Source organism: Bufo gargarizans, chromosome 6 (genome assembly GCF_014858855.1).
Source record: "Bufo gargarizans isolate SCDJY-AF-19 chromosome 6, ASM1485885v1, whole genome shotgun sequence".
Classification (NCBI taxonomy): Eukaryota; Metazoa; Chordata; class Amphibia; order Anura; family Bufonidae; genus Bufo; species Bufo gargarizans.
In genome coordinates, this window is record NC_058085.1 from 109,305,797 (window position 1) to 109,449,975 (window position 144,179).

A 144,179-nucleotide genomic window follows, 5' to 3' on the forward strand; every position below is an offset into this window, starting at 1 on the left:
CTGATGTCCTTTACTTTAACAAGCTTTCACTTACTGGCGCCAGTAGTTTCTTTCACAGTCCACAGCTCCACACATGCATGTGATATGTCCTTAATAAGTTTGCTCCAGAGGAATTCAGAGCTGTAGAAGTTGGTGGTCCTTGTGTTGAATAAGGGGGTCCAGTACCAATGACATGCAAAATTTGCTTTCATCCGAAAAAAATACTTTGGACCACTGAGCAACAGTCCAGTGCTGCTTCTCTGTAGCCCAGGTCAGGCGCTTCTGCCGCTGTTTCTGGTTCAAAAGTGGCTGGACCTGGGGAATGCGGCACCTTTAGCCCATTTCCTGCACATGCCTGTACACGGTGGCTCTGGATGTTTCTACTCCAGACTCAGTCCACTGCTTCCGCAGGTCCCCCAAGGTCTGGAATCGGTCCTTCTCCACAATCTTCCTCAGGGTCTGGTCACCTCTTCTCGTTGTGCAGCGTTTTCTGCCACACTTTTTCCTTCCCACAGACTTCCCACTGAGGTGCCTTGATACAGCACTCTGGGAACAGCCTATTCGTTCAGAAATTTCTGTGTCTTACCCTCTTGTTTGAGGGTGTCAATGATGGCCTTCTGGACAAAAGTCAGGTCGGCAGTCTTACCCATGATTGCGGTTTTGAGTAATGAACCAGGCTGGGAGTTTTTAAAAGCCTCAGGAATCTTTTGCAGGTGTTTAGAGTTAATTAGTTGATTCAGATGATTAGGTTAATAGCTCGTTTAGAGAACCTTTTCATGATATGATAATTTTTTTAGATAGGAATTTGGGGTTTTCATGAGCTGTATGCCAAAATCATCAATATTAAAACAATAAAAGGCTTGAACTACTTCAGTTGTGTGTAATGAATCTAAAATATATGAAAGTCTAATGTTTATCAGTACATTACAGAAAATTATGAACTTTATCACAATATGCTAATTTTTTTAGAAGGACCTGTATAGTGAGTGAGTGAGTGCCCAGCCCTTTTTTTTAAAAAATTGTACTTCATGATAGTCATAAGTTTGAGTCCATATATTTCACCTTTATTTGTGAAAAAATCCCAAATTTACCAAAAATTTTGAAACATTTTCAAATTTCAATTTCTCTACTTTTATAATAGATAGATATAATAGTTATTACTTTACATTTCCCATATGTCTACTTCATGTTTGGATCATTTTGAAAATTACATTTTATTTCTTGGAAGAAGTTTAGAAGCAAATCTTGAAATCTTTCAGAAAATTTCCAAAACCCACTTTTTAAGGACCAGTTCAGATCTGAAGTCACTTTGTGGGACTTACATAATAGAAACCACCCAAAAAATGACCCTATTTTAGAAACTACACCCCTCGAGGTATTCAAAACAGATTTTACAAACTTTGTTAACCCTTTAGGTGTTCAACAAGAATTAATGGAAAATGGAGATTAAATTTCAGAATTTAACTGTTTGGGCAGATTTTACATTTTAATCTATTTTTTTTCCAGTAGCAAAGCAAGGGTTAAGAGCCAAACAAAACTCAATATTTATTACCCTGATTCTACATTTTACAGAAATGCCCCACATGTGGTTGTAACCCTGTATAGCCACACGGCAGGGTGCAGAAGAAAAGGAACGCCATATGGTTTTTGTAAGGCAGATTTAGCTGAACTGGTTTTTAGATGCCATGTCCCATTTGAAGCCCACCCCCCGATGCACCCTGACAGTAGAAACTCAAAAAAGTGACCACATTTTGGAAAATATGGGATAAAGTGCCAGTTTTATTGGTACTATTTTGAAGGCACATATGATTTTTAATTGCTCTATATTACGTTTTTTGTGAGGCAATGTAACAAAAAAATTGATGTTTTGGCACTGTTTTAATTTTAATTTTTAACAACATTCATCTGACAGGTTAGAATCTCAGTGGTGCCCAACCATTTTTCTTCTGAGGGCCCCACTAGACTTGGTATAAATTTCGCTGGCCGGAACCAGGTAGCTTTGCCAGAAAGAAATGCAAACTCTGTGAGGGGGCACGTGTGAGCATTACTACTGTGAAGAGGGCACATATCAGGGTATAACTACTGTGAGGAGGGTACATATCAGGGCATAACTACTGTGAGGGGGCACGAGTGAGCATTACTACTGAGGGGGCACATATCTGGGCATAACTACTGTGAGGAGGGCACATATCAGGGCATAACTACTGTGAGGAGGGCACATATCAGGGCATAACTACTGTGAAGAGGGCACATATCTGGGCATAACTACTGTGAGGGGGCACAAATCTGGGCATAACTACTGTGAGGGGGCATGTGTGAGCATTATGTCTGTGAAGAGGGCACATATCTTGGCATTATTACTGTGAGGGGGCCCATATCTGGGCATGACTACTGTGAGGGGGTGTCACGGAAGGTGTACAGGAAACTAGAAGACACAAAATGAATATCCGACTCACTGGATCCAAAACTAAGGAACAAAAGGGAGAGCCCTGCATCAGACCTGGCTCTCTCCCTGACTGCTCAGCCTATGCGAAAATCCCAATGGTAGATGATCGCATATCCTAGTACCTCGACTGTATAACACCTGAACACCCTATAATAGTGAGGGGACACGGCCACCGGCTCCCTACACTTGATGCGGAGGGAGTCAGGGTCACCTGGGATCCAGCAAACAGAAGTAGGATCAGCATGCACACACTCACGGAAGGAATATAAACTGCAAAGTGAAGCAGTCTGGGAAGGGATTTAAAGGGATGCAATCAGTGCAACTACATGACAGCTGAGAGAGGCTAACGAGATGAGAAAATGAAAGCAAAACAAAAGGAAGCTCAAGGAGGAGGTTCTGAAAGGCATCTGTCAGAGCTTCTCAGATGTCTGGTGGTGACAGGGGGCATGTGTGAGCATTACTACTGTGAAGAGCGCACATATCTTGGCATTATTACTGTGAGGGGGCACATATCTGGGCATGACTACTGTGAGGGGGCATGTGATGTATACATGTGTGTAATGTATGTAGTGCAGTATGTGATGATCACACACTGCACTACATACATTACACACATGTATACATCACATACTGCTCTGTCACCTTCTTCTGCAGGTCTACCTTGATGTCTGGTCTTTAGGCTTCAGTCAGATCCTCCACCGCCATGCTTGCGCCGTGTGCCCGACACCACCAGGAGCTGGCCCCTCCTCCTTTCATCTCCCGCCGGCTTCTCCTATAGCAGGGTGCTCTATCGCTCCAGAGCCCGCCCAATCTTAACAATCAGGGGCGTAGCTAGAAATGACTGGGCCCCATAGCAAAAAAAATTATGGGCCCCCCCTCCCGGATCTCCCACCCCCACATACCTATCGGACCTCCCACCCCTTCCAGAGCTCCCACCCAAACACCCCTCCAGGACCTCCCACCCCAACATCCCCAAAGCCCTCCCTAGATCCCCCTTCAGTGTCGTCCACAGACATCCCCCCCTTCAGTGCCGTCCACAGATATCCCCCCCTTCAGTGTCGTCCACAGATATCCCCCCCTTCAGTGTCGTCCACAGATATCCCCCCCTTCAGTGCCGTTCACAGATATCCCCCCCTTCAGTGCCGTCCACATATATCCCCCCTCCAGTGCCGTCCACAGATATCCCCCCCTTCAGTGCCGTCCACAGATATCCCCCCTTCAGTGCCGTCCACAGATATCCCCCCTTCAGTGCCGTCCACAGATATCCCCCCTTCAGTGCCGTCCACAGATATCCCCCCTTCAGTGCTGTCCACAGATATCCCCCCTTCAGTGCTGTCCACAGATATCCCCCCCTTCAGTGTCCTCCACAGATCCCCCCCCTTCAGTGTCCTCCACAGATATCCCCCCCACCCAGAGCCCCTTCCTAGCTAATTTATTCACTGCACTTGCCTCTGAAATTGAAGAGAAGTGCCGCCGTAATCTCGCACAGGCGCACTGGCAGAGGCCAGGAAGACGGTGCATGCGCACTATGTTGCCTCTGCCAGTGCGCCTGTGCGAGATTACAGCGGCGCTTCTCTTCAATTTCAGAGGCAAGTGCAGTGAATAAATTAGCTAGGAGGCGGGGCTGGGTGGAGAGATTGCAGGCGCAGGCAGCATCGCTTTGCTGCCTGTGCCATTCGCAGCGCGGGCCGCATGACATGGCTTTGCGGGCCGCATTTGGCCCGCAGGCTGTAGGTTGGGCATCACTGGGTTAGATCATGTGCTATTTTTATAGAGCAGGTTGTTACAGACGCAATGATTACAAATATGTCTACTTTCTATGTTTGTTTCAGTTTTGCATAATAAAGCATTATTTTTTTTAAACATTTATGTTTTTTGTATCTCCATTTTCTGAACGCCCTATTTATTTTTTCTACCGATCGGTTTGTGCAGGGGCTGGTTTTTTGAAGGAAGAGTTGACGTTTTTATTGGTACCATTTTTGGGTACATATGATTTTGATCATTCATTATTACACTATATGGGGCAAGGTGACCAAAAAATTGGTTGCTTTGGCACAGTTTTTATTTATTAATTTTTACAGCGTTTATCTGAGGGATTAGGTCATGTGACTTTTTTTTTTTTAGAGCAGATTGTTACGTACGTGGCAATAACCAATAGGTCTACTTTTTCTTAAGTTTTCCACAATAGCATTTTTGAAACCGAACTGATGATGTTTTAGTGTATCCATAGTCTGAGAGCCATAGCTTGTTTTTATTTTTTGATCGATTTTGTCTTAGGTAAGGTCTCATTTATTTTTTTGCATGATGAGCTGATTGGTACTATTTTTGATGAGTTTGATTGGTACTATTTTTGGGGGGTATATGCCTTTTTGATTGCTTGGTGTTGCAATTTTTGTGATGTAAGGTGACAAAAATGGCTTTTACAGTGTTCACCTAAGGGGTTAGGTCATGTGATATTTTTATAGAGCTGGTTGTTACGGACGTGGCGATACCTAATATATGAGAAGAAAAAAGGCAGCACTTCAGATTCGTGATGAAAAAGTGGATGGTTTATTCACCCATCTAGCAGCAACGTTTCAGCTAGACAAAGGCTCCAATGAGAGAGCTGAAACGTTGCTGCTAGATGGGTGAATAAACTATCCACTTTTTCATCACGAATCTGGAGTGCTGCCTTTTTTCTTCACTATGCATTTGGGACCTTGGTCACAGGCCCCCACAAGGAATTGCACCCGCGTTTAATGTGTTTTTTATGTATTTCAGTTTAGCACAACAATAGCAGTTTTGAAACAAAAAAAACTGATGTTTTAGTGTCTCCATGTTCTGAGAGCTATAGTTTTTGCGGCGATTGTCTTAGGTAGGGGCTCATTTTTTGCGGGATGAGGTGTCAGTTTTATTGTTATCATTTTGTGGGACATATGCTTTATCGCTTGGTGTTTCACTTTTTATTTATTTTTTATGGTGTTTATCGGACATGTGATCATGTGATATAGTTATAGAGCCGGTCATTGCGCATGCGGCGATACCTAATGTATTTATTTTTTTTTCATTATAAAATAAGGGTAAAGGTGTTTTTTTCCTTTTTATTTTGTTTTTTTCCCTTAAAAACTTTTTTATTCATTTTATTAAACACTTTTTTTTTTTTTTTTCATTACTTTTATTTCTGATGTTCACTTTTGGGGGGTCTGATCACCTCTGCAATGCATTTCAATACATCTGTATTGTATTGTATTGCCTGTTCGTGTACTACAGTGAGTACTACTGTCACAGGACTCCTTAGCGCCGTCAGCGTCCCGCCTCTATGCAGGAGCGAGGACGTGTGCAGCATCCTCGTCTCCTAGGTGATGGGGCGGGACGGACCAGCCGCGCACGTCTCCTCAGCTCCACCGGCAACAGGGGAGGTCTGAGCACCGAGCTGGGCACTTGGTGCTCAGCTGTATTCAGCAGCGTGGGTCATGTGACGCTGGCCACGTCACATGACCCCAGCTAGTCAGTATTTAACAGGCAGCCTGCTGGCCACAGGTTGCCTGTTAATTAGGTTAATTTGTGATTCTGTTACCTGGCATACTTACCTGTTCCTGTGTTCCCTGACTATCCTCTGTATTCTGACCCCGGGTTCCACCGGACGATTCTCTGCGGACTACTGTGGTACTTTATTACTCTCCTGGTATTTCACCCCGGCTTCTCCTGACTATTCTCTGCTTACTCCATTTGTACTTCGTTGCTCTCTTGGTATTGACTCAGTCCGTTCACTATCTGTTGTTTGTCTTGTCTGTCCTCCCAGCACGTATTCTATGTTTCAATGGTATTTATTAGGTTTTCACAATAATAAGGTACACAGTACAATGTGCATAAAATAAACCCAGCACGTATTCTAAACTAGGGACTGCCGTCCAGTTGTCCCCTGTCATCAGGACTTGCGAGGCAAGTAGGCAGGGCCAGGGGTGAGGGTGGAGCGCAGTGGCCACTATCCTCCCCCTGAGTGTGTGTGTACGTGACCGTTACAAGTACATTACCTGGTTGCCTAGGAGACCCAGTCTGAGGCTGGATCTCCTGGGCATCCATAGAAGGCAGGTCCGGATGCCGTGCAAAGCATTGGGCAGCCTTCTGACACATCGAGTCCCCGCCACAGCACTCTATGCGCTCCCTCACCCGACACAAACCCTGTCACGGCCAATTTAGGTTTGACCGTGACGCTGTTGCGTGCAGACTGGTTGCCGGGGGCAACGTGTAGGTTTCTGTTTGCACGTACACTTTTCCTTTATTTGGTGCTTTCCCCGTTTCGGTTGTCACGGGGTTAATTTAGGTGTGTCTGCTAGGTGTGGTGGGTGTGACCTCAGGCCTCTTTATAAGATGGTGCGTTGGAGCCTGTGGTCATTCTTATTTTGTTGTCTGCCTGTGTAGGAGCTCTGCTCCCTGGCGGTATGTCTTTGTGTCTGTGTTAGTCACCCTTATTTATTATATTGTTTCCTTACCCTGGCTGTGTGTCCCCTCCGGTGTGTCTCTGTTTTCCTCCCCCACCTGGTGTATGTTGTATTGGTGTGGTTGGTGTATGGAGGTTTTCTGGTGGTGTCTCTGCTCCGGAAGGGGCGTGCTTTCCCGGAGGGGTTAAGCGAAGGCAAGACCGTGGGTTTCCCAGCCTGGAGCCTCCGTCCATCTTGGCTGCGGCAGGTAAGAGTAGATAACATTGTTATTTTGCTGTGTGACTTACCTGCCGTACTGCTTTACCCATGTTCTTGTCTCCTATCTGCCACTGGGTCTCTGGAGACACCTTTTCATCCGTTGTGTAGGATGAATGGGTGGTCTCTGCCCTGTCATCAGGCCTAGGGCGTAGCAGGGATAGCAGGGACCTTATGAGGCGGCTCATGCACTAGGAGTCTAGGGAGAGCGTTTAGGGTTACGTGAGGAGGTGACCTGCTCCCTGTTCCCTGCTATCTGGCGTAGCAGCCTCAGCAATTGCACGGTGGGGGGTTTTCCCCACTCCCCGCCGTGACATTATAATAAATAAAGGCTCTGCAGTCGCAGAGCCTTCGGAAGAGGGTGCAGCATGTATGGCCTGCCGTTTGGGGCATACATGCGCGTTCTCCGGAGGGAGAGCGTTATAGGGGATCACCGTTAACGGCACGGTTGGTGGCTTTTTCCCCGCCACCTAGCTAACCGTTGTCCGTGTTGGTGACCCCTCGTCCCTCTCAGGGTTCCTATCTCTGGTCGTCTGCTGGCAGCTTTCCTTTGGTGTTCCGGCGGTGTGCTGGTTGGGGAGTGGCTGCTGGCAGCGACCTGGAGTGGGAGCGTTCCCCGAGTCGGATGCGGTGTCCAGTGTTCCTCCTCCAGACTGCTTTGTTGGCTGGCGGCCTGGGACTGTTGTGTACGGTCCAGGTTTGTTGGCGGCAGTTCTGGAGGGAGATACGGTCACCTGTCTGGCAGTGCCTCCAGTTGTTCTTCTCTTCCAGTCTGCTTTGTTGGCTGGCGACCTGGGACTGTTGTGTACGGTCCAGGTTTGTTGGCGGCAGTTCTGGAGGGAGACACTGGTGGTAATCAGGCATTGCCCCTCCCCCCCTCCCTGTTGTTTGGCCCCACCAGCTTCCCCTTTTCGGTTGGAGGGGGCTTTGAGGGGTGGGAGTGTCACGGCCAATTTAGGTTTGACCGTGACGCTGTTGCGTGCAGACTGGTTGCTTGGGGCAACGTGTAGGTTTCTGTTTGCACGTACACTTTTCCTTTATTTGGTGCTTTCCCCGTTTTGGTTGTCACAGGGTTAATTTAGGTGTGTCTGCTAGGTGTGGTGGGTGTGACCTCAGTCCTCTTTATAAGATGGTGTGTTGGAGCCTGTGGTCATTCTTATTTTGTTGTCTGCCTGTGTAGGAGCTCTGCTCCCTGGCGGTATGTCTTTGTGTCTGTGTGAGTCACCCTTATTTATTATATTGTTTCCTTACCCTGGCTGTGTGTCCCCTCCGGTGTGTCTCTGTTTTCCTCCCCCACCTGGTGTATGTTGTATTGGTGTGATTGGTGTATGGAGGTTTTCTGGTGGTGTCTCTGCTCCGGAAGGGGCGTGCTTTCCCGGAGGGGTTAAGCGAAGGCAAGACCGTGGGTTTCCCAGCCTGGAGCCTCCGTCCATCTTGGCTGCGGCAGGTAAGAGTAGATAACATTGTTATTTTGCTGTGTGACTTACCTGCCGTACTGCTTTACCCATGTTCTTGTCTCCTATCTGCCACTGGGTCTCTGGAGACACCTTTTCATCCGTTGTGTAGGATGAATGGGTGGTCTCTGCCCTGTCATCAGGCCTAGGGCGTAGCAGGGATAGCAGGGTCCTAGGTTGGTGAGCATGAGCCCCCTTACCTTATGAGGCGGCTCATGCGCTAGGAGTCTAGGGAGAGCGTTTAGGGTTACGTGAGGAGGTGACCTGCTCCCTGTTCCCTGCTATCTGGCGTAGCAGCCTCAGCAATTGCACGGTGGGGGGTTTTCCCCACTCCCCGCCGTGACAAAACCCCTTCTTTCAATAAAATTTTTTATTGAGGTTTTCAATACAATAAACAAGTTTACAAAAGAACAATGATCATTGTTTATGCATTTTGTACAGACCAGTATATAAGAGACGTATATTCTGTGACCTTAAATGATCTCCTGTAAAGGAAATAGTCCCAATAAAAGAACTGTACTTTCTGTCCAAGTATCGGGTTTTCATTACTGTTTTGATACCTTTAGAAAATAATGTATATATCCATTTAAGTAAAATTTTAAACACAGGTAACTAAAAGGCAAAGACAAAAAATAAAAATTTAATAACACGAAGAAGAATATAACTAAGCTCATGGAGTTACATGATCCTTGATTAAGGAACATAAGAATGCAAGAACATATGCAATGGGTACTATGCGATATGTAATATGCCAGGAATACACTTGTGACTTGGATAAGCTATGTATTGTGATAACTCGTGGTAACTTGGTAAACAACAAGTTACCTCCCAAGTTTGTTGTCTCAGGCCTACTATAGATTATTTCACACAGAAAGGATTCAAACGATTCAGCCGAATCACGTTATAAATTAGATCACATTAAACGCAGAAGAAGAACGTGACTTAAAATATACCTTTAATGTCAAAGTAATGGGTATTGGTACAAACAGTATCTATTAACTAACAATACGTGATGTAATCCTCTGAGGGAAGATGTAATTAATATATCAACGGGGAAAAGAAATAATCAAGAGAAAAGAAAAAAGGAAGATGATCAGGGGACCACAGGGGATGCTATCCCTGTAATGCCCTAGTCTATCCTCAGCCCAGAGTTGCCCCCTAGTGGTGGAGGTTCCCTGTCCCGGCACCTAATCATAAAGCATCCCTGTTAAAAACCCTACAGATAGGGGATATAACATATGAATGTCCAAACCACGGATAGATTTATTGTTTCCACAGAACAGGGCTGGTAGTTGTCCCAATTCTAATAGTGAAGTCCTAAAGAATAGCGCCCCAGTCTTCTCTACGAGCTACAGGGCAGAATTGAACAAGATCCGTCACATTATTAGAAAAAATCTGTCCCTGCTCCGTGTGGACGAGCAGTGGTCTGATGTTCTCAGCTCAAATATTAAATGCATTGCTCGCCGAGCTCCTACTTTGGGCCAACGTATCAGCCCCAGTCTGTTCATGGATGATCTGCAGACACAGCAGAGCTGGCTACGTTTTAAAGGCAACTATAAGTGCGGACATCGTTATCTGCACCTGCTGTAAGCACCTTTCAATTGGCCAAACTGTTGTCTCTGTATCCAACCCAAAAACTTTTACTGTGAACCAGTATATCAACTGCAATACCAGCTTTGTGGTATACTGCATCACCTGCATGAGATGCGCCTACAGTACATAGGCTGCACTTCCAACAGCCTCAAAACTAGAATTCGCCGACATATTTCTGACATTCCACATGCGCTGACCCGAAATGTTTCTGCGGTCAGTTCACATTATGCGGCTTGTCATGCAGGTGATATCAGTAGCCTTGTGGTGCAAGGAGTGGAAAGGGTTAAATTCCCTAAACGTGGAGGTGATCATAGGTGTTCTTTTAAACAGAGAACCATATTGGATCTTTACTATGGGTACTTGGTAACCAATAGGTCTTAATCGCAGACATGATCTTATATTGCATTATTGACCGTGGTACACTTTCTTTGTATCTTTTGAAGTTTTTCTTCTTTTTCTTCTACTTTTAGCATATGTTTTTATGTGTTTGAGGTGGAGCCATGTGTTGATTGTGTCCACCTGATATGCTTGACCTGCTCCTTATTTAAGGCCAGTGTTTTAGACTATCATGCTGTCATGAGTAAGGATCTGAATTTGTTGATCTGAAACGCGTAGACCTGGTGTACCTGTCCAGATTTTAGCACGTTTTTTCATTAAAGCATTTATATGGTCGTCTGGAAGCTGGATTTCCTTTTTTCTTATACACACTTTTTATATAGATCCACACAAAATGGAGCTGCCAAAAACTGCAGAGCATGTTGGACGTGTTTATATTGTGTTTCAAGTGAACATGTGACTCAACAGGATGTTTGCGGGTTTTTTACGCGCGTTAAAAACGCATGTCATCCGGATGCTATCCGCGCGGAGAAAACGCAAACACTGAAGGCAATCGCTGTGAAAACTGACTTGTTTTAGCTCTAAAATGGCATGTTTTTAACTGAACGCACCCTGAAGGCACCCTAAGCCAAAACGTCACGCCCGTGTGAACTCAGCCTTAGATTCTCTCCTATTCTCTCCCTGAAATCGCCAGTCCAGCAGCATCCTCTCCCTACACTTGTAACAGCAGAGTGACGTGCACTTATATAGAGGCTGGGTCACATGCTGCACTGGCCAATCACAGCCATGCCATTAGTAGGCATGGCTGTGATGGCTTCTAAGGTCACACAGTTAACCGCGTGTTGATTGGCTGCTCTGCAGCCTTTCAAAAAGCGCTAAGAAAGCGCTGAACACCGAACCCGAACTTTTACTGAAATGTTCGGGTTCGGGGTCCAAAAATCCTAAAGTTCGGTACGAACCCGAACTTTGCAGTTCGGGTTCGCTCAACGCTAGTAGTGACGTCACTGGGTCGGAAGTAAACAGTGAGAAGGCCGCGGCGCTGCTGGAGCGCCGCTGCCTTCTCAAATAGCTGATCGGCGGGGGTCCTGGGTGTCGGACCCCCACCGATCAGAAGCTGATGATCTCAGTTAAAACAAAGTGCAGAACCCCTTTAAATTACTAATACAAGTGCTGACTGCAGCCCGCTGCCTTATTGCTCGCTTCTGGAAATGCCTTGACCCCCCCCTGAGGATCTCTGACCTCTATGCCAAGGTATGTTTCTGGATAAGATGGACCTATTTCACACTATCTGGGATCCATGGGACACCTATTGGATTACCAGACAACTCTGAGGCGAACCATAGACGGTAGTAGACCCCTTACCAGACAACCCTCAGGCAAACCATAGAGGGTAGTAGACCCCTTACCAGACAACCCTGAGGCGAACCATAGAGGGTAGTAGACCCCTTACCAGACAACCCTGAGGCGAACCATAGAGGGTAGTAGACCCCTTACCAGACAACCCTGAGGCGAACCATAGAGGGTAGTAGACCCCTTACCAGACAACTCTGAGGCGAACCATAGAGGGTAGTATGCCAAGGTATCAGAAGTCCGGACCCTAGAGTATATGACAGCTTTGTTTCTGGATAAGATGGACCTATTTCACACTATCTGGGATCCATGGGACACCTATTGGATTACCAGACAACTCTGAGGCGAACCATAGAGGGTAGTAGACCCCTTACCAGACAACCCTGAGGCAAACCATAGAGGGTAGTAGACCCCTTACCAGACAACCCTGAGGCAAACCATAGAGGGTAGTAGACCCCTTACCAGACAACTCTGAGGCAAACCATAGAGGGTAGTAGACCCCTTACCAGACAACCCTGAGGCGAACCATAAAGGGTAGTAGACCCCCTCCCCCCCATATCTCTAAATGTGTCTTTGTCCGTATTGTCAATGCCTTTTTCTTTTTTGTTATTATTATTTTTTGTCTGTAATGTTCTAATGAGATGCAGTTTGAATTATATACATCCCATTAGGATATTCTAGGTAGCTATCACCTTAGGAGCATCTTCTTTAGATTCGGATACTGTTGAAATTGATCCCTTTTTTTTTTTTTATTAAATACAACAAGAAACATGGTTATCAGTTAGCCTTTATTCCGTATCTCAGAGATATAGATTACTTTAGATTCCAGATGTATAATCTATGTTACCTCAGACATGTGATCTGTCACATTGTTTTGCTTATATCTCTGCATATACTATGTAACTATGTAAATGATGAAACAAATATGTGCCATTGTATTTCAATAAAAACACAATCATATATATATATATATATATATATATATATATTTTTTTTTAAAGATCTCTAGCAGGGTGAATAGGACAAGGGATTAAAAGATCACAGGTTCTAACACCTAAATAGGCTAATAGTTATTAAATAAAAAGGAAAAAAAAGGTATAAAAACACACCAAAATATTAAGTATAAATCACCCCCTTTCCCAATTTTACATATAAAATATATAACAATAAATAAATAAAACATATTACATATTGCCACGTCCAAAAAGTCCAAACTCTTACAAAATATCTCCTAAGCGGTGAACGCCATAACAAAAACAAAATGTACAATTCACCATTTTTTTTGTCACCTTGTCATAAAAATAGAATAGGATCCTTCTATTATGGGCCGGATGTTCCATAAAATGTGGAATGCACATGGCCTTTTTGATGTTTAATTTTTTTCGTGTGGTATCGAATAGTATAGAGTATCGCAATACTTTTTTATTGTATCGCAATCAAATCTAAATTTTGGTATCGTGACAACCCTAGTTTGGAGGTGGAACCGGACCCATGCACCCTGCTTGACCATGTGAAAAGAGGTTCCCGGTCTCAGAGAATCCCCGATAAAATAAAAAAGTTATAATAAGGCTACATGCACACGACAGTGAAAAGAAAGTCCATCACATGTCCGTTTTTCAGTATAGCCTTATAGTAGTGGAAACGCAAAACAAATTCTTCAGGTCCTGAAGGACAAAACTGGCCTGGTCCTCAAAGGGTTAAGTATGAAGTTACATTATTGGCTAACCAGCCCAGTCTTCTTAGTTAATCTTAGTTTGTAAAACTTCCAGTTGTTCTCCATTTCTCGCCGTACAGAACGTACATTGGAGTCCAAGTTTTAGCAATCGGTTGACGTCATCCTCTTTTACATAGAAGACGTAACCCAAACTCTGACGTCACGCTGCCAGGAATCCTTCTGATTTCCAGCAGGCTGTTCTACTCTCCGGCTCTCCGCCCCGCGCGGCTCAAAGTGTCTCTTCATTGTGCCCTGCATAGGCTGAGGGAGGGTGACGAAGTGTCTCTAACAGCCAAAGCGGAGACCAACAAGTGGGCGGTGACTGTCCTTGGTCTATGAATAATAAATAAAAAGGCGGAGTTTCGCAGTCTCGTTGGTTTCTTCTAGACCAGAGGGGGCGTGTCCTGGTTATGAATAATTAATTATAGAGGCGTATGGTCAGGGGAGTGATATGATTGGTGGAAAGGTGATGAGTAATCTCCGCAGACGAAGTGACCCCGGGTGATTACTGGACGCTGATTGGTGGCGGGTTGACTGAGGACGGAATTATGGGCGGGAAAGGGCTGAAACTCTGGCAGTGTTTGGCATTTGTGGGCGGGTCTGTGAGAGGTGGGTCAAGCAGTTTCCGGCTTCGGTGTCACAGACTGTCGGAGCTGCGTCAGAGAGAAGAAGCTCCTGGAAGTTGTGAGAGGCGGAGATAGGTGAGAGTTGCTGCTTTCATACTTATCTTATGGAATGTGACTTTACTGGGACCTCCAAATGCTGCTCACATGGCGGACTGGTGCAGGGCTGTGTACATGCTGGTTATGATATTGGTGGACACGTAGGACAGGAAGGAAGTGTGTTGTGGAGCAGGCAGCAGGAACTGCCATTTGGTATATAGATGTCTGTATATACAGATGTGTGTGTGTGTATATATATATATATATATATATATATATATATATACAGGGGTGCACCACCCATGAGGCAACCTGAGGCGATTGCCTCAGGCAGCACCAGCTAGGGGCAAAAGGGGCAACAGAAGGGGATTATCTGATTCTGCAGTATAGTATTGGGAAGTACAGTGGGCACAGTATGTGGTGCTGTATTACTCTGTGTGTTTTGTAGCTGTATATGTAATGTTTTCGAAGTATGTCTTTAACAGTAGTGGTGGAGGGAAGGGGTTAGGATAAGAAATTGTGCAATTAGTTATTGAGCGCTGTTCACATGTCCGTTATAGGCTTTGTTGCATGTTCTGTCAAGTTTCCATGATAAAAAGAAGAAAATGGCACAGCATGCAGCATTATTTTTTTTACAGTACAATAACAGAAAAATGAAAGTGACCGTGGTGCTGGATCTGACACATGATGGACACAGACACCCAATGGACCTCACTGACTATATTAGATTCCATTATGGTGTCTGTGTCCATCATGTGTCAGATCCAGCACTGCGGTCACTTTCATTTTTCTGTTACCGTAATACAACAGGAAAAAAAGGAAGTGTGAACCCCGTGTCATCTGGAGGTACGCTCGTTTGATGTCCAGAAGCGCTATTCAAGCCATAGAATTACAGCAACTCTGGCTGAAATCTGTCAAAGTGGATCCAAAAATGAGGAGCCTACAGCTTGACATACACAAGTCGGCGATCTCTCTGGATCCTCCTATACATAAGCAGCTCAGCCGAGCATGCATATAGTGAATGCAATATCTCCTTATGGAGGGCGTCTCAACAGGTGAATGGGGAAATGGGAGAAAGCCATTGCCTGCTAACAAAAGCTTTGAGTAATTGAATCCAACTTGCCCAATCCTTATTTTCCTATACTTAAGCCATGAAGGGAGAGTGGAGAGGCCCCTGTACACATTAGATGGTTGGCTGAACCCGCCAATGTCACTTCTAATATGTATGTCTTCATAGAGGACATGAGACGGTTGTCCAAAGCAGTTTCCTCCTTTAAAGGGGTTTTCCAGTTAGGCTAGTTTCACACTTCCGGCAAGCCGTTCTGGCTTAGAATGCCTGGGATTGGCTGGACGCAAACCGCTGCCAGCGTTTGTTTTAATCATATTTGCTGGATTTCAGTCGGACCCCATTATGGTTAATGGGGCCGGACGGCAGTGATAAATCTGGCAGACTCTTCCCGACAGCCTGCCGTATCTGTAAACACTAGTGCGAAACTAGCCTTAGTGGCATCTCAGAGTTGGTGAACATTGATGTGACAGGACAGTATTCACAGGTTATGTTAGCGGCACCTTACAACCAGTGTTGGACTGGGGTGCCTAGGGCCCACCGTACGGACACAGTCACGTATTACCTGCTCACACAGCAGCAAGATGCTACCAGATGATTGAATATAGGGGTCCCTGCAGCAACTCTGAGGAGGTAGGTCCTGGGGAGGACACTGGTAGCTTTCCTCTATACCTAGAAGTCATCTCAGCTGTAATCGTGTCTGTAATAATAAACTGGGGAGTTTCTTTAATAATCTATCAAGTTTTTATATGAACATCGGCTGGTTGAGGTGCTGTACATTGACTATATGTATGTAGTGCAGTAAGTCTACCGTGTTATGTGCCACTTGTGCAGGGGGTGGGTGACTAGGGGCCCACCTTGCTCTGGGTCCCAACGGGGGATTTACCTGTACCCCTGTGGGCCAGTCCGAGCCTGCTTACAGCCATTGGGGTTCCCCATATTTCAATCTCGTCCTTTACTAAGGCTGGTGAATGTTTTGACATAGGGACAGATGTCCAGTTGGATACGTCCGTAGAGATGCACAGATCAGTCATGGCTGATGATTGGCTGAGTGCTCTCTTTTCCGGTGTCAAGAGGGACCAGTAAGTAAAGACCAGTGGTGGACCTAGGGAACGTCGGAACGGGATCTGTGGGGATCGGTAAGAGTAAGGCCCGATGATTGCGCATATTTGATCTGATAAAATGTTTGTGTTCATTTGGCTATGTTTTTTTTTTTCTTCAGTTGTATATGACATTACAGTTCATTATGTCCAAGGCAGGAGGTTGTGACATTGACCCGTGCTTGGCATGTATTAGATAGTTCTAATGTCCAGCCATCCAACCTTTGCAAAACTATAACTTCCATCGTTTGTAGGGCATGTTGGGTGCTGTAGTTATAAGGAAATCATTGTCCTTATATCATATAATTCAGTGTTGGATGTCATCTCCATATGCTCGGTATACAAACCTCATCTGCATCATTAGCTTCACACCTTTGGGTGGTGTGACTGAAAAATCTGGGTGGAAATAATGAAAATGTAAGATGCATCATACTGAGGTCGTGTATTGTGCTGGGGTGGTGTAATATGACATCATTGTATAATAGCTGATCCATCTGTAGGTCGCTGTGGAAGAATGTCATCATGTATTGATCTGCACTAATGGTCTAGACGGATTGGGAATAGCAGGTCACGATTCTGTGTCTTGCATCGTTAGCAGGGGCGCGCCTCGCGTTTTCCATTGTGATTTTAAGTGTTGCTGAGAACACTTGTTTGGTGTATGGTGGGGGTTGTCATCTCTAACCTTGGGGTTTTTAGATGAGTTGTTGGGATCCAGAGGCACAAGATTTTTGTGTCCAACCTCTATGGGGGGGGGGAGACGTCTGACGAACTGCAGACGCAAGCGCTGGTTTTGGCCCCCGATGTGTTGTATTTTTCAGGTACGTTGAGCAGCAGGGGGGCTTTTGACCCACAGTTAAAGAAGGCATCCTGGAGATGAACATTTCCTGGAGAGTTAGGCCTCATGCACACGACTGTGGTATGTTTTGTGGTCCGCAAAACACAGATGGTGTCCGTGCGCGTTCCGCAATTTGTGGAATGGCACGGACAGCCTTTAAAATAAATGCCTATTCTTGTCCGCAAAGCGCGGACAAGAATAGGACATGTTATATTTTTTAGCGGGGCCACGGAACAGAGCAACGGATGCGGACAGCACATCTTTTGCAGCCCCATTGAACGGTGGCTCGGATGCAGACCAAAACAGCCATGTGCTTGAGGCCTTACTGGTAGAGATGGGTGTAGAGTTCTGACAGTTCACACCAATAAAACGCTCCAAGTAAATTACTATACGGTTTTCCCATTTAGGTAAATGGGAGGCGGATTGTGTGCATTTTCTGCGTGGAATCCACATCAAAATCCATGTCGAAAAAACACCTAAAGGGGCTATTCAGTGTGGATTTTCCCCCATGAACTTTGACGCAGACACCGTGGCTGCTGTGTGTTTTCTGCCCTCCATTGTTTTCAATGCTGGAGTTCTGGGCCCGGTAGGTAAAAGCCAGTACTACGTCAAGAAGGGATGTGTTAATTCTTGTCGCTGTGTGTAGACAGCTACCGCTTAGCTCCATTCCATTTTTGAGCGGGTCCAAGAATACTCACCATTTACAGCGGCAGTCAAGTGGATAAGGTTTTAAATATTGTCATTCTTACGCTGCAGAACTTTTCTTTAACAATATCTGCAATAACTTGATGTCGTCCGTGTGTACATTCTGCAAAAAATTAGAACACATTCTATTCTTGGCTGCAAAATGCGGACCACGGAGCCAGTGGAGTCAACGCGTCCGCAAAAAAAGGCAACATGGACGTCATCTGTGTTACGTGATACGGTTGTGTGCATGAGGCCTGAGGACTGCGCTGTTTAGTTGGTCTGCATTGTAAATGGCTGTTGCAGCGGCCACACCGCTATTAACAATATGGACTGACTGAACAGTCTTAATTAGAGCCTGCTGCGGCCTGTACAGCCATGCATTGCTCTACCACAGCACTGTCACAACCGCAACACAACCCAGCCATGTGGTCATAGCCTAAGGCAAGAATGATGAACTTAAAGGGGTTGTCTCACGTAGGGTACTTTCACACTAGCGGCAGGCTGTATCGGCGGGTGAACAGCCTGTCCGATCCATCCTGCTGCTAGTTCACGTGTGCCCCCGGACTGCCGATCCGTCCCCATTGACTGTAATGGGGGCAGGGCAGAGTTCCAGCGGCAGCATGGCAATGCACGCTGAGAAGCAGCCGGACTAAAAACCCATTTAAAGGAGTTCTTTCTTCCCTAGGATGTGCAATCACTTTATGGGGGTACAACACCTAAATCCTGAGAATGTAGGGGATATAAGGCTGGGTTCACACCTGAGCGTTTTACAGCGTGTTCCTACGCGCTGTAAAACGCTCAACAAGGAGAAACCAATGATTCCCTATGGGAATGGTTCTCATCTGGGCGTTTTACAGCGCGTACGATCGCGCTGTAAAACGCCCGACGCCCCAAGAAGTACATGAGCTTCTTTGGGGCGTCTTGTCGCGCGTTTCCGTACACAGACTTTCGGGAACGCGCGACAATGGGCGTTCGCTTGTCTCTGTATGCGCCGATTGCAAACGCCGGTACAATCGCGCATACAGAGCGCTCCTTTCAGAACGCTCAGGTCTGAACCCAGCGTTAGCGCTACCCCTACTCAGCTGTGCCCCAACCAGCTGATTCCAGCTGGTCCTATACGCTTGAGTGGATCTGTTGCCGTTTCAAATGGGAATACCCTTTCGACAGCTCAGCCAAAGAGGTCTGAATTTGTCTCTTTCCTCTCTTTACAGGATTAATATGAATGCTTATACGAGCCAAGTGTGTATGTTTATGCTGTGTATTCACACATCAGTGGTTTTCCACAGACTGAAGTATGCCCCATTCACACGACTGCAGACCAAAAATCGTCACACAATCTATCCGCATGTTTTGCAGATAGGATGCGGACCCATTCATTTCATTGAGGCCGCAATAAATGCAGGCAGCACACAGTGTGCTATCCATATGCCCTTCAAAAAGTCTGTGTTTGTCCGTTTTGCACACAAAAATGGGCATTGTTACAATGGGTACGCAAAACAAAAAACGGATGCAACACCGAGGTCACACGAATGTCATCCTTATTTTTGCAGACCGCAAAATACACATGGTCGTGTGAATGTACCCTCAGTCTGATTATGGATCCCTTACACATAGTCAGTGATGGATGCTATCTGTGTTTGGTTCATGGTTTTCACAGATTGTTGCTATGTACTGGAATTTGGTTGACACACGGAGAGCAAAAACTGTACACACGGACAGATTCATCATCTTCATGATGAACCACTGATCATCATGCATATAGATGTTTGAAAGGTAGATTTAGATGGGACGATTTTGCAGCAGATTGTTGGGACGTTATGTTTCTTCCTGACAGTCGGCTGCTCGTTCAGTGTATTTACATACAGCTATCTCCTTCGTGGTCTCTATTGCTATCCCTCGTCCTCCTACAGATTCGTGGTTTCTGAGCAGCAGATCACTGTTTAGACTACACAATCTGCTGCCAAGAAACTATGGTTGGTGGTGCCTGCATGAACATCAGGATCACCCGAAGAAACTGCGGCACATTTACATGGTCAGATTGTTGGGAGCAACATTTCGCAGGAATGGTCGTTCCCGATAATCTGGATGATTATTGGCTCATGCAAATACAGCTTAAAGGGAACCGGTCACCGGGATTTTGGGTATAGAGCCGAGGACATGGGTTGCTAGATGGCCGCTATTAGAGCTGCAATATCCAGTCCCCATAGCTCTGTGTGCTTTTATTGTGTATAAAAACCGATTTGATACATATGCAAATTAACCTGAGATGAGTCAGAGCTTGAAAATATGACTCTTCTCAGGTCACACGAGTAAGATATGACTTATGTTAATTTGCATATGTATCAAATCGTTTTTTTTTTCTACGCAATAAAAGCACAGAGAGCTATAGGGACTGGGTATTGTGGATGTGCTAGCGGCCATCTAGCAACCCATGTCCTCAGCTCTATACACAAAATCCCGGTGACAGGTTCCCTTTTAAGGGCTCATGCACACGAATGTGCGCCGGCCGGGCCCGTGCTGTGGTCCGCAATGACCATAGGGCCTCCACATGCAGATCGTGAACCTGTACACTTGAATGGGGTCTTCCGACGGTACGCAACACACAACTTTTTTTGCGGTGTAGAGGCACAGAGAGAAACCCCACAGAAGCACTACGTAGTGCTTCCGTGGGGTTCCGCACCGACCTTCCGAATTGCAGACCCATTCAAGTGGGTCTGCATCCACGCTGCGGGGTGCTCACTGCCGGTGCCTGTGTATTGCGGGCCGCAATACAGGCCCAGCCGGCACACATTAGTGTGCATGAGCCCTAAGGCTACTTTCACACTAGCGTTTGGCTGTCCGCTTGTGAGCTCTGTTTGAAGGGGCTCACAAGCGGACCCGAACGCTTCCGTCCAGCCCCAATGCATTCTGAGTGGACGCGGATCCGCTCATAATGCATCAGTCTGGCGGCGTTGAGCCTCCACTCAGCAGGCGGACACTTGAACGCTGCTTGCAGCATTCGGGTGTCCGCCTGGCCGTGCGGAGGCGTGCGGATCCGTCCAGACTTAGAATGTAAGTCAATGGGGACGGATCCGTTTGAAGATGACACACTATGGCTCAATCTTCAAACGGATCCGTCCCCCATTGACTTTCAATGTAAAAGTCTGGACGGATCCGTTCAGGCTAATTTCACACTTAGACATTTTTTGACAATATAATGCAGACGGATCCGTTCTGAACGGAGCCACCGTCTGCATTAATATGAGCGGATCCGTTCAGAACGGATCCGATCGAACGCTAGTGTGAAAGTAGCCTAAGTCGGCTTTTCACACCCCACAGTAAACTATCTTGTCTGTATGACGTGTCCTTAATCGGTGATGGGTTATGAAGCTTCATACAAACGTGTGTGTGGCACTAATCCCTGTAGCACTAGTGCTTTTAGTAGTGAACCAGTGTCATTACTATATAAAGCTTTTTTAAATTAGAATTGTGACACCCCTTTCTCCATTGAGATCTTGCGGCACTCTGTGCTGCCGTCATAATAGTGGGACACGATGGTGCACAATGCTAGTCAGTCTATTGCACAATTTTGTTCACTTTATTAACTCTTCTGACTGGACTGGGAATTTTCTAGTGAGATGGTATCTGGAGACAAAATGCACTTTTAGACTTTTTTATTTTATCTTTTTAAATGAGGTTCCTTGTCTGTTTTTCATCTCATGTACCTATGATGTAACGTGCCCGTCTATGCGTATCATCTTGGGCCACATGTGTTGCACTATTAGTCAGCTTGGGCCTATTTGTTTACAGAGCGGAGCCGTCTCTGAAGCTGGAGGAGTCTGTACTGTGTGATGACATCACCGGGTTTCACCATCAGCATCTGACATCTATCGTGTGTTGTCATTGTGGTTCGCCTTTGCTAGTACTTTAAAGGTTTTGTTTTTCGTAACTAGAGGAATTTTGAATGGCCTTTACGTGATCAGGGTCCTCCTTGAATAAGTGTATCCTTTTAAAGAGGACCCTCTTCCATAGTACTGAGTCTTGTTTTCTACGTGTATGAATGGCAGCGACCTGATAGTTGTTGTTGTTGTTGTTCTCACTGTTGGTTTAGTTCATTTTAGTTTATATTCTTCATACTACAGCAGGTTTTCATGCAGTCATTTCCTGTTGTACCTGTGGTAGACTTGTGATTATACCCAGCAATGTGAGCAGCTAGAACAGCAGTATAAAGCATGGAGTAGGGAAGGATTTTCAAACAGTGCAGATATGCTGAAGTCCCTGATTGCCGTGAAAAAAGTGCAATACAGTATCGGTCCTTAAAGAGGACCTTTCACTCGTATACAAACTAAAAACGAACTATACCTGTGGGCAGAGCGGCGCCCAGGGGTCCCCCTGCACTTACTAGTATGCCTGGGCGCCGCTCCATTCGCCCGGTATAGGCTCCGGTGTCTCAGCTCCGTCTGTTGTACTGGACTGATTTTTTTTTTTTTTTTGTAGGAGGCGTGTCCCTTGCTGCAGCACTGGCCAATCGCAGCGCACAGCTCATAGCCAGTCTGATAATAATGTGGCTTAAAGGGAACCTGTCACCGGGATTTTGTGTATAGAGCTGAGGACATGGGTTGCTAGATGGCCGCTAGCACACCTGCAATCCCCATAGCTCTGTGTGCTTTTATTGTGCAAAAACCCTGATTTGATACATATGCAAATTAACCTGGGATGAGTCCTGTCCCTGAGATGAGTTAGGGACAGGACACATCTCAGGGTAATTTGCATATGTATTAAATCTGTTTTTTTTACATAATAAAAGCACACAGAGCTATGGGGACTGGATACTGCAGATGTGCTAGGGGCCATCTAGCAACCCATGTACTCAGCTCTATACACAAAATCCCGGTGACAGGTCATAAACACTTATTTAACCACCTCAGGACCGCCGTACGCAGGATTGCGTCCTGCCGGCGGCCCTGCTCTTCTGGGTGGACGCATATACGCGTCCTCCCGCGAGAGCCGAGATTTCCTGTGAACGCGCGCACACAGGCGCGCGCGCTCACAGGAACGGAAGGTAAGCGAGTGGATCTCCAGCCTGCCAGCGGCGATCGCTCGCTGGCAGGCTGGAGATCCGAATTTTTTAACCCCTAACAGGTATATTAGACGCTGTTTTCATAACAGCGTCTAATATACCTCCTACCTGGTCCTCTGGTGGTCCCTTTTGTTAGGATCGACCACCAGAGGACTCAGGTAGCTCAGTACAGTCGCACCAAACACCACACTACACTACACCCCCCCCCCCCCGTCACTTATTAACCCCTGATCACCCCATATAAACTCCCTGATCACCCCCCTGTCATTGATCACCGCCCTGTCATTGATCACCCCCCTGTCAGGCTCCGTTCAGACGTCCGTATGATTTTTACGGATCGACGGATACATGGATCGGATCCGCAAAAAGCATACGGACGTCTGAATGGAGCCTTACAGGGGGGTGATCAATGACAGGCGGGTGATCACCCATATACACTCCCTGATCACCCCCCTGTCATTGATCACCCCCCTGTAAGGCTCCATTCAGACGTCCGCATGTGTTTTGTGGATCCGATCCATGTATCCATGGATCCGTAAAAATCATGCGGACGTCTGAATGGAGCCTTACAGGGGGGTGATCAATGACAGGCGGGTGATCACCCATATACACTCCCTGATCACCCCCTGTCATTGATCACCCCCCTGTAAGGCTCCATTCAGACGTCCGCATGATTTTTACGGATCCATGGATACATGGATCGGATCCGCAAAACACATGCGGACGTCTGAATGGAGCCTTACAGGGGGTGATCAATGACAGGCGGGTGATCACCCATATACACTCCCTGATCACCCCCTGTCATTGATCACCCCCCTGCCGCATGTGTTTTGTGGATCCGATCCATGTATCCATGGATCCGTAAAAAATCATGCGGATGTCTGAATGGAGCCTTACAGGGGGGGTGATCAGTGACAGGGGGGTGATCACCCTGATCACCCCCTGTCATTGATAACCCCCCTGTAAGGCTCCATTCAGACGTCCGCATGTGTTTTGTGGATCCGATCCATGGATCCGTAAAAAATCATGCAGATGTCTGAATGGAGCCTTACAGGGGGGGTGATCAGTGACAGGGGGGTGATCACCCTGATCACCCCCTGTAAGGCTCCATTCAGACGTCCGCATGTGTTTTGTGGATCCGATCCATGGATCCGTAAAAAATCATGCAGATGTCTGAATGGAGCCTTACAGGGGGGGTGATCAGTGACAGGGGGGTGATCACCCTGATCACCCCCTGTCATTGATAACCCCCCTGTAAGGCTCCATTCAGACGTCCGCATGTGTTTTGTGGATCCGATCCATGGATCCGTAAAAAATCATGCGGATGTCTGAATGGAGCCTTACAGGGGGGGTGATCAGTGACAGGGGGGTGATCACCCTGATCACCCCCTGTCATTGATAACCCCCTGTAAGGCTCCATTCAGACGTCCGCATGTGTTTTGCGGATCCGATCCATGGATCCGTAAAAATTATACGGACGTCTGAATGGAGCCTTACCAGGGGGGTGATCAATGACAGGGGGGTGATCCGGGAGTCTATATGGGTGATTACCCCCCTGTCATTGATCACCCCCCTGTCATTGATCACCCCCCCCTGTAAGGCTCCATTCAGACATTTTTTTTGGCACAAGTTAGCGGAAATTTTTTGTTTGTTTTTGTTTTTTCTTACTAAGTCTCATATTCTACTAACTTGTGTCAAAAAATAAAATCTCACATGAACTCGCCATACCCCTCACGGAATCCAAATGCGTAAACATTTTTAGACATTTATATTCCAGACTTCTTCTCACGCTTTAGGGCCCCTAAAAAGCCAGGGCAGTATAAATACCCCACATGTGACCCCATTTCGGAAAGAAGACACCCCAAGGTATTCGCTGAGGGGCATATTGAGTCCATGAAAGATTGAAATTTTTGTCCTAAGTTAGCGGAAAGTGAGACTTTGTGAGAAAAAAACCAAAAAAATCAATTTCCGCTAACTTATGCAAAAAATAAAAAATTTCTAGGAACTCGCCAGGCCCCTCATTGAATACCTTGGGGTGTCTTCTTTCCAAAGTGGGGTCACATGTGGGGTATTTATACTGCCCTGGCTTTTTAGGGGCCCGAAAGTGTGAGAAGAAGTCTGGGATCCAAATGTCTAAAAATGCCCTCTTAAAAGGAATTTGGGCCCCTTTGCGCATCTAGGCTGCAAAAAAGTGTCACACATCTGGTATCGCCGTACTCAGGAGAAGTTGGGGAATGTGTTTTGGGGTGTCATTTTACATATACCCATGCTGGATGAGAGAAATAGCTTGGCAAAAGACAACTTTTCCCATTTTTTTATACAAAGTTGGCATTTGACCAAGATATTTTTCTCACCCAGCTTGGGTATATGTAAAATGACACCCCAAAACACATTCCCCAACTTCTCCTGAGTACGGCGATACCAGATGTGTGACACTTTTTCTGCCAAGGTGGGCAAAGGGGCACATATTCCAAAGTGCACCTTTCGGATTTCACCGGTCATTTTTTACACATTTTGATTGCAAAGTTCTTCTCACACATTTGGGCCCCTAAATTGCCAGGGCAGTATAACTACGCCACAAGTGACCCCATTTTGGAAAGAAGACACCCCAAGGTATTCCGTGAGGGGCATGGCGAGTTCCTAGAATTTTTTATTTTTTGTCGCAAGTTAGTGGAATATGAGACTTTGTAAGAAAAATAAAATAAAATAAAATCATCATCATTTTCCGCTAACTTGTGACAAAAAATAAAAAGTTCTATGAACTCACTATGCCCATCAGTGAATACCTTAGGGTGTCTACTTTCCGAAATGGGGTCATTTGTGGGGTTTTCTACTGTTTGGGCATTGTAGAACCTCAGGAATCATGACAGGTGCTCAGAAAGTCAGAGCTGTTTCAAAAAGCGGAAATTCACATTTTTGTACCATAGTTTGTAAATGCTATAACTTTTACCCAAACCATTTTTTTTTTTTTGCCCAAACATTTTTTTTTTTATCAAAGACATGTAGAACAATAAATTTGGAGAAAAATTTATATATGGATGTCGTTTTTTTGCAAAATTTTACAGCTGAAAGTGAAAAATGTCATTTTTTTGCAAAAAAATCGTTACATTTTGATTAATAACAAAAAAGTAAAAATGTCAGCAGCAATAAAATACCACCAAATGAAAGCTCCATTAGTGAGAAGAAAAGGAGGTAAAATTCATTTGGGTGGAAAGTTGCATGACCGAGCGATAAACGGTGAAAGGAGTGTAGTGCCGAAGTGTAAAAAGTGCTCTGGTCATGAAGGGGGTTTCACCTAGCGGGGCTGAAGTGGTTAAAGGGAACCTATCAGTAATTTTAGAGATAAGGTTTATTAGATGAAGGGCACAAAGTGAAAGTACCAGTCACACAGCTAGAAAAACGGTTAACCCTTTGACAGAACAGTTCAATATTTTTAATAAAAGCCAATTGCAAAAATGATTTTTAGTTAAAAAAAATTTCATGTAGAAATAACGCAATGTAATACAGTACCAGCAAAGTGAATGAGTGTACTCTTTGCTTTTTATTTCCATGTGGAAATTGACCTGCTATGTGGATTTTAATATCCACAGCATGTCAGTTAGTTATTTGTGCATTCCGTACCTTCTCTAAATAACGAAGATTTATGTGCATTTGTGGATTTTCTACACACAAATCTCCACCGTGTGGTGGTACCCTTGGGCCTTGTTGACATTTCCATGTCAGTTTCATGTCTGTAAAGCACCCGTGTTTGGTCCGTGTTTCAGTTTTTTTACCCTTGTGTTATCTGTATTCCTCGGATGCTGCTCAGCTGAAAATGTATCTCCATGGCATCTCCTATCAGTGGTCAGTGAAAAACTGACGCAACACGGATGTTGTGCCCGTGATTGTCACAGACTGATAGACTTCATTAGGTATGTTCGGTCAGCATCACGGACCAAAGTAGTGCGTGTCTCTGTGATTTTTATTTATTTATTTTTTCCTAACCCACCCAAAAAAATACTAATGTCAACAGACACATTGAAATGATTGAGTATGTGTGATGAATGTGGAATATATGGACAGCACACATCAGTGAAAAATGGAAATGTGAACGAGGCCTTAGTGACCAAGCACTTTTTTATTTCAATTATTGTTTCTCATTCCAAGAGCTATAACATTAATCTCACCGTTTAGATTTTTCCATTGATGTAGTTGTATTAGGGCTTGTTTTTTGCAGGGCAAGTTGTAGATTTTAATGGCACCATTTTGTGGTACACATAACTTACGGATTAACTTGGGCTACTTTCACACTGGCGTTTTGGCTTTCCATTTGTGAGATTCGTTCAAGGCTCTCACAAGTGGTCCAAAACGGATCAGTTTTGCCCTCTTAATGCATTCTGAATGGAAAAGGATCCGCTCAGAATGCATCAGTTTTTTGCTCCGTTCCGTCTCCATTCCGCTTTGGAGGCGGATACCATTATCTGAACAGATCAGTCTGTGCAGATCCATGACGGCTCCACACCAAACGCGAGTGTGAAAGTAGGTAGCCTTAGGCTACTTTCACATTAGCATTTTCAAATCCGCTATTGAGATCCGTCATAGGAGTGAATGGGTCCACATCCGATCCACAAAAAAACAGATGTACTTTGAGTTATTTCTCCCAGAAGCAAACCTCTGTAATACTGCGCCCTACAGAGATAAAAAAAAAAATTAAAATGTATATCTCCATATAAATTGCAGGAAAACAAAGGTAACCTAGGACCCTGTCAAAAAAATCTATCTACACCAACAGATTACCTGACCAGTATCTGTCCAACCAGACCAATAGTTACTGTGTATAACAAAAGATCTGTGTGTAAGCGGCCATCTGACCAGAAAATCTTAGGTCAAGCCGGTCTCTCTGATGACAAATCTAATGTTTTTTTTTTCCCCTCAGGAAGTAATTTCTGATCACTCCCTAAACAGTCCACGAACTTTCTTTTTGAAGACAAACTGATGTTGTTTCCCTGTGTTGTACGTTATGTTAGTTGACGTGCTTTGTCCATTTGACGGAAATTCCAGTGGTTTCCTTTTTCCTCCCTTGCCTGAACCCTATGAAATCACCAGTAGCGAGGTCAACTAGAAGAAGGCCCAGGATTGTTTATATTGTGTGTATGCCTTCCAAAGTAATCTAGATCTCCATCTTGGAACCTTACCCAAAAGTTACAGCTGTGCCTCTGCCATCCCCTTTTTACCAGCGGTTACAGAAGTGACTCCTAAGGGTACTTTCACACTAGCTTTATTCTTTTCCGGTATTGAAATTCAGTAAAGGGTCTCAATACCGGGGAAAAAAAACGCTTCAGTTTTATCTTAATGCATTCCGGTCTGCGCATGCGCAGGGGTATAGGAGGAGCGGGTTTCTCTTTTAATCTTTGAGTATTTTTCACCAGATCCGTAAAAAACTGCTATCCATTTGTATACGGCAGGCAGCTCCGTTGCCGGAACTGCCTGCCGGATTTTAAAAATGCTAGTATGAAAGTACCCCAAACTCCGTTGGCACAAATATGCCTCCCTTTCTTCTCTTGTAGTCAAGCCAAGCATTTCTCCTTCCACCAGCAACAGTGCACAGCATGCACCTTCTTCCCAACAGTAGTCACAGAAGAACCACTACTTACCTCCAGCATGCTCCTGCAGTGCTGGTAGTTCTCTCTATAGGGGGTCCGGCAGAAATGTCTTATGCCTTTATCTCCTTTTGGCCTCACCTCCTGGCAGGATCAGTCTGTGACCACCTCTGTAGAAACAAATAGACCCTGATCTGTCTCTTAGTACCGGCCACTGAATATAAGTAGCGCAGAAAGCAAGACCTGGATGTCGGGTCCAAATCTCCAATTGACCTGGCAACATCTGGTTCTAGCATCTTTTTTGCTCCATGGACAACCCATTCTGTGAACAAAGGCTCAAACAGGGAAGAGTCTGTGTATAACTTTGCTTTGATGGTTCACTGGATGAAGTGTCCAAAGTGGCTGACCATAACTGCAACTATTTTTCCTTAGAGGAATGAAGGGCAGCTCTGGAGCACAAACTGCTGCTAATATGTGACTGAATTGGGCTGTGTTCACATTGGCACCGATAGTTCCATTGTTCTCTTCAAGTCATAGGACAGAATAACAAAATAATAGAAAATGAGGCATTGAGGACATGAACGGCACCCCATGGACCCTAGTGACTATGATAGGGTCTGTCGGGTTTTTGTGAAGCCAGCATTTCACTGGACAACATTTTGGCAGGGATTTTTGACTGCTTCTGCGATGGAGGACCCCTACGGAGCTTTTCCAGCAGATGTGTATGAAGCCGTAGAGGGGATGAACTTTGTGGTTATATCTTATATCCCATCCACATTAATTTGCTTTTTTGCTTATGTTTTGTGAGGCGATAAGCTGTTTATATTGCTATATTCTGGCTAGCCCTAGGGCTTTGTGGCGTAGAGAAGACATTACGTAAATGTGTACACCGTAGCTTTGTGTAGGAGTTTTATTTTTTTGCTGCTTTGCAGAAAATGTAACTTGTGCACAACAAAGATCCCCGTTCTGAAAGCTGCCGCATAGAAGTGATCTTCTGAAGGTGGGTATCGACACAGACGTATCTTGGATGAGCGTCTCCTACATTTTGTCATAGTTAATAGTAAATGATTTGTTTTCTGTGCATCTGGAGAGACCAAAATGAAAATAAAGAATTGTGTTATTGCCATCAAGTGCTTCTGGCCAAATAATGCTTCTAAAATATGGAGATCGCTGTCTTAGGTAGTGAAAAAGAGTTCCTTCTTGTCACGTAGAAACTTGGCTTTCAGCCTCTACAAAAGGTTTCTGTGAAATTCTGTTAGTAATGAACGTGCAATGTCTGAGGTAACATATTTTTTTTTTTTTATATATTGTATGTGTTTTTTCTTGTTTTATGCAGTTATTAGTCTTTCTCATCTCAGTTGCTAACTAAATATCACTATGGGGCTGCTGTGCTGAAAAAATGAGGGAAGGTGGAATCTACATTTCAGACATTGGGTGCACAGTGACATTTGTCATTTGACCACATGCAACATAACATATAATCGTGGTCCATAGCCCATGGAATTCCCTCAGCAATAGCACAAGACCATTAGAAGAAGACATGTCAGAATGGTCCAATGCCACCACAGCATTACGTGCCTCTGTAAACCTAGTGGGACCTGGTAAATTAAGGAGTTTCTAATGACCAGTTATTGCAAATCTTTTAATGAACGCTTATAAAGTAGTTGCATTCATCTTTTGGGTGTGTTTCAAATGCAATACATGGGCAAAAGTATTGGGACATCTAGACATTTCAGTTACAGGAGCTTTTATGACATCTGCTTTAAAGGGCTTCTGTCACTCCACTAAACTCATTTTTTTTTTTTTGTCTCCCTACAATCCTTATGCTGCGATTTCTTAATATATATAGCTATTACACTGTTTGGTTCAGTAGTTCTATCAAAAAACTGACTTTTATATTATGCAAATTACCTCTCTAGCAGCAGGTAGGGCGGCTACCTGCTGCTAGCAGCCGCATCCTCCATTCATAATGACGCCCCCTCCTCATGTTGATTGACAGGGCCAGCGGACGCGCTAGTCCTCTGACTGGCCCTGTCTGCGTTTTAAATCTCGCGCCGGTCTTCAGTTGGCGCAGGCGCACTCAGATGAGGACGCTCGCTCGGCCGCTCCATCCTCAGTGCGCCTGCGCCGGGTGTACATGTGACGTCATCGGCACAGGCGCGCGCGCTCACAGGAACGGAAGGTAAGCGAGTGGATCTCCAGCCTGCCAGCGGCGATCGCTCGCTGGCAGGCTGGAGATGTGATTTTTTTTTTAACCCCTAACAGGTATATTAGACGCTGTTTTGATAACAGCGTCTAATATACCTGCTACCTGGTCCTCTGGTGGTCCCTTTTGTTTGGATCGACCACCAGAGGACTCAGGCATCTCAGTAAAGTAGCACCAAATACCACTACACTACACCCCCCCTGTCACTTATTAACCCTTTATGAACCACTGATCACCCCTGATCACCTCCCTGTAAGGCTCCATTCAGACAAGTTAGCAGAAATATATATATATATTTTTTTTTTGTTTGTTTTTTCTTTCAAAGTCTCATATTCCACTAACTTGTGTCAAAAAATAAAACCTCACATGAATTCACCATACCCCTCACGGAATCCAAATGCGTAAATTTTTTTAGACATTTATATTCGACTTCTTCTCACGCTTTAGGGCCCCTAAAAAGCCAGGGCAGTATAAATACCCCACATGTGACCCCATTTCGGAAAGAAGACACCCCAAGGTATTCCGTGAAGGGCATATTGAGTCCATGAAAGATTGAAATTTTTGTCCCAAGTTAGCGGAAAGTGAGACTTTGTGAGAAAAAACAAATCAATTTCCGCTAACTTATGCCAAAAAAAAAAAATTCTATGAACTCGCCAGGCCCCTCATTGAATACCTTTTGGGTGTCTTCTTTCCAAAGTGGGGTCACATGTGGGGTATTTATACTGCCCTGGCTTTTTAGGGGCCCTAAAGCGTGAGAAGTCGTCTGGGATCCAAATGTCTAAAAATGCCCTCCTAAAAGAAATTTGGGCCCCTTTGCGCATCTAGGCTGCAAAAAAGTGTCACACATCTGGTATCGCCGTACTCAGGAGAAGTTGGGGAATGTGTTTTGGGGTGTCATTTTACATATACCCATGCTGGGTGAGATAAATATCTTGGTCAAATGCCAACTTTGTATAAAAAAAATGGGAAAAGTTGTCTTTTGCCAAGATATTTCTCTCACCCAGCATGGGTATATGTAAAATGACACCCCAAAACACATTCCCCAACTTCTCCTGAGTACGGCGATACCGCATGTGTGACACTTTTTTGCAGCCTAGGTGGGCAAAGGGACCCACATTCCAAAGTGCACCTTTCGGATTTCACCGGTCATTTTTTACAGATTTTGATTGCAAACTTCTTCTCACACATCTGGGCCCCTAGAATGCCAGGGCAGTATAACTACCCCACAAGTGACCCCATTTTGGAAAGAAGACACCCCAAGGTATTTTGTGATGGGCATAGTGAGTTCATGGAAGTTTTTATTTTTTGTCACAAGTTAGTGGAATATGAGACTTTGTAAGAAAAAAAAAAAATTATCATTTTCCGCTAACTTGTGACAAAAAATAAAAAGTTCTATGAACTCACTATGCCCATCAGTGAATACCTTAGGGTGTCTACTTTCCGAAATGGGGTCATTTGTGGGGTGTTTGTACTGTCTGGGCATTGTAGAACCTCAGGAAACATGACAGGTGCTCAGAAAGTCAGAGCTGCTTCAAAAAGCGGAAATTCACATTTTTGTACCATAGTTTGTAAATGCTATAACTTTTACCCAAACCATTTTTTTTTTACCCAAACATTTTTTTTATCAAAGACATGTAGAACAATAAATTTTGCGAATTTTTTTTATATGGATGTAGTTTTTTTTTTTTTTTTGCAACATTTTACAACTGAAAGTGAAAAATTTCATTTTTTTGCAAAAAAATCATTACATTTTGATAACAAAAAAAGTAAAAATGTCAGCAGCAATGAAATACCACCAAATGAAAGCGCTATTAGTGAGAAGAAAAGGAGGTAAAATTAATTTGGGTGGTAAGTTGCATGACAGATAAACGGTGAAAGTAGTGTAGTGCAGAAGTGTAAAAAGTGGCCTGGTCATTAGGGGGGTTTCAGCTAGCGGGGTTGAAGTGGTTAAAACCAAAGGTGCTTTGGAGTCCAGTGGTGGCGTGCTTTACACTTGGGCTTGCCATGGTTCTTGGAGATCTAAAGCTTGCATGCAGCTGCACAGCCATGGAAACCCATGCCATGAAGGTCCCGGCTCATGGGTTTTTATGTTAATGTTAATGCCAGAGATGGTTTGGAGCTTTGGTTATTGAGTCAGCAGAGCATTGGTGACTTTTTTTTTTATGCGCCTCAGCACTCGGTGACCCCACTTTGTAACATGCGGTCTGACACTTCATGGCTGAGTTGCTGTGGTTTGTTCCACTTTCACAATCGTACCACTCAGTTTGATGGTGGAATATTTAGGAGGGAAGAAATTTCATGAAGTGACTTACTGCAGTGACATCCTATTACAGGACCACGCTAGAATAGAGTGATCTCTTTAGAACGACCCATTCCTTCACAAGTGTTTGTAGAGGCAGACTGCATGGCTGGGGGCTGGATTTTATCCTTCTGTGGCAATGGGAATAAATGACTGAAATGCCTGATTTCAGTGATTAAGAAGTATGTCCTAATACTTTGTGAATCGCCTTATTCCATTTACAATAGGTGCTATGCCAGTTTTGTTTAAAGGGAGTCTTTCACCTAAAATGACCATTATACACCACAAACATCATGATATCCATTACATTCCCCAAATTATAATCTTACCTTTCATATTGCTGTCCGTCGCCTATTCTCTCTTAAAAACGCTTTTATTCCATATGCTAATCAGGTTCTGAAGGTGCCCAGGGGCGGCGTTTATGCGGCCGGTGCCCAGGCTCCACGGCGCTGTTCAAATCAAACCCCTCCCCTTTCACCCCTCTGGCCCGCCCTCGGTTCTTCAGATACTATCCTCCAGTCAATGACCAATCCGGCTCCTGCGCCTGCGCACTCCATTACTCACTAGGGCAGAGGCAGCAGAGCGTTTAATCCGCATGCGCCGGCCCGTACATCCCGATATTTTGGCAGTTTACTTCCGCCGGCTAGATCGTGATGTACGGGCCGGCGCATGCGGATTAAACGCTCTGCTGCCTCTGCCCTAGTGGGTAATGGAGTGCACAGGCGCCGGATTTGTCATTGACTGGAGGATAGTATCTGAAGAACCGAGGGCGGGCCAGAGGGGTGAAAGGGGAGGGGTTTGATTTGAACAGCGCCGTGGAGCCTGGGCACCGGCCGCATAAACGCCGCCCCTGGGCACCTTCAGAACCTGATTAGCATATGGAATAAAAGTGTTTTTAAGAGAGAATAGGCGACGGACAGCAATATGAAAGGTAAGATTATAATATGGGGAATGTAATGGATATCATCATGTTTGTGGTGTATAATGGTCATTTTAGGTGAAAGACTCCCTTTAAAAAAAAAAAAAAGTTTCAAGACTTTCCTACTTTCCAGAAATATTGTTGCATGGGCATTTTTGTGACCGGGGCATGGTACAGGCCGAGCTGGGGCCTGAACATTGGGCCTGACACATTTACTATCTCTTACGCCTGGAAGCATGTTTCTCATTGTTAGTTGTACTATAGAGCCCCATGTTACTTCTGCTGTGTGCATTATCCCTTCTCTGCGACACAGCATCACATTTTGCATTAATTCTGTGTTGTCACATCCCTGTATCATTCCTGTATTGTGTATCATGCATGTATTATAACTAAATGTGACTGTGCTGTGAGGAAACAGGTACATTGTGACATTTTTGTGTTATTCCTGTGCCATGCAATGTGATGTGCTTTATACTTGCATTATGACATCACTGTGTAATTCCTATGCTGTATGTAGAATGTCTCTATATTGTGACATCACTGTGTTCCCCCTCTCTGTACTATGACATCACTGTGCACACTATCCTGCCATTATTACATCACTGTGTGCACTACCCCTGTACTGTGACATCTGTGTACTTTATTCCTATAAGATGACATCATTTTGTACATTATCCCTGTGCTGTGACTTCACCGTATGCATTATACCTGTTCTTTAGGTAGCCTGATCATGAGCATTTCTGAATGTGTTGATAGAAGTGGTCATGGTACAGTGGGGGCCCATACCGGGTTTTCTTATGGGGTGTTGTTGGTTACTTATTAGGCCTCTTGCACACGGACGTGTGCGCCCCGTTGCCGTATTGCAGACAACATTTGAATATCCGCAATACACGGAACGGAACCCTATGGAAGCAGTATGGAGTGCTTCCGTGTGGTTACGTCCCGTACTTCCGTTCCGCAGAAAGATAGAACATGTCCTATCTTTTTGCGGAATGGCCGGATTGTGGACCCATTAAAGTGAATGGGTCCGCGATCCGCTGCGACTGCCCCACGGACTGTTCTCTTGCATTGTGGCCCACAGCATGACCATGGGGCGCACACATTTGTGTGCAAGAGGCCTTAAAGGGAACCTGTCACCTGGATTTTGGGTATAGAGCTGAGGACATGGGTTGCTAGATGGCCGCTAGCACATCCGCAATACCCAGTCCCCATAGCTCTGTGTGCTTTTATTGTGTAGAAAAAACTATTTGATACATATGCAAATTAACCTGAGATGAGTCCTGTCCCTGACTCATCTCAGGTTAATTTGCATATGTATTAAATAGATCTGTGTGCTTTTACTGTGTTAAAAAAAAATATTTAATACATATGCAAATTAACCTGAGATGAGTCAGGGACAGGACTTATCTCAGGTTAATTTGCATATGTATCAAATAGTTTTTTTTTAACACAGTAAAAGCACACAGAGCTATGGGGACTGGGTATTGCGGATGTGCTAGCGACGATCTAGCAACCCATGTCCTCAGTTCTATGCACAAAATCCCGGTGACAGGCTCCCTTTAAAGGGAGCCCTATAAAGGGCTTCATTGAGCGAAGTGCGCATGCGATTAAGACTGGGAAATAGGTGCTGGGCACCAGACGGCCGGGCACCCTGTATTAACGGACGTCCCCTTGGGCACCTTAGGTAGGCGATTGACAGGTTATAAAAACCCGTTTTTTAAGCTAATAGAGCCACAAGCAGGTTTTAATAAGGCCAGTTTAGGATTCATGTTATTAGTACGGACATGGGCATATGTTTAGCTTATAGGGCTTAAATCTCATGACAGAATCCCTTTAAGTCCCTGGCTGTTCAAGCAACTAATGAGCCCTTTGCATGGGCCGAGAATCCAGCAGACAATTGCTAACGAGCGTTCATAGGAATGCTTGTTCGTCATTATCTGGCGGTGTATCTTGCTGTCCACTTGACGAAACTGAGCCAAAGGGATCCGTCCTGGCACACAATGCAAGTCAATGGGGATGGATCCGTTTTCTCTGGCACAATAGAAAACTGATCCGTCTCCCATTGACTTTCAATGGAGTTCATGGCGGATCCGTCTTGGCTATGTTACAGATAATACAAACTGATCCATGATGGATGCATGCGGTTGTATTATTGTAACAGATCCGTTTTTGCAGATCCATGACTGATCCGCCCCAAAACACGAGTGTGAAAGTAGCCTTACTTTTGACAGTCGGACTCCCCTATTCAGTGCTGAGAAAAAAACAACAACAAAACTGAATATACACGGGAGCTATTCATGTGCTAAGCATTTTTTAAAGATCCTTTTTGTTTTGTGGATAAAAAATCGCACACAGTTGTATGAATAACTGAGTTTTTAGTTGGTTTTGATCTGGTTCCTATGCATACAAAAGTTATCGTATCCATAGGTAAAATGGGTCTTCTCGCTCCCCTCTCTGGACACCACAGTGAGACTGTATTATGTAGACTCCTAGTAGTTCTGATATCCTCCTATTGACATGTTCTTAAAACCTAGAGAACTTGTTTGATGTTATGTAATGACATTTTCTAATAAACATTCTCTCTGGTAATCCTGGCAGAATGTATACCACGCTCTCCAGAATGCAGGCATTGTATACCGTGTCATTTCATTGAACTGCACTTAGAGATGTTGGGAGTATTGCTGCAGATGGGCTCGTCCTGCATTATTCATGCGTCGTATTGCAGACTGGAAGGCCACGTGAGAGATTTCACAAGCAATAACTCTTTGACGTAATTGTAAGAGACCCCTGGTGCATCACCAGCCATTCTTTCTTATAATATATCTACATCCCATCCCCCACTCGGGCAAGAATGCCATGTGGCCATTATGGTATTGTCTGCAAAAGTATTCCTGAAAGAGGCCACTGTCCTTACAGAATACTGTTATGAAAGGGGTGTACATGATCTGCAACAATGTTTACCGGTAGGTAGGGGGCACATGTCAAAGTAACCTCTACATCAATTCCATAACCCAAGGACTTTCAGCAGAACATTTCCCAGATAATCATACTGCCTTTGCTAGCTTGGCTGGCTCCCATGGTGCCATCTCTTCTCCAGGTAAGTGATACACATCTGACCATTTATATATTGTGAAAGGGATCAGGATTCATCAGACAAGCCCACCTTCTTCCATTGCTCCATGGTCCAGTTTGGAATCTCATGTGCCCATGTGGACAGGTGTCTGTATGGACACTCTGACCGTTCTGCAGCTACACAGGTCCATACACAACAAGCTACAATGTCTTGTGTAGCAGGAGAAATCTGATCCGTGAGCTTTCTTCATGCTTATGCCCCCAAGTGGGCCTTTTAGCCTCTGCATACTGGGAACACCACATGAACTCTACCATTGTGTACACCTAGTGGTCTGTCATTTGTGAAAAAACAGCATGTCCTGTATTAATGCATGAAGAGTAGCAGTTTTGGTTGAAGGATGTTCTAGATTTGTTTTCTAGCGTGAGGCTTTCCACTGAAACAGTACAAGGCGTAGTCGTTATTGTTGTTGTGGTGCTTCTTCCTAGCCATTGTGATGTATATGGCCAGCTACAAGCTCTTCTGGAAGAGTCATGACACAATAACTCCTCTACGGTAATAATAAAGCCGTGCGCAGGGTTTATGTGTCTGATGCCTTCACAGTGTATATGAAATCTCAGGGGCACAGGCTTGAAGAAGGCTCACAGATCAGATTTCTCCTGCTTCCATTATGTCTTCAGAATACCAAGTGACCATCTAGTCCATTATTTTTAGCCGTCCATTCTCCAGATTAGCTGTCGTCCCAGTCATCACTCATTCTGTCGCCATAGTAGTTTCCAGTAAATGCAGATTTTATACAGATATATGGAGGGATGGTGCTTTAAATGCCCTAGTCTTATGTAATATTAATCCTGAGTGGCCTGGAATAGACCTCTGTTAATAGGGCACAATTGCTGACATTTAAAGAAATCTTACAGAGCGGTTCCAGGAGACTGCCATTGCTTGCTTACAAGGATGATTACATTTCTGTTATCAGTTAGAGGAAATCTGTCACCAGAGACTCCTGTCGGTACATGAGTGCTGCGACAACGACTACATGGCGATTCTGTGCGAATCGGGACATACAGTAATGACCATTCAGTCCGTGCTTGTGAACAATAGCATCAGAGAGCAGTCCTTTTAAAGGGAGTCTCTTAGGCTACTTTCACAGCAAAGTTGTTGCTGTACGGTTTTGAGATCCGGCAGGGATCTCAAAACCACAGCAAAACGCTTCAGTTCTAATACAACCGACTGCATCAGTTCAGAACGGATTCAGTTGTATTATCGAAAATTAAGAAACCGGATCCGGCACTAAAAGCATTGTAAGTCAATAGGCGCCGGATCCGTATTTTTCGTGTCCGGAAAGAACTGATCCGGAACCATTGACTTAAGCATACTTTCACATAAGCAATTTTTGCGAATCCGGATCTGCAAAAACGCTTCCGTTACCATAATACAACTGTATGCATCCATCATTAACGGATACGGTTCTATTATGTCTTCTATAGCCATGACTGATCCGTCATGAGCACCATTGAAAGTCAATAGGGGACGGATCCGTTTTCTATTGTGTCAGAGAAAACGAAACCGTCCCCATTGACTTACATTGTGTGCCAGAATGGATCAGTCTTGCTCCGCACCTCATCGCGGACAGAAAAACTGTTCTTGCAGCGTTATTCTGTCCGTGATGGGAGCACAACCAAACGGAACGCAATGCATTTTGGTGCATTCCATTTTGTTCAGTTTTGGCCCAATTGTCAATGAATGGGGACAAAACTAAAGCGTTCTCTTCTGCTATTGAGCTCCTATGACCGATCTCTATAGCAGAATTGAAAACGCTAATTTGAAAGTAGCCTTACATGGTTTTTGCCGCTTGATCCAGCTTCAGTTTCCCGTGCTGCACTCACAAAGTGTATGGCATTAGAACGCAAGAAAACAGAACAGGATGAATTCTTGTGCACTCTTTCTGGTATGTCCAGTTTTGTCCCTGTTGACAATGAGTGGGGACAAAACTGAAGTGTTGTGCTGCGGTTTTGAGAGCATGTGCCGATCTCAAAACCAGACAACGCAATGCCGATATGAAAGTAGCCTTTCCAGGACAAACCTGTTAGGCCCCTTTCACACCAGCGAGCTCCTGCGCATTGGAATCGCAGTCTGTGTCAGCGAGAGCACCCGTCCTGACCTCCCAGCACTGACTGGGTCGCTTAGCATTATATTGATTTATGATGCTATTTAACCCTTACAGTTCTAAAATGTATTGTATAACACTAACAGAACTGTAAGGCCCCTTTCACACGGGCGAGTATTCCGCACGGGTGCAATGCGTGAAGTGAGCGCATTGCACCCGCACTGAATCCTGACCCATTCATTTCTATGGGGCTGTTAACATGAGCGGTGATTTTCACGCATCACTTGTGCGTTGCGTGAAAATCGCAGCATGCTCCGTTGTGCGTTTTTCACGCAACGCAGGCCCCATAGAAGTGAATGGGGTTGCGTGAAAATCGCAAGCATCCGCAAGCAAGTGCGGATGCGGTGCGATTTTCATGCACGGTTGCTAGGAGACGATCGGGATGGAGACCCGATCATTATTATTTTCCCATATAACACGGTTATAATGGAAAATAATAGCATTCTGAATACAGAATGCATAGTAAAATAGCGCTGTAGGGGTTAAAAAAAAAAAAAATATATATATATATATATAATTTTTTTTTTTTTTTTTTTACTAGCTTTAATCCACTTGCTCGCGCAGTCCGGCATCTCCTTCTGTCTTGATCTTAGCTCTGTGTAGCAACAAGGACCTTTGGTGACGTCGCAGTCATCACATGATCCATCACATGATCTTTTACCATGGTGATGGATCATGTGATGACCGGAGTGATGTCACCACAGGTCCTGTTGCTACACAAAGCTAAGATTAAGACAGAAGGAGATGCCGGCTACGCGAACAAGTGGACTAAGGCGAGTAAAAAAAAAAAATTATATTCAGAATGCTATTATTTTCCCTTATAACCATGTTATAAGGGAAAATAATACAATCTACAGAACACTGATCCCAAACCCGAACTTCTGTGAAGAAGTTCGGGTTTGGGTACCAAACACGCACGATTTTTCTCACGCGAGTGCAAAACGCATTACAATGTTCCCGCAACACACCCGCACATTTTCCCGCAACGCCAGTCTGAAAGAGGCCTAAGGGTTACATAGCATCATAAATCAATATAATGCTATCAGAACCCGTCAGTGCTGAGAGGTCAGGATGGGTGCTCTCAAAACTGTTGCTGACAATGCTGCACAGATGACAGGGAAAGCAGTTAAACCATACCTGGGGTGTTGCATTTACTTGATCCATAGGTTAGAAATACAGTACAAGTTAGAAGATTGCTTAGGATCTAGAAAAATTTTACCCAAATCTTTTGTCTGTGAATACTATGCCTAGATCTTCCTCCCACGCTTTAAAGGGAACCTGTCACCGGGATTTTGTGTATAGAGCTGAGGACATGGGTGGCTAGATGGCCACTAGCACATCCGTAATATCCAGTCCCCATAGCTCTGTGTGCTTTTATTGTGTAAAAAAAAAAAAAACTACGATTTGATACATATGCAAATAACCCTGAGATGAGTCCTGTCCCTGACTTATCTCACGTACAGGACTCATCTCGGGTTAATTTGCATATGCATCAAATCGTTTTTTTTACACCATAAAAGCACACAGAGCTATGGGGACTGGGTATTGCAGATGTGCTAGTGGCCATCTAGCAGCCCATGTCCTCAGATCTATACACAAAATCCCAGTGACAGGTTCCCTTTTAAAGGGAACCTGTCACCTCCCAAAACCATCCCAAGCCGCCAGTAGTGTGTTTCTAATGAGGCAGATGCAGCAAAAGTACTGAAAACTTTTATTTTTATCCCCTGCCCGGTCTGCTTCTCCACACATGCTTGAAGTCAAGGAGGCAGCGACCTCCTTGCTTTAAGTCACAGTAACCGCAGCCCCTTCGCTGTGACTGACAGCGCTTATGCAGAGAGTTTTGATGCCTTTGCTGAACAGCCAGCTGTCAGTCACAGAGAAGGGGCAGGGAAGGGGTGCGGTTACCGTGACTTGAAGCAAGGAGGCCGCTGTCCGCTTGACTTCAAGCATCTGTGGAGAAGCACGCCGGGCAGGGGATAAAACAACTTTTTCAGTACTTTTGCTGCATCTGCCTTCAGGAAGAAAGGCAACATCAGAAACGCGCTGGTGGCTTGGGATGGTTTTGGGAGGTGACAGGTTCCCTTTAATGCAGGGAAGTTTCTCAGAGGTGGGTGGGGCGATGTAACAATCCTTACAGATGTAAGAATCCATTGGTAGAGAGACCTCTCGGAGTAGCTCTTATTCACCCTCCCCCTGTTTTCCTTGTCTTTCCTTCTCTCCCTATTAGTACTTAATGTCTGTTTAATACGGTTTATCTCCACTTAATGATTTATTGGCATCCGATGTCTGTATATCTCAATTTACTTAAAATAAGTTATTCTTTATGCCTCAGTATTAGGTCTCATTCAGACGGCCGTGTACTATCCGCAAAAATGCGGATCCGTTTTTTTTTGCGGATTAGATGCTGCACCATTCACTTCTATGGGGCCCTTTTCTATTCCACGGTTCCGCAAAACAAATGAAACATGTCCTATACTTGTCCATGAAAATCAGGACCTGGCCCCATTGAAATCTATGGATCCGCAAAAATACTGAATGCTATCCGTTATTTTTGCGGATCCGCAAAAAACGGATAGCATTCAGTATTTTTGCGGACAGCATACGACCGTCTGAATGAGCCCTTAAGCTGTACGGTTTATAATCTATATACTTCTTCGGGTCCTAAGACTAGAATGACCACTTCTTCTGTTGTCGTTAACTCGAGATGTATGCCATAAAATTGGACAGATGTACTGCTGTTTTTGTTCTTTAATATTTCCACAATAAAAAGAACTTTGAAAATAAATACAGTACGAGTTTTAACATGCTATGTTGTGCTCTTTGGCTCTCTCATGCTGAAGTGCACTCCAGTCTTTCTTCAGCTGTTCAGTGATGGCTGTAGTAGTCTCTTGGTTGTGGACTCCATAGCTGCCTCTCCGAGTCAAGGTGATGGGTTGTGGAGCAGTTCAGTGCAGAATGGAAGGAACTTCAGCATGAAGGATCACCCAGAGGGCACTTGTAAGAACAGCGCATGTGTTTTAGAATGTCTGTCACCTATGAGCAAATAGCAACAGCAATCCAGTTATGGTTTAACTGCTTTCCCCGTGTAGTTTTGTCAGGAGTTTTGACCCCTGCGCTGACAATATAGTCCTACATGGATTCTGTTTTCCTAGTGTGTCATCCATGCCTCATTTCGGTATGTGACAATCTGGGCTGCAGTAATGTCATTACGGTTTGCTCCACTGATGCACACAGGTAAGTTCCGATATTTGCTGCTAAATAGAGCACAGAGAACATTGTGTCCTTGGGCAGTGTTTGCATACAGAGTTGGCTCTGCTAAATATTGGAGCACATTGTTTGCTATGGATTGCAGGGATTGCTCTCCCCCCATACTGTGCACACTGACAGCTACTTTTAGCATGAGACTAAGGCCTCCTGCACACGAACATGTGCTGCCCGTTGCCGTATTGCGGACCGGAACCCTACGGGAGCACTACGGAGTGCTTCAGCGGGGTTTCGTCTCGTACTTCCGCCCTGCAAAAAGATAGAACATGTCCTATCTTTTTTCGGAACGGGCGGATCGCAAACCCATTAAAGTGTTCAACCTTTCAGTTCTCCTGCTCTGTTATAGGAGGAAGAGAACAGAAAGGACTGATTTGGCACATAACTGAGCCGAACGGAGCCTATGGACCCCATAGACTATAATGGGATCCGTTAGGTTTTCGCTCAGAGGAAGATTTTTGAAGTGGAGACAAAAGTCATGCGCGCACAACTTTGTCTCTGCTTCAAAAATCTTCCTCTGAGCGGAAACAGACCCCATTATTGTCTATGGGGTCCATAGGCTCCATTCGGCTCAGTTAGGTGCCAAATCCGTCCTTTCCGTTCTCTTCCTCCTATAACGGAGCAGGAGAATGGAAAGGCTGAACTCAGCCTAAGTAGATGTGTTTTTATCACTTTGACTTTGTTGTATTTTTCTTGTTTAGGTTGCTGTTGTGTGCTATGTCAGGCAGAGGAAATGTTTACTGTGGTATAATTACTATATTATGTTTTAAGGCATGTTTGGCATTTTACATCTTATGTCAACCATATTAACAACAGTCTTAGTTCTGTAGAATTGATCAGTTCCTGGTAAGCAGGAAAACCCAGGCATCAGATCATTTATGCTTTTAGACAATTTGTGTGAGTCATGCAACAGTTCAACAATAGGGAGCGTGGCTGGGTGACCAAGCAGTTCTGCAACACATTGCTTAAAATGTGTGGGCTGGCACCCGCTAGGTTCTGTATGGGTCCACTGCTGCACATGCATAGACCGGATTGTGTCTCCCATCACTTCATTTTGTAACTGGAAGATTAGTAGGAGAGGGATAAAACTAATTTACAGTCAAATCATTATTAGTGTTTGGCTAGGGGTTATGGTTACTTGGGCAGCTCTGCCACTACGACACCGCGTACCATTCTCCTCAAGGCAAAGCGGGTATGTTTTTTCAGTGGGAGAAGACAGCCCACGGCAGTTTATCTTTAGGGGGGAACAAAGAATCATGTTGAAATGTTTTGTGCCTGGCTGATCCGTCCATTCCCCAGGGTCATCCATCACGGTGTGTTCGTACAACTCCGTACTTGTAAGACAAGTCGACAAGTGTCCACCGAAATCGGCGGGTTCAGCTTAATGCTCCCTTATGCATGTGGGGGCCTTCTTATGCAGGAACAAAGGATCAGGTAGATTGAATTCAATCATGTTCCATCCATGTTTCCCATACCATTTGCAACCTGAATACAGTTGGAAGGCCCCCATAGACCAGGAATATCAAAGGATAGTTATCTAATTCATAGTCTGCTTTGAAGGGAACCAGTCATGTTGAGAATGCAGTACAATAGTTGTTTTAGTTCAAAAAAAATTATAAACCGAACAAATTGATATATTTTTGTGGTAAAAGATCTTTTACAACTTTCATCTAATCCTTGGCTTGTTCTGGGCTTAGGAGTCCAGTGGGCGGCCCTACTCTGTGATCATATGTTCACTTACTGAGAAGGTTGCCGGAGATCATGGTCACACAGAGTAGGACTGCCCACTAGACACCCAAGCATTGAAAGAATAAAAATGTAAAAGATTTAAAATGCTGCCTTTACATAGGGCCGCATATTATAGAGGCTCTGGGAGCATGATCAACACTAGTATGTTAATTAAACCGATTTTTTATTTATTTATTTTTTGTATGCTAAATAGCTGCAGAGATATGGGTTTGTATGCAAATGTGTAAGTTGGAGCATAGGGGGCAGGGCTTAATGTGCTGCTTTGTAACATCCCATTTGCTCTGCACACTCCCCTCCCTTGATTGACAGGGCTAGACATCATAGCTCCGATAAACAACAACACACATGTACGTACATAACAAAATATTTTATTAATTCATCACAAAAAGACAAAACTTTGGACATAATAAATGTATATAAAATTAGCAGCAATAAAGTGGCGGCACTGCGAATCAGCGCCCCACCAAGGTACCAATCTGGAACTATCCCCCCCCAAGCACCCCTCACCACTTAGCCTGAGTAAGCCAAATGGCTAAAGTGAGAATTTCTCATACACAGGCCGGGTGAAGGCATGAACTTTCAGATTGTAGTACAATTGTTGCCATGTTAGCCATATTGTAGATGTGGATGAATACCATATGTGGGTATTACACCCCAACAGCCGCTGAATAGCCTGCAGTATACATCCAACACCTAAGAAATTACAACAAGCATGGACAACACATATAAAATAAGTAAAGGGGAACCAACCTTGGGACCCTGGTGAGCGCACCCCTGACGCGCGTTTCGCACAGCTTCTTCAGAAGGGGCGTGCCTATTCAGTCAAAGTATTCCACTTATAAACCCTACCGCAGCTGAGTGATTATCCCACCCACCTATCGCATCATGTCTAAAACACACCTCCGCCCATCCACGACTCCGACTATCAGAGCCATGCCATCATCACCACGTCATGTCCGCTACGTCACATCCGCTCCACACTGCGGGCAAGCACGTCACTTCCGCCCAGGGCTAGACATCAGCATACTGAGGGCAGAGCTGCGTCCTAGCATGTACATATCATATATACTATAGCTTTGCCACAGTGAGATATGCACAGAAAGCTAATTTCTACTTTTATTAGCAGGCAGAATATATGATTATAAAGTAATATTTTATCTTGCCATAGAAAAATCTTTTTTTTCTTTTTATGTAGAAAGTCTATAACTTATTGGTAAGTGCTCAGTCTTGTATGTAAACCGTTCAAATCCCAGGAGTGATGTATTCAGTTTTTGCGGCTTGGATGCGGACCCGTTCACTTCAGTGGGGATGCAAAAGATGTGGACAACACTCCGCGTGCTGTCCGCATCAGTTGCTCCGTTCCGTGGTCCACAAAAAAAATATAACCTGTCCTATTCTTGTCCGTTTTGCGGACAAGAATAGGCAGTTATATCAATGGCTGTCCGTGCCGTTCCGCAAACTGCGGAACGCACAGGGACGCCATCTGTGTTTTGCAGATCCGCAATTTGCAGATTGCAAAATACATAACTGTCATGTGCATGAGGCCTTAGGGTTGGGTGTCAGTTCCGTTTTTTTGCAGACAGGATGCGGACCAATTCATTTCAATGGGTCCGCAAAAACTGTATGTCCATTCCGTAGATTCAAACCTGGGATCGCTACATAAAAAGCATGCACTTATGACTAAGCTACGGCCTTTTCACATTGAGTAGACAATTTTTTTTTTTTTTATAAACCTCAATGTGGTGAAGCTATAGTACATAGAGCAGTGGTTCTTAACCTTGTTGGAGGTACTGAACCCCACCAGTTTCATATGCGCATTCACCGAACCCTTCTTAATTGGAAAAATTAAATATGATTTTTTCAAATTCAAAACATAGGTATATATTAGCCCCTTTACTCTTACCTGTAGTACAACAGGTCAGCTTAGCTCAGTGATGCCGGTGTCTGTGTGCAGGAGGGACAGGATGCCGCCGCCACCACCATGCTGTGCAGTCACTAGATCCGCCGCGCAGCCGGCGGATATGACGTCATGTCGTCATATGCCGCTCACATCCGGCGGCTGGCGGAAGCAAAATCATTGCGCAAAAGGAGTCTGAGTAACAGGAAATAAATATTTTCCTGTCTTGTGGCAGCCACCTATCAAAGCGGCCCCCCAGGGCCGGCGGCCGAACCCGCGAGACTGACTCACCGAACCCCTGGGGTTCGATCGAACCCAGGTTAAGAACCACTGACAGAGTGTATGATATGTAGATGCTAAGACACAGCTCTTTCCTCAGCATGTCTAACCCCGTCAGTCAAGGGGAGGGGTAGTGTGCAGAGCACAGGGGGTGTTACAAAGCAGTGCTCCAAGGATTTAGCCCTGCCCCCTGGTGCTCAAACTTGCTCATCTACATATGAATATATCTCTGCAGCTGTTTAGCATACAGACTAAAGAAAGGTATTGTTTTAATCAGCATGACGAGTTGATCATACTGACAGAGCCTCTTTAAGGCATACTAGGGGAGATTTACTAATCCTTTGTGGAAAAACTGGCATACATGCTTTGCACCATATTTATTAAAGTGGTTGCCATGTTCTAGATATTGATTACCTTTCATCTGGATAGTTCACTGATGTTGATATCACAGTTTGCTACTTTGTCTCGTTCTCACAACCGAAAACGACCGCCAGAAGTACAGTCGGGAAATCCTTGGTGTAGTGTGCGTCGATGTGTGCGCAATTCCTCCAAAATAATGTCTCAGAAATAGGTCCCAATAATGTGCCTGCCTCCAACAGCTAAGCAAGGTTTATTTATACCAGAAGCTGGAAGGCGGTCTTACAATCATGACCAATAAGGAGACAGGTTATGGTATGAAGTGGTTGGCTGGCGAAGATATGAATGATCGCGCAAACTTATGTTCGCACACTTATTCGTGCCCTTTCCGTTGCCACGCTTATCCTTGTGGATGAAGAAACCCTTGTTCGACGGTCCCCATCCCTCCCGCCTCAGCCGGCGCTATGACACTGGTATCCTGCAGTAATACCAGGCCAGGCACATATCAGCTACAGGTCAGGACGACCAGACCATCGTGCGAAAGTCTCTCGGCAGATGCGAATGAATCTGCGCATCTCCATAAGATAGATGGCGACCATACGGCGAACAATAATTTTTCCACAACAATGTCAACTTGGTGGGGATCCGGTACCTCCTGTAAATCAGCTGCTTTTAGCTGGCGGGGCAAATAACATTGTGGAGAGAGCTGGAAGTACACAGATCAGGATTACTGAATCTGCCCCATTGAAGATTAAAACTAGCGTTTCTTTTGTCTGTGTTGTGTATTTTTTCTTTCATTTTCAGTTTTTTTGCTGTGTTTGGCTGAGGAGATGTTTACTGTGGTGTGATTACTATGAGGGAGTGCAGATGAATTGTGCCTTCACATGTGTATGAATAATGTGCAGAGCTCTTTTTATTAGATTTACCTTCCGCCTTGTTTATGTTGTGTATGTTTGACAGCTGGTTGTTTTGCTAGGTCTAATCTGTATAGGGAGTCGTGGCAGTATGGTGTATTTTCCAGCAGCATTGTCACCCTGTATGTGTACATGGATTACCGGTAGACTCCTCCTTCCCTCTCTTACTGGAAGCCTTTGAACTTGGTTAAATCTGGAACCAGGAACACATCTCCCTGCTTTCTGCTCTGCGCACACACAGACCTCTGCACAGCTCACAGCAGACGTATTGGCCTCTGCCTTCTTACTCAGTAAAGGCCACATACTGAGTATACTGACTGAAGGCTGGAGATAAAGTACACACCCAGGTTTTCAGCTGGTAAGCTTGTCTTTTATACCTGCACTTTTCATTACAGCTAAGATTGACATACAGTGAGGAACAGAAGTATTTGAACACCCTGCGATTTTGCAAGTTCTCCCACTTAGAAATCATGGAGGGGTCTGAAATTAAGATTGTAGGTGCAATCCCACTCTGGGAGACAGAATAAAAAAATATAAAAATCAAATTGTATGTATTTATTTATTTATTTATTTTAAAGAATTTATATGTCTTGCACTGCTGAACATAAGTATTTGGACACCTGAGAAACGGCAAGAATTCTGGCTCTCAAAGACCTGTTACTGTGCCTTTTAAAAAGTCCACCTGTACTCCACTTATTAATCTAACTTAGTTGCACCTGTCTGAGCTCTTTAAAGACACCTGTCCACCCCACAGTCAGTGAGACGCCAACTACTACCATGGGCAAGACCAAAGAGCTGTCAAAAGACACCAGAGACAAAATTGTGGACCTCCACAAGGCTGGAAAGGGCTACGGGGCAATTGCCAAGCAGCTTGGTGAAAATAGATCAATTGTTGGAGCAATTGTTAGAAAATGGAAAAGGCTAAAGACTACTTTCAGTCTCCATTGGACTGGGGCTCCATGCAAGATCTCACCTCGTGGGGTATCACTGATGATAAGAAAGGTGAGGAATCAGCCCAGAACTAGAAGGGAGGAGCTGGTCAATGACATGAAGAGAGCTGGGACCACAGTTTCAAAGGTCACTGTCGGCAGAACACTACGCCGTCATGGTTTCAAATCATGCATTGCACGGAAGGTTCCCCTGCTCAAGTCATTACATGTCCAGGCCAGTCTGAAGTTTGCCAATGACCATCTGGATGATCCAGAGAAGGCATGGGAGAAAGTCATGTGGTCAGATGTGACCGAAGTAGAACTAAACCTCACTAGTGTTTGGAGGAAAAAGGATGGTTGCATCCCAAGAACACCATCCCTACTGTGAAGCATGGGGGTGGTAACATCATGCTTTGGGGGTGCTTTTCTGCAAAGGGGACAGGATGACTGCATTGTCTTAAGGAGAGGATGAATGGGGCCATTTATTGTGAGATTTTGAGCAACAACCTCCTTTCCTCAGAGCATTGAAGCTGGGTCTTCCAACATAACGACCCAAAGCACAGAGTCAGGATAACCAAGGAGTTGCTCCGTACGAAGCATATCAAGGTTCTGGAGTGGCCTATCCAGTCTCCAGACCTAAATGCAATAGCACATCTTTGAAGGGAGCTGAAACTCCCGAAACCTGACAGATCTAGAGGAGATCTGTGTAGAGGAGTGGGCCAAAATCCATGTTGCAGTGTGTGCAAACCTGGTAAAGAACTACAGGAAACGTTTGACCTCTGTAATTGCAAACAAAGGCTTCTGTACCAAATATTAACACTGATTTTCTCAGGTGTTCAAATACTTACTTATGTTCAGCAGTGCAAGACAAATAATTTTTTTTTAAAGAGGACCTTTCACTTGTATAAACTATGTGAACTGAGTATGCTGCCATATAGGGCGGCGCCCGGGGATCTCACTGCACTTACTATTATCTCCGGGCGCCGCTCTGTTCTCCCGTTTATAGGCTCCGGTACCTTTGCTCCTTAAGTTATAGTAGGCGGGTCTTCCCTTGTCCTGTGGGCGTCTCCTTCTCCTAGGCTGCAGCGCTGGCCAATCGCAGCTCACAGCCTGGGAGTTTTTTTTTCTCCCAGGCTGTAAGCTGTGCGCGGCGATTGGCCAGCGCTGCAGCCTAGGAGAAGGAGACGCCCACAGGACAAGGGAAGACCCGCCTACTATAACTTAAGGAGCAAAGGTACCGGAGCCTATAACGGGAGAACAGAGTGGCGCCCGGAGATGATAGTAAGTGCAGTGAGATCCTCGGGCGCCGCTCTATATGGCAGCATACTCAGTTCACATAGTTTATACAAGTGAAAGGTCCTCTTTAAATTCTGTCTCTGAGTGGGAATGCACCTACAATGTGAATTTCAGACCCCTCCATGATTTCTAAATGGGAGAACTTGCAAAATTGCTGGGTATTTTAAATACTTCTGTTCCTCGCTGTATCTGTAGAAGTATGTAAAGTCTTGTATTCCAAGCCCTGGAGGACTAGTGTCTTTCAGATCCATTGATTAGTAAGCAGAGCTTTGTCTCCTTAACTTTATTTGGCTGAACAAAGTGAAAGCTGCTTTCCAGCTTTTAGTCATGTGGAGATGTGGCTCCGGGTGCACTAGTTTGTATTCCTAGCACCCTATGTACATTTATGTCCTTTATCAACATGGGAGCTTCTCTCCTTGTTTATTAGTAGGGATGAGCGAATCGACTTCAAATGAAACATCCAAAGTCGATTCGCATAAAACTTTGTTAGAATACTGTACGGAGAGAGCTCTCTTTACAGTATTAGAATGTATTTGCTCCTATGAGCCGAAGTTATTGCTTTGCGAGACTTTGGGTAATAACTTCAGAAATTAATTTCCACTGTAAAAAAAACTTTTTACCAAACTCTGGTTTGGTTCCAAGGTACCTCTTGGAACAGAAACAAAGTTCGGTAAAAGTTTTTTAACAGTAGAAATGAATTTCTGAAATTATTACCCAAAGCTCATAGGAGCAAATACATTCTAATACTGTACAGAGCGCTCTCTCAGTACAGTATTCTAACAAAAAGTTTTATGCAAATATACTTTGGATGTTTCATCCGGAAGTCGATTCGCTCATCCCCATTTATTAGTCCAGCCAGGCACCCAATACATGGGGTGTGGCTACAGGAGAAGGTACACCCGATGGACCACAGTGAAGCATGCATGCAAATATTAACCCAGAATTCATGTGCCAAAGAGAGAGAGATTTGATGTTAGATCACATGTCGATGATTTGATCAGTGATTTCCATCAGTGATTGGGAGCCCAAACCAAGAATGGAGGCCAACAGATCTTATCAATGGTGAGAAATTGGAATGCAAAGTAAGACTACTTTCACACTTGCTTTTTTGCCTGATCTGGCACGGATTAGCAAAAATGCTGATGATACAACCATCTGCATCTATAACGAACGGATCCGGTTGTATTCTCTTTAAAATAGCAATGATGGATCTGTCATAAACTCCATTGAAAGTAAGTGGGGAACTGATCAGTTTTCTATTGTCAGCAGATTTTGTCAGAGATAACGGATCTGTCCCTATTGGCTTGCATTGTAGGTCATGCCAGATCCGTTTTGCTCTGCATCCCATGACTGAAAGAAAAGCAAGCTGCGGTTTGCTCTCTGGTATAGGAATGCAGCCAAACAGAACGGAATGCATTTTGGAGCATTCCGTTCTGTTCAGTTACGTTTTGTCCCCATGGACAATGAATGGGGACAAAACGGAAGCGGTTTTCTCTGGTATTGAGATCCTATGACGGTTATCAATACTGGAAAATGTAAACGCAAGTGTAGAAGTAGAACGTTTTTTTTATTTTAGTATTTGGTCATTGCCAGACCATGGCTATTATCACATGCAATGTTTTCGTGTCTCTTCCATGTCTGTATGTCCGTTCCACAAAAAGTTAGCACGTCTTATACATACCTGCAAAATGCGGACCAGCGACCATTTAAATCAATAGGTCTGCAAAAAAGGCAAAATGCAACATGAATTTCACACAGATGTCATCTATATCCTGCAGATTCACGTTTTACCGATCGCAAAATACATATGGTCGTGTGGGCTTAAAGGGTTTGTTACCAGATTTAACCCTATTAAGCTAGCTGCCATTAGCGATGTGCTAATGTCAGCTAAACCTAACTAGCCTATTCCTACTTTTATCTATGCCCCCGTTACGCCAAAAATTAAACTTTTGTAATATGCTAATTAGCCTCTAGGAGCAGGGGGGTCGTTTCTGCTCCTAGAGGCTCAGTTCTCCCACCTTTGTCGCCTCCCTCCAAGTTCTGATTGACTGGGCCAGGCAACACTCGCATCTGTCTGCCAGCCCTGTGCCCTGGTGAAATCTCGCTCCGTTCAGCATTCGGCGCAGGCGCGGTGAGGGAAATACGCTCGCAGGCTGCCAGCTTCCTCACCGCCACTGCACCGAATACTGAACGGCGCGAGATTTCATCCAGTAAAACGGCTAGAGCAGTGCTAAAGCCCGCCCATCATAGCTGGTGACGTCAGCGAACGCAAGCTGGGCGGAAGTTTCCACCCGGCAGCGTTATTGTAAATAAAAGATCGCTTGCCCTGTGCGATTTAGCAGGGATTAGGTCATGCAGTATTTTTATAGAGCAGATTCTTACGGACGCAGCGATACATAATGTCTACTTTTTTTTTCATTTATTTTAGTTGTGCAAACTAATTTAAAAAAAAATGTTTTTAGTGTCAAGTCTGAGAGACATATATATATATATATATTTTTTTTTTTTCAATTTGTCAGTGGCTAAATGGAATTAAAATTGGGGAAGGGGATTATAAATTTAGTACTCCATGGAAGTGTGCTACTCCCTGAAGCAACCAATAATGCAGAGGCCCGGATGATCGGGGCACGTGTCGCACTGAGTGGTGGTGTCCTTCCATGTCCCCCTCCTTTTTTGGGTCTGTTCAATACAGAATCTCTCCCCTCGTACACACAAAACTTGTAAGTGTACCCTGTGGTACTGTCATAAAGTTTGTACAGCTTCACGCCATACCTCGCCCGCTTACAGGGAACATACTGGCGGAAAATGAGTCTCCCCTTGAAAGCAATGAGACTTATCAACCGCGACCTCCCTTCCAGGTACATAGGCCTCCAAAAATTTGCCCTCAAAGTGATTGATGACCGGCCTGATGTTGTACAGGTGGTCATAGGCAGGATCACTTTGGGGGGGGGACATGCTGCATTATGTGCTTAATTCAGGCATTTCCAGGTGGCCTCAAACCGGGTACGTGTCATGGCTGTACTGTAAAGTCCGGTCGAGGACGTCCCCACTCCAGTAATGCCTGACGCAGGTGTTTTTTTTTTTTTTTTTTTTTTTACTAGGCCCATGTGCAGCACGAGGCCCCAAAACGTCCTTATCTCGGCCTGCACTGACCGGAGTCCACCCACCGTCCCTAGGCAAAATAATCATATTCAGTGAAGCCCACTGTGGGAATTCGGATTCCTGGTTGACCAACAAAATCGGGAATTTCAGGCTCAAGATGCTCTCAAAAGGCTCCGTGGACTTAACTGGTGGGCTGGAAAACTAGTACGAGCCCCAGAGCTTCTCGTACTAGTGTGGGCCACAGGGTCCCTAGCATGGCAGTCCCTTTGTTCCGCCGCCTTGGGGGCTCATCATCGCTAGATGATGAGGAGTATGCGGATGACAAAAGGAAAGGACCCATCCTCGTCCTCACTGGGGCTCTCTGGGTCGGAGGCAAGCTGGATGTATGCCTCCTCGTCCGAGAACATCCGGCTGGCCATAGGGGAGCGTGCGTGGGTGGAAATCTTTATTTAGTGTGTATGTGTGTGTGTGTGTGGGGGCACAGGTGTTCGCAGACTTTGCCCTAAAACTAATAGAATTTTTTTTTTTTAAAGGCCCCAAAAAGTGAATTTTTTCAAACTCTGATCAGTGGTGGAGTGTGCGATGCGCTAACAGTGGCCGTTTTTCACGTTCCTTATACGGAACCATTCATTTCAACGGTTCTGCAAAAAAAAAAAACGGAATGTACTCCGTATGCATTCAGTTTCCGTATTTCCATTTTTCAGTTCCGTTGAAAGATAGAACATGTCCTATTATTGCCCGCAAATCACGTTCTGTGGCTCCATTCAAGTCAATGGATCCGCAAAAAATAAAAAATAAATAACGCATACGGAAATTGCCTGTTTGATTTGAGCAGGCGCTGTGATCGGAAATACACATGACGTAAGATTATTTAGTAAAGCGGATGTCTGGAGAGGTACAGTAGCTTGGTGTTTTCCAAGCGCTGCTGTCACTTTGCTGTAGTGTATTGCTGGTTTAGTGATTTGCCACCAATTTCTTTGATAAATCCACCTATGCTGGGGTGAGCACTACTGGGCAAATTTACAGTGCTGCCCATAATTATTCATACCCCAGGCAAATTTTGACTTAGTTACATTTATTCAACCAGCAAGTAATTTTTTGACTGGAAATGACATGGGTGTCTCACAAAAGATAAGACTATGTACAAGAGGCATTATTGTGGGGGAAAAAACATTTCTCAGCTTTTATTTACATTTGAGCAAAAAGTGTCCAGTCCAAAATTATTCATACCCTTCTCAATAATCAATAGAAAAGCCTTTATTGGCTATTACAGCAATCAAACGCTTCCTATAATTGCAGACCAGCTTTTTGCATGTCTCCACAGGTATTTTTGCCCATTCATCTTTAGCAATGAGCTCCAAATCTTTCAGGTTGGAGGGTCTTCTTGCCATCACCCTGATCTTTAGCTCCCTCCACAGATTCTCAATTGGATTCAAGTCTGGACTCTGGCTGGGCCACTCCAAAACGTTACTGTTGTTGTCTGCTAACCATTTCTTCACCACTTTTGCTGTGTGTTTTGGGTCATTGTCATGCTGAAATGTCCACTGGGGCCCAAGGCCAAGTTTCTCTGTTTTCGTTGAGAATCCTCATGTATTGCTCTTTTTTCATGGTGCCATTTACTGTGATTAGGTTCCCTGGTCCATTGGCTGAAAAACACCCCCAAAGCATTAGGTTCCCACCACCATGTTTGACAGTGGGGATGGTGTTCTTTGGGTTAAAGGCTTCTCCTTTTTTACACCAAATGAAGGAAACATCATTGTGACCAAACAATTACATTTTTGTTTCATCTGACCATAACACAGAAGACCAGAAATCTTCTTTGTCCAGATGAGCTTTTGCAAAGGCCAAGCAAGCTTTTGTGTGCCTTATCTGGAGAAGTGGCGTCCTCCTTGGTCTGCATTGTGCAGTGTCCGTTGGATTGTCTGCCTTGAGACATTGCCACCAGCAGAGCCCAGATTCACCAGGATAGCCTTGGTGGTGATCCTTGGATTCTTTTTCACCTCTCTAACCATCCTCCTGGTCAGCACAGGTGTCGCTTTTGGCTTCCGACCACGTCTTCTGAGATTCTCCACAGTGCAAAACATCTTGTATTATTTTTTTTTTGCTCAAATAATGCCTCTTGTACATCGTCTTTAGTATCTTTTGGGAGACACCCATGTCATTTCCCGTCAAAAAATTACTTGCTGTTTGAATAAAAGTAACTTGGTCAAAATTTGCCAGGGGTATGAATAATTATGGGCAGCACTGTATGTATACCAATGACCTAATATGTTGGTAGAGCTGAAGGGAAGGTCCCATTACTCATTGCTACATGCTCAATTGGTCTTTTTGTACACTGACAAAAATTTGGCTCAATTTTCAAGATTGAATAATTATCCCCCCCCCCCCCCCCCCCTCTTTTCCAGAGCTCCGTGCTACAAGATGACGCAATGGAACCAGTTGCAACAGCTGGATACCAGATACCTGGAGCAGCTGCACCAGCTGTACAGCGATAGCTTTCCTATGGAGCTGCGCCAGTTCCTCGCACCATGGATTGAGAGCCAAGATTGGTAAGATGGTGAGATATGAGGTAGCAGCTAAAGACACACTTATAATGCTAGCAGAATTGAAGGAAAGTTTGAGAAAATAAAGCAGTTTTGTTACTGAAAGGGGTTGTCTCACTTCAGCAAATGGCATTTATCTTGAGCCAATGTTAATACAAATATCACTATCAATCCTTTTAAGACCCTTGGCACCCTCTGACACTTTGCCCGAATCCCCTGAGGACGCCAGTTTATCTGGTGAAACATGCTGTGTTTGAGCAGTTTTTAAGCAGTGTGTGCATATGGATTATTTTGAAGAAATCTAATGAGAACTACAGTGACACTATAGTGTAGGACTAGCTACTAGGGAGCGGGTGGTCAGCGCGCAGCTACCTGGTAATAGCTGGAGATATAGAATACCCTGGAAAAAATATATACAAGGAAATATATACAAACCATGTGACACAGCTCATAGTTATAATTATCTTTATTTATTTTTTACCCTTTAATATGTACATATTAAATGTTACATTTTAATAATTGGCGTATGAAACAAATAGGGCACCCATGGGTCCTAAGGACAGTTTGTGAATAATATCATGTTAATGCAAGGCACTTACTAATATATTGTGATTGTCCATATTGCCTCCGTTATTGGCTTAATTCAGTTTTCCATCACATTATACGCTGCTCTTTCCCATGGTTACGACCACCCTGCAATTTAGCAGCAGTGGTGGTCGTGCTGACACACTTTTGGGAAAAAGTGCCGACCATTGGCCAGGACAATGGGAGTGCGAGTAGGCCTGCTCCTCTTTCTGTAGTGGGCACACTGCGCAAATGCTGCTGGATGGTAGATTGGTCGTAACCATGGTAATGATTAGTGTATAATGTGATGGGAAAAATAAATCCAGCCAGCAAGGGAACCAATATGGACAATCACATTATGTTAATGAGTGCCTTATATTAACTCTCTCTACATGATAAATGCCATTTTCTGAAGTATGACAGTCCCCTTTAAGTCATTTTGCATGCACATAGAATTCCCTTGTGTTCTGAGGCTTCATCGCCACTCGCGATTATTGACTTTTGAGAATACCAGGAACTTTGACCACTAAGGCCTCTTTCACACTTGCGTTGTCCGGATCCGGCGTGTACTCCACTTGCCGGAATTACACACCGGATCCGGAAAAACGCAAGTGTACTGAAAGCATTTAAAGACGGATCAGTCTTCAAAATGCTTTCAGTGTTACTATGGCAGCCAGGACGCTATTAAAGTCCTGGTTGCCATAGTAGGAGCGGGGGAGCGGCATACTTTACAGTCCGCGCGGCTCCCGGGGCGCTCCAGAATGACGTCAGAGCGCCCCATGCGCATGGATCACGTGCCATGCGATCACGTGATCCATGCGCGTGGGGCGTACTGACGTCACTCTGGAGCGCCCCGGGAGCCGCACGGACGGTAAGTATGCTGCTCCCCCGCTACACTTTACCATGGCTGCCAGGACTTTAGTGTCCCGGCAGCCATGGTAACCATTGAGAAAAAGCTAAACGTCGGATCCGGCAATGCGCCGAAACGACGTTTAGCTTAAGGCCGGATCAATGCCTTTCAATGGGCATTCATTCCGGATCCGGCCTTGCGGCAAGTCTTCAGGATTTTTGGCCGGAGCAAAAAGCGCAGCATGCTGCGGTATTTTCTCCGGCCAAAAAACTTTCCGTTCCGGAACTGAAGACATCCTGATGCATCCTGAACGGATTTCACTCCATTCAGAATGCATTAGGATAAAACTGATCAGGATTCTTCTGGCATAGAGCCCCGACGACGGAACTCTATGCCGGAAGAAAAGAACGCAACTGTGAAAGAGCCCTTACGTTAAAACAGTGTTGATGTCCAATTCACGTTGCCATTTTTTTTCCATAAAGAGCTCACTAAGATGCAGTAGGCTCCTGCTTTTTATGGTTTATTTCCTGGCAGCCTCTTCTCCCAAGTTAGACAAGAATGTGAATAGATATTTAGTTTTCTATTCTAGATGTCTTGTGAAAGAGACAAGGCTCATGTTACGTGAAAACAAAGAGCAGATTTTAGCCACACAACAAGTAGTTGCTAAAGCAAAGGAAGAAAAAGCTGTCCTCTTGATTTGCAGGAGTTCTGAAGTGACTATAAAGTGAAAGTATTTGCAAACAGCTTAGTAGCTGCAGCTATTTAAAGGGGAAATTCAGACGTTGAATAATAAACAGTCTGCAGGGGTATTTGAACCTATGTATAATTCCTTTATTGTTGGAAATGTCTGACACAGCGCTTATAATAGACCAACACTGAAATCTTTCCCCTGTAATGTGCGAATAAGATTTATATTCCCAGTGGCAAAAAAAAAATATTTAGCAAGTGAAAGCTTAAGGCCCCTTTACACCGCTTGATGTTTGGGCAGATTATCGTTATAAAATATTTGTACTAATGCTTGTTAACGGTAATCTGCCGGTGTAAAAGTGCCGCCAACTACCCAATGAACGCTTGTTTGTTGGTTATTGGTATCGTTGGTGCCGTTGCCTAAATCATTGTTTGCTGGCAGCAGATCGTATCGTCTAAACAGCCTCTGCTGCCAGCGAACGGTGATTCTGTATGGGGACGGGCAATGGCTTTACGGATCACTGCTCACCATACTGTGGAGGAGATCGTTGCATGGAAGGAACCTTTCCTTCCCGATAGTAGTCAGCCTCATCTGTCGGTGTAAAGGGGCCGTTAGAGAGAATCTTTCCTTCCTCCTCATTAATTTTTATGCTTTTATATAATAAGGGTCCATTCACACGTAAGTGTTTTTGCGGTCCGAAAATTGCGGATCTGAAAAACACTAATGCAGGCCATGTGCGTTCTGCATTTTGTGGACTGCACATGGGCGGCCCTATGCTAGAAATGCCGATTCTAATCCACAATTGCAGGCAAGAATAGGACATACTCTATCTTTTTTGTGGGGCCATGGAAATACAGATGCGGACAGCATGCATTGAAATGAATAGGTCCACACCCGTTCCTCAAAATTCCAGAAAGAATGCGGACCCAGAACAATGGATGAGTGAATGGACCCTAAACTTTATTTTTCCTTTTAGTTCTTACAATAAAGAAAAGAAACCAAACACAGTATACAAAGTTAGGAGCTGGTTGCATTTGTTGGTCCTTTTTTATTTATTTATTTTTTATTTTTTTCAGGCTTCACTTTATCAATCCTAGTAACTTTTCTAGCCATTTCTCTGTATGTCACCCCATGTAAAAGAGGCCTTAGACACACAAAATTCCCTTCTGCAGCAACTCTGCCTGATAGAATGAAGTTTACAGCATATTAGAAAATGATATGCTACTAACATTGGTTTGACATTTATATTTTTATTAACACAGATGCATGCAATTTTTGATGATGTTACTCAGTTTTGAGTCAGAAAGCCCATGTCCGCCAGCTGTTGTGTAGTTACAGGTCCCAGGGTGCTTTGCCTGTTAAACCTTTCTCTAGTTAGTATAACAGAGACCCTGTTCCACAGCAGCACAGCTCTAACCCGCTCATGTCTGGAAAGAAACCCTTCCTCTGGTCACTTACACTACTTATTCTGCAGGGGATTTGCTGCCAGCAAGGAATCTCATGCCACCCTGGTCTTTCACAATCTTCTGGGAGAAATAGATCAGCAGTACAGTCGCTTTCTGCAGGAGTCAAATGTCCTCTACCAGCACAACCTGAGGAGGATAAAGCAGTTTCTGCAGGTAATAAGTGGCGGACTGTAAAGTAACCCTTCACAACCATCATCTTTTACCATTGTTTTTCTGGCACTTGTCACAGACCCAAATTCAGTCATACAGCCATGCTCCAGTATGTTCAAGGGCTTATCCAGTTTATATAAAAAACACACACGTCTCTCATGACCTAAGTGGCCATGTGCCATACGACTGACATCATGGATCTCATCACTAATCAATGATGTCAGCGCTGAGCACTGATTGGCTGCAGCTGTCCTTGCTGTGGAATATAATAAGTGAGTGGTGTGTGTGTTATTTTTAGTTATACAATTTGCTGTTCTTTATTTAGTTAGTTCGTTTTGAGAAACTAGATAATCTTTAAAAGACTTGTCCCATCACAGGTAATCCCTTTAACATGGGAATTGTGGGCTCCAGAGGCTTTTTGATGGATGATTGGGTGCCCAGTCAGATATTTGTTGGAGTTCAGGTTTACTAAGGTTTCCACTAGATTTGTACCAGTTCCCACCACAGGTTTCCTCTGCTCCCCCCTAGTATAAAGAATAGCCTAAAATATATTTTCAGACTGTTTCACGGTTGCTTTGATTTGTTTCCTTAGGCTACTTTCACATCTGCGTCTTCCTTTCCGGTTTGGAGATCCGTAAGAGGATCTTAAAACCAGAGGAAAACATTTCAGTTTTGTCCCCAGTTATTGTCAATGGGGACAGAACTGAACGGAGTGCACCAGAGTGCATTCTGTTTCGTTTTGTTGCGTTCCCATGCCGGATACAAAACCGCTGCCAGCAGCATTTTTGTGTACGGCATGGCACACTGATCAAGATGGATCTTGCATGAAACACAATGTAAGTCAATAGTGCCGGATCCATTGTTTTGGATAAAAAAAAAAAAAAAGATCCGGTGCCCATTGACACCGGATCCGTGGTTTTAGTGCCGGATCCATCTTGTTCATTTTAGAGATAATATAACCGGCTCCGTTCTGAACTGATGCAGATGGTTGTATTATCCATTGCATCGATAATACAACCATCTCCATCAGTTCAGAAAGGATCCGGTTTCTGCTGATCCCTTACACAGTTTTATCCACAGTAGCTGTTACTGAGTTGTATATGTATTAAACATTTAATTTTACTCGTTACCCTGGCTCCTCACTGCCACCCTTCCTCCTCCCCTCTGCTGCAATTACTTCTGCACTTCATTGCTGAACCTGAGCCAGCAACTCCTGCAGAGCCATAAATTTACAATGTGGACAGAGGGACTGTGGAAATAACAGTGGGGAATCTGGTTCTGCTCTCATCCAAAGACAAGCTGTGCTATGCGCAGCCACCTCTTTTGTTTGGCCTGGTAGCCTTAGTGTTATCCCCTTGTATAAGCATGTACAAATTAATAAACCTTAAATCCTTTGGCTGCACATGCGGAGATTGTAATTACAGCTGTTACAGACTTGCTTCTAGTAGTTGCATGGCGTTAGTAGCAGCTATGGGATTTCTTTCTTCTCTGTGCAGAGAACTGCAACATTGCTTAACTAGAACTCGGGACCCCCTTCAACTTGAGTAACAGTGTCAGTCCATGAAGTTGGACCCCCATCAATCAGCACATGATTGCATATCCTAACAATATTTAATTCTTGTGGAATTTGTATTTGCAGAGCCGCTACTTGGAAAAGCCAATGGAAATTGCACGTATTGTGGCCAGATGCCTGTGGGAAGAGGGGCGGCTTCTGCAGACTGCCGCCGCTGCTGCTCAGGTTTGTATTGAGGCGAGAATGTCTGTGTGGGCAGTATTGTCTGGATAGTCACTTTTCATTACACTTTCAACGCAGCAAAGCAGTAACTCAAAACAATGGTGATTTTTGTTCATATTCTCTGTCTAAATCCCATAATCTGACATAATAGCGATGCTGCCATAGAGACACTACTGCCATTGTCTGCACTGGAGTCCCGGACTAAAAAGAAATCTGAGATACTGTGTGTGTCATCACTGCCACCCACACAGACATTTAATAAGTACATTTGTCCATATAAGCTAAACCCCCCCAGGAGAAGATTTATGGCATATCTGTTTGCAATGTAATCCACCGTAAGAGGGTAGTTTGAGTAAGGCCTCAAAAAAATAAAACATGTCCTATTCTTGTCTGTTTTGCGGACAAGAATAGGCATTTCTACAATGGGCCGCCCATTCCGTTCCACAAATTGCAGAAGGCACACAGGCGGCTTCCGTTTTTTTTGCAGATCCACGGTTTGCAGACCGCAAAAACTTAACAGTCGTGTGCATGAGGCCTTACACAGTCACATTAAATTTAGTAGAACGCTCTCAAATGCTTCACTTCCCTTGAAGGGTTGTTCCATCTAGCTGGCCCCAGGTTGCAGACTTTTTTTGGGAAATGGCCTAGCAGGGATGCACTCCCATTATAGTGAATGGGAACTATGTTAACAGTATAACGGAACAAGCTATGCTGTGGAAACAGCGAGATGGGATAACCCCTTTATAGGGAACTTGTCATCATGAAAATGCAATGTAAGCTTCAGGCACCATGTTATAGAGCAGGAGGAGCTGAGCAGATTGATATTTAGTTTTAATGGAAAAGATTCAGTATACCTTGTATATCAGTCATTGAAATTGGTGTTCATTCTAAGCTTTGAAGTCCTGTCAGTGATTGACAGCTTTCCCTCTATGACTGTGTATACAGAGCTGTCAATCACTGATAGGTCCGCCTCCTTGACTTCAAAGCTCAGAATGAGCATATAAATGAATGAAATACAAGTTTTACTGAATCTTTTTCACTAAATTATATGTCCGTCTGCTCAGCTCCTCCTGCTCTATAACATGCTGCCTGCAGCTCAGACACCATGTTCAACGTTACAAGTTCTCTTTAAGTGCATTTAACCTCTTAGTGGCGCAACTAAGTTTAGCTTTAAAGAGGTTGGCTGCCTTTTGGGGGTTATTTGGCAAACTCTTCTGGCAGATCGCTGCATGTAAATGCAGTGCTCTCCTCTGCTGTCGAGCAGGCCATTGCCGGGAAGGAATGGTTCTTTCCTGACAATCGCCTGCTGAATTGTCCCATTTAAACGATCTTTAGGGTGTACACAGTGTGTATCTGTATGCAGAAAATCCGTCTGAGATCCACCCCAAACCTACATAAAAAATGCACTCAAATCCGCACTATTTATTGTGTGGTTATTATGCGGTCATATTGCAGATTTCCTGTTTAACCACTCCATTAAAGGGACACTGACAGGCCCAAAAAGCATATTTAGGTGTATATATGACAGTACAGGTCATATAAAGTTTATTAGAATCATCTAAGTATCCCCCCCTGTCCACCTTATAAATACAGTAAAAAGAAGTTTTATAACCTGCTTTCATCGTGTTCAATCTGCCCAAGGGGCGGTGTTTCATATCAACTTGCGCCCAGCCAGCCTCGCCACAACTGCCGTTTGAAGCGCCGCCCAGCTAATCAATATTCACTTCGCTGGGCGGCTACTAGTGTTCCCAGCCATCTTCAGCGCATGCGCCCTGCACCCTCACTGACCGGGATCGCATCGCGCCTGCGCACAGTCTGATTCCCAGAGGCCAATGCAGCCTCTGCTTAATGCGCATGCGCTGGGCACAGCAGCGCTTCAGAGTACCCGCCCAGCGAAGTGAATATTGATTAGCTGGGCGGCGCTTCAAACAGCAGTTGTGGCGAGGCTGGCTGGGCGCAAGTTGATATGAAACACCGCCCCTTAGGCAGATAGAACACGATGAAAGCAGGTTATAAAACTTCTTTTTACTGTACTTATAAGGTGGACAGGGGGGATACTTTAGATGATTCTAATAGACTTTATATGACCTGTACTGTTATAAATATATATATATATATATATATATATATATATATATACACACACACACATATATACCTAAATATGCTTTTTGGGCCTGTCGGTGTCCCTTTAAAGTCTCATCAAATGTCATTCACTTTGTTGGTACTGTATTACACGTTTGCATTGTTGAAAATCCATGCGGAATCTGCAACACATGCAGTTACTGTACGGCCTCTTGCACACAAACATTTTTTGTTTAGTTTTTTCGTTCCGTGTTTGCGGTCCATATGTGGAACAATTTATTTCAATGGTTCCGGAAAAAAACCTGAATGTATTCCATTTCCGTTCCACTGAAAGATAGAACTTGTCCTATTATTGCCTGCAAATAACAATCCATGGCTCCATTCAAGTCAATGGTTCCGCAAAAAAACCTGAATGCATACGGAATGCATTCATATGTCTTTCGTTTCCGTTGTTTTTGCGGAACCATCTATTGAAAATGGTTTGTCCAGCCCAATTTTTTAACGTACTTGCCGTTTAAACATTGTTCTATGCTTCCGTTTGCGATCCGCAACAAACTGAAACCGAACGGAAACACTGCTGCAACAAAAAAACAACTGAAAAACACAAACCATACGGTTGTGTGCAATAGGCGATAGCATTATTTTATCCCAAAAAAAAAAAGCCTCCCTCCCAGCCACACAGCCCAAGCTGGAATTGTATAAAGCAGTATTGTCCTTTTCTGCTTGAATGAACAGGTTTCAGGCTGATCAGCTGAAGGTTTGAATAAAAATTTGACCCATGCCTGTAAGGCCTCTTTCGCACAAGTGATACAGATTGTGTCAGGATCTGTTCAGGAACAAAACTGATGGTTTTGAACGCAAGGTCAATCAGTTTTGTCTGCGATTTGCATTCAATGTTTGTTTGTTTCCGTCCTGTTTGTATCCAGATTGCATGTGTTTTTTTCATGTGCTTGAAAAAAAACTGAAGAATAACAATGTACTTCTCCTAGCAACCATCAGTAAAAAGCGCATAGCATCCGCAATGCAAATGCAATTCATTTCTACGGAGCCAGGGCTGCTTGAAAAATGCACATGTACATGCTCCATGCTCCATTTTCTTTCCTGAACGTAGAGATGAATGAGAAACTACACTCATCTACACAGACCCTTTGAGATGAATGGGTCAGTATTCAGTCCAGATGCTAATCACATCACAACTGGATGGAAAACTTACTTGTGTGAAAGAACCCTAAATGTTATTAAAAAAAAACAAACAAAAAAAACAGCCAGTCAATGTGCACAGATTGCTGAGCAGAGTGATTGGCTTCAGCTCCCATGTACTGTATACCTCTGTCACCTTTGTAGCCTTAGAGCGGAGGATCAGAGCTGTGGTGCCAAGAATGCCAGGGGAGAAACAGGTTCAGAACTGTATATAACTATTATTTTTATTGTTTTATAGAATTTACGGACAAGGGTAACATTTTTATTTAACTTTGACATCTGTTTTAGGGATTTTTCATTTATAATATAGCCTTATCTAGGCTTTTCAATTTAAAACATTTACCAAAAAAAAATGACTTCCCTACTGCGATGCTGAAGTCTGTTCATGGGCCCACCATTCTCATTATCTGTGCTATTGATAGGACAACAGTACATTGCACAGAAAGTTGCAGCATTAACATGTGCACTGTCCCATAGATGATTGAGGAGGTTTTACAGAACACCTGTCACCACAAAATGCAACGCAGTCTAAGAGCACCATGTTATAAAGCAGGAGAAGCCAAGCAGATTGATGTATATCTTTGTGGCAGAAGATTTGGTAATGCCTATAATTTATATCTTAGTTCCACATAGGAGGTGGAAAAAGCTATCTGTTCAGGAAGGAGGAGTTATCAGTGATTGATAGCATTGTGTGTATAAGTGTACATATAGATAGCAACGCAAGTCATCTGTTTGAATGATACAAAATCAGTGATTGCTTATACATTATTTAGTTTTAGGATAGGTCATCAGTATGTGAACGGTGGGGGTCCGACACCCGGGATCCCTGGCGATCAGCTGTTTGAGAAGGCACCATTTCTCCTGTGAGCGCTGAAGCCTTCTCAGTGCTCACCAAGCACAGTGCCGTACATTGTATAGCGGCTGTGCTTGGTATTGCAATTAGCCCCAATTGCTTGAATAGGGCTGAGCTGCTCCTAGGCCATTGGACACATGAACGTGTCATCACTGGCCTAGGAAAAGCTGAGAGAAGGCCGCGGCGCTCGCTTGAGTGCCACTGCCTTCTCAAACAGCTGATTGACAGGGGTTCTGAGTGTTGGACCCCAACAATCAGACACTGATGATCAGAGGCGCAACTACCATAGTGGCAGATCATGTGACTGCTATGGGGCCCAGGGCAAGAGGGGGCCCAGTTGGGATCATCCCCTCTTCTACTGGTGGTGAAAACTTGATCAGGACTCTACCCTCTAAAGAAACAACTTTCAGCAAATGAGGCAGTGGAAAAAATTGCCAAAGGATCTTTGAAAGGGGTATAGGCGGAAACCCTTCTGTCCTGTGTGGGGGGCCTGGTGTGATCCTTGCTATGGGGCCCTTACTACTTTATGTACGCCACTGCTGATGACCAATCCTGAGCATAGGTCATTAGTATCAAAATCTCGAAAAAAGCCTTTAATAAAAGAACTTCCAGAACAATCCAAATGTTATGTTTTTCAGCAAGGAGGTCCAGCGTCTCACCCTACAGCAACTGTCGTGACAGAAAAGCAGCAGATGTTGGAGCAGCACCTGCAGGATGTGAGGAAGAAGGTCCAGGTACTGGTTGTGTGTAGTGTCATGTTGTATTCCATACATCATGCGGCTCTTCCTGCTAAGCCTTTTCCCTCTTCTTTTTCCCAGGATCTGGAACAGAAAATGAAAGTTGTAGAGAATCTTCAAGATGACTTTGATTTCAACTATAAGACTTTAAAAAGCCAAAGTGGTGAGTCAATGCGGTCTGTGCACGTATGTTGTAGTGTGTACCATGGAGTGTACAAGATGTATTACAAAATGAGACCCTAAAAGTGTTTGAAGTTATTTTCTGCCTGGTTGGGAGGTGTTTTCAGCTAGATCCCATTTAATATTTTAGCTGCATGTGGAGGGAGCCAGAAGATGGACAGTTCTTTTCTTCTCTGATAGATAAGCAAGTACAGTATTTGCTGTTCTAGGTTTAGTGCCCTTTAATGGTATAGGAAATTCAGGCAGTTGATGTGTCTGATTAGTGCGGTATGTAAGCCTGCATTGTTTCTCCAAGACTTGTAGCTGTATGAAGTTTGGATTGTCTTTAGAAGACGAAAAATATCAAATGAAAGAAAGATCCTTTTATATCTGAAGTAAACAAGGACAAGCTTACCTCCTACAAGATCACTTGGTTTGCCCGACTCTGTATTCTACTGGTGGGGTTATTGTCATAGCTTGGAGAATCAAGATGTCGCTCTTTTATGCGGATATAGATTTGTCTCCTTTTAGTTCTTTTTCTTAAATAAACACTTTAAAAAGTATGCCATCACATAATATAAATGTTCCCAGTGGGCCCTATGTGATGCTCACTCTACTAGCAAGGCTTTTGTATTTTAAATGGATCTTTTGGGGTTATCCCATGATTAATGTACAAAATGAGAATCCGACATCATGTAGTACATTACAATCTCTAACAAAGCTAGAACCAGTCCTGTACCTCACATGGATCCAGATATCTCCCTATTCGTTGCTTCAATTGCTCTGCTAGATTTATATCAAGCTGGCAGCTCAAGGGGGGTGTCCTTTCTCAGGGGAGGTGTCTTTCTTCTGTAGCTCTCTCCCTATCACAGCTCGGGAGAGGATAAAACTGAGCATGTGCCGCCATCTCTGTAAGAAAGTCAAGAAATAAGGAAAAAAACAAACAGCAGGTGGCACTATACAGATAAATTTTATTGAATACCTCTGTAGTTATACTAAATGTTGAATTCCATGCAGTTACAAAAGTATTCAGATCCAGGTCCTAGTTTGAAAACGTAGAAAGATTTTTGTTGGACAACCCCTTTAACCCCTGACATCTATTAAACAATTGTTCTTCTTCTTATTTCATAGACCTTTCAGATCTGAATGGTAACAGCCAGTCCGTGACACGGCAAAAGATGGCACAGCTGGAACAGATGTTGACTGCATTGGACCAGTTGCGAAGGGTAATAATTCTATCATTCATTATCATATGATAATATTTAGATGCCTACAAAATAATTCAGACTCTGAAATATTACTCGTGATAATCTTTTCATAGTATGTTAGCAACCTCTTTAGATGTTTCGTATATGCCAGAGTCTCAAATTCCTGATATGTGAACCTGCAGAAACCAATTATTTTAGTAATCGAGTATTCTATTGATTTATTTTTAACCATTAATCGAGTAATCTAATAAGAAAAAATGAATTAATAGACTGTTTTCCTTTATAAAAAGTCATCAGACCCCCTGCCATCAGTCCCCAACACCCTTCATTCCCCCCTGTGCGATCAGCCCAAGTGCATCAGTTCTCCCAGTGCCTTCAGCTCCACTCCCCCAGTGCCATCAGTACCTCCATGCCATGTCCCCCAGTGCCATCAGAGCAGCCCCTCCATGCCTTTCATTGCCGGCTGTCCCCCTTCAGTGCCATGTCCCCAGCGCCAGTAAAATAAAATACTTACCTCTCCTGTAGGGGCGCCACTCCACAGCTCCTTCCTCTTTGCGCGCTGCACTGGATCCTGACGTCACACAGCCTCGTCACGCGATGTGTCAGAATCCAGTGCAGCACGGTACAGGCCGGTGGGTGACAACGGAGCAGTAAGTAATAACAAGCGCTTAACCGCTCCGTGGTCACATGACACAAATGAATCCTCGATGCAAAAAATTTGCATCGAGGATTTTTTTTATTTTTGTGTCTAATTACTAGATTCCATTGAGTAATGGTTTCAGCCCTAGTGTCATCTGATCTGTAGGGGTATGACTCCAGGCATCTCTGCAGCCTCCAGCAAGTGTTACACCCCCTTATTTACTGCAGCAGATTGCCATACATCTGGTAGTGGCTGTGCCTGGCATTGTTGTTCACAGCAGCTCAGTCCCATTCAAGTGGATTCTGTCTGTAAATAAGATTGCAAATCAAAATCATCACCTTTTGTCTTGAGGCTTTTGGGGCTCCTCCTCATTGACACTTGTTTCTTTTTTCTTTTTTTTTCTCATTGGTGTAGTAGTTGGTTTAGTCATTCTAGTTTACAGTAATGTAGATTTGCACCCCATCCACTGACTGATCTGGAGAGCTTGTGCTTTGCTTATACTTTAACATGGCAGCCAATCTAAGCAGATAAACCATTTGCAGTGTAAAACATGGTGTCGGGGCCAAAGCAGCAGGTGGGTTTTAGGCTACCTTAGACTAATTTTAGGTGCTAACATGTGCTTTTAGGTTATGGCTGTTTCCTAGTGGAGCAGTGCTAAAAAAAAAAAAAAAAAAAAAAAAAAACGCACAAAATGAATTACTAACTTTTAATTGTTTTATTATTGTATTATTTATTGCAGACCATAATCAGTGACCTGGCTGGTCTCCTGTCTGCCATGGAATATGTCCAGAAGACTTTAACAGACGAGGAGCTGGCAGACTGGAAAAGGAGACAACAGATTGCATGCATTGGTGGACCTCCAAATATTTGTCTTGATCGACTGGAGAACTGGTGAGAAACCTGGCTGCTTAAGTGGTTGCCCAGGATTATAGAAACATGGCTGCTTTTTTCCCCAAAATAGCACCTCCTCTGTCAATGGGTTGTCTCTGGTATTAGTGCTCACCTCTATTGAAGTAAATGGGCCTGAGCTGCAGTACCACATACAAGCTGTGGACAGGTGTGGTGCTGTTTGTTGAAAGAAGCCAGGCATGTTTTTCTGATCCCAGATTAACCCCTTTTAAGGTTTGTTTGTTTGTTTGTTTTTGTAGATTTTAAGTTATCAGTTACTTATTTTTTATTTGTAAATTCTGGTGAATGTGATGAGAAGAACTATCCTGTAAATTAGAAGAAAGGTGAGGAGCTTACAATCTAGTAATGCAGAAGTTGACTAAGAGCGTATGTGTATGTTTTTATGATGTAGGCTTCTAATGTTGCAGTGTAGTTTCTTCAGATAGTATGTGAAAGAAAGAGTAAAAAAATATTTATTTGATCAAGATTTTACCTTGTACGTACATGACATCCTATCTTCTTCTTTCCATGTGTTGGTGGACGTAAACTTTTTCTTTTTCTTGCAGGATTACATCTCTGGCCGAGTCTCAGTTGCAGACCCGGCAGCAGATAAAGAAGCTTGAGGAATTGCAGCAAAAAGTTTCCTACAAGGGAGACCCCATCATTCAGCACCGTCCCATGCTAGAGGAAAGGATTGTGGAATTATTTAGAAATCTCATGAAGAGGTTTGTGACCTGCTGCTACATAATAGCGGTCTTGCAGATTATGGGACTAATCTGTTTTTTTGACTTGTGACGTACAATGCATTGTTTGGTCGGGCATCCACTTGAATGGCTGTTATGTAATGCTACATGGCTATCTTTTACTAGATCACCAGGATGCCAGAATTACAGCAATCGGTGTATTTCTAACACAGCTTTTGTTTTAAAGGAAAAAATAGATATGGTCTTTGTAAGCGTGGTTCCTCAGAGTAGAAGTAGACTATGCTATTCTTGCCGCCAAAAATACTGGAAAGCTCGACTGAAACGCCAATAAAACTCTATAAACAGAAGTAGATCCAGTTTATCTGCCGTCTGTACTTGGTCAGCTGTAGAACAGAGGAGCTGTCATAGTGGGTTTCTTAACATTGTGACAAGTCCTCTAATCTGATTAATGGAAATCTGGTGCTAGAGAAAAGAAAGAGGGTACCTAGAAATGCAAGCGCAACACCAAATACCTTTTAATTGGTTAAATGGCTCGTTTTTTCTAGGGAACAATCATTAGGAAAAATAAAATGGCCACTGTCCTATTAGTACACACAAAACCTGTCCTAATCACACAGCATGACAAGTTACTTCACTGCACCGTGCTATAGAGCTGCCTCACCCTCCTCTCTGCTCGGTTTGTCAGGGATAATGATCCTGAATACAGCTGACAAGTCTTCAGGTGAATCTTTGTAGGAATGAAGTTCATGAGGAGACATGAAGTACAGAGAGGAAGGTGGGGATATGGCTAATGAGCAGCAGCACTTGTATGTAGAGTCCTGTCCGTCGTCTCTGTTCTTCATATCTCCTCATCAACTCCATATGATCCTGAATGAAGCTGTTAAGAGCTAAATCCCTGTGGTAATGGAGTTCATGAGGAGACGTGAAGTACAGAGAGGACGAACAGGACAGATTTTGATAAAGGGTTGCTGTGGTAATGGAGACTTCACACATGTGCTCTCCTCTCTGTACTTCAGGTCTCCTCATGAACTCCATTCCCACAGAGATTCAGCTAAAGATCTTATCTTATCAGCTGTATTTAGACTCATAATCCCTGACAAATAGAGCAGAGAGGAGGATGAAGCAGCTCTTTAACTCGGTGTTCTGAAGTAATTTGTCCTGCTGTGTGTATAGGAAAGGCACTAATAGGATGGAAGCCATTTTATTTCCCCGGATTGCTCTCTAGAAAAAATTAGCCATTATGAAAGATTTTTGGGAATATATTTATAATAAGTAATATTTAAGTATTTTAATTCCTGGAGAACCGCTTTAAGGTTAGATTTAGCAGACGATTGTCGTGAATGAAGCGTTTCGCTTGTTCATCAGGTAATCGGCTGCACCTTTACATTGGCAGATAATCCTACGAACCGTTGTTAGTGATTATTTGGTTGATGCTTTGGACCTTTAGTTAAAAAGCAAAGTGTAAATGAGGTTCTAAATACTAAATTGCCATAATCCTTAAAAGACTTACATTTCATGTTTTGTTTTCTATTTTTATCATTTCTTGTGTTTACTGTACATATAAAAAAAAAAACACACCTACACATCTACCTATATACTATAAGCATAGGTGCTGTCGCATACAGGCTATCAGGACATTTACACTAGCCTGCTGTGTACTATAGGAGGCAGTGGGAAGATGATGATTTCACACAATGCAAGCTGGATGCCTCCTCTCCACATTACCCTGCAATGCCAAGTTGTACAGGCTTCCATAAGATCAATGGGACATGTCTTTGGGACTACACATCACAAAAGGTTACTCATACTGCAGCAGACTATACGCTGTATTAGAACACCCACTGTTCTTATACTAATTCTCAACACTAATTCTTCTTTGTACAGAATCACATTATTTCCATCATAGTATGCAGAAGGTGAAATGTTTGAAGGCTGGAGTAAACTGACCGGTGAAGCAATCCTAACTGTCATTACTGAGAACCACCATCAGTACTTCCCTTTTTTGTAACACATTACATTCTTTAGTATAGTGGGGATGAGTGTTACAATAATTAAACAGAAATAGCTGTAATAAGTAATGTTGGTTTGCATAGAGCATTAAAGCCCAACTCTATCTATTATCCTAAGGCTGTATTCACACATCTGTAATTTGGGTCCGCATTTTCGGTATCCACATCCGTTTTTTCGGGATCTGCAATTCCATTCCTGAAAAAAATAGAACATGTCCTATTCTTGTCCGCAATTGCGGATCGCACATTGCAGGTGTCAGTTTTCTGCGGATCCGCAAAACACTTGCGGACATGTGAATGGACCGTTACTGTGGTTTAGCTGAGATACAGATTCTGTTGGCCAGTGTTCTCACACTGGATAGCTGCTGGTCACCATTTTTTTAATTTTTTTTTAAAAATAAACAAAAACATTGTTTGCAAAAGGATAGTCAGTGAGTACCATGCCATTGTCGGTCAAATCACCCTAATCCCATTAGGAAATAATTTTGGTTGAGGCTTAGGCCTCCGAGTCTGCCAAACGCTTCCCAATTAGATGCATACGCTGGAGAGTAAGAGTAGGTTCGCATAACATTTTATGCCCCCATTTGACGTATACCTTAGAGAGAAAAAAAAAGTACAAAAACCCATAGGAATGAACGGCAGCAATGGCTGCACAAGCGTGGGTCGCTACTATTCACTTCTATAGGGAGAGAGCTTGGCAGTGGCTGGACCTGGGGGTCCTCCAGCCGGCACCACCTTCCCCACTACGATCTCGATTATAGGTGCGGGTCCCAGCAGTGGGACCCATACCGACCAGACAATAGGGACATATCCTAGTGTTATGCCCCCATTGTCTCAGATAGGAATACCCCTTTAACACCATATAACCATTGATCAAATCTCAGGTGCCTAAACCCATGGGGGTATGGTATGAAATATTGGATTTTAAAATAAACCCTAAATACAATATCTAATTAGTTCTTTAGCCAAGACTATGTTAGTTTATAGTCTATAATAGTAGCCTTAGAATTGGGATAACAGTATGACAGCTCGATCATTCTCTTGGCAGGCCTAGAGAAGAAAAATGCTCAAAGAAAAGCATTGCATTGGTTAGTATAATTTTGTGATGCTGTAATTGGGTCACTACAGGGCCAGGACAGAAAGTAGACTACATGGAGTAACTACAAGAAATGATATCTAGAAAACCAGGTCTTATAGTAAAGCTTTTATGTGATAAACATTTTAAACGGAAGTGTCCCTTTAAGGACATTGTGAATGCTAGGTGATGCAAGTGCTTTGGCTCAACTACAGGTACCTGACGGCAGCAATTCATAATTGTATTGGATAAGTTTTAGGCTACTTTCACACTAGCGTTCGGGCGGATCCGTTCTGAACGGATCCGCCCATAATAATGCAGACGGAGGCTCCGTTCAGAACGGATCCGTCTGCATTATATTAGCTAAAAAAAGCTAAGTGTGAAAATAGCCTGGGACGGATCCGTCCAGACTTTCAATGTAAAGTCAATGGGGGACGGATCCGCTTGAAGATTGAGCCACATTGTGGCATCTTCAAACGGATCCGTCCCCATTGACTTACATTGTAAGTCTGGACGGATCCGCACGCCTCCGCACGGCCAGGCGGACACCCGAACGCTGCAAGCAGCGTTCAGCTGTCCGCCTGTCCGTGCGGAGGCGAGCGGAGCGGAGGCTGAACGCCGCCAGACTGATGCAGTCTGAGCGGATCCGCCTCCATTCAGACTGCATCAGGGCTGGACGGCTGCGTTCGGGTCCGCTCGTGTGCTCCTTCAAACGGAGCTCACGAGCGGAAACCGACGAGCGCAAGTGTGAAAGCAGCCTTACCCTGTAAGGTGACTTCCTCTGTCCTTGCATCTCTTGCAAAATGTTGTAGCTATTAATGCTGAGCTCAAAGGGCAAAAGAAATAAAAAAAAATAAAGAGGTGACAGAACATTCGAAGGAGTGGACTCATCTGGTCTCGTAAATCTCTTAAAGTCGTACACGGCACAGAACACAGTTTCTAAGAACAGGGAAGACATACTGGGGGAGATTTATCAAAACTGGTGTAGGGGAAACGGTCTTAGTTGTCCATAGCAACCAATCAGATTCCACTTTTTATTTCTCAGAGCTTTTTTCCACATTTGCTATGGGCAACTACGCCAGTTTTCCTATACACCAGTATTGATAAATCTTCCCAACTGTATGTTGAAAAAAAATCTGTATGTCACTTGTGCTCCTTACTGTCAAAGGATCTCCTCTCCTCTACACAGTGAACTTAATCGTTGGTTCATAGACTTCAAACAGGTTTTATCGGCCCATGAATCACAAGGTCCTGCCCTCTTGCTATAATAATAATAATTATTATTTATATAGCGCTTAAGATCTATCTTTACTTTTGTTCAATAGTCCATGTGGTACCATAAATACAAGGAATTTTACTGTATTAAATTGTGTGTGTATGGCTGCTTTATTTAGGATTTTTTTATTTAAAATTATTGGTTATAACATTGATTTTTTTATGTATTTTTATTTTTTTCCAGTGCTTTTGTAGTGGAAAGACAGCCTTGCATGCCAATGCACCCAGACCGGCCCTTGGTGATCAAAACGGGAGTACAGTTCACTACTAAAGTCAGGTAATGACCTCCAGTATATTGGCAAGCATGTACTGATGTAACAGAATGTATAGTCCAGGCATGTCCAAACTGTGGCCCTCCAGCTTTTCCAAAACTACAACTCCCAGCATGCCCTAATAGCTGTAAGCTATACAGGCATGCTGGGAGTTGTAGTTTTGCAACAGCTGGATGGCCGCAGTTTGGACATGCCTGGTATAGTCTGTTACTAGTTTTATTTATTTATTTTTCTAGTGTTTTAAACTGATGACCCTATCCATAGGATAGCTCATGAGTATTGGTTTATGGGACCCCAGACGATAACCTGTTTGGAGAAGCCTTTTCACTGGTGTATCACGGCCTCTTCAAACAGCTGATCGGTGGGAGTCCTGGGTGTTGGGCCCCCACTGGTCAGAGACTGATAACCATCCTGAGGATAGATTATCCATGGAAAACAATCTAAAAACATATTTAAAGTAAGACTTATTCACATCTTCCCTATGGTCTCACATCTATTTGGAGATGGTAGTCATGTGAGTATGATGCTTCATATGTGGTGGCAGTGCTCCCCTCCCCCAACGCAACTTAGAAGATGGAATAAGATATTCCCATTAGGCAATACATTGTGCTGAACCTGTATTACCAGTAGTCCAGAACTGGTCTTGTTATCCATGATGATGCATATGCCCTTGTCTTTAAAGAAGGGTGGTCTTTTACACCATTTCATCATGGCCATGCACTTAGCCATACCACATTTGTAGAAATCGCAAGATCCTCCAACAAGAGCACTTTGGGTGTCATCACAACAAGACATTATACATATGGAGGATCTGAACGGCTCTGAGCACAATACTGAGACATTTTACGCCTCTGAGACATTTTAAAGTGTCCTCTTTATGGACTCGGTACAGGGAATCATAAGAATTTGTGTTATGGGTAAATACAGGTTCACTCTGTTGACATAGTTCCAGTATACAAGTGGCATCTGTTTGTTTTCCAAAGAGAATAATGGAGTGCTGATTGGCTACTAGTGTAGCCAGGGGCCTGAAATATTAAGATATATCTTATTTGCCATGTATGATGAACCCAAAGGGGGGAAAAAAATCAATTGGTCACATGTACACAAAAATGGTATCAATAAAAACTAAAGCTCATCCCACAAAAAACAAGCTGCCACACTCCTCCATTGGTAGAAAAATAATTATGGGTGATAGAAAATAGTGAAATTAATAAAAAATGTTTTACATTTTTCTAAATTGGTAAACAGAGCAAAAACTATATTCACAGAAAAAAGTTAACTTCATTTTTTATTTGTGTACACTGTAAAAATGAAACCCCAAAAAACAAAAGTATAATTAATTTTTTTCCTTTTCCACACAAATCTTTTTTTTTTTTTTTTTACATTTTAGTACATTATATAAACCTCAAATGGTTCCTTCAAAAAATAAAACTTTTCTTGCAAACCCCCCCCCCCCCCCCAAAAAAAATAAACAAGTTATGACTCTTTGAAGGCAATGAGGGAAAATCAAAATCATTTCCCCCCAAATGTGCTTGTTCTTTAAAAGGTTAATAAATAAAATGTCATAATGTAATAGTCTGTGGATGTTGTCATGTTGCCAGCTTACATTGTGTCATGCCTCTGTTTGCAGGCTTCTTGTTAAGTTTCCTGAACTTAATTACCAGCTGAAAATCAAAGTCTGCATTGATAAGTAAGTACATTTGTTATTAAACTTATGTAGAAAGTCTTCTGACACCACTAGGGGTTGGATGTTGAGACCTCCACTAATAGCAAGAAAGACCAGGGCTGTAGCACTCTGAGCACCATTTACCTCTGAGCACCATGACCTGGCTGAGAGGTAAAAATATACCATAAACTTGCCTAAGACTCTGGTCTGTCTTCACCTATCCCAAGCAAAAGCAAATGGAAAGGCGCTCTGCAGGCCCATCCTTCTAGCTATTGTGTGCGGTTTCAACACCCATACCCCCACTATTGACCATTTCTGATATGTTAGAAGTTTCTACAACTGAAATTACTTTTTGGTAGACCCTACTTTTCACACAACTTTATATAGGTGAATGTAACAAACTTTGTAATGCGTCTTGTAAGAGAAAATTACTCTTTTACTCTCCCTCCTTTCATAACTAACATTTTCTCACTTAAAGGGGTTCTGCACTTTCAATTAACTGATGATCTATCCTCTGGATAGATCATCAGCTTCTGATCGGCGGGGGTCCGACACCCGGGACCCCCGCCGATCAGCTGTTTGAGAAGGCATCGGCGCTCCAGCAGCGCCGCTGCCTTCTCACTGTTTACCGCCGGGCCGCCCGCCCACTGACGTCACGACTTGTATCAACTAGAGTGGGCGCGTCTAAGCTCCATTCAAGTGAACAGAGCTTAGCCGCGCCCACTGTAGTTGATACAAGTCGTGACGTCAGTGGGCGGGCGGCCCGGCGGTAAACAGTGAGAAGGCCGCGGCGCTGCTGGAGCGCCGATGCCTTCTCAAACAGCTGATCGGCGGGGGTCCCGGGTGTCAGACCCCCGCCGATCAGAAGCTGATGATCTATCCAGAGGATAGATCATCAGTTAATTGAAAGTGCAGAACCCCTTTAAGACAAACTGCCAAACTAATTCCCCTTTGCCTGTCCATAGACTTCTGTGAGCGGTGGTAAGGAAAGAAGGGGCTAAAAAAGCTGATGACTGCAAATAGAGCTATTTTTTCTATGTTAAGATATATTATAACGTTTCTTATAATCACCTGATTTATGTGAAAATTACTTAACATTTAAACATGTGCCTTTAGTACTGTACATTGCATGTTTTGACTCTGCTTTCCTTGCCGACTTTGATGTATCAGTTGATTACCATCATAATCCTTACTATTGCTTTCTTTATATATATTTTTATAGTACTGCTATTGCTTTGACATGAGCATGTAAAAAGCACATTAACGGTATGATTACAGCCTTATGTATGAATTATTACTGTGAAATATACTTAGAATTGTGGTCTGTCTCTTCTAAACATGTCTAAATGTTTTTGTATTCTATAGGGATTCTGGGGATGTTGCTGCACTTAGAGGGTAAGAAGGATATTTGTGTTTGATATATACCTATATATTGCGTGCTGAAAATATTATTTTGTTATGTATAATCTCTGTTGTCCCCACAGAGCAGTCATTCTATGCCCAGACGTCCTTCAGGCCTCACCCATACACATTAGGCTACTTTCACACTGGCGTTTTGGCTTTCCGTTTGTGAGATCCGTTCAGGGCTCTCACAAGCGGTCCAAAGCGGATCAGTTTTGCCCTAATGCATTCTGAAAGGAAAAGGATCCGCTCAGTTTGCCTCTGTTCCGTCTCCATTCCACTTTGGAGTCTGACACCAAAACGCTGCCAATGGGGATGGATCAGTTTTCTATGACCCAATCTGTTACAATAGAAAACAGATTCGTCCTCCATTTGACCTTCAATGGTGTTCAAGACGGATCCGTCCTGGTTATGTTAAAGATAATAGAAACTGATCTGTTCTGAACGGATGCAAACGGTTGTATTATCTGAACGGATCCGCACCAAACGCAAGTGTGAAAGTAGCCTTAGATTGTTTGCCAATCCAATTGTAACGTGTATGGTGCATCCTGTCATATGTACTAACATCCATTCTTCCCTAGGAAATAAGCTTATTCCCCTCTCCTAATTAAAATGAACATGCAGAAATTCTTCATTAACTATTTGGAGGCGTTTTTGCAGTTGGTGTTTCAAGCTGTGCCGTTTAACATTTTCCTCTGCATGATTGTAAATTAGCCTTTTTGTTCTTTCTTAGTTCTCGCAAATTCAACATTCTTGGTACAAACACAAAGGTGATGAACATGGAGGAATCAAACAATGGCAGCCTATCTGCTGAATTCAAACATTTGGTGAGACCATATATCAGTGTATAGTACATTTACAGGTCCGCATATATTTCTAGTAAAGCCAAGCAGAATGTGCCTACTGTAGAACACCGTAAGAACACTATTCACATAAAGTCACATAAAAAAAGACAACATTGTTTCTAATGGCAACACTATTGGATTATAATAATTGGAGTGAATTACAGGGGTTTTCTGAGCTTTCTAGGAAATCACACCGCCGATGCTGCCATCTCTGCCGCATTTACACAGGCTGCAAGCTCTTCTGCTTGTGTCCCAGTCGGATGTGTGCCCTTCTCTTCTTTTTCAGCTGCTACTATTATGTCGCTGACCAGGAAGAGAAGGGCACGCAGCCAGCTTAGTTAAGACTTATCCATTCATCTCCACAGCACACAAACAGGCTGCAAGTACTTCTGCTTGGGTCCTAAGGCCCCTTTCCGCACGGGTGCAATGAGTGATGCGAACGCATTGCGCCTGCACGGAATCCGGACCCAGTCATTTCAATGGGGCTGTGTACATGAGCGTTGGTTTTCACACATCACTTGTGGGTTGCGTGAAAATAGCATCATGTTCTATATTCTGCGTTTTTCACGCAACGCTGGCCCCATAGAAGTAAATGGGGCTGCGAGAAATTCTGTTTTTTATCACGCGCATGCAAAACGCATTAAATCACATTGCACCCACGCGATAAAAACTGAACGCGATTGCATACTAAACTGAATGGACTTACTTGTGAAATGGTGCGAGTTTTCCTGAATGCACAGGACAGAAGAAAAGACAGTTTCCCTAAGAAGTACAGGGAACCCCTTCAGGGAATTATTTTTTTCAATTTGCTAACTTTATTGATTGTATCACACCAAATACCACTTTTTTTTTTTTTTAAAGCAATATTTTTTTTATTGCAATATTTGCGTAAGAAAACATACACACTAACAAAACAGATCCCCACCCCCCTCCGGCCACTGCATCTTTTTAATAGGATATTTCTTTCTTGTGACATTGGGGGACACAAAAGACTGTGGGTATAGCTGCTGCTACTAGTAGGCAACACAAAGTAAAAAGGTTTTAGCCCCACCCCTGGTATAGCTTAGTGTCTGTAAGAGGCAGACCTACTTGGCAGGTCTGCGATAATTTTTTTTGGCCCCTGTTACTCTTGGAGGTTACAGATGGTCGCAGTTAGCTTTTTGCTCATTCCCTACCTCTGGAAGATATAGAAGGATAGTAGATCGAAAATCCACCATCACCTACCAGCATTCGGGTCACCTTTTCACCATTAAGTTTCTCCCTAATTTCCGTTGTAACGTCTTTCCCCAATGAGCAGCACGCTTACAAAGGTGACTGCTTTGGGTGGGCATTAGAGGTTGGACCGGTAAGTATAACAGGGTGCCCCCCTCTTCAACAACGTTGACGGTTCAGTGGAATCCCTGCCCACATCCTCCTTCCCTGTACTTCGCCCAGGGGCTCTGGTGAACTCCCTTTTCCCCCCTTTTGGGCTGTCTGTGTTTGCCTGGTGGTAAATCAACTGTCAGTCCTGATTTTGCGGTATGACTCCCTTGGCATCTGTAGATAATGTACATCCTGGTTGCTAAACTCCGTTCACAGATTTACCAATTATGCTGTAATTTTCCCACTCTGGGACTGCTTTGGAATGTCTCCCCATGACGTGAGCAAGAAAACAAGATCTTTGGTACTCGCCTGTAAAATCTTTTATTGCTACGTTCATTGGGAGACACAGCTTCCACCCACTTTCACAGTTTTGTTTTTGTTTCTTTTTGTTTGTTTTTTGGGATGGGTGCCATCTTTCGTGGTTTGACCCATCTAGAGTTTTCTCTGGTTCAATGAGTTACCTTCAGTTTTTTTTTTTCTGTCTGCTTTTAATACTTGTGTACCAACTGATTAGCTCAGCGTCTGCAGGAGGAGTATAGCTGGTGGGAAGAGCTAACGCTATATTTTTTTCCACTTAGTGTCGCCTCCTAGTGGCAGCAGCTATTCCCACGGCCTTCTGTATCCCCCAATAAACATAGCAAGAAAAAGATATTACGTATAAATGCAAAAATCTTGTTTTTAGTTATGACTAACACTTCATTTTATGATTGTCCATTAATTTTTAAAAATCTTAGATGACCTGTCACCTCTCCAGACATTGCTGTTGTGGTAACTACGTGCGTTACCCAATGTAATGACAATTCAGGAGCATCTATTTTGGCTCTGTTATGCCATTACTCTGTCATTTCTACTAGCAGTAAAGGTACAGATGGTTGTTACCAGTTGGTGCTGTGACCCTGCTAAGGGCTCATGCACACGAACGTGTTTTCTTTCCGCGTTCGTCTCGTTTAGTTTTGTTTTTTTGCGGACTGTATGCGGAATCATTCACTTCAGTGGGTCCACAAAAAACGCAGGTACTCCGTGTGCATTCCGTTTGCCGTTCTGCAAAAAAATAGAACATGTCCTATTGTCCACATTACGACAAGGATAGTACTGTCCGCAACAGTTCCTTTCCGCAAAATACAGAATGCACACGGATGTCATCTGTATTTTTTGCGGACCGCAAAATACATTACCGTCGTGTGCATGAGCCCTAAGTCTGACACCAGCAGCGCTGAATAGACAGACACAACCGCTACTGGTAACACCCAGCAGTATTTGTGAACTTCTAGTAGGAATAATACAGGAATTGCACAACCTATAAAAATAGATGCTCCAAAATTGTTATTACAGGGGAGATGCAAGTAGTTACTACACCAGACCTGTCAGGAGAGGTGACTGCTCCTCATTAAATATTTCTCTTTCCACACTGGTCACTAAAGGCACGTTCAATCATCTACTACTTGCATCGATGACATTAGCTGAAGAGAGGGGGTTTTGATGTCTTCCCACAGATGAAATTATTTTAGGCCTTTACCCAAATTTATAACAACTCCCATACAGCATACACATGCTACCACACTGACTGTATAGATTGCAAGGATGTTTGTTAAGTACACGTTCGTTTAAATTTTGTCCTCTTTAGATCATTCCATGCTTGTTTCTTCCAGACTTTAAGAGAGCAGCGATGTGGCAATGGTGGACGAGCGAACTGTGATGTGAGTAGGGATTTTTCTGTATGTGTTTAATTAACTTAATAACTGAAAATTTGCTGTAAATCTGTATAAGAGCATATAAAGTGTATAGACGTTAGCAAATTGTGTTCAGAGGTGAACATATAATAATAGTCTTTATTTATATAGCACTAACATATTCTGCAGCGCCTTACAATTCAGGGGTTCATGTATAAACAGTCATAAATAACATAGAAACAGACAAGTTGATTACAACAACAAGAGGAATGAGGGCCCTGCTCGCAAGAGCTTACAATCTATGACATTAAAGGGCTTTTTCCCCATGAACAATACTTTTCCTCTATCCACGTGATAGGGGATGAGTGTCTGATCAGTGGGAGCACAACTGCTTAGACCGATCATGAGAGCAGAAGGGGTCATTTGCTATCCAGAAATAAGCCTATATTAGGCGTACTTCTGGTGCAGATTACAGCGCAAATAACCTTTGCGTCGCAATCTGCAGATTTTCTCCTCTCGCGCCAGGTCAAAAAAAGTGGGAGTGGTGTGGGCAGGGTAGGTGACAGGCCTGCAGGGCCATCTCATTCATCATTTTCTACGCCTGTTTTAGGTGTATAAATTGGTCTAAATGTAAGGCAGACAGTAAGAAAGCTGGCCGGAGCCTCTTCATAACTTCGGTGGATCCACCACCAGCTATAGGGGCTATTAAGACCGGGATCTAAAACAAAATAATAAATAAATAAATGTGCGCCAGAGTTTGTGCCCCCCCCCCCCCCCCCCATTTTTATAGAGCAGCTGTTGTCCATGGTCACTGCTGTACCATTTAACTGCTTGGAACTGCCTGAGATACCAGAGTGCAGGTCTCTGCTATATCTGACAGTACCATAGATTTGAATAGAACAGCAGACATGCACCACCACCTCCATTTCGTTCTCATGATCATTGGCGGTCCCAGTGGTTGAACCTCTGTCGATCAGACAGTTAGCCGCAATCCTGTGCATAGTGGATAAGTGTTGTACTTGGGGAGGGGTAGGTGTGCCTTTTAATGTTAAGAGTTCAGACATTTGGTAATCAAATTATTTCATTATAGGCATCACTTATTGTCACTGAAGAACTTCACTTAATCACATTTGAAACCGAAGTTTATCACCAAGGATTAAAAATCGATCTTGAGGTAAGAAATGTTGTAGTGTTCATGGAAAGCTTGTCCGCATCAACCATAAAGGGGTTGTCAGGGTTCAGAGCTGAACCCGGACATATCCATAATTTCACCCCAGCAGCCCCCTGACTCCGATGCTCTCCTTTGCGCTGCTCTAGATCGCACAGGGCAAAGGCTCTTTTGTTTACAATTGCACACTGCCGGGCGGAAGCTTCCGCCTGGCAGTGTGTTCGGTGACGTCATCGTCTGTGATGGGCGTGCTTTAGCGCTGCCCTAGCCATTTTACTGGCTAGGGCAGCACTAAAGCCTGCACCATCAGTGCCAGTGACGTCACCGGGCTTCCTGGCAGCCCCATGGAGAGCCCCGGTACGTCGCCAGATTTCCAAAAAATGCCTTTGCCCTGCGCGATTTAACACAGGGTAAAAGAGCATCGGAGCATGAACTGCTTCGATACTCAAGTCAAGGGGGCCTGCCGGGGTGAAAATGGAGGTTTGTCCGGGTTCAACTCTGAACCCAGACAACCCCTTTAATCTGATGACACACTTGTAATTTCCGGAAGGACATACTTCCTCATTGTGTGCAGGTTGGTAACATGGTGAATATGTCAGCTGAATATTCTCCATATGTTAGAGAAAGTACAATGGATTTGACAGTACAAGAGAAACCTGTGCCAATGCCACTTAGTGAGTACTCACTTCAGTGTAGCACTGGTCTCAGATTTGAATTGGCCATAACTTATATCAGTTTACACCTCATTGAAAAATATGCAAAACTCAACCAGTGTTCCAGTAGAGACTGTGTATATCATTTTGTATACTGTATGTTTTTTGGGCATGTCCATGTTGTGTAACTGAAGAATTTGTTGCGTAAAGTGAAATTTTACAATCTTTTAATATCTTTGAGGGAACTTGTCAGCAGATATAGTCTGCACTTACCATGTGTAGCACGAAATGCCAACAGGCTTCCTCATTGCAAAGAACTATATTTTAGTATGCATATTGTGGCATGTCAGGAAGACCTACTTTTAGAGTCCCCTATGGCTTCTCCCTGCCCAGCTTGATTGAGAAGTTTCTCCTTATATATAAAGACTGTTTGTTTAGTTTTGGCCCCCCTCAATTTTCAAGATCTGAACTTGATGGTATGGAAGGACTCTTGCTGACATCCAGTCTGAAAATTCATCCCTGATGTATCCAGCTCACCTAGGTGTATAGCTTGTTATGAGAGAGTACACACTCAGGATAGGTTTTTAGTCTCTCAATGTAAGGGTACTTTCACACTTGCGTTGTTTGATTCCGGCAGGCAGTTCCGTTGCCTGAACTGCCTGCCTGATCATGCAAACTGTATGCAAACGCATGTAATTTTTTCTGACTGATCAGGCACTGATACATTCCTATGGAAAAAAATGCTGGATCCGGCATTCAGGCAAGTCTTCAGTTTTTTTGGCCTGAGATAAAACCGTAGCATGCTACGGTTTTCTCTTTTGCCTGATTAGTCAAAATGACTGAACTGAAGACATCCTGATGCATCCTGAACGGATTACTCTCCATTCAGAATGCATGGGGATATACCTGATCAGTTGTTTTCCCGGTATAGATGCCCTGTGACGGAACTCTATGCCGGAAAAGAAAAACGCTAGTGTGAAAGTAGCCTAAGGGTGTATTCACACAACTTTATGTATTTTCTGGTCTGTAAAATGCAGACTCACAAAAATATAGATAAATGGGTCTTAGTCATGAAAAAAGATTTAAAATAATTGAATTTATTTAGTCTTGAGAAGAGACGTCTAAGGGGGGACATAATTAACCTCTACAAATATATAAATGGGCCATACAAAAAATATGGTGAAAAACAGTTCAGTGTAAAATGCCTTTAAAAGACCAGGGGGCACTGCCTCCGACTGGAGAAGAAAAAGTTCAGTCTCCAGACGCGTCAAAACTTTACTGTAAGAACTGTGAATCTGTGGAATAGACTCCCTCAGGACGTGGTCACAGTAGGAACAGTGGACAGTTTTAAAAAGGGTTTAGATGATTTCTTAAAACTAAACAACATTAATGCTTATGAAAATGTGTAGAAATCTGAGTCTCATTTCCTTCTGGGATTCGCTTCCCCACCTATCTCTTAGTAGAACTTGAAGGACTTATGTCTCTTTCAACTGTATTAACTATGTAACGTCTGTGTGCATCCATTTTTTTGCAGACCTATTGTAACAATGCTTATTTTTGTCCAAGAAACTGACAAAAATAGGACATTTTCTATCTTTTTTTGCGGGACTGCAGAATGGACATATGGATGTGCACATCACACTGTGTCTATTCAATAAAGAACTGCCCTACACTTTGTGAATGGTACAGTGACAAGCCCATACTACTTGAATGACATCATTAATCCAGTCATTGCACCCCTGCATAAACAACACAGGCCTAATTTAATCTTCTTGGATGACAATGCGCCAGCTCATCGAGGTTGCATTATTAGGGAATGGCTGCTGGGAGACTGGGGTACCTCATATGGAGTGGCCTGCACATTTTTCAGACCTGAAGCCCATTGAAAACCTATGGGATCAGCTGAGTCACCGTGTAGAGGCTCAAATCTGTACCCCAGAACCTCAATGACCTGATGGCCGCCCTTCAAGAAGAGTGGGATGCCATGCCTCAGCAGACAATAAGTGGGCTTGTTAGCAGCATGAGATGTCGTTGTCAAGCTGTAATTGATGCTCAAGGCCACATGACAAGTTATTTAGACATTGACATTTTTTGTGGGGGTATACCCACCACTGGTGTTGGCTTTTGTTTCAATAAATTGTTTGAGATGAGGAAATCACCATTGCATACTTCTACTTAAATGCCCTACTTTCACTATATAATATCACTGTACTGTGAACTATTTGCGCTTTCCATAAATTTCACCCGAAAGCCAAATATCCCTAACTTTTTGTGAGTAGTGTATACTGTACGATGCTGTGTGTTCCTTCCTGACTGCCAATCTACTGTACTCTCATAATACCATGACTACAATTAGGTAGACCCAAAATGAGACAGGAGTTCATTATAATGCTATGAGTTCACTTCAGAAATAGTGTTCCGTCCAGGAAATACTGCTCCCTCATGGAGAGTTTTCAGGGCGGACTATGCTCATGTGAAACTGTTCTAAGATTGTATACAGAAAGAGCTGTCCATCACTGATGAGACTACCCCTGTGTACAAATGAACTTAGAGCAGAGATTTCAATGTATAAGTTACAAGTGTTGCTGAATCTTTTCCCACAAAATTATATGAATCTGCTCCGCTCCTTCTGCTCTATAACCAGTTGCCTGCAGGCTATACTTTATTTTATGGTGACAGGTTCTCTTTAAAGCCTTTTATTAACTACCTAACTTTTTTGCCAGAGTCCAGCTCGGGCAGTGGGAAAAGTATCTAACTGGAGGGGGAGGGCTGCTTTTAGATGCTGCTATCTCCTGAATGGTGACAGCTAGGAACATGCAACTGGTCTTGTTTAAAAGCTGACATTCCAGCTGGCTTTCACACAAGACCAAAATGACAGCTAAAGTCCAAGCAACAGAGGAGAAATTGAGTTAGGAATCGAGTTGGGAATAATCGCCGGCAAAACCTGCATTCACAGCATCCCAATTTCGATCAGTGATATCTTCCCTTGTCCTGAACATATTGCTTCATTCTGGTATTGTCTGAACGCTTGGAATGTCCGCTTTCAAACAAGACAAGTTGCATGTTTCTATGCATGTTGCTACCATTCAGGAGATAGCAGCATCTATAGCAGCCCTCCCCTCTCCAGTTAGATACTTTTCCCACTGCTGGAGCTGGACTCCTGCAAAGCAGTTAGGTGATTAAAGGCATTTGTACTAGATTAGAAAAACATTGCTGCTACCTTTCCAAAACTGAGCCACACGTGTCAATGTTAGATCTGATTTTACAGCCCTGCTTTATCAAATAGGTGTGAGCTGCGATTCCATGCACAAGCTGGGGACGATGTGGCACTGTTTTTGGAAGACAGCAGCCATTTTTTTCTGATCCTTTGCAACTTATTTAAAGGTCTGCTAATGTACAGTGAGCCTCCTGTATGAGACATGATTGAAGGTTATCTTTGTAAAGAGAATAAGAAAAAAACAGTGCCGATTTGCTTATTATTTTGTAATTGTTCAGGTACATAGCAATATATAGAGATACTGATTTTCCATACTATAAGATGCAGTGGACTAAAAGACGCAGACTTCCAATTAGAACCCCCTCAGCCTTGGATCAGATGAATGAGAATTTGACTTCGTTATTGGGTGATCTGTGACATATTTACACAGAGCAGTTATCAGGAATGAGCATTCCTGGGAAAACACCTTCCCGATAATTGCCTCGATTGTCAGCCCATGAAAAGAGAGCCCTTTTCTTTTTTTTTTTGTTTCAATCGTTTTTATTGGCATTTTAGTGCAATACACAACACAGTAAAGACGCATTGCAGTATTTCAATGTCAGTTGGGTTGTACAAAGACAACATAATACAATGACATAACTTTGTCATAAGTAACCACAAAATATAGAAATAAATAAAAAATACAAAAAAAAAATAAAAAAAATTCCATAGATGACATCCATGTTTGAAGCCTGCGCAGCCCATAAACAGAAAACCATGTGCCTTTCAATCCGTAGGCCCCTACTTTGGAAGCATGCAAAAAGATGATCCACCACCTCTCCTTCATATCCGACACATCTTACAATCTAAGTTAATACTTTATTTGGTTGTCCAACACTTCATATCTCTATGGTTATTAATTAAATCCCCCGGTAGGTTTCAAGGGATGTTTCCCTACTTCCCTTCCCATCACTTTTTGCAATATGGAGATGTCATCCAGACTTGCCACCCTTTCAAAAAAATTTGAAACGTGCCATTCCCCAAAGCTATAATTCTTTCATAGGCAAAAGTAGTATTAATTGCTGACACTAACTCCCCCAATTTTGGAATATCACGAGATTTCCATCTCTGCAAAAGCATCAATTTAGCCTGGACACAGAAAACACAAACCAATTTCCTATTTTCTACATGGAGGTCCGCCACTCCAATCAGAAGTAGGACAAGTTGCGGTGTCCACACCAACTTCTGCGGGAGCATTAAGCCCAGCATCTTTCCACATGCTTCCCAGTACTGTGATATCAACGGGCATTGCCAGAGGATGTGGAGAAGTGTCCCTCTTCCTCCACATCCCCTCCAACACTCACCAGACGCCCCGTCATACATGTGTTGCAATCTTTCGGGGGTATAATACCAGTGCAAAATAGTTTTTAGAGCTGATTCCACGTGAGAGGAGCATTGTAGATGAGAATGGATCACTCTGATTGTTCTCTGCCAATCCTTTTCAGCTATAGTGATATTTAATGACCTTTCCCACTTGTGCATGGGGTGAGACTTTTTAAATTGGATCGGTTGAAGTAATGCTTCGTATAAAGTCTTAATCCCTTTAAAATTACCAGAGACATAAAGCATGCCTATTCGATTGCATTTCAAGTCGGCAGGGCGCAGCGATTGTAGCAAATGCCTAACTTGTAAATATTTAAAAAAAATCTGACTTGGGAAGCAAAAATTGTTCCTGCAAGGATTGGAAGGTTTTCAGTGTTCCATTCTCATACAATGGTTCGATTGTAACCTTAGTCCCTAAATCCCACCCTGCAAAATCCGCATGTGGCAATAAAGCTTTTATGAGAGAGAATGACAGTGAATCCACTGTAGGCCGGTGTCCCTCATTATCACTACTATGGAATTGTTGCCAAGCTGAAACAGAGGCCGAAACTATCGGGTTCATATCCTTAGGGACCTGAATGCTCCAAAAAGGTAAGTGGAGTAAATCTGGCAAACTAAACGGAGCCGCCTGTGCTTGTTCTATTTGCACCCAAGGAATCTCCTGCAATTCTTGTTTCCAGCTTCTAAGCATAGAAACCAAAGTGGCTATGTAATACACTTTCATGTCTGGAACCGCAAGGCCTCCCTTATCTCGGGGTCTCTGAATAATATTTCTAGCCACCCTCGGTTTCTTATTTTTCCATATGTACTTGGATATAATATGTTGCACTTTGTTGAAAAAACTTTTTGGCAGCAGAATGGGCACTGTACGAAATAAGTACAGAAAGCGGGGAAGGGTAAACATTTTGAAAGCTGCAATCCTTCCTAACCATGAAGTTTCATGCTTGTGGAAGCTATCCAGGTCCTTACCTACCTCTGTTAGAAGGGACTCATAATTAAGACTATACAATTTGGACATCGAGGGAGTCATATTGGTACCCAGATATTTAATACTATCTGTACACCAGTCAAAGTCCCATTTCTCTTTAAAGGACCTAGTTAAAGTATCCGGAATATAAATCGGCAATGCCTGTGTTTTGGAGGAATTTAGATGATAATAAGATATGTTACCATATATTTCAATTTGTCTCATAACCGCCGCTAAGGACTTTTCTGGGTTTAATAGCGTCAATAAAACGTCATCTGCGTAGAGTGAGATTACATGCTCCTGGCCTCCAATCCCAACCCCCTGGATGAGGGGGTCCCTTCTAATAGCTTGGGCTAATGGTTCCATGGCTATAATAAAAATCAAAGGGGACAATGGACACCCTTGCCTTGTGCCGTTTGTTAAACTAAAAGTTCCTGACAAAGCCCCATTAACATATATCCTAGCCGTGGGGTTACTATACAAGGCCTCTATTGCGGACATGATTGGGCCACTAAATCCCATGGTTGATAGCACCGAGAAGGCGAATGACCATCTAATCCTGTCAAACGCCTTCTCGGCGTCCAGAGCCAAAACCAGCATAGGGCTTTTCTGCTGTTTAACCTGGTGGAAGATGCCCAACATTCTCCTAGTGTTATAATAGGACTGGCGGGATGAGACAAAGCCAGTTTGGTCAGTGTGTATTATGGAAGGGAGTATTGCGGCTAACCTAAGGGCCAGAAGTTTCGCATAAATTTTGATGTCTTGGTTTAATAAAGATATGGGCCTAAAATTTGGGGGTTTATCAGCTTGTTTACCTGGTTTAGGTAATGTGATGATAGTGGCTTGTAAATTTTCTTCAGGGAAATTACCAGAGGTCAAGGCTGATTGACAGAAATCCCGTAAAAAGGGGCTTAAGATGTGTACGAACTTTTTATAATAATGACTTGCAAACCCGTCTGGGCCAGGGGCTTTATCTTGGGGCAAGGATGTTATCACTTTTTCAACCTCCTCAATTGTTATGTGGGTATTGAGGGTGTTGAGTTGCTCAATGGATAAAGTGGGCAGGTTAAGTGTGCTAAGGTATCTTCCTATCTCGATGGACAAGTCTGGGGGAGAAGGGATTGAGTCTTTTAGATTATAGAGATCATGGTAATAAGTCTGAAACCCCTTTGCTATATCTAACGGGGAATACATCTTCGCTTGCGTAGTAGGATGCAATAGATACGGTATTCTACTCTTTGTCCGTTTTGCCTTAAGGCTGGCCGCTAGAAGCTTCCCTGCTTTATTCCCCTGGGAGTAATAGCGCGCTTTGGATTTTCGGAGCCCTTTTTCAAAGGATTCTAACATATGATTCCTCAGGTCCTGCCTAGCCTGTTTTAAGGCCTCCATGTTGGAGGGTGAGGGGTTGTTCTTATTCCTGTCCTCCAGTTCTTTTAAATTTTTAAGCAACTGTGACATAGTCTCCTCTAATTTTCTCTTACGCACCGCTCCCTGTTGTATAAACGTCCCTCTTATAAATGCCTTATGGGCATTCCAAAGTACCACCGGGCTGGTAACCTCTAGTTTGTTAAGCTGGAAGAATTCTTTCAGGTCAGATTCAATCCGCTGGCCATGATGTGGACACGACAACAGGAGGGGGTTACTCCTCCAGAGATATCTTGGAGAGTAATTATTGTCTTCTGACACTTTCATTGTTATCACCGCATGGTCTGACCACTTAATCTGTCCTATTTCTGCATCAATAACCTTTGTCAATGATACCCTATCTACCAGGAACATATCAATGCGGGAATAAACATTATGTACCCCTGAATGGAACGTAAAATCCCTATCTGATGGATGTTTAATACGCCAGACGTCGAACAATTCTGCTTTCCACAGGGCATCACTTAAGGACTGGTTGGATCTGCTCGGCGAAGAAGATGTATCGATTACAGGGTCTGTAGTTAGATTAAAATCCCCAAATAATAAAAGTTGCCCCTTCCTTTTTTTATTAGCTACTTTCAGTACTTTTTTCAAGAACCGAGATTGACCCTTATTGGGAGCATAGAGTGATATCAGAGTGAAAAGGGTGTTGTTCAGAGTGCACACCAAAATAACAAATCTCCCTGCCGGGTCGCTAATTTGTTCTATTAGAGTGAATGCTAGAGAATTCTTTATAGCTATCATCACCCCTCTAGTTTTAGAGTTGGAGTGGGCTTGAAATATGTGGGGAAATTGTGCATTTTGCAACCTGTAAGCATCTTTAACCAATAAATGGGTTTCTTGCGCCCCCAAAACATCACAATTAAGAGACCTAGCTTCTCTCCATAAGTGAGATCTGCGCATTGGACTATTTAAACCATTCGTATTAATGCTTGCAAAAGATATTACCATAATAAAGCAGTTTAAAGCGTAAGGTAAAGAAGTCGCATAGTATACTGTATAAAAGGTGCAGGACGCCTCCCAGCCAGCACGCCCGCAACCCAAACACGAAAGGGGTGGACCCTTGTACAGGCCTACTTGTGACACCAGTCATGGATGTAGCATCAACTAACATTGGTAAAACATAATAACATATAACTAAAAACATAACTTATAGGTATATCCGTAAGAGCCTACCGGCTCCCCGTACACCTAGAAAAAATTGGGGTATAGAAGTCCTGTCTGTAGCCTAGGTAACGACCTATCGGTCAGGTATCCAACCCCGGCATTAGCACTGAGAACTATTCCACCATCTGGTGAACCTTGTTTAGCGGGCAGTATCCCAGTCCTTCTGGATTTTGTCAGGTGGGGCCCGGCGTTGTTCCATTACCAAGTCCAGTGGGATGTCCCACCTCTGCAGCAGTTCCTTGCCTTCCTCTATGGACTTTATAGCATAGAATTTACCGTCCTGTTGGATCAAAAGGCGCACCGGGAACCCCCACCTGTATTGAATCTTGGCTCTTTGTAGTGCCGCCGTGATGGGGATCAAGGCCCTTCTTTGCCTGAGTGTTGCAGCCGATAGATCCGCATACAAAGAAACCTGATGGTAAGGGGCTGGCAGTCCCCCATTCTGCCTAGCAGAGGACATTAGTTGCTCCTTGACAGAGTAAAAGTGGACTCTGGCTAAAACGTCTCTGGGAACGCTTTCATCCAAATGTCTGGGACGCGGAACTCTGTGGGCCCGATCAATCTCCAGGTCCCTGTCGCTGCTTTGAGGCAAAGCACATTTGATCAGCGCCCTTACATATGATGGAATGTCCTTGGCGGCGACACTCTCTGGTATCCCTCGCAGCTTTATGTTGTTGCGCCTGCTGCGATCCTCCAGATCCGCCATTTTGTTTTTCAAAGCCTCCACTTCAGCTTCTAAAGCATAGTGAGCATCAATGAGATCATTATGAGAGCCTGCGAACTCTCCAATTTTGCGTTCTAAGTGATCCGTTCTGGCCCCGAGGTCCTCCACCTCCAGTCTCAACGGGGCCACTATTGAGCGCATATCGTGCAGGAGAGAGCGCCGCTGTATCAGCAACATGTCCCTCATAACAGTGTCTGTCAGGGCTATATTAGTGACTGGCAAAGCTAAGATCTCCGCCTCCCCTGTATCCCCATACGTTCCCAAAGTACCTATTTGGGTGACCTCTGATTCCGGAGATCTAATGCGTTGTGGGGAATGTGGGGAGTCCGTTGCTTCCGCCGTCGCCTCTCTCCCCAGTGTCTGGGTGTAGATGGTCTCGCCACTTGCACCTTCTTGCCCTGTAGAGGATTCTTCTGCGTCGGGTAAAGGTCTCGGTACCTCTCCTGCGGCTTGCTCTCTATTCGGGCTCGAGCCACTAGCTGGGTGGGTGGCGTCTGTGCGCTCGCTTGTAGCTGCGCTCCGACCGCCGGCGCCATCTTGGGTTCTTCCCGCTTCTCTGGTGAAGTAAAACTTTGTTAGCTGCGGGTGCTTCACCACCTTCTTCTTACGACCCGTCATCATCCAGAGGGGTTCAGTGACTCTCCCCTCCAGTTTTGAGAAGTCCACCGTGGATCTAGTCGCTTTTAAAGTCGCTTAATTGCAGTGCTAGCTCCGGAGCCGTACCACACTACATCTGCGCGCCTCGGCAGCCAGACCACGCCCCCCAAGAGAGCCCTTTTCACTTCTTTAATCAGTTACTGAAGTCACTCGATGGTAGTTTATTTTATCTAATAAAATGGGTGAAATGTAGTAATGAAAATGAAAAAACTGTTTCTTTTTTTTGTAGACCCATTCATTGCCTGTCGTTGTGATATCAAACATATGTCAAATGCCTAATGCCTGGGCATCTATTCTGTGGTACAACATGCTAACCAACAACCCAAAGGTAAGTTACATCTATAGTTTATATCCTATTTAGTTTCCCTCACACTTGGTAGACTAGTGCAAGCACACACATGAAAGGATAACATTGCATTTACACGCAGCGACTGAGCACGCAATTGTCAGAAAGGATGTGTTCCACCTGGACAATTGCCTGCTCGTCACTGGTGTTGAAGAATTTACATGCAGTCTGAGGAAAAGTCATGGCTACTGCTATCGCCTATTCCAGTAGAGATGAATTGTTTCAGAGTCCTGTTAGACAGCATGATCTGCTGCCCAGAAACAATTATTTAGGTGTACACGTGAATAATTGTTTAATCTGCTGAATGAGTGTCCTGCTTGTTCTTCAGGTCATCCGCAGAATCTTTAGATGGGCAGATTGTCAGGTACAAGAGTTCGTAGGAACGTTTGTCGCTGATTATCTACCTGACAATTGAGCAGTGTAAGCCAGTCTTAAGGGCTCATGCACACAAACGTATTTTCTTAACGCTTCCGTTCCTTATTTATATTTTTTTGGAGGACTGTATGCGGAACCTATTCAAGTCAATGGGTCCGCAAAAAATATGGAACACATCCATATTTCATCTGTATTTTGCGCATCCATACTGTAGAAATGCTATGCCCAGACCATATTGCTCATGTGTTTGGTGATTTATTAAGTTACCACAAAAAACGGATCACATACGGAAACCATACGGATATGTTTTGTGGAATAACGGAATGGAAGATGACTTTAATCAGATAAAAAATAAATAATAATAATCGGATACGGAACAACAGATCCATGAAAAACGGACCGCAAAACAACAACGGTTGTATGCATGAACCCTGAGGCTATATAGTCACCTGATTATCAGCATGTTAATCTGTACAGATATTTCATACTAGAGGAGAGGCAAACTACTGCACATGACTGCATACTGAATTAAATAATAAGAAAAACAGATCATAAACATGTTATACATACAATCAAACTTTAATACAATTGGAGAGCCTACCTAGCAAAGTAAAATCTAATAACAAAAGACATTGGCATTTGCATTAAACTCACTATAGGACCAATGACATGTACTTTTTGTTTTTGTTTTTTTTGTCTTCAGAATGTTAACTTTTTCACTAAACCTCCCATTGGTACATGGGATCAGGTGGCAGAAGTTCTAAGCTGGCAATTCTCGTCCACCACAAAACGAGGCCTCAGCATTGAGCAATTAACCACATTGGCTGAGAAACTTCTGGGTATGTTCTCAGTAGATCACATGTAAGTGTTGTCCAAATCAGCCATTTGTCTTACCTGTGTCCCTTCTTCACCCTTAGGTCCTGGAGTTAACTATTCAGGCTGCCAAATCACCTGGGCCAAGTTCTGCAAAGTAATTTTGTTGACCTATGGTTCTCGTATAAATTGTTAGTTTTTTATGAATTTTTACCATCCTTAACCTCTTTTGTTTATCTTCAAATCCACATAGGAAAATATGGCCGGTAAAGGTTTCTCATTCTGGGTATGGCTGGATAATATCATTGACCTTGTAAAGAAGTACATACTTGCACTTTGGAATGAAGGGTGAGTTTTCTGCCTCGACAGTTTTTCTTTGTACACTTTTCATAAATCTAATGAGTAGGGGATGAACCAGGTGCTTTCCTGTGGCAAGTATGCTCATCGGTAGCACCAGGCAGTAGCTGCATCATGATGAACATACTTATTGTTATTGAATGAACAATGTAGCCATTTCAGTTTTTAAGGCAGCAATGAAAGAAACTTGTGTCCAGACCACTGTATGCCACAATCGATACCAACATACAAATGCAGAGGCAGAGAAAAGGATCTATGTGCATACAATATACTTGCTGACAGTCAAAGTCCTTTGGAGGATTCCGGGACTCTTACCTTTTGCTAAGGCTTAATGCACACGACCATATGCATTTTGCCGATATGCAGAACACTGATATCTGTCGTGTGCATCCCGCCCTATTGTAGAAATGCCTATTCTTGTCCGCAAAACGTAAAAGAATGGGGCATGTTCTATTTTTATATATAAGTCGCACATACAGTCGCACAGATGCTGACAGCTCATGCTTGACATCCGTGTGCTGTATGCATTTTTTTTTCAACCCCATTCAGCTCTCACCTGCAGTTTATTCTGACATCATGTATTACGAGCTCAGGGTGACTAGCCAGGTAGAGGATGATAGGAACTGGGATTCTGAGTCCAGTTATAAGAACGAGTGGGTGCATAATGTAGAAATTCTGTGGGAAGATCCTTAGAAACCCACTTCAGTTTGGCCACTGGAGACGTTATGAGTGTGGTTGGTGTAGAAGTAGGCAGTGGATTACTGCATGGACTCTCTGCTAGAGCCAGCCTACGCTGAGGCACCCTCCAGTAATAGCAACAAAAGAGTAAAACGCAACAGGGCAGATTTATCAAAACTGGTGCAAAGGAAAACTGGATTGGTTGCCCATAGCAACCAATCAAATATTGTGCCTTTCATTTTTCAGAAAATGAGAGGTTCAATCTGATTGGTTGCTGTGGGCAACTAAGCCCGTTTTCCTTTTACACCAGTTTTGATAAATCTCCCCCAACATCTTTATATACCAAAAAATGGCACCCAAAAAGTACAGTTTATACTGCAAAAAGCAAGACCTCATAGAACGAAATCAACCTGAAAATAAAACAAATTATGATCCCTTTGATTCAGAGGCAGAATTCTAAAACATCCTTTAAGTCTTTACGTGTCGGCATTGTATGTTGTATATGTGCTCTACTTGGCTTACAGCATGAACTTTTTGGCAGGTATATTATGGGTTTTATCAGCAAAGAGCGTGAAAGAGCAATTCTGAGCACCAAGCCTCCTGGGACATTCCTGCTGAGATTCAGTGAGAGCAGCAAAGAGGGTGGAATAACCTTCACCTGGGTGGAGAAAGACATCAACGGTAATTAAACATTTTAAGATTTATTTTTTTGTGTGTTTTCTTGACACTTTTATGTTCTTTTATTACACATTTTTCTTTTTAGGAAAAACACAGATTCAGTCTGTAGAACCATATACTAAACAGCAACTCAACAGTATGTCATTTGCTGAAATCATCATGGGATACAAAATCATGGATGCCACCAACATCTTGGTGTCCCCTCTCGTTTACCTGTACCCTGACATCCCCAAGGAAGAAGCCTTTAGCAAGTACTGCCGTCCAGAGAGCCAGGAACACCCTGAGCCCAGTGACCCAGGTAGTGGTACTCATTCTATGTAAGACTGCTTGCTTGTAATTTGGATCTGTCATTCTGATTTATTTCAAGCTGACCCATCTTTATCATTTACTAGATGAAGGACCCGGTCGCTCGGGTATATTTAATCTATTTCATTTAATGTTTTTGTGTATCGTTAAAAGATATCAACACTATCCACTATAACAGTGACCTCCCCAGTGCCCCGTCCCTTAAAACTGGAGCTCCACAGTGCCCCGTCCCTTAAAATTGGACCTTCACATCATCCCACCCCCTTAACTTTGACCTTTACAGCAGCCTTATCCTTTAACAGTGACTTTCACAGCATACCACCCCCTTGACAGTGACTTCCACAGGGGCCCGCCCCCTTAACAGTGGCCTTTACTGGATCGGGGGCGTGTCGTTTTGAACAACTCACTCTAAGGGTCCATTCACACGTCCACAAAAGGGTCCGCACCCGTTCCGCAATTTTGCGGAACGGGTGCGGACCCATTCATTCTCTATGGGCCCGGACATGAAGCGGAGAGCGGCCCCAAACTTCCCGGTTTCAGCCCCGAACTTCCGGTCCGCAGCTCCGCAAAAGATAGAACATGTCCTATTCTTGTCCGCAGCTGCGGACAAGAATGGGCATTTCTATAGCGGGTGCCGGCCGGGTGTGTTGCGTGTCGGCAACACACCACGGACGTGTGAATGGACCCTAAGACAGCAGCACTGTTCTGTCTGAGTGTGAGCTGCAGGAAGAAAGTCACCTTCCCTCCCACCCCTGCAGCTGACAGAAGTTGATTTTTACCTTCATTTTTTCAATCCCTGTTGGCTCGGAAGTGGAGGGGGCATGGCCTAACCAGATTAGGGGCGTGGCTTTGCAGGATCTGGGGGCAGAGTTTTAAAGGATAACTGTCACATTTAGACCCTAATTTCAATTTTCATATATGTAGTTACTAATAACATGATATTTCAGAATCAGTTACTATTAGACTGACTTACCCCATATTTAATAAGATTCAGCCCTTAGCAACCAGTCTGCATAAAACTGCAATTTCACTATTCAGTTAAGATGGCCGCCACTGCCCTCACTCTGAGGCTAATCCCGCCTGCCCTCACTAGCCAGTAACAATAGCCCCCCAAAAGTGTCAGTAACCAGAGCCCCCCCTCCTAAAGGGTTAATCTCCTGCAGCACAGAGGGGCCCTCTTACCACATGTTGCTTTCATTTATACACTGAGCAGACGGCAGATCTCCCTTCCCTGGTCTGCGCTGCTTCCACTCTGCATTGTCCCAGTCTGCTGAGTGAGGGAGCGTCTGCCAAGCGCAGGGACAGGGAGAAGTGCACACAGCCCAGGCACTGTTATCAGCTGCTGGGGAGGACCTGGCTTTAATCATTTACTCAGTCCCTGGCTGTCTGTAATCTGACCTTGCACGCTGCGTGCTCCGTCCTTCAACAGATAGACGGACCATGCCTAGCAACCCTATTTTAAGCACAGGTAAAAGTAGGCAGTACAGGGAACAAAAATGTGGCATTATGGGGTAATTGAATACACAGTGAAAAGTTGAAATAGGGCCACCAAGGTGATATTAATCACCACAATCCAATATTCCCCCAAAAATATATACGACAGTTATCCTTTAAGTCTTTTGAGAGTGAACACATTGTGGCAGGGGGTGTGTCTGGGCTCCTTCCTGCAAGAGTAATGCCCCTCTTGGCACCTTACTGGCTAATTTGCATATTAAACTGGATTTTCAGAGGATAAAAACATCTATTGCTGGAACAAAGGCACATCTTGAAATAAGGTACTAAGTGCTATTAGGCCATGGCTTTTCTTCAATAGCAATTATCCTTGTGACAGATTTCCTTTAAGCTCTCCTACAGCGGTGAAGATAAATGGCTGTGTTGTTATGGAAACCTGGAGTAAAACTATGTATGTGGAGACTGTAGGACCTGCGAGCTTCTATTGGCTAAGGGTCATGTGACCAAGCTTCTATTGGCTAATGCATTTTTTTTGTGAATATCTCAGGAACGGTACGTCCTAGAGAGCTGACACCTGATGTACCTGTGTGCCAAATTTCGTGATTGTAAATGCAACGGTGCGGATTCCTTTAGTGGACATACATACACACAGCTTTATATATTAGACTAGCTGAAGGACCCGGGTATAATTAATCTATTTCATTTAATGTTTGTGTGTGTTGTTAAAAGATATCACTAACCACTAACAGTGACATCTACAGCCCCGTCCCTTAAAATTGGACCTCCACAGCCCCCCCAAGCCTTAACACTGACACCCCCCCCCCCCCACAATGCCCTGTCCCTTAAAATTGCACCTTCACAGCAGCCCACCCCCTTAACTTTGACCTTTACAGCAGCCTTCCCCTTTAACATTGACTTTCACGGCATAGCACCCCATTGATAGTGACCTCCACAGGGGCCCGCCCCCTTAACAGTGGCCTTTACTGGATCGGTGGGGCGTGCCCTTTTCAACAGCTCACTCTAAGACAGCAGCACTGTACTGTCTGAGTGTAAGCTGCAGGGAGAAAGTTACCCTCCCTCTTACCTCTGCAGCTGACAGAAGTAGATTTTTACCTTCATTTTTCAATCCCTGCCGGCTGAAGAGTGGAGGGGGCGTGTCCTAACTAGATCGGGGCATGGTTTAGCACGACCTAGAAGTTGATTTTTAACTATATTTTTCCAACTGTCGCCTGAGGAGTGGGAGGGGGCGTGGCCTAACTGGATCAGGGGCGTGTCCTTTTGAACAGCTCATTCTAAGACAGCAGCACTGTACTGTCTGATTGTAAGCTGCAGGGAGAAAGTCACCCTCCCTTCCACCCCTGCAGCTGACAGAAGTTGATTTTCGCCTTCATTTTTTTTTTTTCAATCCCCGTCGGCCCCGGAATGGGAGAGGGCGTAGCCTAACCAGATCAGGGGCGTTGGCTTAGCAGGACCTAGGGGCGGGGTTTTAAGTCTTTTGAGGGTGGACACATTGTGGCAGAGGGTGTGTCTGGGCTCCTTCCTGCAAGAGTGACGGCCCTCTGGGCACCTTACTGGCTCATTTGCATACCAAATAAACTGGATTTTCAGAGGATAAAAACATCTATTGCTGGAACAAAGGCACATCTTGAAATAAGGTACTAAGTGTTATTAGACCATGGCTTTACTTCAATAGCTATTATCCTGGTGACAGATTTCCTTTTAAAGCTCTCCTACAGCAGTGATGATAAATGGCTGGGTTGTTATGGAAACCTGGAGTAAAACTGTGGAGGCTGGAGGACCTGCAAACTTCTATTGGCTGATAAAGGTCATGTGACCAAGCTTCCATTGGCTAATGCATTTTTTGGGAATATCTCAGGAACGGTACGTCCTAGAGAGCTGAGACCTGGTCTAAAACATTCCCGGACACCTGGTATACCTGTGTGCCAAATTTTGTGATTGTAAATGCGACGGTACGGATTCCTTTAGCGGACATACAAACATACACTCAGCTTTATATATTCGATATCAATTGTTTCTGTGGTTACACATCTGTGAAGATCATAATAGATACTTATAATTACAGCTGCAATGTATTTCTCTTTAAACACAGGCACTGCCCCATATCTGAAGACAAAGTTTATATGTGTTACACCGTAAGTATAGATTTTTTATTTTTTCTTATAAAATACTTTCCTATGTATAAAAAGAAACCATCATCCTAAATCATATGTTGAATACAATATATTGGTCCCTGCGTACATCCATTCTAGCATGTAGATAGGCAAGAAAACATATACCCCAGACGCGTTTGTGAATATTAGCGACCTGTCTAAGTGCTGAATTTTCTGGCTTAGTAGGTCATTAACTATAAGTTTATTTCTTTGTTTATATACTCTTATATGCAAAATTAGATAATGGATGTGATTTTAAACTTTTAATATTTGTTTTCTTTTTTAACTTTTTTTTTTCCCTAACTCTTAGCCCTGTAAGGGGGCTAGAACCTGAGATCTTTTGATTCATTGTCCCATTCACCCTATGGCCTCATGCACACAATCCTATTTATTTTGCAGTCCGCAAAAAATATGGATGACGTCCATGTGCATTCCGTATTTTGCGGAACGGAAGAGCTGGCCCATAATGGAACAGTACTATCCTTGTCCATAATGTGGACAATATTAGGATATGTTCTATTTTTTTGCGAAACGGACATACGGAAACAGAATGCACACGGAGTACCTTTTTGGGTTTTTTGCGGACCCATAGAATTGAATGATTTGGCATACGGTCAGCAAAAAAAAAACGTAACGGACGTGGAAAGAAAATACTTTCATGTGCATGAGCCCTAATAGAGATCTATTAGGGTGATTGGCATTCAGGACACGCTCCCTGCTGAGCCGTGCCTCGTGCACAGCTTATTAGGAAGCTTACCATTTTCTTCTCTATCTTCCTTGAGCCATATGTTTTTTTGTTTTGGGGTTTTTTCACATATCCATATGAGGGCTTATTTTTTGCGGGACAATTTGTACTTTCTAATGCCACCATTTAATATGGCATAAAATGTAGTGGTAAAAAAATTCCAAATGGAGTGGGATTGGGGGAAAAAAAGCCCAATTCCTCCACTGTTTTAAGAGGTTTGTCCCTACAGCGTTCCCTTTTGCAGCATAATTGACCAGTCCCCTTCATTCTCTGGGTCAGTATGATTACAACTAGAGATAAGCAAATTTAATGTTATGAAATTCGTTCATGCTTCGTTGTGGTAAAAGTAGAATTGCTTTATGGATTCCATTACCATGGAACATAACGCAATTCTATGACGGAATGCATAACAGAATTCGTTCATCTTAAATTACGATATCACATATGCATAGATATTTATGTCTAAATAGTGTACAAATAGATAAAAATCTTTAGTTTTTATTGACACCATTCTGGAGTGTGTTCTCATATTTTATTCAATTTTTGGGGGGTAAGATAAGCAATGAAAAATTGGCCATTTTGACCCTTTTTTTTTCTGTTACGATATTCGCCGTATTGAAAAAATATTTTTATATTTTAATAGTACGAGTTTTTTGGATGTGGTTATGCCCATGATGTTTTTTTATATTTTTTGTTATTTATGTATTTTTTTTTTATTTGTTCTATATTAATTGACACATTGACAACACATGCACACTCACATGAGCCGTGTTAGGAGGAATTCTGTTGACCAAATAAGCATTTGACCGACAGCTATTGAAGGTGTATGGGCACCTTTAAGTAGCATGAGAAAGATGTCTGGTCTCCACTAAGCTATCTTTCTTACATAGGGAATGATTTGCATTTTTTGCTGATTGTTAGTGATTATTTTTAGGACTGCAGAGATTAAAACAATTGATTAGTGATATCTTTTAGATGTGGTCATATGCTCACACTTAACATTATTATATTCAGTTATTTTATTTCTCTATCCTCTGCATGAATAGGACAACCTGTAGTAACACTATCGACCTCCCTATGTCCCCTCGTACCTTGGACTCTTTGATGCAGTTTCCAGGAGACGGAGCTGAGGCCTGTACAGGGAATCCATTTGGTAGGTGTCATTTATCCATGCCATTCATTAACATTGCACTTTGCTTTTCATAGGGCAAAGAGCTGTCTCTTTTATTTGTAATAGGTTAAAGCATCACAGAGCTTTCTATTAATGCAACAGACTTTGCATTAATTAATAGTACAGTGTGCACATGCTGATTAACACTGCATCTGTCCATAATATCACTTGCTTCTGGCATATTTTTTGCAGTTTTCCTCTGTGCATAGTGAATGTGTTTGCAGTTTTCTCAGACTTGGTGGGTGGAGACTAGATGTCATCCACTGCTCATACTGAAAGAGAAGAATCTGCTTACTAACCGTCTCACAGTCACTCAGAAGCAGTCCCAGCATTATGGAGGACATTACAGAGAAGTGGGGCCCTGTATATTTGTGGATATCCCCTCTCCATAGACTTGCATTGATGTGAAATATGATCCTTCTGCAGAGCTGGCCTTTCTTGGCCGGGAAAAAGGCATTTTTCTAAGTGAAAAGCAATTAGCAAGAGGAGGAGGAGGAGGAGGAGGGGGGCTGGTAAACAGATGATAACAGAAGTACTAGACATTCCACACTGATAAAATACATTACAAAGTTTCACGTGGTTGCTTGTACTATTGATTTGTGCAAAGTTGTGTGAATAGTTAGTGACCATTGTTTTTCAGTGAAGGGCAAATATGGGTCAGGACAATACAGAGCTCTAGGAAATGACTGACTCTTTTTTTTCCTTTCATTCACAGAGAGTGTAACATTCGACATGGAGCTGGCACCTGAATGTGCATCTTCCCCAATGTGATTTTCTTTGTCTACTTGAGCTGTATGACGGTGCCTCTGCCTGGGTATATACACCTTGACTGTGCTACCCTTCTCTTGGATGTTTGGCAAATACCTGCTATTTAATTCTGGTTGGTTATGGAGCCTGCGTTTTATACGCACCAATATATATGGACACGCAGTAACTATTAAGAAATGAACTGTCCATCAGTTTAATTTTGTCTTTTGCTCTCTATATACCTGTCTTTTTGCCAAATGGACTGTTACGGATGATGGGTAGAAAGGAGTACATTTTGGCAATGATTCAGTCTCGATGGCTTCACACTGTCCACAGCTAAATCTACAACTGACCTATCTGAACAGACCAAAGATGTTCACTTCTACTCTGAGAGGTTCCCCACTGCTGTCAGAGATTCCACCCCATATTCTTTAATTGCAATGACTGCCATGAATTGAGTCTGTATCCAAGGGATTTCTCCACATGAATACTTGTATATGAATCTCATTGGCCATTACCAAGGAGAGAAGGGTGACGTGTCCGTAATCCATTTTGAATGAATTTACCCAGTTTATTGTTTTTAGAATGAGACTTTCCTTTACCTGTAAGTATTCCCCTAAAGGAAGTATACCTGTAGTCTCACATACACACTATCTCCATACAGTCGCTGTATATTCCTTTTAACCTAGATATATTTATGAAATGGTAAAGGTGCAATTCCTCCTCCCTTTTTTTTTAAATAACTTTTTAAGGTCATGTTAAATAAACTTTTTACGCATGTATTGGGTAATGCTTGTTAATTTTTGCATTTTTAAAGATGTGTAAAAAAATATCTCCTTTGTTTGATTTGTGTTTATTTTATTTGTATTATGGAGTTTTTGGACTTGGTTTGCTAAGGTAAGTGGATTTGGCCTTAAATAGGTATTCCATAAATGTTAGATTATGTGGGTTTGATCTCTGGGACCTCAACTTGTATGAGAAGGAGTTTGTATGGAGTCACACTTGTGTTGGGAAGTAAGTTGTAATTAATTGTACCAAAACTATTAAGAGGCACATACCTCTTAAGAAATTTGACCTCTTAGACAGGAAATAAAAAAAATCAAATCCATAAGCAGGTATAGATCTGCACCATTTCCCCCTAGTTTACTTGATGGATGTGGCCTAAAATACATCTCCTTGGAGACTGTGCCACTTTTCAAATCTCACCAGTGAGTTACAAATTTGGTGCAGTTCACCGTGCTACTTTAAAAAATTAAAATTTTCTATAAAACTTGGCACAAATAGCTTGGCGTCATTAGTTATGTAAACAGCCATGTTAGAGGAAACGCCTAATTTCAGGTGGCGAGGAGCCAGTCTAGCTTGCAGTGGGACCCCATCCGATCAAACATTTATTACCTATCCAGGCCACACCCATTAACTTGCTGTAGTAAACCTGTCATTCAGAAGTCTGGCTTAAAGGGAGTCTGTCACCAGGAAATGTATTATTAAAGTGGTATTCCAGTTATTACAACTTATCCCATATCCAAAGTTTAGGGAATAACTATTCGATTGGTGGTGGTCCTACAGTTCAGAAGAACGTGGGTCCTGTGCCTGGGCCCACTGAAATGAATCGAGTAGCTGGTCGAGCATACACACAGCTGTTCCGTTCTTCTCTATGGGACTGACAGAGAGAGTGCCATTTCCAATAGTCCTATAGAGATGAACAGCACTGCAATGCTCGACCTGCTGCTCTATTAATTTCAGAGGGAACCCTTTCTTGTAATCGGTGGTGGTCCGTGCAGTTAGACCCTCTGCCTGCGATCTAATATTTATCCCCTATCCTGTGGAAGTGCAGTGCTCCAACATTTTCTCCACTCGCATGCTGTGGTCACTGGTCACAATTAACCACAGCATCTGAGGGGTTAAAAGTCTGTGACTGCCATTATTAATGGTCGCAGACATTAGCCCCGGGTCTCTGCTATTTAAAAAATTGGCAGTGGCCATATTTAAAGTGATGACTTCTGCAATACATGTACAGAAGATATTGTCGAGGGGGATGGATATATATATATATATATATATATATATCTCTATATATAATCTATATCTATATATAATCTATATCTATAATAGATATAGACATATATATCTATATCTCTAGCTAGCTATCTATCTATATCTGTTATACTAGCAGAAGGACATGTTTGTGTGTGTCATTAAAAGATATCAACAGTATCCCCCCATAACAGTGACCTCTACAGCACTCCACCTTTTAACACTGCCCCCCACAGTGCCCTGCCTCCTTTAACAGGGAGTTTCGCAGCACCCCACTCCCTTGACATTGACCTCCTCAGGGGCCCGCCCCCTTAACAGTGACCTATACAGCACCCCGCCTCTTAGGGGACCATCCCCTTATCTGTGACCCACTGTTATCTGCCCCCTTAACAGAGACCTCCAAAGCACCCGTCCCTTTAACAGTCACTGCCATAGAACCCCATTCCCTTAACAGTGACCTCACAGTACCCTGCTGACTTAACAGTAACCTCCACAGCAGCTGCCCCTTTAATAGTGGCCCCTACCCCCTTAACGGTGACCTCCACAGTGCCGTGCCCCTTTAAGGCTAGGGCTACAAGACGAGGTGTCGCGCAACATTTTGTTTTTTACGGGCTTGTGTCTGCTGAGAGTTTTCATTAGCTCGAGCAGCAGACGTGCGTTTTGCTGCAGGAGTCTTCCATCCAACTGCAGTTTTCCTTTTTGGAGGCATGAGTAGTTTAAAAACGTTTCAATTTATAAGAATTCTGACATCCAGTATAGGCACATTCTATTTATGGCTGTGTTATGAAAGCCTGGTACATTAAATGTGAACCTATACACATCATATGACTGAATATTTAAAGGGACTCTGTCAACTCTTTTTACCCTATAGAGATGCGGACATGCACGGCTAGATCGCTGCTAGCATGACCGCAATATATCTGTCCTATATCTGAGTGGTTTTATTGAGTGTAAAAAATGATTTTATATATATGTAAATCAGCCTGTTAAGGAGCCCAAGGGGCTGCACTACCCGTTCTGGAGCCCAGCCACGTCCCCCTGTGAAGGAGCCCAGCACTGCCTGTATCCAGGAATCTCCTCCTTGCTCACAAACTCAGATCGTTGTAATCTTGCTCTGTGCGAGCTCACGCACGCGCAGTTCCTTCCCTGAGGCTTATGCCAGCACAGGGAAGGAACACTATCCCGGCACTGCACATGCGTGAGCTCACGGCGATCTGGCTTTGTGAGCAAGGAGGAGATTCCTGGATACAGGCGGTGTTGGGCTCCTTCACAGGGAGGCGTAGCTGGGCTCCAGAACGGGTAGTGCAGCCCCTTGGGCTCCTTAACAGGCTGATTTACATATATATAAAATCATTTTTTACACTCAATAAAACCACTTAGAGATATGGGACAGGTATATTGCGGACATGCTAGCGGCGATCTAGCCGTGCATGTCCACATCTCTATAGGATAAAAAGAGGTGACAGAATCCCTTAAGGACCTTTGAACTGCTAAAACCTGTGATCAGTTGTTATGGAAACCTGGAGTAGGACCTGCAAGCTTCTATTGGCTGATAAGGGACATGTGACCGTGTGTATGGCAGTAGGGATATGAAGAGAGAGACTTGCAGGCTAATTGTATTGGCTAATGCAGGTCTTTTTTGGGAATATCTCAGAAATTGTACATCCTAAAGAGCTGAGACCCTCTCTAAAACCTTCCTGGACACCCGATGTAGCTGTGTGCCATAAAGAACAGACAGATGTCCTGATAGAAACTCATTTCTATATACAGGGAGTGCAGAATTATTAGGCAAATGAGTATTTTGACCACTTCATCCTCTTTATGCATGTTGTCTTACTCCAAGCTGTATAGGCTTGAAAAACTACTACCAATTAAGCATATTAGGTGATGTGCATCTCTGTAATGAGAAGGGGTGTGGTCTAATGACATCAACACCCTATATCAGGTGTGCATAATTATTAGGCAACTTCCTTTCCTTTGGCAAAATGGGTCAAAAGAAGGACTTGACAGGCTCAGAAAAGTCAAAATAAGTGAGATATCTTGCAGAGGGATGCAGCACTCTTAAAATTGCAAAGCTTCTGAAGCGTGATCATCGAACAATCAAGCGTTTCATTCAAAATAGTCAACAGGGTCGCAAGAAGCGTGTGGAAAAACCAAGGCGCAAAATAACTGCCCATGAACTGAGAAAAGTCAAGCGTGCAGCTGCCAAGATGCCACTTGCCACCAGTTTGGCCATATTTCAGAGCTGCAACATCACTGGAGTGCCCAAAAGCACAAGGTGTGCAATACTCAGAGACATGGCCAAGGTAAGAAAGGCTGAAAGACGACCACCACTGAACAAGACACACAAGCTGAACCGTCAAGACTGGGCCAAGAAATATCTCAAGACTGATTTTTCTAAGGTTTTATGGACTGATGAAATGAGAGTGAGTCTTGATGGGCCAGATGGATGGGCCCATGGCTGGATTGGTAAAGGGCAGAGAGCTCCAGTCCGACTCAGACGCCAGCAAGGTGGAGGTGGAGTACTGGTTTGGGCTGGTATCATCAAAGATGAGCTTGTGGGGCCTTTTCGGGTTGAGGATGGAGTCGAGCTCAACTCCCAGTCCTACTGCCAGTTTCTGGAAGACACCTTCTTCAAGCAGTGGTACAGGAAGAAGTCTGCATCCTTCAAGAAAAACATGATTTTCATGCAGGACAATGCTCCATCACACGCGTCCAAGTACTCCACAGCGTGGCTGGCAAGAAAGGGTATAAAAGAAGAAAAACTAATGACATGGCCTCCTTGTTCATCTGATCTGAACCCCATTGAGAACCCGTGGTCCATCATCAAATGTGAGATTTACAAGGAGGGAAAACAGTACACCTCTCTGAACAGTGGCTGGGAGGCTGTGGTTGCTGCTGCACGCAATGTTGATGGTGAACAGATCAAAACACTGAAAGAATCCATGGATGGCAGGCTTTTGAGCGTCCTTGCAAAGAAAGGTGGCTATATTGGTCACTGATTTTGTTTTTGTTTTGTTTTTGAATGTCAGAAATGTATATTTGTGAATGTTGAGATGTTATATTGGTTTCACTGGTAAAAATAAATAATTGAAATGGGTATATATTTGTTTTTTGTTAAGTTGCCTAATAATTATGCACAGTAAGTCACCTGCACACACAGATATCCCCCTAAAATAGCTAAAACTAAATACAAACAAAAAACTACTTCCAAAAATATTCAGCTTTGATATTAATGAGTTTTTTGGGTTCATTGAGAACATGGTTGTTGTTCAATAATAAAATTAATCCTCAAAAATACAACTTGCCTAATAATTCTGCACTCCCTGTATATGAGACTAGCAGAAGGACCCGGCTTCGCACAGGTATATTTCATTTAATGTTTGTGTCGTTTAAGATATCGACAGTATCCCCCATAACAGTGACCTCTACAGTACGCCACCCCCTTAATAGTAAACTACACAGCCCCTAACCCCCTTAAAACTGCCCCCCAACAGTGCTTCGCCACTTTAAAATGGGACCTCCACAACAGCCCATCCCCTTAGCTCTGACCTTCATACCAGTCCGCCCCTTTAACAGGGGCCTGCCCCCTTAACAGCGACCTATACAGCTCCCCGCCCTTTTTAACAGTGAACTCCACAGTCTCCCACCCCTTAACACTGATTTCCCTCCCCCCCCCCCCACACACAGTGCCACGGGACCTCCACAGCAGTTCATCCCCTTAACTTTGACCTTTACAGCAGCCCGCCCCTTTAACAGTGCCCGCTTATTTAACGGTGACCTCCACAGCGCAGGCCCCTTTAATAGTGGCCCCTGCCCCCTTAACAGTGACCTCCGCAGTACCCGCCCCTTTAACAGTGACAATTTTGTCTCAACAATTATAATGATAGGCTATGGTGTCGTGCTGCGACTGTGACACAACAGTTGCAAAAAATCCATCAAAGATAGATGCATGTAGCAGCTTAGTTGTGCCCTCTGTGTCGTGCGACCTATTGTCCTGTAGCCCTAGCCTAAAGCTGACCTACAGCAGTGAAGAAAAATGGCTGGGTTGGTATGGAAACCTGGAGTAAAACTGTGTGTATGTGGAGACTAAGGGCCATGCGAGCTTCCGTTGGCTGATAAGGGACATGTGACTGTGTGTATGGCAGTTGGGATATGAAGAGAACGGCTTGTATTGGCTAATGCGGGTCTTTTTAGGGAATATCTCAGGAACAGTACGTACTAGAGAGCGGAGACCCGGTCTAAAACCTTCCTGGACACCTGATGTATCTGTGTACCAAATTTGGTGACGATCACCCCAGTCGTTTGGTCACTCATAAAGAACACCGACAGATAGAATCAAATTTTTATAAGGCTACTTTCACACTCACGTTTTTTGGGAATCCGTCATGGATCTGCAAAAAATGGTTCAGTTACCGTAATATAACTGCATGCATCCGACATGAACGGATCCATTTGTATTATGTCTTCTATAGCCATGACTGATCCGTCTTGAACTCCATTGAAAGTCAATGTGGGACGGATCGGTTTTCTATTGTGCCAGATTGTGTTAAAGAAAACTGATCAGTCTCCATTGACTGGTATTGTGTGTCAGGACGGATCTGTTTGGCTCAGTTTCATCAGATGGACACCAAAACGCTGCAAGCAGCGATTTGGTGTCTGCCTCCAAAGCGGAATGGGGACTGAACAGAGGCAAAGTGATGCATTCTGAGCATATCCTTTTCCATTCAGAATGCATTAAAGAGGACCTTTCACCTAAAAAAAAAATGTAAACTAAGACCATAGCTTTACTTACATGCCCTCTGAAGTCTCGCGAGAACTGGAGCGTCTTCTCCCTGGCTAAGAGCGGAGCGCGCTGATTGGATGCGCTCCGTGCCAGGGAGAAGAGAGAAGGCACGCCGAGGAGAACTTTTAAAGCCAGCCCATTTGAGGCTGGCTCATTACCATAGACGGCGGGAATTATTCCGGGGGGGCATAGCGGACAAACGGGGGCACAGTTTGAAAAAAGAAAAAACGATCAACACTTCATGGGGGCATGTAAGTAAAGCTATGGTCTTAGTTTACTTTTTTTTTTTAGGTGAAGGGTCCTCTTTAAGGCAAAACGGATCCGTTTTGGACCGCTTTTGAAAGCCCTGAACGGATTTCGCAAACTGAAAGCCAAAACATGAGAAAACATGTGAAAGTATCCTAATATAAGAGATATACACACATACAATCCTACACCCATACTGTACATGCATATTCATATAACATACACTAATATATTTTCACACACCTGACACTTATATTTTACATTTACACACCTTCCCTGTCTTCTGTCATGCAAGCAGCCTGTTTAGGAGATGGGGTTCACCACATGGAGTGGGGAGGTCTCCTGGATTCTTACTGCCTTCCCCACTGTGGCTGCAGACTGCAATCCCCCTCTATGACCGGACAGCTGCATCTGCTGGCTGTATCATGTTACAATAGCCTGCTGCTCAGTTGTTCTGTACTGTAAAGGTATGGGGGATGCTTAGTCCAGCAGCAGGCAAGGTTAAAAGGGTTGTGCACTTGTTACTATTAATGACCTATCCTCAGGATAGAATCCGAAAAAAAGCAATGGAGGCAGCATGTCCGGTAAAAAACCCTTTAATGGGCACAGCCAAGTGAACTTAACGTGCAAAAAAGTTGTGACGTTTCGGCCGCTTCACAGCCTTTATCAAACACCTGGCTGTGAAGCGGCCGAAACGTCACAACTTTTTTGCACGTTAAGTTCACTTGGCTGTGCCCATTAAAGGGTTTTTTTTACCGGACATGCTGCCTCCATTGCTTTTTTTCGGATTCATCATGAGGGAGCCCTAAAGAATCTTGGACTCCAGGTGGGCTGTTGCATTTCGGTTGACCGCAAGATCTGGTGAGTGCGATTCCAATACTTTATTTTTTATTACTATCCTCAGGATAGGTCATCAATATCAAACCGGCTGGGGTCCAACTCCTGGCACCCCAGCCGATCAGCTTTTAGAAGAGTAGCACTGACTTCTCTGTTTACCTGCTCATCACAGCAATTGCAGGGGCGAGCAGTCTAATTTCAAGTACGGCGTCCCCATCTAGTTTAATAGGAAGGATCCGTCTGTTACCAGGCAGACTGTGTAGGCAGGCAGAGCAGCCCACAAGGAATCTGCCTGGTTGGGCAGATAACCAGTCCAGGCCTGCAACTACGTTTTTTCTTTCGGGTGAAATTTATGGAAAATGTAAAAAGTTCTTGCTACAGTGATATATCATTAAAGTAGGGTATTTAAGTAAAAGCATGCAATGGTGATTTCCTCATCTCAATTTATTGAAACAAAAGCCAACAGTGGTGCTATACCCCCACAAAAATTGTCAATGTCTCAAAAACTTGTCATGTGGCCTTCATCATCAATTATAGCTAGACAACGATGTATCGTGCTTTTTCACAAGTTGACCTTTTGTCTGCGGAAACTTGGCATTCCACTCTTCTTGAAGGGCAGCCCTCAGGTAATTGAGGATCTGGGGTACAGAGTTATGAGCCTCTACACACTGACTTAGCTCCTCCCATAGGTTTTCAATGGGATTCGGGTATGGAGAAAGGGCAGACTACCTCCATGCGACCTTGATGAGCTTGCGCATTGTAATCCATGAAGATGAAATTAGGCCTGTGTTTAATTTATTAATCCAAAGTGTAGGGCAGTTCTTTATTGAGTAGACATGCCTGCCCAAACTGTAACACCACCACCAAAGGCTTGTCTGTTGACAACAGTGGCTGATGCATAGCGCTCTTCTTGACGTCTCTAACATTGTTGGCGTCCAACATTTCTGCTCATCGTGAATCGACTCATCAGTGAACAGTCCTGAGGCCCACTGGTCCCTCATCCAGCATAGATGCTCCCTGGCGCATGCAAGACGATGACACCTGTGGTCAGGTACCCTTGCAGGTCGTCTAGCATGCAGACCATGCTGATGTGAACAGTCCAACGTGACACTTGGATGACTCACCTCCCTTAACCACTTCAACCCCGCTAGCTAAAACCCCCTTAATGACCAGGCCACTTTTTACACTTCTGCACTACACTACTTTCACCATTTATCGCTCGGTCATGCAACTTACCACCCAAATGAATAGAGCTTTCATTTGGTGGTATTTCATTGCTGCTGACATTTTTACTTTTTTTGTTATTAATCAAAATGTAACTATTTTTTTGCAAAAAAAAATGACATTTTTCACTTTCAGCTGTAAAATTTTGCAAAAAAAAAAACGACATCCATATTTAAATTTTTCGCTAAATTTATTGTTCTACATGTCTTTGATAAAAAAAATGTTTGGGTAAAAGTTATAGCGTTTACAAACTATGGTACAAAAATGTGAATTTCCGCTTTTTGAAGCAGCTCTGACTTTCTGAGCACCTGTCATGTTTCCTGAGGTTCTACAATGCCCAAACAGTAGAAAAACCTCACAAATGACCCCATTTCGCAAAGTAGACACCCTAAGGTATTCGCTGATGGGCATAGTGAGTTCATAGAACTTTTTATTTTTTCACAAGTTAGCGGAAAATGATTTTTTTTTTATTATTTTTTTTCTTACAAAGTCTCATATTCCACTAACTTGCAACAAAAAATAAAAAATTCTAGGAACTCGTCATGCCCCTCACGGAATACCTTGGGGTGTCTTCTTTCCAAAATGGGGTCACTTGTGGCGTAGTTATACTGCCCTGGCAATTTAGGGGCCCATATGTGTGAGAAGTAGTTTGCAATCAAAATCTGTAAAAAATGACCGGTGAAATCCGAAAGGTGCACTTTGGAATGTGGGTCCCTTTGCCCACCTAGGCCGCAAAAAAGTGTCACACATCTGGTATCACCGTACTCGGGAGAAGTTGGGGAATGTGTTTTGGGGTGTCATTTTACATATACCCATGCTGGATGAGAGAAATATCTTGGCAAAAGACAACTTTTCCCATTTTTTTTTATACAAAGTTGGCATTTGACCAAGATATTTATCTCACCCAGCATGGGTATATGTAAAATGACACCGCAAAACACATTCCCCAACTTCTCCTGAGTACGGCGATACCAGATGTGTGACACTTTTTTGCAGCCAAGGTGGGCAAAGGTGCCCAAATTCCTTTTAGGAGGGCATTTTTAGACATTTGGATCCCAGACTTCTTCTCATGCTTTAGGGCCCCTAAAAAGCCAGGGCAGTATAAATACCCCACATGTGACCCCACTTTGGAAAGAAGACACCCCAAGGTATTCAATGAGGGGCCTGGCAAGTTCATAGAAATTTATTTTTTTGGCATAAATTATCGGAAATTGATTTTTTTTTCTCACAAAGTCTCACTTTCCGCTAACTTAGGACAAAAATTTAAATCTTTCATGGACTCAATATGCCCCTCAGCAAATACCTTGGGGTGTCTTCTTTCCAAAATGGGGTCAGTTGTGGGGTGTTTGTACTGCCCTGGCATTTGAGGGTCTCCGCAATCATTACATGTATGGCCAGCATTAGGAGTTTCTGCTATTCTCCTTATATTGAGCATACAGGTAATGAGATTTTTTTTTCCGTTCAGCCTCTGGGCTGAAAGAAAAAAATGAACAGCACAGATTTCTTCATTCGCATCGATCAATGTGGATGAAAAAATCTCTGCCAAAAAATAGGAGGGGAAAGGCGTCTGCCAGGACATAGGAGCTCCGCCCAACATCCATACCCACTTAGCTCGTATGCCCTGGCAAACCAGATTTCTCCATTCACATCAATCGATGTGGATGAATAAATCATTGCCGGGATTTTTTTTTTTTTTATATATACAAAGTGTTTGCCAAAGCATAGGAATGCCGCCTCCTCCTCAGCTCGTATGCCTTGGCAAACGTATCTTTAACTGCAGAGTAGAAATCTCGTCTTGCAGCGCCGCATACACCGACTTGCGTGTAATCTGACAGCAGCGCAATGCTTCTGTCAGAATGCACATCAGTGCTGCAACTAGTCGATCGGTTGGTCCACCTGGAAGGTAAAAAAGAAAAAAACCAGGCCGCAACGCAATAATTTTATTAACTTTGGAACAGAATATATAAACTTTAACTTTTTGAACTAAAAAGGCAGTGGCGGTGTTGTCGCTAAAGTGCAGGAAACGCAGGATGGCCTCAAAACGTGCCCTGGACATAGCAGCAGAGAACATGGGCATGTGATGAATTTGGTTCGTGGACCAATATGACCGCAATTCATGCTTTTTAGTTAGACCCATGTTGAGGAGAAGGCCCAGAAAAGTTTTAATTTCGGAAACTTGGACTGGTTTCCACCGGAAAGGCTGGGCATAATAGCTTCCCGGGTTGGTGGTTATAAATTGTGTGGCATACCTGTTTGTTTCGTCCACAACTATGTCTAAGAGCTCCGCAGTCAAGAACAGCTCAAAAAATCCCAGGGCTGAACCGATCTGAGCTGTCTCAACCCGAACTCCAGACTGGGCAGTGAAAGGGAAAACTACAGGTGCGGCTGAAGTTGGGGACTGCCAATCAGGGTTTGCCAGCACCTCAGGGATTCTAGGGGCTCTACGGGCATGTCTTTGCGGTGGCTGCGACGGGGTCACTATTGCTCGTGCCACCGTACCAGCTTCAACTGCCCTTCTGGTGCTCGCCACTGCACCAGGTTGTACGGCAGTGCTGGTACTAGGTCCAGGATGGGCTGGGCTGCTGGTGTATGCCTCACCACGTAATCCGACAGCAGCCCCACTCTGCTGCTCTTGAAGCGGATCCTGCGCAACCTGTGGTCTAGCGTCACGGGGCCGGGTACGCCTGGTGCTATCAGGGACCTCAGCCTCCTCGTCCGAACTTTGGGTCAGAGAGCCACTGCTTTCTACAGGTTCGTATTCTGACCCGCTAGATTCATCAGATGAGGGTTCCCATTCTTCTTCCGACTGGGTCAGAAGCCTGTAGGCCTCTTCAGAAGAATACCCCCTGTTTGACATTTGGGCAACTAAATTTAGGGGTATTCCCTGAGACTACCCAAGAAAAAAAGCAAGCCTGTCTTACAAAGGGGAGGCTAGTGAAGTACCGGAGGCCACTGCGGTTGATGAAAAATATCAAAACTGATTTTTTTTATCGCCGCAGCCCGTGTAAAGTGAATGTGCAGTGATCAAAAAAAATTTTTTTTTTGTCACTGCGGTGGGGCGGGTGTGGGCGACCGATCAGGCCTGATCGGGCAAACACTGCGTTTTGGGTGGAGGGAGAACTAAAGTGACACTAATACAATTATAGATCTGACCGTGATCAGTTTTGATCACTTCCAGATACTATAAAAGTACAAATGCTGATTAGCGATACGCTAATCAGCGAATCAGTGACTGCGGTGCGGTGGGCTGGGCGCTAACCGATCGCTAAACTACCTAACCAAGGGGCCTAAACTATCCTAAAACCTAACGGTCAATACCAGTGAAAAAAAAAAGTGACAGTTTGCACTGATCACTTTTTTCCTTTCACTAGTGATTGACAGGGGCGATCAAAGGGGTGATCAAAGGGTTAATTGGGGTTCAGGGGGGTGATCTGGGGCTAAGTGTGTAGTGTTGGTGCTACGCACTGTGAAGCCTGCTCCTCTGCTGGATCCAACGGACTAAAAGGACCAGCAGAGGAGCAGGGCAGCCATATAACAGATCATATTTACTAATATGATCTGTTATCTGGCTTCTCATTGGATTTTTTTTTTAAATCATCAGCTTGCCAGCCGCGATCATTGGCTGGCAAGCTGATGACGCGACCCCCCTTGACGAAATGCCGGCCCGAACTGCGCATGCGCGGGCCGGCAAAGCACGTCGTCTCGCGAGATGATGCGTATATGCGTCAGTCTGCGCAGCGCTGCCGCCTCCGGACCGCACATCTGCGTTAGGCGGTCCGGAGGCGGTTAAAGGGAACCTGTCACCAGGATTTTGTGTATAGAGCTGTGGACATGGGTTGCTAGATGGCCGCTAGCACATCCGCAATATCCAGTCCCCATAGCTCTCTGTGCTTTTATTAAAAAGAAACCATTTGATACATATGCAAATTAACATAAGAGAGTCATATCTTACTTGTGTGACCAGAGAAGAGTCATATTTTCAAGCTCTGACTCATCTCAGGTCAATTTGCATATGTATCAAATCGTTTTTTTCACACAATAAAAGCACACAGAGCTATGGGGACTGGGTATTGCAGATGTGCTAGTGTCCATCTAGCAACCCATGTCCTCAGCTCTATACCCAAAATCCCCTTGACAGGTTACCTTTTAAATGTGCCTGGAGTTGTGTGGCATTCACATGGCATTGTTGAAAATAAACAGTTATATTTACTTAGGGCTCTTTCACACAAGCGCTTCGATCAGATTGAGTTCCTCTAGAGCGCTATATAAGGACTTAGTAACATAACATAACATAACATAACATAACTTGCGTTCTTTTCTTCCGGCATAGAGTTCGTCGGGGCTCTATGCCGGAAGAATCCTGATCAATTTTATCCTAATGCATTCTGAATGGAGTGAAATCCGTTCAGGATGCATCAGGATGTCTTCAGGATGCATCAGGCCAAAAATCCTGAAGACTTGCCGCAAGGCCGGATACGGCATTAATGCCAATTGAAAGGCATTGATCCGGATCCGGCCTTAAGCTAAACGTTGTTTCGGCGCATTGCCGTATCCGACGTTCTAGCTTTTTCTGAATGGTTACCATGGCTGCCAAGATGCTAAAGTCCTGGCAGCCATGGTAAAGTGTAGTGGGGAGCGGGGGAGCAGCATACTTACCGCCCGTGCGGCTCCCGGGGCGCTCCAGAGTGACGTCGGGGCGCCCCACACGCATGGATGAAGTGATCGCATGGCTCCCCCGCTCCCGGCTCCTACTATGGCAACCAGGACTTTAATTCAAAGAGTTTTCTTTATTTTCATGACTATGAAAATTGTAGATTCACACTGAAGGCATCACAACTATGAATTAACACATGTGGAATTATATACATAACAAAAAAGTGTGAAACAACTGAAATTATGTCATATTCTAGGTTCTTCAAAGTAGCCACCTTTTGCTTTGATTACTGCTTTGCACACTCTTGGCATTCTCTTGATGAGCTTCAAGAGGTAGTCAATCCCTTTATGGAGTTCCCAGAGATGCTTAGCACTTGTTGGCCTTTTTGCCTTCACTCTGCGGTCCAGCTCACCCCAAACCATCTCGATTGGGTTCAGGTCTGGTGACTGTGGAGGCCAGGTCATCTGGCGCAGCACCCCATCACTCTCCTTCATAGGTCAAATAGCCCTTACACAGCCTGGAGGTGTGTTTGGGGTCATTGTCCTGTTGAAAAATGATGGTCCAACTAAACGCAAACCGGATGGAATAGCATGCCGCTGCAAGATGCTGTGGTAGCCATGCTGGTTCAGTATGCCTTCAATTTTGAATAAATTCCCAATAGTGTCACCAGCAAAGCACCCCACAGCATCCCACCTCCTCCATGCTTCACGGTGGGAACCATCCGTTCACCTTTTCTGCGTCGCACAAAGACACGGTGGTTGGAACCAAAGATCTCAAATTTGGACTCATCAGATCAAAGCACAGATTTCTACTGGTCTAATGTCCATTCCTTGTGTTCTTTAGCCCAAACAAGTCTCTTCTGCTTGTTGCCCGTCCTTAGCAGTGGTTTCCTAGCAGATATTCTACCATGAAGGCCTGATTCACACAGTCTCCTCTTAACAGTTGTTCTAGAGATGTCTCTGCTGCTAGAACTCTTTGTGGCATTGACCTGGTCTCTAATCTGAGCTGCTGTTAACCTGCGATTTCTGAGGCTGGTGACGCGGATGAACTTATCCTCCGCAGCAGAGGTGACTCTTGGTCTTCCTTTCCTGGGGCGGTCCGCATTTGAGCCAGTTTCTTTGTAGCGCTTGATGGTTTTTGTGACTGCACTTGGGGACACTTTCAAAGTTTTCCCAATTTTTCGGACTGACTGACCTTCATTTCTTAAAGTAATGATGGCCACTCGTTTTTCTTTACTTAGCTGCTTTTTTTCTTGCCATAATACAAATTCTAACAGTCTATTCAGTAGGACTATCAGCTGTGTATCCACCTGACTTCTCCACAACGCAACTGATGGTCCCAACCCCATTTATAAGGCAAGAAGTCCCACTTATTAAACCTGACAGGGCACACCTGTGAAGTGAAAACCATTTCAGGTGACTACCTCTTGAAGCTCATCAAGAGAATGCCAAGAGTGTGCAAAGCAGTAATCAAAGCAAAAGGTGGCTACTTTGAAGAACCTAGAATATGACATATTTTCAGTTGTTTCACACTTTTTTGTTATGTATATAATTCCACATGTGTTAATTCATAGTTTTGATGCCTTTAGTGTGAATCTACAATTTTCATAGTCATGAAAATAAAGAAAACTCTTTGAATGAGAAGGTGTGTCCAAACTTTTGGTCTGTACTGTACCCGCTGAGCCCGGACCAACACATTCACCCCCCAGTCTTGCAAAAATCTCACCTTTTACTTTTTGGTAGTCGGCCGTTTGATCGTCGTAAAAGGCGGTGTTAGATGTGTTGCCCGACGTGCTGTAACTTTAGCAAATATGGTGAGCCCCTCTCTATACCAGGATAAACCTGGTTCCCAGCCTACTTGGCTGAGAAACATAGGTAATTTTAAATGTGGGCATAAAAGATGTACATGTTGCTCATATATGAGGATGGGCTCGCATATTGTGTCTACAAATAACCACACCACTCATACTATTCAGCAATACATCAATTGCAACACCACATATGTGGTATATTGCATAACATGCTCTCTGTGTAATTTACAGTACGTCAGGTGCACATCCAACTGTTTGAAAATTCCAATTTGCCGTCACATCTCTGATGTACCTCATGCTAAAATAAAAAATGTTTCTGCCGCTAGCTTGCATTTTGCTGCGGTTCATGATGGTAATACAGACAGCATGTCAGTACAAGGAGTGGAAAGGGTTAACAGACCAAACAGAGGTGGTGATCACAAGAAAAAGTTGCTCAATCGTGCTTTTGGATTTTCAAATTAGTCTCACGGATACCATCAGGACTGAATAGGCGTCATGATACTATTCTACATTACTAATATGTTTACTCCTCTTCTTTTTTATCATTGCAATTTGTAAATGTTATCTTATTTTTCTATGTTTTTTGGCATGTTGTAATTACTATGCATTGATCACCCACCTGTAAGGCTCCATTCAGACGTCCGCATGTGTTTTGCGGATCCGATCCATGTATCCATGGATCCGTAAAAATCATACGGACGTCTGAATGGAGCCTTACCAGGGGGGTGATCAATGACAGGGGGGTGATCACCCATATAGACTCCCTGATCACCCCCCTGTCATTGATCACCCCCCTGGTAAGGCTCCATTCAGACGTCCGTATGATTTTTACGGATCCATGGATACATGGATCGGATCCGCAAAACACATGCGGACGTCTGAATGGAGCCTTACAGGGGGGTGATCAATGACAGGGGGTGATCAGGGAGTGTATATGGGTGATCACCCCCCTGTCATTGATCACCCCCCTGGTAAGGCTCCATTCAGATGTCCGTATGATTTTTACGGATCCATGGATACATGGATCGGATCCGCAAAACACATGCGGACGTCTGAATGGAGCCTTACAGGGGGGTGATCAATGACAGGGGGTGATCAGGGAGTGTATATGGGTGATCACCCTCCTGTCATTGATCACCCCCCTGTAAGGCTCCATTCAGACGTCCGTATGATTTTTACAGATCCATGGATACATGGATCGGATCCGCAAAACACATGCGGACGTCTGAATGGAGCCTTACAGGGGGGGTGATCAATGACAGGGGGGTGATCAGGGAGTGTATATGGGTGATCACCCGCCTGTCATTGATCACCCCCCTGTAAGGCTCCATTCAGACGTCCGCATGTGTTTTGCGGATCCGATCCATGTATCCGTAAAAATCATACGGACGTCTGAATGGAGCCTTACAGGGGGGTGATCAATGACAGGGGGGGTGATCAGGGAATCTATATGGGTGATCACCCCCCTGTAAGGCTCCATTCAGACATCCGTATGTGTTTTGCGGATCCGATCCATGTATCTGTGGATCCGTAAAAATCATACGGACGTCTGAATGGATCAATGACAGGGGGGTGATCAATGACAGGGGGGGTGATCAGGGAGTTTATATGGGGTGATCATGGGTTTATAAGGGGTTAATAAGTGACGGGGGGGGTGTAGTGTAGTGTAGTGTAGTGTAGTGTGGTGTTTGGTGCGACTTTACTGACCTACCTGTGTCCTCTGGTGGTCGATCCTAACAAAAGGGACCACCAGAGGAGCAGGTAGCAGGTATATTAGATGCTGTTATCAAAACAGCGTCTAATATACCTGTTAGGGGTTAAAAAAAAAAAATCACATCTCCAGCCTGCCAGCGAGCGATCGCCGCTGGCAGGCTGGAGATCCACTCGCTTACCTTCTGTTCCTGTGAGCGCGGACGCATCGGCGCGTTAGGCGGTCGGGAGGTGGTTAATGTACGACATACAACCGTGCTTGAAATATGCAGAAACCATAAATATTGGCGTTTACGCCAGCCTCACTGCTTTTGCCGACATCCTCCACCAATTGTGGGGTTTCGCTCTGGTAGATAGGGTAAGCGGGCGTAGTACAGAGGACAAATACAAGTTCTTAACTCAAAACGTCAGTGTTTATTCACACTTGAGGCTATTGCACAAAGCAGCACGTAACTTTGCAGTCTTGGTGTTAATTCACACACAATGGTAAGTTCATATAACACAAGTCACCTTGCTGGCAGTTCTGCCTCCAGTAGTCCACAGCAGGCTTTAGAGGGCCTGTTTCCCCAGCTTGCGGCTCTCAGCCCTCTAGTACAGCACAAAGCCTCAGATCTCAAAAACAGAGACATCTCTGCTTAGCCCAGCTGCCTATTTAAGGACAGCCATGTGCTGCCAAAACCCGGAGCGGCACTTAAACTCCGGTCCGGTATTTGACCTCACCTGGCTAGAAACCAGCCCAGCAAATACCTGCCTTGTCAGACACAACTCCTGACTGTGTCACACCCCATAAACTCATAAGTGTGTCAGTGGCAAATCCCCACTATAAGTGTATCAGCAGCAAATTATCCCTATAAACTTGTGCCAGCAGCAGATTACCCCCACAAACTTGTGTCAGAGGCAGATTCCCCCCCCCATAAGTGTGTCAGCAGCAGATCCCCCATAACATTGTGTCAGCAGAAGATTACCTCCATAAACTTGTGTCAGCATATTACCCCCATAACATTGTGTCAGCAGCAGATTACCCCCATAACATTGTGTCAGCAGCAGATTACCCCCATAACATTGTGTCAGCAGCAGATTACCCCCATAAACTTTTGTCAGTGGCAGATCCCCTATAAACTTGTGTCAGCAGCAGATTACCCCCATAAACTTGTATCAGACAGATTACGGAACCCCCATAAACTTGTGTCAGCAGCAGATCCCCCCCCCCCCCACAAGTGTTTCAGCAGCAGATCCCCCCCATAACATTGTGTCAGCAGCAGATTACCCCCCATAAACGTGTGTCAGTGGCAGATTACCCCCCATAAACGTGTGTCAGTGGCAGATTACCCTCATAAACTTGTGTCAGCAGCAGATAACCCCCATAAACTTCTGTCACTGGCAGATTTTGCCCCATAAGTGTGTCAGCAGCAGATCCCCTCATAAACTTGTGTCAGAGGCAGATTTCCCTCATATACTTGTGTCAGCGGCAGATTACCCCCATAAACTTGTGTCAGCGGCAGATTACCCCCATAAACTTGTGTCAGCGGCAGATTACCCCCATAAACTTGTGTCAGCGGCAGATTACCCCCATAAACTTGTGTCAGCGGCAGATTACCCCCATAAACTTGTGTCAGCGGCAGATTACCCCCATAAACTTGTGTCAGCGGCAGATTAGCCCCATAAACTTGTGTCAGCGGCAGATTACCCCCATAAACTTGTGTCAGCGGCAGATTACCCCCATAAACTTGTGTCAGCGGCAGATAACCCCCATAAACTTCTGTCACTGGCAGATTCCCCCCCATAAGTGTGTCAGCAGCAGATCCCCTCCCCCCCCCCCCCCCCCCCCCCCCCCATAAACTTGTGTCAGAGGCAGATTTCCCTCATATACTTGTGGCAGAGGCAGATCCCCCCCCCCCCCCCATAAACTTGTGACAGACGCAGATTACGGAACCCCCATAAACTTGTCAGCAGCAGATCCACCCATACGTGTTTCATCAGCAGATCCCCCCATAACATTGTGTCAGCAGCAGATCCACCCATAAGTGTTTCATCAGCAGATCCCCCATAACATTGTCAGCAGCAGATTACACCCATAAACTTGTGTCAGCAGCAGATTCCCCCATAACATTGTGTTAGCGGCAGATCCCCCCCCCCCCCCCCCCCATAACATTGTCATCCACTGATGTTCTTAGCTACAGTACCCCCATAATTGTAGTGCTGACAGTTCTTCCATTACTGTATTTTGTTGCAGAAAAATTACTGTACTCTCCTGCTGCATACTGTACATTGCTGAACGATGTCAAAGAAGAAAAGGCTTTCTTATAAAATTCCTTTTAAACTGATACGCCAAAAGAGCATGGAAACAGGGCAGATGAGAGACATTTTGGGCCGCCTCCAATTAAAAAGATGATTCATGAATGGAGGAAACAAGAGGATCAGTTGGAAAAAGCAGATTAGGGTACTTTCATACTTGCATTTTCTTTTCCGGCATAGAGTTCCATCCTAGGGGTTCAATACTGGAAAAGAACTGATCAGGCATATCCTAATGCATTCTGAATGGAGAGCAATCTGTTCAGGATGCATCAGGAGGTCTTCAGTTCAGTCTTTTTGACTGATCAGGAAGGATATAATACCGCAGCCTGCTACGGTTTTATCTCTGGCTCCGAAAATTTAACACATGCCGGAATGCCAGATTTTTACATAGTGATGTATTAGTGCCGGATCCGGCATTCAAAATACAGGAATGCCAGCGCAGACTAAAAAAAAAATTTGAAAAAAATAAATGCCGGATCCGTTTTTCCGGATGAAACCGGAAAGACGGATCCAGCATTTCAATGCATTTGTAAGACTTAAAATGCCATCAGTTGGCATATGTTTTGACGGATCCGACAGGCAGTTCCGGCAACGGAACTGTCTGCCGGAATCCTCTGCCGCAAGTGTGAAAGTACCCTAAAAGTAAACACACTCTAGTGGGTGTGCTGCAAAGTGGCCACAGCTAGACGTGGACATGAAAGAGTGGATTATACATCACAGAAATAACGGCTTCTCAGTATCTACAAAAATGATCATATATGAAGCCAAACGTATTGCTGCAGAGAAAGGCATTGATGACTTCACTGGATCGGCATCATGGTGCTACAGGTTCATGAGAAGATGTGGCCTTGCTATGCGCACCAAAACAAGAATTGCACAAAAAATGCCCAAAGAATATGAGTCCAAGATTCTCTTTTCATAAATTTTTGCTGGATTCAAGAAAGAAAAATGGCTATGAAATAGGCCAGATTGGGAACATGGATGAAGTCCCATTACCTTTGATGTTCCATCGAACAGAACCATTGATGTGAGAGGCGCAAAAACCATAACAGTGAAAACCTCAGGACATGAGAAAACCCATTACACAGTTGTGTTGTCCTGCTGCGCAGATGGCACCAAGCTGCCACCAATGGCTGATTTTCAAAAGGAAGAACATGCCAAAAAAGGTGATCCCACGAGGAGTGATAGTCGATGTTCACGACAAAGGGTGGATGGACAAAAATGGCATGAAAGTATGGATCGAAAAGGTGTGGTCCAAACACCCTGGAGAATTTCTGACGAAACTGGCCCTACTAGTGCTTGACCAGTTTAGGGAACATGTCAGTGAAACCACAACAACGAGATTTAAGGAAGTGAACACCCATCTAGCTTACCAGCCAGCTACAACATCTAGATGTTTTCATTTATAAGCCATTTAAAGTGGATGGCAGCTGGGAACCATGACCTGACTCCTACTGGACGTATAAAGAGGCCCACCATTACTCAAGTCTGTGAGTGGGTGAAAACATCATAGCAGACAGTTATCGATGAAATCGTCGTCAGATCGTTCAAAAAGTGTGGCATAAGCAATGCCTTTCGGATGGCACTGAGGACAATATGCTGTACAACAAATCTGAAGGCAGCGATACCAGTGATACTGAGCCACAGAGCGTGATTAAGGCCTCATGCACACGACAGTTTTTTTTCACGGCCCGCAAAAACGGGGTCCGTGGGTCCGTGATCCGTGACCGTTTTTCCGTCCGTGGGTCTTCCTTGATTTTTGGAGGATCCACGGACATGAAAAAAAAGTCATTTTGGTGTCCGCCTGGCCGTGCGGAGCCAAACGGATCCGTCCTGAATTACAATGCAAGTCAATGGGGACGGATCCGTTTGATGTTGACACAATATGGTGCCATTTCAAACGGATCCGTCCCCATTGACTTTCAATGTAAAGTCTGGAGTTCTGTTATACCATCGGATTGGAGTTTTCTCCAATCCGATGGTATATTTTAACTTGTAGCGTCCCCATCACCATGGGAACGCCTCTATGTTAGAATATACTGTCGGATATGAGCTACATCGTGAAACTCATTTCCGACAGTATATTCTAACACAGAGGCGTTCCCATGGTGATGGAGACGCTTCAGGTTAGAATATACAAAAAAACTGTGTACATGACTGTCCCCTGCTGCCTGGCAGGTGCTGCCAGGCAGCAGGGGGCAGACCCCCCCCCCCCTGTTTTTAACTCATTGGTGGCCAGTGGGCCCCCCCGCCCCTGTTGTTAACTCGTTGGTGGCCAGTGTGCGCACCCCCCTCCCTCCCTCTATTGTAATAATAGCATTGGGGCCAGTGTGCGCGCCCCCCCAACCCCCCCCTCCCTCTATTGTAATAATAGCATTGGGGCCAGTGTGCGCGCCCCCCCAACCCCCCCCCCTCCCTCTATTGTAATAATAGCATTGGGGCCAGTGTGCGCGCCCCCCCAACCCCCCCCCCCCTCCCTCCCTCTATTGTAATAATAGCATTGGGGCCAGTGTGCCCCCCCCCCCGATCATCGGTGCCAGCGGAGTAGAAGATTCATACTTACCTGGCTGCTGGCTGCTGCGATCTCTGTGTCCGGCCGGGAGCTCCTCCTACTGGTAAGTGACAGGTCTGTGCGGCGCATTGCTGTCACTTACCAGTAGGAGGAGCTCCCGGCCGGACGCAGACATCGCAGCAGCCAGCCAGTAAGTATGAAAATCTTCTACTCCGCTGCCACCGATGATCGGGGGGGGGGGGGGGGGGGGTGTGCGCACACTGGCCCCAATGCTATTATTACAATAGAGGGAGGGGGGGGGGGTTGGGGGGGTGCGCACACTGGCCCCAATGTATTAAAACAATAGAGGGAGGGAGGGGGGGTTGGGGGGGCGCGCGCACACTGGCCCCAATGTATTAAAACAATAGAGGGAGGGAGGGAGGGGGTGCGCACACTGGCCACCAACGAGTTAACAACAGGGGAGGGGGGGGCCGCACAATGATATTCAAACTGGGGAGGGGGGGGGTCTGCCCCCTGCTGCCTGGCAGCCCTGATCTCTTACAGGGGGATATGATAGTACAATTAACCCCTTCAGGTGCCGCACCTGATGGGGTTAATTGTACTATCATATCCCCCTGTAAGAGATCGGGTGCTGCCAGGCAGCAGGGGGCAGTCTTGTACACAGTTTGTAGTGTATTCTAACTAGAAGCGTCCCATCACCATGGGAACGCCTCTGTGTTAGAATATACTGTCGGATCTGAGTTTTCACGAAGTGAAAACTCAGCTCTGAAAAAGCTTTTATGCAGACGGATCTTCGGATCCGTCTGTATGAAACTAAAACCTACGGCCACGGATCACGGACACGGATGCCAATCTTGTGTGCATCCGTGTTCTTTCACGGACCCATTGACTTGAATGGGCCCGTGAACCGTTGGCCGTGAAAAAAATAGGACAGGTCATATTTTTTTCACGGCCAGGAAACACGGCTCACGGATGCGGCTGCCAAACGGTGCATTTTCCGATTTTTCCACGGACCCATTGAAAGTCAATGGGTCCGTGAAAAAAAACGGAAAACGGCACAACGGCCACGGATGCACACAACGGTCGTGTGCATGAGGCCTAACTTGGACAGTAGTGATGAAGAGTTTTTGGGGTTCCCTGATGAGTAGTGTACATGGACATTTAAGTCATTAATGATGATTGTTAATGCTGCTGGTTACTACTGTTAACCCCTTCACTACCGAGCCACTTTTCACTTTAAATCCCAGGCTGATTTTTGCAAATCTGACATGTGTCACTTTATGTGGTCATAACTTTGGAACGCTTTCACTTATCCAAACCATTCTGGGATTGTTTTCTCATGATACATTGTACTTCATGACAGTGATAAATTTCAGTCGATATATTTCACCTTTTTTTTATAAAAAAATGATAGAAATTTCAAAACAATTAACGATTTTCTAAATATGAATTTCTCTGCTTTTATGGCAGATAGTGATACCTCACAAAATAGTTATTACTTTACATTTTCTCTGTCTACTTTATGTTGGCTTCATTTATTTAGGGCTTACAATTTTAGATGCAATTTTTCAAAATTTCCTCAAAATTTCCAAAACTATCTTTTTAATACTACTTAACACTAGCGTTTTGGCTTTCCGTTTGTGAGAGTCGTTCAGGGCTCTCACAAGTGGCTCCAAAATGGATCAGTGTGGCCCTAATGCATTCTGAATGGAAAAGGATCCGCTCAGAATGCATCAGTTAGCCTTTGTTTGCCTCCGTTCCGTCTCCATTCCGCTTTGGAAGCGGACACCAAAACATCTGACGAAACTGAGCCAAACGGATCCTTTCTGACACACAATGTAAGTCAATGGGGACGGATCCATTTTCTATGACAGAATAGTAAACGGATCCGTCCGTCAAGGTGTGTAGTGAGCACTTTAACCCATCAGGCGTTTGACAGAATTAGGAAACACTTGGCTATGAAAATGAAAAATTTATTTTTTTTCCAGAAAAAGTTGCTTTACACCCACATTTTTCACTTTTAAAGGGGATAACAGGACAAAATGCACCCCAAATGTTGTTACCCATTTCCCCCTGAATACAGCAACACCCCACATGTGCTCAAAAAAGGATGCATGAGCGCATGGCAGGGTTCAAAGGGGAAGGAGCGCTATAGTACTTTTGGAGGACAGATTTTGCAGGATTGGCTTTTGAGAGCAATGTCACATATGAAGACACCCTGAGGTACCCCTACAGTGGAAACCCCCAAAAAGTGACCCCATTCCGGAAACTAGACCCCTCAAGGAGTATTTCAAGGTGTGTAGTGAGCACTTTGACCCAGCATTCAGGCATTTGACAGAATTAGGAAACGCAAAAATCTGGATTTTTTCCCGAAAAATTTGCTTTACACCCACATTTTTCACTTTCACAAGGGATAACGGGACAAAATGCACCCCATATTTTGTTACCAATTTTGCCTATAATACAGCAACATCCCATATGTGCTTGTAGTCTGCTGTATGGGAGCACAGCAGGGCTCTAGAGGCAAAGTGAAAATTATTTTTTTTGCAGGCCTGAATAAACAGACATGGATTTTAGGTGCCATGTCGCATTAAAAATATTCCTGGAGGTCCCCAGAAATTAAAAACCCCAAGAAGTGATTTTGGAAAGAGCACCCCCAGATGAATATTTTAAGTGATAGAAAGGGTACTTTTCAGCAAACAGGCATCTCACAGAAGCAGGGTTGTTGCTAAGGTCTCAAAAGATCCAGGCCCAAGACCCAATGCATATGGCCCCAGTCAATGCTCCCTGCCCACATTAGCACTGAAGACATTTTACTTTCATAACTTGCTGCATAGACACTATCAAACATACAGGAGTATACAGCAGCACACACCTCTCATATCCAGAGCCTCCCAAGTGGCGTATCTACTGATCTTCTCTGTCATCATCTTCTACATTAGGTCAGTACAACTTCTCTTAGCCAGCCCTTATCTCTGCAGAGTGTGACACACAGACATCTTAGGGCTCTTTCACACTTGCGTTTTTGTCTTCCGGCATAGAGTTCCGTCGTCGGGGCTCTATGCCGGAAGAATCCTGATCAGGATTATCCTAATGCATTCTGAATGGAGTGAAATCCGTTCAGGATGCATCAGGATGTCTTCAGTTCCGGAACGGAACGTTTTTTGGCCGGAGAAAATTTGCTCCGGCCAAAAATCCTGAAGACTTGCAGCAAGGCCGGATCCGGAATGAATGCCCATTGAAAGGCATTGATCCGGATCCGGCCTTAAGCTAAACCTCGTTTCGGCGCATTGCCGGATCCGACGTTTAGCTTTTTTAGAGTGGTTACCATGGCTGCCAGGACTCTAAAGTCCTGGCAGCCATGGTAAAGTGTAGCTGGGAGCGGGGGAGCAGCATACTTACCGTCCGTGCGGCTCCCGGGGCGCTCCAGAGTGACGTCAGGGTGCCCCAAGCGCATGGATCACGTGATCGCATGGCACGTCATCCATGCGCATGGGGCGCTCTGACGTCATTCTGGAGCGCCCCGGGAGCCGCGCGGACTGTAAGTATACCGCTCCCCCGCTCCCCGCTCCTACTATGGCAACCAGGACTTTAATAGCGTCCTGGGTGCCATAGTAACACTGAAAGCATTTTGAAGATGGATCCGTCTTCAAATGCTTTCAGTACACTTGAAATCCGGCGTGTAATTCCGGCAAGTGGAGTACACACCGGATCCGGACAACGCAAGTGTTAAAGAGGCCTAAGCTCATAGTTATAATCCTCCCTGTAGTGCCCCCAGAAATTATAATGCCCCAGACATTCCAACATACAGACACAATAACATAATTTCCCTCCCTCCACCATACAGTCCCATGTAAATAACATCACGCCATCTCTTCTGCCTCCTCTAACATACAGTCCCATGTAAATAACATCAATCCCCTGTCTTCAGCCCCTGCAACATACAGTCCCATGTACAAAACATCATTTCCTCCCTTCAGCCTCATCCTAAACACAGTCCCATGTAAGAAACATCACTCCCTCCCAAACCACCTCCATCATGCAGTTGCATTAAAAGGCTACATGCACAAGAATGTAAAAAAAAATAGGCGTTTAGAAGCAGACGCACTGTCATAACCATTTTCTAACCCTTTGTGCGTCCATTTTCTCGCCATCTGGCTGTTTAAAAATGGATGAATTTCATTGGCTTAGCCCAACCCCCCATAATGGCCCCAATTGTAAATAATGCCAAAATATTGTCTCCCAGCATTAATAATGTCACTCATATTGGCCACAAGCATTAATAATATGGCCCACAGCATATATTTTTTTTACTGCAAAAAAAAAAAAAAACATACCTCATCCACCTTCACGCGCGGGGACACTCACTCCTCACTGGATGCAGCAGGACCTGATGTGATCGTGTGATGTCATCACGCTGGGAGCGCAGGTCCTTCTGCATCCAATGAGGAGTCTGTGTCCCTGTGCTTTGGATGAGGTGAGTATATTTGAAATTATTTTAACTCCTGAAATATCATTTATCCCCACTGTACCTGTTTTTATCAGCTGTTAAATGGGCACGCTCCTGTCTAAATGGCTGTTAAAAATGGCCCCATTGATTTCACAGCCAAAAATAGGACATTTTTGTTGGCTGCTATTTACTAGACCTTTAAAAAAAAATGTGAACAGCCACATAGACTGCAATTGGTTATAATTGGTTATATATGGATGCTACTTAAACTGCTGTCACATGACCTAAATAACATCACTCTCCTCCAAGATACAGTCCCATGTAAATAACATCACTCCCCGCCATTCAGCCCCTCCAACATACAGTCCCATGTAAATAGCATCACCCCCCTCCCTTTAGGCCCTTCAATATACAGTCCCATGTAAATATCACTCCACTCCCTTCAGCCCCTTCAATATACAGTCCACATGTAAATAAGACCCCTCCCTTCAGCCCTAAAATACAGTCCCTTGTAAATAACATCACTCTCTCAACCAAGCAGGGAGGTGGTGTGAGAGAGCAGAAGTACAACTCCCAGCATTTCTCTGGCTCTCACACTGTATCCATCCCTTCACTTACCTCTCCTCAGTCACAGAAGCCATTACAGTCAGGGTCTTCTCCACTAGTTCTCTTCTTCACAGCTTAGCTCCGCCCCCTCCCACACTTATCACATGATGGTGACATCATTGAAGGCCCTTTACCACTGGGCTCTGCCTCTATGTCACGGATTTAGTAGGGGAGAACACCAAAAGACAAACAGGAGGGAAGGGAAAAGACACTAGGCCTCACCGCTAGAAAAGGAAAAGGGTCACCACCTATAAAACCCTGCTCCTGGCCCTAACTCCTATCCATATGGGCACCTCTTGATGGTAGAGATGCCCATACACAGGAACCTAGAAAACCCTGGTGGCCCTCGGATGCCCTAATGGTAATGATAGGGCAGAGACAACCTGCTCCTTCCCTGGTGAAGGAACCAGCGTCTCGCTGAGGCCTAGTATACAACAAAGGTTGGGGGAATACAAAATACAACAAGCGGAACACTTAACTTCTGAGGCTGATGGATGATGGATGAACAGGACTTGAACTAGAACCACACTCCAGCTCTTCCAAAAACCAAATGAAGCTATCCAGAGCAAGGAGTGATGGGTAAAGTCAGACTAAATAGGGGGAGGTAAAGGTCACAATATCCACACCTGAACAGGAGGTGTGGACATACAAGCAACACACAGACAAAATGAAACCAAAACCAAAACCAAAAGAGGCTGTCCGATCACTAATGTGCAGATAATCTTTCAGACCTTCTAAAACCTGTCACCGGTGTGACACTCTAGCACAGATCACCTGACTGATGTCATCACAGGTCCTTCAGCTTCTGCAGTGCGTCCCTGGTTAGTAGTCACGCTTTTTTTTCATTAGCAGTCAGTACATTTGGGACCTGGGACAAAACATCTGGGGCCCAGGCCCCGAATGTTTTAACCTAGTGACGCCCATGCACAGAAGGCAGAAACACTTTAAAAGCACACCATTTTTTTCTTTCATAAGGGGTTTAAGGAGAAACTGCACCCAAGTATGTGTTCCTATTTTTTTTACCATTTAGGAAACATTTAGGAAATGTGCTTGTAGCCTGCTGTATGGGTGCACAGCAGGCAAACAGCAAAATATGGATTGTGCTGGCAGGCCTAAATTGGCAGACATGGATTTTAGGTGCCATGTCGCATACAACATTTCCTGAGGTCCCCAGAAATTAAAAACCCAAAGAAGTGACCCCATTTTGGAAAGAACACCCCCCGTACGAACATTTTAATAGGTGGAAAGTGCACTTGTGACCTAACAGTTGTCTCACAGAAAATAATATGTAGTGGTTGTTAGAAAGTGGATATGCAAGGTCGTGGCCTGGACGTCCATCAGTCCCCAGTAGCTTATCAGTCCCCAGCAGCCTCTCCATCAGGCCCCAGTGCCTCTCATCAGCCCCCAGTGCCTCTCATCAGCCCCCAGTGCCTCTCATCAGCTCCCAGTGCATCTCATCTGCCCCAGCAGCCTCTCCATCAGCCCCCAGTAGATTCTAAGCCCTGAGCAACCTCTCCATCAGCCCCCAGTGCCTCTCAATCAGTCCCCAGTAGCTTCTCAGCCCCCAGTGCCTCTCATCAGCCCCCAGTGCCTCTCATCAGCCCCCAGTGCCTCTCATCAGCCCCCAGTGCATCTCATCAGCTCCCAGTGCATCTCATCTGCCCCAGCAGCCTCTCCATCAGCCCCCAGTAGATTCTAAGCCCTGAGCAACCTCTCCATCAGCCCCCAGTGCCTCTCAATCAGTCCCCAGTAGCTTCTCAGCCCCCAGTGCCTCTCATCTGCCTACAGTGCCTCTCATCAGCTCCCCAGCAGCCTCTCCATCAGCCCCAGTAGCTTCTCAGCCCCCAGTGCCTCTCATCTGCCTACAGTGCCTCTCATCAGCTCCCCAGCAGCCTCTCCATCAGCCCCAGTAGCTTCTCAGCCCCTAGTGACTCTCAATCAGTCCCCAGTAGCTTCTCAGTCCCCAGTAGCTTTTCAGCCCCCAGCAGCCTCTCCATCAGACCCCAGTGCCTCTCATCAGCCCCCATTGCCTCTTATCTGCCCCCAGTGGCTTTTCAGCCCCCAGCAACCTCTCCATCAGCCCCCAGTGCCCTCACCAGCCCCCAGTGCCCTCACCAGCCTCCATCAGCCTCATAAATATAAAATTAAAATAAAAACACTTACCCTTCCTGCTCCAGGACGCCGCCGCTCCTCTCCTCCAACACGATCTACATCCTCATGCTGTCGGCGGTGCTGTGAAGGCTGCACACAGCGTCATGTCACAGAGTGCCTTACGCCTGTGCGCAGCTCTGCACAGCTGACAGGCAGGACCGATGCAAGGATTTTTGCCAACACAAGTGAAGCTACATTTTAGCGCCACTACCACCAGAACTCGGTGTGGGTGATGTAAAAAGGAGGGGGTAATGTGACATGGAGGGGGGAGAAATGTGACATGGAGAGGGATGAGAAATGTGACACTGGGGTGGGATGAGAAATGTGATATGGAGGGGGAGAAATGTCACATTTCTCCCCCTCATGTAACATCATCCCCCCCATGTCACATTTCTCTCCCTCCATGTCACATTTCACCCCCTCCATGTCACATTTCTCCCCCATGTCACATTAATCCCTCTCCATGTCACATTTCACCCCCATGTCACATTTCTCCCTCTCCATGTCACATTTCACCCCCCCCCCCATATTACATTTCACCGCCTCCATGTCACATTTCTCCCCCCATGTAACATTTCACCCCTCATGTCACATTTCTCCCCCTCCATGTCACATTTCACCCCTTCTCCTCTATTAATGTTGTGTAAAAAACATGCTCACCTGGCCCTGGTCCCGTCTGCAGCAGCTCCCCTTCTCCTCTGTGTGGTCCTGGTATCTTCTTTCTGGGCTCCCAACAAGTTGTTGAGGACCTATCCCACTCAGCCAATAAGTGTCCGCAGCTGTGTCATGTGTCAGGCCAGTGATTGGCTCAGCAGGAAATCACTGGCCTGACACGTGACACAGCTGCAGCCATTGATTGGCTGAGTGGGAAAGGTCCTTAACAACTTGTTGGGAGCCCAGAGAGAAGATACCAGGACCAGAACGGCGGTGCACAAGTCATTTCATCACTTCCTGGTCCTCTGCGGCCGTTTTTTAACATGCTTTATTGCCTCCCTGCCCCCCATACCAGCCCGCCCCTGGAGGAGCGGGATGATCGACACTTACCTACAACGAGGTACCGCCGCTCTGTCTCCTAACTCCAGCCTCTCACTGCCGCCAGCCATTACCAGCGCAGAGCCACCTGAGCAGCCTCTGCAGTGAGACTCCATGCAGAGCACTCCCTGCCAAGTAGTCTCACTGCTCCTCTCCCCCATCGCAGAGGAGTTTGTCCCCAGAACCCTCACCCATCACATAGGGGACACTATAAAGGGGACATTAAAGCCACATCCTACAACATATATTAGTGGCGCCATGCCACCTAAACCAGCGGCCAAACGCATGGGGCCAGCAAACACGCCATCACAGCATTGGTGTGACTGGAATGATCCCCCTGGAGACCACACAGAGCTGTCACAGTCCTCAAAGAAATTATGAGAAAACCATAAATTGGGAGCAATTATCAGATCAAGTGGAAGATGGGGAGGAAGGGATGCCGCAATCATCACAAGCCTCCATTTTGCTTCATCAAACTCTACAACACCTCCCCACTAAAGAAGATTTTAAGGCCTTAATTGCAGAAGTGAGAAGCACTTGTAAATCAGAAATATTCTCCTTATGCCAAGATTTCAAACATATGTCAGCCCGCATCGATTCTATTGAAAATTAACATGATGATACCTGCAAATATATTGGTCATCTACAATCTGTTTTAACACATTACTCCAGGAATATCAAAGACAACACCCGGCACCTGGAATACTTAAATAATAGAGGGCGCAGAAACAATATACGCATTAGAGGAATTCCTGAGTCCAACACAGAGGAGAACCTACATGAAGTACTGGGTGACCTATTCAACATCATACTGGACTCTCAAACACCCCAGATCATCAAGCTAGATCGGGCCCACAGGGCATTGCGCCCTAAAACTTCCTCTACGCTGCCACGAGATGTAATATGCTGTGTACATGATTTTCAACTAAAAGAATCGATTATGGCTAAAGCTCGCATGCTACAGTCCATTGATTTCCATGGTTCAGCTGTGCAACTCTACCAGGATCTCTCTTGGCTGACTCTTCAAAAAAGAAGATTACTGTAACCTCTACTGGTCTGTCGGAGAGATAGGAAAATACTGTACCGTTGGGGATATCCTTTTTCATTGGTGGTCTCAAGAGCAGGGCCGGCGCTTCCATAGAGGCAAGGGGGGCAATTGCCCCCAGGCCCCTGACTCCTTATGGGCCCCCAGCGCCGGCCCGCAACTACTATAATTCTATTCTGTGTGGGACGGACAGGAGTGTGTGGCGGCGCTGCAGACAGTGCTAATAAAAACCCTTCAGGAGTCCCGGGCGGTCCGGTCTGGAGACAGAGTAATGTAATTAAACGGGACTGGAGGGGCCCCCCCGCTGGGCGCCGGCAGAGACTCTGGCTGCGCTGCTTGTCTCTTTAAGAGATTCGAGACTGGAGCAGCATGCATGGCACAGGCAGGCACGTCTTGCGTCTGGCTGACGTTGCCACAGGCTCCGCCCCCCAGAGCAGAGAACTTGGTCTTGAAGAAGGAGCAAGCGCAATTGGCAGCCAGCCACAGCCCAGTCCGACTCTGCCAGCGCCAGGGAAGGCCCAGCCAAGTTCCACTGACTTCCAAGTAGTGTACAGTCTACAGAACACAGTCACAGACCAGTTACAGTTACTGGTAGATTGGTTATATTGTTGTTAATTAAACTGGATCGGATCCATGATCCATCCATTCCCAGTTTCCCACTCACTTAGTCCCAGGCACCATCTCACCTGTCCGGGCTGTCCCAGTGTACTACTAGCCCGCCCTGCGGCCCCGGTTCTGTTTGTGTTTGGAGTCAGTTGGACTGGAGAAATGTGCATTTCTCCAGTCCAACTGTCCCAAAAAAAAAAAACAGGGCGGGCTAGTATACTGGCACTGGGACGGGTGAGATGGTGCCTGGGATGGATCCGATCCAGTTTAATCAACCAACCTACCAGTAACTGGTTGGTTGATTAAACTGGATCGGGATCCATCCCAGTCTGGTAGGTTGGTTGATTAAACTGGATTGGATCCATCCCAGGCACCATTTCACCCGTGCCAGTGTACTAGCCTGCCCTGGTTCTGTTTGGAGTCAGTTGGACTGGAGAAATGTGCATTTGGGGGGGGGAGGGGGCCAGTTACTAGTAGGTTGGTTGATTAAACTGGATTGCATCCATCCGAGGCACCATCTCATCCATCCCAGTGCCAGCAGTATACTAGCCCGCCCTGGTTTTGTTCAGACAGGAGAAATGTGCACGGGGGCGGGGGGGTATGGTGGAGGAGAGATGTGCTGCTGCCAAGTGACGTTAAAGTCAGCAAGTGTCATGTGGGGGGGGCCTTATTGTTTTCCGCCCCAGGGCCCCATTTCACCTAGAACCGGCCCTGCTCCAGACATGGCAAAACCTCTGCCCTGAGATCAAATTTGGATAGAATGTCCCTGGCTGGAACTACAGTCCATTCTCAGTGTAGACTTTCATGTCTTTTTAGACAACAGATCCGGAAGTTCACTCTATGACCTGTGGCGGATAAATTACCCTACATCCAAATCTTTCACCTTCTATTCTCACCCTCAAAACACACACACACCCGCATTGACTATTTTTTTGGTAATATACCCCCCCCCCCCCCCCTCAGAATGCTAGATGATGCGGAAGTGGGAAGTATCACATGGTCAGATCACGCTCCGATCTCCATTCATATTAAAACAACTAGAAATTATACTATAACCTGTCATTGGCGTATGAAGGACACCCTTCTTACTAGACCCATACCCAGACAAGTGCTCCAAGACCCCTTATCCGAATATTTCTCTATCAATCAGTCTTCTTTAGAGTTAATTGTATAGCAAACGGCTCTAAAGTGAAAAAAGACCGCAACCTACAGTATGCGACTGTCAGTGACCAGTTAAAAAGATTGGAGTTTCAATTGGAGATGCGTCGCTCATGACATCTGTTACGACGTATAGTCATTTTACGTGCTAGATTACAAGAGTTGGCATTTGCAAAAACAGAAAAGCTACTCTTATACTCCCGTCAACGCTTTTACACGTGGGGCAATAAACCGCATATACTTTTAGAGCACCAGCTACGCGACTCCAATCTCACAGGAACACCAACAGACCTAAGGCAGTTAAATGGCAATGTAACATATGACCCTAACGCCATCTCCAACATTTTTTAAAAATATTATGCTTCTCTCTACTCTCTTCCACAACAACTGCCCTCTAACCAAGCAGATCGTCAGAAGTTGTACTCCTCCTTTTTAAATCAGTGCAACCTACCCAAGGTGTCAAAAGATGCCCTAACTTCACTAAATGCTCAGATTCCTATGGAGGAGATACAGGAGATGATAAAACAGCTCCCCAATAACAAATCCCCGGGACCAGACGGCTTACCTTATCTCTATTATGAAACATTTCCTTCTATTCTTCTACCACATATGGTAATGTTATTTAACTCCTTTTTGCAAGGCTCACCAATACCTGCCTCGATGTTACATTCCTACATAACTGCATTCCAAAGCCTGGTAAAGATCAGTTGAAATGTTCGAACTACCGTCCCATAGCTCTCCTTAACTCTGATTTGAAAATCTTCACAAAAATTCTTGCAAACCAGCTTTCATATTGGCTCCCCCAACTAATACATGAAGACCAAGTAGGCTTTGTGATGAACCGACAGGGTAGAGACAATACAAGGAGAACTATAGATTTAATCGACATTATTAACAAAACTGGACATCAGGCTTTATTGTTGAGCCTTGATGCGAAAAAAGCATTTGATCGCCTGAGTTGGCCTTTTATGTTCTCCGCCTTGCGAGCTTATGGCATTATGGGTCCTTTTCTGGCCACACTCCGTACACTCTACACTCAACCCACAGCTACCATCAAAATGACACATGCACAATCTGACATGATTCATATCTACAATGGTATCCGGCAGGGGTGCCCACTTTCTCCTCTCCTCTTTGTATTATGTATTGAACCCCTTGCGGCTGCTATTAGATCCCATCCTGATATCCATGGGGTAAAAGTCAACCAAATAGACTTTAAACTTTCTTTATTTGCAGATGATATCCTGCTTACCCCGACAGACTTACATGTCACCCTCCCAAACCTATTTAAATTGCTAGAAGAATATGGTAGGCTATCAGGATATAAAGTCAATACCACAAAAACAGAAGCTTTACCATTAAATCTTCCACCAGATAGATTAGATAATCTGCGGTACAATTTTCACTTTCGATGGAATGATATGACTTTACAATACTTAGGAGTGTGACTTAGGCTACTTTCACACCTGCGTTAGGTGCGGATCCGTCTGGTATCTGCACAGACGGATCCGCACCTATAATGCAAACGCTTGTATCCGTTCAGAACGGATCCGTTTGCATTATTCTTTTTAAAAAAAGTCTAAGTCAAAACGGATCCGTCCTGACTTACATTGAAAGTCAATAGGGGACGGATCCGCTTTCAACTGCACCATATTGTGTCAGTGAAAACGGATCCATCCCCATTGACTTACATTGTAAGTCAGGACGGATCCGTTTGGCTCTGCATCGCCAGGCGGACACTAAAACGCTGCAAGCAGCATTTTGGTGTCTGCATCCAGAGCGTAATGGAAGCGGAACGGAGCCAGACTGATGCATTCTGAACGGATCCTTATCCATTCAGAATGCATTGGGGCTGAACTGATCCGTTTTGAACCGTTGTGAGATCCCTAAAACGGTTCTCACAAACGGAATTCAAAACGCCAGTTTGAAAGTAGCCTAACTCAAACATATTAAAGCACCAAATAACAAAAATTTGGATACCAATAACTAATGAACAGAGGTATTAATTGCTTGGGTTATCTACCAAAGGAGTTATTCAGAAAAATGTACCACACAAGGCTACAAAAGAGTGAGCAATATCAAACGTGACCATCTACCTCAGGCTCGTCGAAGACAAACAGACGACGATTCTATGGTTTATATCTACCTATAATCCCCAATGGAGAAAAATGAAATCTGCTTGATCCAATCTTAGAGAAAGCCCTCCCCGCAACCCCCACAATCACATACAGGAGAACAAGAAATCTAAAAGATATCCTGGTAAAAAGTCATCATCAAGGTGAGCCGGCCTTCGGAACTTTTGGGATCTAAGGGCCCTAAATGGGGATGTTCCCCATGTGGAAAATGTGTGGCCTGTACAAATGTAGACAGAGCCACACATTTCTCAAATCCGGCCAAATCAGATAGGCAATACAAGATCACCCACAACATTACATGTGTGACACCGGGGGTAATTTACCTGGCATCTTGTCCATGCCATTTTGTCTATGTTGGGATGACAAGGAGGGAATTGAGGAGACGCGTTCGTGACCATGTTCTCGGGATAGAAGGAGCGAGGGAAGAAAATGACATAACAAAATTTAGATCTATCACCAGACATTTCAAAGAAGTCCACGACTGTGACAGTTCCACATTCCGAGTCAGGGGTATAGACAGCGTCTACATATCCTTAAGGGGAGGCAATTGGAGAAAACAGCTGGCCCAAAAAGAGGTAAGGTGGATCTATGAACTCGATTGTGTGGCACCAAGCGGGCTTAATGAAGATATGTTGTTTTCACCGTTCCTATAATAACTCTTAAATGTCTCCTTTGTTCCTGGGGGCATTTCCCTTGTCTGCTGTCGGTCCATATGTTTATTCATTTTAAAAGTTTTTAACTCCTGTATTTTTGTTGCAACTTTACTTTACTTTATTATTATATTTATTCTATCTAGGCTGTTGTGATATCTATTAACCTGTGGATGTAACGACACTGTATAATAATTTCCGGATGAGACACTTACCAACTATATGGAGTTCCATTGGATGACATTGAGGATGGGGGGATTCTGGAGAATGTGTGTTCATCGGCACAATAGACCTTATCTGTTCACAGTTTTTTTTTTTTTGCCATTCTCCTCTCCTATAAGGTTCCCAACATATGCATGAAGATAATTATGGTTGTATATCAAAAGCTGTATATACATATTTGTTATCATATATATATATATATATATATATATATATATAATGTTCCTACTTAGTCCACCCTACCCATGTGATGCGCGCATCATCAGTCATGTGATCCTGACGCAGGTCCTGTGTCAGGTCCTTCAACAAACTATAGGACGACTTGCTATCTATTACTGTTTCTATTTAGTTTACCCTATTCCCTCGGACCTATTATTTATATGGGGTCAAGGGTCTTTAGCATATATGTTGGCGCATCACCTTATGTTGTGTGCGGTATCTTATGCTGTTGCTTACATGTTCCCAGTACAAATCACATGACGATGTGTCATCAACATCATGTGTTCAGTCCGGCGTAGGGTGGAGGAGGCTGCAGGGTCGACGTGCCACTCACGGTAGAACAGTAAATTTTCTGTTTCTTATCTTTTGCTCCTGCCTTTCCAGCGATTAACTTTCAAAGGTCTTTTTTACCTTAAAGGGAACCTGTCACCTGGATTTTGGGTATAGAGCTGAGAACATGGGTTGCTAGATGGCCGCTAGCACAGCCGCAATATCCAGTCCCCATAGCTCTGTGTGCTTTTATTGTGTATAAAAACCGATTTGATACATATGCAAATTAACCTAAGATGAGTCAGAGCTTGAAAATATGACTCTTCTCTGGTCACACAAGTAAGATATGACTCTTTTATGTTAATTTGCATATGTATCAAATCGTTTTTTTGACACAATGAAAGCACACAGAGCTATGGGGACTGGGTATTGTGGATGTGCTAGCGGCCATCTAGCAACCCATGTCCTTAGTTCTATACCCAAAATCCTGGTGACAGGTTCCCTTTAATATGCTCACTGTGCTGGCATTGGCAGGTGCATGCTCTGTTATTTCCCTGATTCAGTTTTTTTCGCTGCCGACTCTGTGGCTTCCTCTTTGTCCTCTCTTTTTTTGGGGGGACGGGGGGTTCCATTTGCTGCTAATTTTACCGACCATCGTTCTATGTATCTTTGTCATATTGAATAAAGATTTTATTATCTCTATACGGAGGTTTGTGTTTACTTGGTATTGGTTATGGTAACTCAAACATATGCCTCGATATGCCCATAACTTTCCTCCCCTCTTTCAAGAGCTTAAAACCCTTATGAATAAACGGATGCCCTTACCTATTTCCCTTTTTGGTCATATAGCAGCGGTAAAGATGTCCATTCTACCTAAACTACTATATTTATTGGAAACCCTTCCGGACCCCATACCAGGAAAAGAATTAAGCTCTACAATCCTCCATTCTAAGATTCATATGGAATGGAAAGAGACATAGGATATCATGTAGGACCCTCACAGCCCTTAAAAAACACAAGGAGGATTGGGAGTACCAAATACTACTGGGAGACACATTTACGGCGTATCCCAGCTTGGTCAAACCTCTTTGCATACTCCAGATGGATGGAAATAGAAAAACCATGGATGGCATCGGTACACCACAACTCTCTAATATGGTCTCGGCTGCCAACCACACTGATGCCAAAACTGCTAGGGCCAATGACCCTTACACACAACATATTGTCACCACCAGACATCTGAGAAGCTCTGACAGATGCCTTTCAGAACCTCCTCCTTGAGCTTCCTTTGTTTTGCTTTCAGTTCCTCATCTCGTTAGCCTCTCTCAGCTGTCATGTAGTTGTACTGATTGCATCCCTTTAAATTCCTTCCCATAGTGCATCAGTTTGCGGTTTATATTACTTCCTGGAGTGTGTGTGCATGCTGATTCTACTTCCCAGTCTTCTACAAGATAAGTGTTGTGCATTCATTTGTGTTTTTCTGTTTGCTGGATCCCAGGTGACACTGACTCCCTCCGTATCTAGTGTAGGGAGCCGGTGGTCGTGTCCCCTCACTATTATAGGGTGTTCAGGTGTTATACAGTCTAGGTACGAGGATATGCGATCATCTACCATTGGGATTTTTACATAGGCTGAGCAGTCAGGGAGAGTGCCAGGTCTGATGCAGGGGTCTCCCTTTTTGTTCCTTAGTTTTGGATCCAGTGAGTCGTATATTCATTTTGTGTTGTCTTGTTTCCTGTACACTTTCCGTGACACATATGGAAGCTCTGCAGATAGAGGTTCTCCTTAGCATCGGAAAAATCTTCCATGACTTCATTCCTATTTAATCCAATATTTCCAAAAGGTCTGCATGCTTGTTTTTTCCGGCCTTGGTTTTCTAGTAAGACATTTTGCTTTGTGCATATAGTGGATTACGGAACATTGAAGATTATACCATTTGATACCTTTAAAGCAACAAATCAAGTACCAGAATCCTCTAGATACCAACACCTACAAATACAGCACTTCATTACTAGTCTAATTGGTAATACTAGTGTATCCTTACCAACAACATTAAAAAAAATATGCAAACTCTCGGATTCAACTAAGGGACTTATCTCTGAGATCTATAACATCCTTTCTTCTCCGCACCCTCCAGACACCCATATATGTCCAAGTGGGAGACATTACTGAAAAGAAATATTACCCCAGACGAGTGGAAACTAATATGGAAGAGAGCAGCACTTACTTCTAATTGCATCACCCATAAGGAAAACTGCTACCAAATTTTAATGTTTTGGTACCACACCCCGCAATTACTAAGACATCTTGACCCTAGATCCTCGGACAGGTGTTGGAGCTGTGGAACGGAGTCACACCTACATATTTTCTGGGAATGTCCTTTGATACAATCACTCTGGAAAACAACACATGAAATCCTTCTACAACTAGTGGATATTAAGTTCCCTCTAGATCCTTACTTATATCTGTTAAATATGCCTCCTGTTTCCTTAAAAAAGCACACCCTCCTACTGACGCTAAATATACTGGCAGCAACCAGGCATCTTATTGCCAGTTTCTGGAAAAGGAAAGATCCACCTACTCGCCTTGACCTTATAACCAGTATAATGGACACTAGAAAAATTGAGTATTTTGTTGCTCTTATGACCAATCAGGTTGCACGGTTCGATAGAATCTTGCAGATATAGGACGAGTACATTGACTCACTCACGTGATACTATTTTTTTTTTCTTTTCTTTTCTAATATGCCCTCCCCCCTTGTGTCTTGTCCTGTCTTAGTCTTTATTATTCTTCTTAGTGCTTTTGTATACACTTGTTAGCTACTTATTTTCATTTGTGGCCTATGCAATAAGTTCACTTAGAATAACATGCCTATTTGAACGATATTGGTAATATACTGGTTATCAAAATGGATATCTTATCTTTCAGTTATACAGTATAGGTTTCTTTCAACACTATTGTGATTCCATATGTTTGTTAATATGCGGACTACTATTGTATAAGTGGCCCAATGTTTTTCCCTAGAATTTATTTGTTCAACATTCTTGTTCTCATACAAAAATGACAATACCCTTGTATGCTTATTTTTTTAACTATTGCTTTAATAAACAGACAATTATATAAAAAAAGAAAGTGGATATGCAAGCGAGGTGAACTAAATCAGAGATATAAAGTGGAAATATTACAGGAAGCATAAAGGATGAAATTAAATTAATACTCCGTGGATGAGTGGTAGATTTTAACTGCTTGCCGCCACGCTAACGCCGAAAGGCGTCATTGCGGCGGCTCTCCCAGGCTACGCTAACGCCGATTGGCGTCATCTTGCGTGAGCCGAGATTTCCTGTGAACGCGCGCACACAGGCGCACGCGTTCACAGGAACGGAAGGTAAGCGAGTGGATCTCCAGCCTGCCAGCGGCGATCGCTCGCTGGCAGGCTGGAGATGTGATTTTTTTAACCCCTAACAGGTATATTAGACGCTGTTTTGATAACAGCGTCTAATATACCTGCTACCTGGTGGTCCCTTTTGTTTGGATCGACCACCAGAAGACACAGGTAGCTCTGTAAAGTAGCACCAAACACCACTACACTACACCCCCCCCTGTCACTTATTAACCCCTTATGAACCCTCGATCACTCCATATAGACTCCCTGATCACCCCCCTGTCATTGATCACCCCCCTGTCATTGATCACCCCCCTGTAAGGCTCCATTCAGATGCCCGTATGTGTTTTGCGGATCCAAACCGTGTATCCGTGGATCCGTAAAAATCATACGGACGTCTGAATGGAGCCTTACAGGGGGGGTGATCAATGACAGGGGGGTGATCACGCATATAGACTTCCTGATCACTTCCCTGTCATTGATCACCCCCTGTCATTGATCACCCCCCTGTCATTGATCACCCCCCTGTAAGGCTCCATTCAGACGCCCGTATGTGTTTTACGCATCCACGCATCTATGGATCGGATCCGCAAAACACATACGGACGTCTGAATGGAGCCTTACAGGGGGGTGATCACCCCATATACACTCCCTGATCACCCCCCTGTCATTGATCACCCCCTGTAAGGCTCCATTCAGACGCCCTTATGTGTTTTACGGATCCATGCATCCATGGATCGGATCCGCAAAACGCATACGGACGTCTGAATGGAGCCTTACAGGGGGGTGATCAGGGAGTCTATATGGGATGATCACCCCCTGTAAGGCTCCATTCAGACGTCTGTATGTGTTTTACGGATCCACGCATCTATGGATCGGATCCGCAAAACACATACGGACGTCTGAATGGAGCCTTACAGGGGGTGATCAGTGACAGGGGGGTGATCACTCCATATACACTCCCTGATCACCCCCTGTCATTGATCACCCCCCTGTCATTGATCACCCCCCTGTAAGGCTCCATTCAGATGCCCATATGTGTTTTACGGATCCACGCATCCATGGATCGGATACGCAAAATGCATACGGACGTCTGAATGGAGCCTTACAGGGGGGTGATCAATGACAGGGGGGTGATCACCCCATATACACTCCCTGATCACCCCCCTGTCGTTGATCACCCCCCTGTCATTGATCACCCCCTGTAAGGCTCCATTCAGACGTCCGTATGTGTTTTGCGGATCCGATCCATGTATCCGTGGATCCGTAAAAAACATATGGACGTCTGAATGGAGCCTTTCAGAGGGGTGATCAATGACAGAGGGGTGATCAGTGACAGGGGGGTGATCACCCCATATACACTCCCTGATCACCCCCCTGTCATTGATTACCCCCCGTAAGGCTCCATTCAGACATTTTTTTGGCCCAAGTTAGCGGAAATATATATATTTTTTTTCTTACAAAGTCTCATATTCCACTAACTTGTCAAAAAATAAAATCTCACATGAATTTACCATACCCCTCACGGAATCCAAATGCGTAAAATTTTTAGACATTTATATTCCAGACTTCTTCTCACGCTTTAGGGCCCCTAAAATGCCAGGGCAGTATAAATACCCCACATGTGACCCCATTTCGGAAAGAAGACACCCCAAGGTATTCCGTGAGGGGCATATTGAGTCCATGAAAGATTGACATTTCTGTCCCAAGTTAGCGGAAAGGGAGACTTTGTGAGAAAAAAAAATTTATTTTTTTTTCGCTAACTTGTGCCCCCAAATTTTTTTTAGATAAACTCGCCATGCCCCTCATTGAATACCTTGGGGTGTCTTCTTTCCAAAATGGGGTCACATGTGGGGTATTTATACTGCCCTGGCTTTTTAGGGGCCCGAAAGCGTGAGAAGAAGTCTGGGATCCAAATGTCAAAAAATGCCCTCCTAAAA

The 144,179-nt window shown here is 44.2% G+C and overlaps 1 protein-coding gene across 3 annotated transcripts; it reads left to right on the forward strand.

Moving 5' to 3' along the window:
* Window positions 1-14,167: 14,167 nt before the first annotated feature.
* Window positions 14,168-102,985, forward strand: STAT3 (signal transducer and activator of transcription 3). 3 transcript variants are annotated; one of them, XM_044300000.1, is made up of 24 exons: window positions 14,168-14,249; window positions 55,387-55,530; window positions 59,101-59,245; window positions 60,882-60,980; window positions 65,754-65,849; window positions 65,934-66,015; window positions 67,143-67,237; window positions 68,599-68,750; window positions 69,314-69,472; window positions 73,995-74,087; window positions 75,713-75,772; window positions 77,114-77,143; window positions 77,883-77,976; window positions 81,006-81,053; window positions 82,117-82,200; window positions 92,596-92,694; window positions 93,791-93,926; window positions 94,005-94,057; window positions 94,154-94,248; window positions 95,477-95,616; window positions 95,699-95,914; window positions 99,482-99,524; window positions 101,334-101,440; window positions 102,174-102,985. In XM_044300000.1, exons 2-24 carry the CDS (start codon window positions 55,403-55,405, stop codon window positions 102,227-102,229), a joined length of 2,310 nt encoding a protein of 769 aa, XP_044155935.1. In that variant the 5' UTR covers window positions 14,168-14,249; window positions 55,387-55,402; the 3' UTR covers window positions 102,230-102,985. The 3 variants fall into 3 exon arrangements, with proteins under 3 accessions (XP_044155935.1, XP_044155934.1, XP_044155933.1); XM_044299999.1 differs by lacking the exon at window positions 14,168-14,249 and adding an exon at window positions 17,680-17,797 and having other exon boundaries at window positions 95,699-95,911; XM_044299998.1 differs by lacking the exon at window positions 14,168-14,249 and adding an exon at window positions 17,686-17,797.
* Window positions 102,986-144,179: the final 41,194 nt, after the last annotated feature.

What these genes read in the sequence shown, in the direction of transcription:
- STAT3 (XM_044299998.1), top strand. Translation starts at nt 17,778, where the DNA reads ATGCTGGAGTTCTGGGCCCG. An exon ending in CAGTTCACTACTAAAGTCAG is followed by an intron (nt 74,088 to 75,712) that starts GTAATGACCTCC and finishes CTCTGTTTGCAG; the next exon opens with GCTTCTTGTTAAGTTTCCTG. An exon ending in CTGCTGAATTCAAACATTTG is followed by an intron (nt 77,977 to 81,005) that starts GTGAGACCATAT and finishes TGTTTCTTCCAG; the next exon opens with ACTTTAAGAGAGCAGCGATG.